Here is a 144,179-nt window from a genome sequence, read left to right on the forward strand (position 1 = left end):
GTTGAAGTCATTCAAGGTGTTCTGTTTTTCTGTACATGAGTGTAACTTCGTGACTAGTCTCAGCAAATTAATTTACCATCCTCAGAAGATCATACTATTAAGCCTACATCGGAAAGTAATCGTCAATCAAACTTTGGATGATGGACTGCCATGAATAAAATCTATGTACGAGGGTTGTTCTGAAAATTAGGAACGATCGGTCGCGAAACGGAAACCACAGTGAAAATCAAAACTGTTTTCTTTGCACATTTCACCTTCCAGGTACTTCTCTACATAATCGCCGCTCAAACTTAGACATTTGTCGGACGGTTATACCAAATTTCCAACACCATCGTCATAGAAGGCAGCTGCCTGTGCTTTCCGATAATTCTCTACGCTGGTCTATAGCGCACAGCTGCGCCCAAGTGTTGTCTTCGTATCGAGCTTTTCACGTGAACAGAGATGATAATCAGGACGAGACAATTACGGCTGTGTTGTGGGTGATCGAACACTTCCCATCGAAAAGGCTACAGGAGCGTCTTCACTGCCCCTGCAAAGTGCGACTGAGAATTGCCATGAAGGAGGAAGTGCGTGGCAGTTGTGTTAGGAGGGCTGGATTCATTAAGGCGTAGCCTCTCAGGGGGTCCTCCTACTTGGCGGGAGACTTTATTTTTCTAGGCACCTTTACTCGCTCACAGTGCGCTCACAACTGAAAAGAGCGTCTTGATGCGATCGACAGGCATCCTAGAGACACTGCCCAAAACGTCTGTCAAAAGCCTCGTCGGATTTTCACAGTGGTTTCCATTTCGTGACCGATCGGTCCTCACTTTCCGAATAGCCCTCGTATGGTTTCAAATTTAACACACTTATAATGTTCTGATGTTATTGCGCTGTTCTTCCTTTGCGAAATGATGTACTGATGACTTTACGCTTAATGCTCAGATTTGTTCAGGTGGAGATGTATAATTATCTCCTCACCACGAAAATCAACTAAATTTCCACCCTGTTCTAGAATACTAATCTCAAGATGGTCTCATGTCTGAGCAGCACTGGGAGATACATGGGGTTGTTGTCATTGTGTGGAACCCGCACAAAGTTGTATCCTGGGTACTGAAGGGTAGCAACCACAGATACTATGTATTAGCTGATCGTGCAAGTATGAATTCATCGCAATACTACACCCGACTCAGATTAGGCTTACCGTTAATATATTCACAAGTTTCTCCAACTCTTAAAATTTAGGAGATTTCTTCTGTAAAACATGAATCCCTGTTGAACCTTTCAGAGTAAAAACTAGTGTCTACTCCATTGTTTTTATCTCTGTTTTAAAAATGCTAAACATGCTATCTCAGATTCTTTCACAGATCGTTTTATGTAGCCTTTTAGATCATCAACATTACGAGGTATATATGATCCAGGAGGTATTTTTAAAATTCACCACCTGCTAGATGAAGATTACTGTTTACTCAGTGATGTTTGGAATGCTATTGTACAGTTCAAGACCGATGAAGGTAATACTCCATTCTTCTTCCTTAGGTTAGCTGGTGGAAAGCAATATGCATTTAATACCAAGAATTGTTCTATCAAAGTTAAAGTATATGACATCACATGTGCGTATCAACTGATGCATCATTGTACATGCAGTTTACTTTTATGGAGTAATCAGGAGAAACATCAGACAAAAATGTCCACAGAGATATGAATGGAGGTCTTGGTGGGATTGTGAAATGTAGAACACATGGTTGTTAGAGAAGTAATGGCGCAATTCTTTCGGCAAATGTGAATCACCTTATGAGTCGAAATAGTAGACATTATCCCTGTTCTAAATATATGCAGCCCAGTGAGTCACAGATCCTCCTGCCACATCTATGTCACATTCTCCACATAATTACATCGTCTTAGGAACTGTATCCCTCATAAACACTCAACGGAATTGAGGGATGTGGGATTTTTTGATCAATGTGAGCAGATCTCTATTTGTAAGTGGTCTGTCAGGTAATATAGCTATGGGATATTTTTCCCTCACAAATAGTCAAAGCCCTTTCCTGTTTTCATACAGTCCTTTCCTGAAATCAACAGGTTCTATAAATTTGTTATGTCTTTTTGCTTCTTGAAGTTCCATGCTTTGTGCATTCTTTACCATGCATGCTATGGGTACAGTGCCTCTGGTCAATAAGCTGATGGTTAGTAACTCGGCGAAGGATGAAATTAGAAACAGGATTGTCTTAGTATTGGTAGGACTCGTAACCTGACTTCTTATGCTCCTTCTTCCTACCCCTTTCTGTTTCAGAACACTTTCAGACACTGATGACAAATGACTGGATGCAATTTCTTAAACATCCCAAACATTTCTTCTCAAGGTTTTTAAGTGGCTGACAAGCAGTATTCATAACCTGTTAGAAATTTATCTCAGCACCCAATTTAAGCTTGACACGCAATGCTTTCTCAACTGCAATATGTTGGCCTACGCCTACATTCCATTTTCCACATATCTGTTAGACTTTATCAGCTAAAATTCTGTCTGTGGCAAGACGTTCTACTAAACCTTCATTTGCAGAGTTTGCTAAATCATGCTCCTTACATGCCTCGATTAGCAGATTAATAGCAATAGCACCCTGCGCCTGATGTTTCTACAGCTTTGTTCCACATCCACAATAATTGTACTCTGGTATGTGTAATACAGTCGGCAGACTATCAAGATTACTACCTTTACCATGCACAATGCACATGCTATGACATGCGTTACGATACTGTATAATTGGAGAGTTTGCGCGCATTATTACATATATTACATTTTTAGCATTTACCCAGTTGTTGTGGTGTGATGGAAATCCAAGCCACTCCACTAAATCCCTGCTCCCTTCACATGTTATGACATATCTTATGCGAAACACGTTGGATTTAGAGCTTTTCTGTGATTCCTCTGTGTATAAACTACCAGTAAATTGTTCACCTTCACTTTCGTTAAAGATGCAAGTTCTTGGGATCATTTGTTGCACTTTGGGAACTATAAATATCTCTGTGGACCAATTATTTGATAGCTGTGATTTTTCAAAAACGGTCTTGTATTTTAAATTTGCACCAAATTGCGTGGATTAAATTTTGACTTCTATGGATTTAACATTTTGATATGACAATATACTGTATTTAGGAGTTCATTATCATAGACATCAATAGATTCATTTTTGTCGAATTATGTCAAGAGTGGTTATATTGAGAAATTATTTATGGGAGAATACTGGATCATTGGTATGATGCCCGAAGATTTAACTGCACCCACATACAGTATTTATAGCACTGTTCAAACGTTTCAAAATACCCCCTTTCATGTGGGTGGTATCGAGCAGAGGTGTATTCTGTAGCGATACATTAGTACCCTGAAATATTGATTGTAGAATTCATACCCATTATCAGTTTCAAGGTTGTCTGGGCAGCAATAGTCCCCGTCTGCAGCAATTGTTCAAAGACCTCAGTAACTTCCTTACCAGTCTTCACTTTCATGGGTAGAATCCAGGCAAGTATGGAATACTCGTCTATGAGCATTAAAATATACTTGAAACCGTTGAATGCTCATGAAAATTGCCTCTTATCCGCATATCTGCCTGCAATAAATCATACAAATCATGTATAATAAGAAGTCTGTGAGTGAAAGTTTTTCACACTTGGTTATGGAGCTCTTGGATGACCGTCTCCATAATTGTGCAACAATGCATCCTTCTTGAAGCTCTGAAATTACCGATATAATTTCGTTTATGTATACTGTATTCGCCATGGTGGACAATGCCTTGACCACGCATATCGTTCTTTAGGGTCGTCATAATGTATGAGCTGCACAGGTCGATCGTTCATTCTCTTATGCAGTATGTCGATGGCTTTACCCACACCATGGACAGCTTCAAATGCAGATTTAATAATATTTACGTATTTCTTGCTATTTGAACTTTTTATTCATCCATCTGGATTACTGTTTAGCCTATGTATATTAGTCATACATCATATACTGTCTAGTCACATTAATATCTGCGCCTGAAAAAAGCCTGAATAACCACCTTTCACAGTGCAGACCGCTCCTAGAAGTGCACGAAGAGTCAGTCAGCTTCTAGAAGGTACAGAAAGGATGTGGAGCCTTTCCGACTCCAATGTTAAGGCCGGACGTGTTAGGCGTCTTGGTTGAGGATCCTTGGTGCGAAAAGCTTGGTTGGATTGGTCCTACAGATTCTCTCTCTCACTCTTTTTTTTCTTTTTTCTTTGTTGAGTCATCAGTCTTCTGACTGGTTTGAAGAAGGTCGCCACGAATTCCTCTTCATCTCAGAGGAGTTGCACTTGCAACCTATGTCCTCAATTATTTGCTGGTTGTATTCCAATCTCTGTCTTCCTCTACAGTTTTTGCCCTCTGCAGCCTCCTCTAGTGCCATGGAAGTCATTCCGGCGTCCTATCGTCGTGTCCTTCTCCTTGCCAGTGTTTTCCACATATTCCTTTCCTCTCCAGTTCTGTGCAGAACCTCCTCGTTCCATAACTTATCAGTCCACCTAATTTTCTACATTCGTCTGTAGCACCACATTTCAAATACTTCGATTCCCTTCTGATCCGTTCTTCGCACGGTCCATGATTCACTACCATACAATGCTATGCTCCAAACATACATTCTCAGAAATTTCTTCCTCAGATAAAGGCCTGTGTTTGACACTAGAAGAATTTTCTTGCTCTGGAATGCCCTTTTGGCCATAGCTAGCCTGTTGTTGATGTCCTCCTTGCCCTGCAAGTCATTGGTTATTTTGCTGCCCAGGTATCAGAATTCCTTAACTTCATATACTTCGTGACCATCAATCCTGATGTTAAATTTTTCGCTATTCTCATTACTGCTACTTCTCATTACTTTAGTCTTTCTTAAATTTACTGTCAATTCATATTGTGTACTCATTAGACTGTCCATTCCATTTAGCAGATCTTGTAATTCTTCCTCAGTTTCACTCAGGATAGCAATGTCCTCGGCGAATCGTATCATTGATATCCTTTCACCTTGAATTTTGATTCCACTCCTGAACCTTTCTTTTCTTTCCAGCATTGCTTCTTCGATGTACGGATTGCACAGTAGGGGCGAAAGACTAATCCCTGTCTCACATACTTTTTAATCCGAGTGTTTCGATCTTAATGGTCCACTCTTATTATTCCCCCTTGCTTCTTGCGCACATTGTATATTACCACTCTCTCCCCATAGCTTACCCCTATTTTCCTTAGAATTTCCAACCTCTTGCACCATTTGACATTGTCGAACGCTTTTTCCAGGTCGACAAATCCTATGAACGTGTTTTGATTCTAATTTAATTTTGCTTCCATTATCAACCATAAGGTCAGAAATGCCTCTCTGGTGCCTCTAGCTTTTCTTAAGGCGAAAGTGATCCTTATCTAACACGTCCTCGATTTTCTTTTCCATTCTTCTGTGTATTATTCTTGTCAGCAACTTGGATGCATTAGCTACTCGTATTAAGCTGATTGTGCGATAATTCTCGCACTTGTCAACTCTTGCAGTCTTCGGAATTGTGTGGATGGTATTTTTCCGAAAGTCAGATGGTATGTCGCCAGACTCATGTATTCTACACACCAATGTGAATAGTCATTTCGTTGTCTTTAGATATTCTGAAGTAATATTTTCAATCCCTTCTGCCTTAGTTGATATTAAGTCCTCCAAAGCTCTCTTGAATTATGATTCTAATACCGAATTCCCTATCTATCTCTTCTAAACCTACTACTGTTTCTTCTTCTATCACACCAGACAAATCTTCCCCTTCTTAGAGGCCCTGAATGTACACTCTCCACCTATCCGCTCTCTCCTCTGCATTCAACAGTGGAATACCCACTGCGCTCTTAATGTTTCACCCTTGCTTTTAATTTCACCGAAGGTTGTTTTGACTTTCCTATATGCTGAGTCAGTCCTTCTGACAATCACTTCTTTTTCGATTTCTTCACATTTTTCATGCAGCCATTATTGTTAGCCTCCCTGCACTTCCTATTTATTTCATTCCTCAGCGATTTGTATATCCGTATTCCTGAATTTCCTTGAACATTTTTGTGGTGCCTTCTTTCATCGATCAACTGAAGTATTTCTTATGTTACGCTTGGTTTCTTTGCCGTTATCTTCTTTGTACCTGTGTTTTTCTTTCCAACTTCTGTGATGGCCCTTTTTAGACATGTCCATTCCTCTTCAACTATACTGTCTACTGAACTATTCCTTATTGCTGTATCTATGGCCTTAGAGAACTTCAAGCGTATCTCGTCATTTCTTAACATTCCGTATCCCACGTCTTTGCATATTGATTTTTCCTGACTCTTAAACTTCAGCCTACTCTTCATCACTATGTCATTGTGATCTGATTGTATATCTGCTCCTGGGTATGCCTTACAATTTAGTGTCTGATTTCGGAATCTCTGGCTAACCGTGATGTCATCTAACGGAAATCTTCCCAAATCTCCTGGTCTGTTCGAAGTATACGTCCTCCTCTTGTGGTTTCTGAACAGCTATGACTAGTTGACTTCTATTACAGAACTCAATAAGTCTTTCGCCTCTCTCATTTGTTGTACCAAACTCATATTCTGCTGTAACCTTTTCTTCTAATCCTTCCGCTGCAACTGCATTCCAGTCCCCCATGGCTATTAATTTTCATCTCGCTTTACCTATTGCATTACGCTTTCAATATCCTCGTAGACTTTCTCTATATCTTCATCTACAGCTTTCGATGTCGGCATGTGTATCTGAACTATTGCGTCTAAATTCAGAGCGTTTTGCGGCCAGAGGAGTACGATAAACTCATCCTGATGCTCTTTGAACCGCACATGTAAACTGTGGGCTGTGGGACACATTGTGTTCTCCTGTCGTAAATGGCATCATGCCAAGGAAAAACAAACTGCATGCAGGGGAGGACATTGTCCACAAAAATATATGCATACTTGTGTTGAACCACTGTGCCTTCAGGAATCACGAGATCACCCAGAGAATTCCACGGAAATATTCTCCGGACCATAACACTGCCGCCTCTGGCAGTGGCTCTCCACATGGAGTAACACTGGAACTGAGGAATTTAGAGGGAGATCAGGGGTGTCCTTTTCATATAACAGAGTGAAGAGTTCGTTCGGGGATGATGTGGTGGACATATTGGGGTTTGTTCCAGAGTTCCGAGGTGAAGAGTTCATTTGGAAACAGCGTCGTGTATGCAAAGCGGAGTTGGGACCATGGATGGTGACCGAGGTGGAGTCACTTGAGCCTGAGCAAAAGTTCCCTGGCTGTCTTCTCAGATTATTCACAGTGTTGAGGATGGCATTCACCCATGATGCGCAGCTGTCTGCGGTGAGCATCTTTGCGGCTCCAGCACACAGGCAATTTTCTGTGTTGCTTTAGGGCCTCAGTGGCGTGTGCTTTCAACTTCCAGCACAGCAAATCAGTAAATGCATGTTGTATAGCTTTTCAGTTGGGGTGGTCCACAATCTCATTCATGTCCGATAGAGACAGTGTTTTTACCTACAGAGGAAAATAGAGACGGAGAATCACATTCTTTCATGAAACTTTGCCAACCAAGCATTACTATTGAGGTATTATGATCCACACTTGTAATTTCTGTTTTCTGTATGAACATCATACTTTATAGACGATTGTGTTGTAATAAATTAGTCATTTTAACAGATAGCTTTTCGTACTTCATAATATACCCTGTTCATTTACTAATTCTGATTTCACTACTAGAGACAGAAAACATTAATAAGCGTTCATTTAGTCAGTTGAACGCAGGTTTCAGTAGTGTTTCTTAAGGACTATTCTGTGTCCAGAGTCATTCCAGGGCAGAAATGAATCGCAGTTAACTCCCACATTATCAAATTCACTGGCATCTTGTAATTCTCCTACAGACGAATGCCTTCCAGGTATGAGGATCTGATCGTGCGGACGAGTCAGTTTAAAGCGTTGCATTGTGAGTGTAACAGTTGGTAACACTGCAGTAATAACGCAAGAGTCCCTTTTCCAGCAATGTAGCTAGCAATGTGAGACATGGGACTATTACTCTCTTGACAGGCGCTGAACTGGTTTTTACTTAACAATAGCTGTATAAATCTTTCCGGTTTCCTCAAACGTGACTTATAAGACGCCACCATACACAGGGTGTTTCAAAAATGAGCGGTATATTTGAAACGGCAATACAAACGAAACGAGCAGCGATAGAAATACACCGTTTGTTGCAATATGCTTGGGACAACAGTACATTTTCAGGCGGACAAACTTTCGAAATTACAGTAGTTACAATTTTCAACAACAGATGGCGCTGCGAGTGATGTGAAAGATATAGAAGACAACGCAGTCTGTGGGTGCGCCATTCTGTACGTCGTCTTTCTGCTGTAAGCGTGTGCTGTTCACAACGTACAAGTGTGCTGTGGACAACATGGTTTATTCCTTAGAACAGAGGATTTTTCTGGTGTTGGAATTCCACCGCCTAGAACACAGTGTTGTTGCAACAAGACGAAGTTTTCAACGGAGGTTTAATGTAACCAAAGGACCGAAAAGCGATACAATAAAGGATCTGTTTGAAAAATTTCAACGGACTGGGAACGTGAAGGATGAACGTGCTGGAAAGGTAGGGCGACCGCGTACGGCAACCACAGAGGGCAACGCGCAGCTAGTGCAGCAGGTGATCCGACAGCGGCCTCGGGTTTCTGTTCGCCATGTTGCAGCTGTGGTCCAAATGACGCCAACGTCCACGTATCGTCTCATGCGCCAGAGTTTACAACTCTATCCATACAAAATTCAAACGCGGCAACCCCTCAGCGCCTCTACCATTGCTGCACGAGAGACATTCGCTAACGATATAGTGCACAGGATTGATGACGGCGATATGCATGTGGGCAGCATTTGGTTTACTGACGAAGCTTGTTTTTACCTGGACGACTTCGTCAATAAACAGAACTGGCGCATATGGGGAACCGAAAAGCCCCATGTTGCAGTCCCATCGTCCCTGCATCCTCAAAAAGTACTGGTCTGGGCCGCCATTTCTTCCAACGGAATCATTGGCCCATTTTTCAGATCCGAAACGATTACTGCATCACGCCATCTGGACATTCGTCGTGAATTTGTGGCGGTACAAACTGCCTTAGACGACACTGCGAACACCTCGTGGTTTATGCAAGATGGTGCCCGGCCACATCGCACGGCCGACGTCTTTAATTTCCTGAATGAATATTTCGATGATCGTGTGATTGCTTTGGGCTATCCGAAACATACAGGAGGCGGCGTGGATTGGCCTCCCTATTCGCCAGACATGAACCCCTGTGACTTCTTTCTGTGGGGACACGTGAAAGACCAGGTGTACCGCCAGAATCCAGAAACAATTGAACAGGTGAAGCAGTACATCTGATCTGCATGTGAAGCCATTCCGCCAGACACGTTGTCAAAGGTTTCGGGTAATTTCATTCAGAGACTACGCCATATTATTGCTACGCATGGTGGATATGTGGAAAATATCGTACCATAGAGTTTCCCAGCCCGCAGCGCCATCTGTTGTTGACAATTGTAACTACTGTAATTTCGAAAGTTTGTCTGCCTGAAAATGTACTGTTGTCCCAAGCATATTGCAACAAACGGTGTATTTCTATCGCTGCTCGTTTAGTTTGTATTGCCGTTTCAAATATACCGGTCATTTTTGAAACACCCTGTATATGGACAGAAGCGTCACAAAAAACCTGAAATCGCGAGATTCTAATCTCAGAGATTGAGATCGACATGGTTGTAAGCATGTTAGATAAATCCCGAAGCGACGATAGCCACGAACGCCATTCGAGATAAGTCGATGAGGCGCGATTCCGTTCCAACACAGTCCTAGTAGCCAAGTGTCTTGAAATAAAATCTTTCCGGTTAAGGATACTGCGGAGACTAAACTCAAAGGATCTCAGAAGCTTGTAGTAACTCGTAACAAATTTCTTTTGGTTGCTATCATGTTTAATGTTTTGCCCGTAACAGTTGGTTCAAATGGCTCTGGGCACTATGGGACTTAACATCTGAGGTCATCAGTCCCCTAGAACTTAGAACTACTTAAATCTAACTGACCTAAGGACATCACACACATCCATGCCGGAGGCAGGATTCGAACCTGCGACCGTAGCGGTCGCGCGGTTCCAGGCTGAAACGCCTAGAACCGCTCGGCCACAGCGACCGGCCCCGTAACAGTAATTTAAGGCATAGAAAGCATATCATTTGCTGTGTCCCGAAATGCACCCAGTACTGAAGCATTCGTTTATGTCTTTTCGTAGAGCCTTCCCTATTTTGGTCATGCTTGGTGAATCTGTTGACCATTTTGACAATGGTAAATGTTTTTCTTGCCTCATCGAGATCAGTTCATAGTACACAAACACCAGTCCAGTCTTGCCCTTCGGTTCCAGCAGCGACATCATCCATGTGTATATTCTTATGTATTGAGGCTGCAACCGTGGGCTGTGCGGGGCAGCCGCGCGGTCTGAGGCGTCTTATGATGGTCCGCGCAGTTCCCCCCGTCGGAGGTTCGAGTCATCCATGGGTGTGTGTGTCGTCCTTAGCGTAACTTAGTTTAAATTAGATTAAGAAGTGTGTAAGCTTAGGGAGCGATGGCCTCAGCAGTTTGGTCCCATAAGACCTTACTACAAATTTCCAAAATATGCAACCATGGAGAGCTGTGACTTGTAAGTGTGACAATTTACTGAGAGTCGCCGATAAGAGAAAGAGGGCTGCATGTAAGACCGAAAGCAAGTGTTTAAAGCAGTCTCCCTTCTCTGAAATAATTGTGAACCTACATTGACAGTGCTTCGGAAGTTACTAAGGCTATACGGAAAGTAAGTTCCGATTGATCACGAAATGGAAACCACTGTGGTAATCAGAAATATTTTATCTGCAACAGTTAGCTTCGGCTTCCATACACTGCTCTACATAGTCACCACTTTGACTTAGAGATTTGTCGTAGCGTTGTACCAACTTTCCGATACCCTCGTCATAGAAGGCAGCCGCCTGTGCTTCCCGCCAATTCTCTCCGCTCATCTGTAGCCCGTTGTCTGTGTGAAAATGTTGTCTTCATAGTCAGAGTTAATGTGAGTAGAGATGAAACACAGAGGGAGCCAATAACTGGCTGTAGTGCGGGTCATCAAACACTTCCGATCAAAAAGGCTGCAGGAGCATCTTCATTGTCCCTGCATGAGAAAAATCAAACTTAGAAATAAGATAACCCAAATAAGCACCTAAAACAACAACTGTAATAGTCAAAAACTTTAAATAATAAGGTAAAGCAATCATATGAGGAATAGGAAGGTATAGTCGTACCCGCACAACAGTCTACAAAACCATAGAAAACATTGAACTTACAACAACATCAGGAGACAAGAAAAATCGCATTCCAGTGAAGAGTGTTGCAGCCCACGCCCTTGTCGATGGACCTTGCGTATTTCTTGGATGTTGTCTTAATCTTAGCTTGGATATAAACAACACTTTCTCACATGGAAGTGGATGGTTCACCGTTGCCATAGTAAGAGGTGGTAGCGGAGTTCCTAGTGTACCTGGTCTTGAAAGTTTTAATGATAGAGATGTAATCGGCTATCGTACCTATCATATGTTTGAAATTGGTAGTAAAGATTTTGGTAAATCAGCTTATGACTCAACATCTCGTCTTGTATACTCGTTGTTGTTTGTTGTTGTGGTCTTCAGTCCTGAGACTGGTTTGATGCAGCTCTCCATGCTACTCTATCCTGTGCAAGCTTTTTCATCTCCCAGTACCTACTGCAACCTACATCCTTCTGAATCTGCTTAGTGTATTCATCTCTTGGTCTCTCTCTACGATTTTTACCCTCCACGCTGCCCTCCAATACTAAATTGGTGATCCCTTGATCCCTCAGAACATGTCCTACCAACCGATCCCTTCTTCTGGTCAAGTTGTGCCACAAACTCCTCTTCTCCCCAATCCTATTCGATACTTCCTCACTAGTTATGTGATCTACCCATCTAATGTTCAGCATTCTTCTGTAGCACCACATTTCGAAAGCTTCTATTCTCTTCTTGTCCAAACTTTTTATCGTCCATGTTTCACTTCCATACATGGCTACACTCCGTACAAAGACTTTCAGAAACGACTTCCTGACACTTAAATCTATACTCGATGTTAACAAATTTCTCTTCTTCAGAAACGCTTTCCTTCCCATTGCCAGTCTACATTTTATATCCTCTCTACTTCGACCATCATCAGTTATTTTGCTCCCCAAATAGCAGAACTCCTTTACTACTTTAAGTGTCTCATTTCCTAATCTAATTCCCTCAGCATCACCCGACTTAATTAGACTACATTCCATTATCCTTGTTTTGCTTTTGTTGATGTTCATCTTATATCCTCCTTTCAAGACACTGTCCATGCCATTCAACTGCTCTTCCAAGTCCTTTGCTGTCTCTGACAGAATTACAATGTCATCGGCGAACCTCAAAGTTTTTATTTCTTCTCCATGAATTTTAATACCTACTCCGAATTTTTCTTTTGTTTCCTTTATTGCTTGCTCAATATACAGACTGAACAACATCGGGGAGAGGCTACAACCCTGTCTTACTCCCTTCCCAACCACTGCTTCCCTTTCATGTCCCTCGACTCTTATAACTGCCATCTGGTTTCTGTACAAACTGGAAATAGCCTTTCGCTCCCTGTATTTTACCCCTGCCACCTTCAGAATTTGAAAGAGAGTATTCCAGTCAACATTGTCAAAAGCTTTCTCTAAGTCTACAAATGCTAGAAACGTAGGTTTGTTTTTCCTTAATCTTTCTTCTAAGGTAAGTCGTAAGGTCAGTATTGCCTCACGTGTTCCAGTGTTTCCACGGAATCCAAACTGATCTTCCCCGAGGTTGGCTTCTACTAGTTTTTCCATTCGTCTGTAAAGAATTCGTGTTAGTATTTTGCAGCTGTGACTTATTAAACTGATAGTTCGGTAATTTTCACATCTGCCAACACCTGCTTTCTTTGGGATTGGAATTATTATATTCTTCTTGAAGTCTGAGGGTATTTCGCCTGTTTCGTACATCTTGCTCACCAGATGGTAGAGTTTTGTCAGGACTGGCTCTCCCAAGGCCGTCAGTAGTTCCAATGCAATGTTGTCTACTCCGGGGGCCTTGTTTCGACTCAGGTCTCTCAGTGCTCTGTCAAACTCTTCACGCAGTATCTTATCTCCCATTTCATCTTCATCTACATCCTCTTCCATTTCCATAATATTGTCCTCAAGTACATCGCCCTTGTACAGACCCTCTATATACTCCTTCCACCTTTCTGCTTTCCGTTCTTTGCTTAGAACTGGGTTTCTATCTGAGCTCTTGATATTCATACAAGTCGTTCTCTTATCTCCAAAGGTCTCTTTAATTTTCCTGTAGGCAGTATCTATCTTACCTCTAGTGACATAGGCCTCTACATCCTTACATTTGTCCTCTAGCCATCCCTGCTTAGCCATTTTGCACTTCCTGTCGATCTCATTTTTGAGACGTTTGTATTCCTTTTTGCCTGCTTCATTTACTGCATTTTTATATTTTCTCCTTTCATCAATTAAATTCAATATTTCTTCTGTTACCCAAGGATTTCTACTAGCCCTCGTCTTTTTACCTACTTGATCCTCTGCTGCCTTCGCTACTTCATCCCTCAAAGCTGCCCATTCTTCTTCTACTGTATTTCTTTCCCCCATTCCTGTCAATTGTTCCCTTATGCTCTCCCTGAAACTCTGTACAACCTCTGGTTCTTTCAGTTTATCCAGGTCCCATCTCCTTAAATTCCCACCTTTTTGCAGTTTCTTCAGTTTTAATCTACAGGTCATAACCAATAGATTGTGGTCAGAGTCCACATCTGCCCCTGGAAATGTCTTACAATTTAAAACCTGGTTCCTAAATCTCTGTCTTACCATTATATAATCTATCTGATACCTTTTAGTATCTCCAGGGTTCTTCCATGTATACAACCTTCTTTCATGATTCTTAAACCAAGTGTTAGCTATGATTATGTTGTGCTCTGTGCAAAATTCTACCAGGCGGCTTCCTCTTTCATTTCTTAGCCCCAATCCATATTCACCTACTATGTTTCCTTCTCTCCCTTTTCCTACACTCGAATTCCAGTCACCCATGACTATTAAATTTTCGTCTCCCTTCACAATCTGAATAATTTCTTTTATTTCATCATACATTTCCTCAATTTCTTCGTCATCTGCAGAGCTAGTTGGCATATAAACTTGTACTACTGTAGTAGGTGTGGGCTTCGTATCTATCTTGGCCACAATAATGCGTTCACTATGCTGTTTGTAGTAGCTTACCCGCACTCATATTTTTTTTATTCATTATTAAACCTACTCCTGCATTACCCCTATTTTATTTTGTGTTTATAACCCTGTAGTCACCTGACCAGAAGTCTTGTTCCTCCTGCCACCGAACTTCACTAATTCCCACTATATCTAACTTCAACCTATCCATTTCCCTTTTTAAATTTTCTAACCTACCTGCCCGATTAAGGGATCTGACATTCCACGCTCCGATCCATAGAACGCCAGTTTTCTTTCTCCTGATAATGACATCCTCTTGAGTAGTCCCCGTCCGGAGATCCGAATGGGGGACTATTTTACCTCCGGAATATTTTACCCAAGAGGACGCCATCATTATTTAACCATACAGTAAAGGTGCATGCCCTCGGGAAAAATTACGGCTGTAGTTTCCCCTTGCTTTCAGCCGTTCGCAGTACCAGCACAGCAAGGCCGTTTTGGTTATTGGTACAAGGCCAGATCAGTCAATCATCCAGACTGTTGCGCTTGCAACTACTGAAAAGGCTGCTGCCCCTCTTCAGGAACCACATGTTTGTCTGGCCTCTCAACAGATACCCCTCCGTTGTGGTTGCACCTACGGGACGGCTATCTGTATCGCTGAGGCACGCAAGCCTCCCCACCAACGGCAAGGTTCATGGTTCGTGGGGGGGGGGGGGGGGTAGCAAAAGAAAAATTAATCAAAATGAGTCTGTATTTATTTGGGTTAAAGGTAAAGGTGTATGTGAGTATGTAAAATTTGTAGCTGATTGTACTTTGTATTTCCATCAATTAAGATCTGTAGCGTCAGCCACTAACCGGACAAGGGTGCATCTAGAACCGGAGGCTCAAGGATGCAACAGTTTTGTTATGTAAACACTCTTATCGCTTCGTTGGCGGCCGAAAATTGTCGCGAAGCAGAAGCCGTGTGGCAGTTCTGTAATGTGGGCTGCATAACATCAGGCGAAATCTCTCACCAGGACCTCATACATGGCGGGAGACACTATTTTCTATGCAACTTTATGTGCTCACCATGTGCTCAGAACTGAAAAGAGCGAAGTGATGCAACCGACAGGCATACTAGAGACACATATGTGCAAAGCTTTATTAGATTATCACAGTGGTTTCCATTTCTCGACCGAACGGAACTTACTTTCAGAATATCCCTCGTATTAGGAGAAACGAATATGGACGTACGTGGAATACGAACCACCTGTCGCCCATCTTGAAGAAGATACAGTTTCTTCGAAAACTACGCACTCTCTCGCGCTCATTGATGGTTCCTGTTCAGAGCTGATACCTATCGACTCCATACCCCCCAAAAATCCTGATGTTCTCATCCGTCGGCTCTTGAGTCCAGAGGCTAACGGGGTTAACGGTTAACGGCGATGTGGATCGCAGAAACGCCTGGTCGACTTTCGCTAAGTATCTAGCCAGACTTCGAGGACATTAGAACAAGAGATGGAGATACTCGGATGGGCCATTATTGCCACTATTGGTCGGCATAGATCAGTGGGAACGTTCTTATCTTTGTCAATAGGATCGACCAGTGATGGGCGCGTGCAAGCTGCTTGATTGTGGCATTTTGTGGTACAGACGGGTGGCTGCTGAAGGTTTGTCAACTCTCAGATGCGTTGATACAAATGTGCTCGTTATTCTGCATGCTTCTTACATTCAGACGGACGAATGTGAGTGATTCAGATGTGGTAACCGTGGACTCAAATGCGTCGACCACCAGGACCTTGTGTCAATCGCTTGCGAATTCGGACTGGCAATAATAGGTCTATTAACAAATATGGACTAGCTGCCAGCGTCCAGAATACTACGTATAAGTTTTTCCTCGCTAGTGAGTCCTGTAACACACGAGGATTAGAACTTTAATAGTGGCAACTATTTATTTACAGCTAGTGCAAAACAGATGCGTGTTTCAAAGTTTTACTGACCTTCAAAGTAGTCACTAGCAGTGTGTATAACCCGTAGCCAGCGATGTGGAAGTCGTAGGATTCTCTCAGCAGTGACAGTTGTGTTGACAGTTCGAGCAGCGCGATCTATTGCCCGACGAATTTGTAGCAGGTCTGAAGCGAATGCCGTGAAGTGTTTCCCTCAGTTTAGAAGTCGAGTTGAACTCACTAGGGGTTAAGTCAGGGGAGTGCGGTAGGTGGTATAGCACTTAGCAGAATGGTTCAAATGGCTCTGAGCACAATGGGACTTAACTGCTGAGATAATCAGTCCCCTAGAACTTAGAACTACTTAAACCTAACTAACCTAAGGACATCACAAACATCCATGCCCGAGGCAGGATTCGAACCTGCGACCGTAGCAGTCGCGAGCTTCCAGACTCTAGTACCTAGAACCGCTCGGCCACCCTGGCCGGGAGCACTTAGCAGCCCCATCAGCCAAACAAACCAGTAACAACTTGCACTGTACGTGCTTGAGCATTATCCTGCAAAATGATGGTCAGGTCCTGCGGAAAATGTCATCACTTCTGTCTCTAGGCTGGTCGTAGATTGTGTTCCAAAAATGAACAGCATAGAGACGGAAGTGATGACACTTTCTGCAGGGCCTGACCATCATTTTGCACGACAATGCTCCATCACGTACAGTGGAAGCTGTTACTGATTTGTTTGGCTGATGGAGCTGCTAAGTGCTATACCACCTACTGCGCTCCCCTGACTTAAGCCCTCGTGAGTTCAACTCGATTTCTAAACAGAAGGAAACACTTCACGGCATTCGCTTCAGAACTGCTACAAATTCGTCGGGCAATAGATCGCGCTGCTCGAACTGTCAACACAACTGTCACTGCTAAGAATCTCCTACGACTTTCACATCGGTGACAACGGGTTATACACAATGCTGGTGACTACTATGAAGGTCAGTAAAACTTTGAAACAGGTATCTATTCTGTACGTGCTGTAAATAAATAGTTGCCACTATTAAACCGAGCGAGGTGGCGCAGTGGTTAGTACACTGGACTCGCATTCGGGAGGACGACGGTTCAATCCCGCGTCCGGCCAACCTGATTTAGGTTTTCGGTGATTTCCCTAAATCGCTCTAGGCAAATGCCGGGATGGTTCCTTTGAAAGTGCGCGGCCGACTTCCTTCCCTAATCCGATGAGATCGATGACCTCGCTGTTTGGTCTCTTCCCCCAAACAACCCAACCCCACCCCCACTATAGCGTGCTGTCTACAGGTGTGTTATGGTGGGGTGTGCTGTGTTTTCGTTGTCCACTGAACTAGAACTCGTTTGCACTCTGGAAATTTTAGATGTAGACGTCTTGCGTTCATAAATAGATTTATGATTGTTGACGTTACAGAATGAGTATAAAGCCTTGTCTTTCCTGACGTAGTTTTTAAAAGTACAGCCTTGTTTGAGGCAAAGAAAACAGCGGTTATACGACGCTCTTGTACGTCTGGCATGGTTTGGCCGACACCCCCGGGGTTTGGCAGTCGTACGCCCGATGACCGTGGGTTTAGACTGTATGTTAAGAGCTGACGCCAAGGGTACCGCAATTTATTTACTGTAGTAGTTCTCTCCGGATCGTCTGAGCAATGAGCGCTCCGCCCAGTTCTTCCTATAGAAACTCCATTAACTTTAAACCATCTCCTTCGGGAAAATTAGGCCTTTTTAGGTAGATAATTCAGTGATGGCAGTGCTGGGAAGGCGTGTAATATCCTTGACACTAACACTTTGCCATAAGGATTGGTGTCTCTCCCTAATTACTTTAATGTATGTTTTCTTCCGGTACATTCTATGAATGCTGAAGGGAGGTTTTCCGGAGATACGAACTGAATAGGCGCTGTTGCTTGCAAATAATCTAGGCGCGCATGAGTGATTCTACGAGGGCATGCTAAAAAGTAATGCCTCCGATTTTTTCACGTGACCACTTTTAAAGCTTTTTAAATAAAACAAAAAATACAAATAACATAAATAAATAAGAAATGGATGCTACTAACGTTATACATCTTTATTCCTCGTCTACATATTTGTAGCGCTCTGCCGCTAGAGGGCTCCGAATTGTAGCGTGTTAACGTGGAACAGTCTAACCTAACTATGTCGGTCTGCGAGAAACAGCGTGCTATAGTCGAGTTTCGAATTCTAACAAGGGAACCTCCCCATCGCACCCCCCTCAGATTTAGTTATAAGTTGGCACAGTGGATAGGCCTTGAAAACCTGAACACACATCAATCGAGAAAACAGGAAGAAGTTGTGTGGAACTATGAAAAAATGAGCAAAATATATAAACTGAGTAGTCCATGTGGAAGATTAGCAACATCAAGGATAAGACAAACAGGAGCGTCGTGGTCTTGTGGTTAGTGTGAGTAGCTGCGGAACGAGAGGTCCTTGGTTCAAGCCTTCCCTTGAGTGAAAAGTTTAATTTTTTATTTTCAGTTTATGTGACAAACTATTATGTTTTCATCAGTGTTTTGGGAGTGATTATCACATCGACAAGAAAACCTAAATCGGGCAAGGTAGAAGAATCTTTTTACCCATTCGCCACGTGTACAAGTTGGGTGGGTCGACAACAAATTCCTGTCTTGTGACCCACATGCCGCCACCAGTGTCGTATAGAATATATCAGACGTGTTTTTCTGTGGAGGAATCGGTTGACCTATGACCTTGCGATCAAATGTTTTCGGTTCCCATTGGAGATGCACGTCCTTTCGTCTACTAATCGCACGGTTTTGCGGTGCGGTCGCAAAACACAGACACTAAACTTATTACAGTGAACAGTGACGTCAATGAAGGAACGGACAGATCATAACTTTGCGAAAATAAAGAAATAAAATTTCTCACTGGAGGGAAGACTTGAACGAAGGACCTCTTGCTCCGAAGCTGCTCACGCTAACCAGGAGACCACGGCACTACCGTACTTACGAACTCCTTAATATTGCATATATTGCACATGCACTACCCTTTTTGTGTATTTTGCTTATTTTTTCATAGTTCCACACAACGTCTTCTGTTTTCTAGATTGATGTGTGTTCAATTTTTGAAGGCCTGTCCACTGTGCCAACTTATAACTAAATCTGAGGGGGGTGCGATGGGGAGGTTCCCTTGTAAGGTGTTCGTCCACGCATGGGACAGCCGCTCCTTCAGCTTGACAATGCCAGACCACACACGAGCGCTGTAGTACCTGCGAAAATCCGACGATTCGGGTCCAGCGGCATCGATCATCCTTCATCTGTTTTCAAAACTTAAAGAACACCTTTGGGGACTTCACTTTGACAGCGATGAAGCGGTGTAAGCAGCGGTGGCACTGTGGCTCTGTCAACAAAATGACTCTACAGCGACGGCTGAAAGAGGATTACTGTTAGATTAGATTAGATTAGATTAGATTAGATTAATACTAGTTCCATGGATCATGAATACGATATTTCGTAATGATGTGGAAAGAGTCGAATTTTCCAATACATGACATAATTAGGTTAATTTAACAACATACCTAAGTTAATACAACAACTTTATTTTTTTGTTTTTTGTTTTTCTTTATTTTTATTTTTATTTTTATTTTTTTAATTTTTTTAATATTTTGTTTTTTTTCTTTTTTTCTTAATTTATATCTAAAAATTCCTCTATGGAGTAGAAGGAGTTGTCATTCAGAAATTCTTTTAATTTCTTCTTAAATACTTGTTGGTTATCTGTCAGACTTTTGATACTATTTGGTAAGTGACCAAAGACTTTAGTGGCAGAATAATTCACCCCTTTCTGTGCCAAAGTTAGATTTAATCTTGAATAGTGAAGATCATCCTTTCTCCTAGTATTGTAGTTATGCACACTGCTATTACTTTTGAATTGGGTTTGGTTGTTAATAACAAATTTCATAAGAGAGTATACATACTGAGAAGCTACTGTGAATATCCCTAGATCCTTAAATAAATGTCTGCAGGATGATCTTGGGTGGACTCCAGCTACTATTCTGATTACACGCTTTTGTGCAATAAATACTTTATTCCTCAGTGATGAATTACCCCAAAATATGATGCCATATGAAAGCAATGAGTGAAAATAGGCGTAGTAAGCTAATTTACTAAGATGTCTATCACCAAAATTTGCAATGACCCTTATTGCATAAGTAGCTGAACTCAAACGTTTCAGCAGATCATCAATGTGTTTCTTCCAATTTAATCTCTCATCAATGGACATACCTAAAAATTTGGAATATTCTACCTTAGCTATATGCTTCTGATTAAGGTCTATATTTATTAATGGCGTCATACCATTCACTGTACGGAACTGTATGTACTGTGTCTTATCAAAATTCAGTGAGAGTCCGTTTACAAGGAACCACTTAGTAATTTTCTGAAAGACAGTATTGACAATTTCATCAGTTAATTCTTGTTTCTCAGGTGTGATTACTATACTTGTATCATCAGCGAAGAGAACTAACTTTGCCTCTTCATGAATATAGAATGGCAAGTCATTAATATATAATAAGAACAACAAAGGACCCAAGACTGACCCTTGTGGAACCCCATTCTTGATAGTTCCCCAGTTTGAGGAATGTGCTGATCTTTGCATGTTACGAGAACTACTTATTTCAACTTTCTGCACTCTTCCAGATAGGTACGAATTAAACCATTTGTGCACTGTCCCACTCATGCCACAATACTTGAGCTTGTCTAGCAGAATTTCATGATTTACACAATCAAAAGCCTTTGAGAGATCACAAAAAATCCCAATGGGTGGTGTTCGGTTATTCAGATCATTCAAAATTTGACTGGTGAAAGCATATATGGCATTTTCTGTTGAAAAACCTTTCTGGAAACCAAACTGACATTTTGTTAGTACTTCATTTTTACAGATATGTGAAGCTACTCTTGAATACATTACTTTCTCAAAAATTTTGGATAAAGCTGTTAGAAGGGAGATTGGACGGTAATTGTTGACGTCAGATCTATCCCCCTTTTTATGCAAAGGTATTACAATAGCATATTTCAGTCTATCAGGGAAAATGCCCTGTTCCAGAGAGCTATTACACAGGTGGCTGAGAATCTTACTTATCTGTTGAGAACAAGCTTTTAGTATTTTGCTGGAAATGCCATCAATTCCATGTGAGTTTTTGCTTTCAAGCAAGTTTATTATTTTCCTAATTTCAGAGGGAGAAGTGGGTGAGATTTCAATTGTATCAAATTGCATAGGTATGGCCTCTTCCATTAACAGCCTAGCATCTTCTAATGAACACCTGGATCCTACTATATCCACAACATTTAGAAAACGATTATTAAAAATATTTTCAACTTCTGACTTTTTGTTCGTAAAGTTTTCATTCAATTTGATGGTAATACTGTCTTCCTCTGCTCTTGGTTGACCTGTTTCTCTTTTAATAATATTCCAAATTGTGTTAATTTTATTATCAGAGTTGCTGATTTCAGACATGATACACATACTCCTGGATTTTTTAATAACTTTTCTTAATATAACACAGTAGTTTTTACAATTTTTGATAGTTTCTGGGTCACTACTCTTTCTTGCTGTCAGATACATTTCCCTTTTCCGGTTACAAGATATTTTTATACCCTTAGAAGCCATGGTTTGTTACAAGGTTTCTTACGAGTATATTTAACTATTTTCTTGGGGAAGCAGTTTTCAAATGCATTTACAAAAATGTCATGAAATAAATTATATTTTAAATTGGCATCAGGTTCACGGTACACCTCATCCCAGTCTAACTGCTGTAGGCTTTCCCTGAAATTTGCAATTGTTAAATCGTTGACTGAACGTACTACTTTGGAGGACTGTTTAGTATTGCTGAATGGAGCTATGTCATATATTGTAACTAGCTGTGCACCATGATCAGAAAGACCATTCTCAACAGGCTGAGCATTTATCTGGTTAAACTTATCTTGGTCTATAAAGAAGTAAATGAAGTAAAAGATCCACGCAGTGGACACCAAATGAAAAAGCCACTCCTTATGTTTCAGATCTAGACTGCCATAAAAATGCGAAGGAACTGTTAACCAGAACTCAGAGAGAAGTTGTAGTCTAATTCACAATCGATTTATTGATATTAAACAAGAGAAGCCAACAAAATTATTAAAGAAACATCATACAAATATATTTATTTAACAAAAGCCTTACTAAAATGGGGTCTATGGTGGACAAAGTGATCTGCTGGGGATCGACACATGACACTAACCAGAACACTGTTCGCTCTATCTCACTTCATACACATGAATCCGGGTTATGGCATCAAACTACGCCACCACCAAGCATCTATATTCTACCATTAAAAAAAAAAAAAAAAAAAAAAAAAACCTACAGCGACGACATCAGCAAACTGTGTTCGTCGCCAGGGTGACTATGTTGAGAAAAAGATATGTAGACATGAAGAGTATCGATGTGGAATGTTAACAACGTTTGTTTTATCTATAAAGGTTTAAGAATTTTCACTAAAAAATTCAAGGCGTTACTTTTCGGCATACCCCCGTATTACTATCTTCGTACCGTTCCCGCAGAACTATCTTTATATCCTCATTAGTGGACGCAGCTACGGCGTTGACGTGGACGAGCAACTCAGGTTCACCTTCGGGATAACCTCGAAGGAAGACATACTTATTAACACTGATGATGATGTTTGGTTTATGGGACGCTCAACTGCGTGGTCATCAGCGCCCGTACAAAGTCCCAACTGTTTCACAGTCCCAATTTTTTTTTTCACAGTCCAATCTAGCCACTGTCACATACGATGAGGATGATGATGAAATGATGAGGATAACACAAACACCCAGTCTCCGGGCAGAGAAAGTCCCCAACCCGGCCGGGAATCGAACCTGGGACCCCGTGATCCAGAGATAGCAACGCTAGCCTCTAGACCACGAGCTGCGGACTCTTATTAACAGTGGACAAAGAGTGGTTGGTACCCACCGAACTTCCAAAATGTTCCCAAATTCTAGACCATCTCTTCACATCTCCTGAGAAGGGCTTTGATTCAATGGACAGTAATTTGACGGTTATAGTAAGTGTGTTGGCCAGAGGAACCACATTATTAGTGCTTGAAGATGACGTGATATGCTACTTTTCAAAATGCATTATATCCGTTAGTGGACCAAATTGAGTTTGATATGATATCATAGGCTATTTTATGACTCACTCCAAACACTCCTGCAATGATATGCCGTCAAAACGCGTTCTTCAGCCCTTAAAACAAGCTTTGAAAGATAGCTCATGCAACAAACAGCATTTTGTCCTCTAGTATCAATGAATCACACTGCATAGACCAGAAGTCCATCAGTTTATTTTATTTTGTTTTATAAAGCAATTTGACTGCAATGTAAAACTGGTGGACTCAAGTGAAACCTTAAAGGACTGACCAACAACGACCAACTGGTATTCGTTTCCAGTAGTAAAGCATTATTGTGTGTTTTTTTCTTATTCTGTCTGTTAGAAATACAGATGTATGTAAGAACTTCGTTCGGTTAAGATGGAGAGTATAACAGAGTGGATTCGTGTTTTTCATTGATTTTCCGCATGTGACTAGTGTACTTCCCCGCTTTCCAATTCGAGGACATTCCTTCATACCTGCTGACCGAATTTTTGGTCTAGTAGGAAAAATACTTTGTAAAATTTCGCAAATATTGCCTTCAAACGCATACGCATATTGAATAAGTTTATGCAGATATGGGCGAAACAACGATTTTGGGGAAAGACTGGGAAATTGGCAAATATTTCATCACAAGGATCTAAGTAAACATTTGAAGCTTGTCAATGGGATCAGTGATCTGAAAATGATTTATTCGAAGAAATACACCGTTGGCGAAAGGGTGATTAACGCAATAATCAAAACTCACCTCAATTACTTGTCAGATGATCCTTCAAAGTGTCTTACGCCATTAGGCAAATGTGGAAACATCTTCAGTAAAGTAGAAAATAGATCCAGTAATATGAGCTCTGAAAAGGGTGGAACAAAAACGGAAAGCCGATGTAGGAGAGCTATTAAGTGTTGAAAAAATTAAAGAGAAATTTAAGTACTTGGCTAAGATACTATTTGTGCCTCTTCAGAAGAGTAGCCTGTCTTATATGTGGTGTCTGCTATTTCAAACATGTCCGAAAGAACAGACACTATATATATTTAAGGCAAGAATGGCCAGTGATCTCTTCAGTGCAGATGAACAACAGGCTCGAACTCTTAAGGGAATCGCCAAAATGCCGCGAGTAATGAGGATGATAGGTAAGGGGCACTACATGAGTAGTGCGTGGTTAAGTTGAGAATTTGGATGTAACGGGCCGCGTGCTGGGGTAGTCCGTGTAGCTGCGATGACCACTGTGTCTGGATGGCTTAGTGGTCCGAGCATCTGCCTAGTAAGCAGGAAACGCGGGTTCGATTCTCGGTCTAGTATCAACTTTCATTTTCCCCACTGATTTCAGTCAATGCAGCTCGCATCCAATGTCTGTAATTCGATTGTGTCTTGAATAATGTGAACGCTATCACTGGCAATGAAGTACATTTATGTTTTTGTTTCTACTTCTGGTGTGAAAGTACTTTATTAAATATTAAAAAGTGAATTTTCAAAAAATATAAAGTATTTACCACTTCTGTGTTACTGATAACTAATCAAAATTCGTTATGTCCAAAATTAGTTTAGCCTGAATGGTGTATCGTGCAACAAAACGCAACAAAGTGCGTTTAATCCATTGCAAGTCCTTTCTTCTTAAGGGTAAAAAAAATTATCTTGTAATAAATAAACATATATTTATCAATAGCATTACCTGATAGTCTATTTTGTATTTTGTATAATATTCGAAAAGAATTATAAAATACTTTTTGCGGTGTACGTTTTTCGCTTGTCCTGAAAATTTTACCTCCTATTAAATTATGTGTTTTCAAAAGTTGCTCCTCATACGCATTCAGAGAGTTTCCTATCGATGCAGTCAAACACTATGACAAGGGCGCGCTTTCTTTATCAATATAATCTCCATATACAATTACATCAGTTCTGTAATTCTTCTCTGATAAAAAGCGGTACAACAGTTGACAGCGTGTCCTCCAACCGAGCCTTGTAGTAACTACATTCGGAAAGCGGCGTCCCAACTGAGAATTCCCCCATCGCGGAGACGAATTGAGTAATATTAGATCTTTGATGAAATCATTTTTTTTCTGAAGAAGTAGTTTTTCTTTCGGGTTGTATAGAATACTGTGAGAACTTAATAACCTCTTCACGAGACAGTAGTTGACGTGCTCAGAGCAAATTTGTGACAGCAGCAAGCAAACAAAATACAACAGCTGCTGCTGACAAAAACGGCGCGAAAGACAACCAAAGATAATAACAATTGTCAGCTACGCCGAACTTTAACACACCAAGACCTGCAGTAAATGTCCTACAGCGATAGCCCTATTGATAGCAGTAATGAGCTTGTAATTTTCTCAAAAAGCAGATCAAGGCGAATAATACATAATGCATGAAACAGGCTCTTTCGAAGAACGTGAATGTAATGTTGCTCATCATACCTTAAGAGGTTATCCCTCTTTGAACGTGTGAAAAATAGCTGAATTTCGTCCCTTTCTTTTCAACTAAAATAAATATTAATGTTAAACCTGGTGATATAGTTTTATTCCTTACACTTTTGTCTCGAATAAATCGGGTTTGTGTTCATGTCGAGCGCTCCCTGTAACCGCCGCACCAGTTGGAAGGACCCCTTGCACTAGGAAAGTTGGTCATCGATGTGAATTCCTTAAGTCCCCTTGTTGGACGTTTAATACAACAGTTTTGTATAAGTTGTTTTCAATATATTTTCTATCAACATGCATAGAATAATTGAAAAATATTAAGTTCTAACAAAAGGACAACTTGTTAAAACGAATGCAGTTTCTTCAAACATAAATCGAGACAAAAGCGTGAACCGCAATAGGCATTTGAAGACATCGCAAAACGGCTATGTCCATTGATAAAGTGTTATATTTAGAACGTAGACATCAAATTCCGATCAAAATCGTATGCAGCGCCGTCAAATTATGTCTCCCACTACTTTGAAAAATACGGTATCGGAAAAACGCGTTTAAAGTTTTGGGTTACATTTTTTGTAGTTAAACACACCTCAGTCGGTGATCCCTTGGACCATTCAGGAATCCCTCCAGATCCGAAAGGACGTCCTTCGCAATCTTGTTCGTAGCCATGATGGTCCTGTGGGCCTCTTTGTCAACTTCTGTCATCCATTGCTCTGACCAGCTGATATGCGTTTCCTCCGCTTTTGTGCAGAAGTTGTAACAGGCTGGTCCGATCTCAAGTTCCAGCACGTTCACAATTTCCATAATGCCTGTTAGTCCGTCGTTGAAATTGCGTGCTGACACACTGGTAGCGATGGAGACTATTTTTCCCCCCTGTAAATAGTTTTAGCAGACAATTTTCCACAAATCGCATTGTATCTCGGTAACAGGGTTTCTCGTGTTCTTGGGACGAACACTACAGTAGCCGTCTCAGAGAACATTTTAAGCCAAAAAATCCATTTTTAAAAATGTGTGGCTGTCCCTTAGTATCGAAGGCGAAAGTATTATTGGTCCCAGAAATTCTTCCACGTGTCGACTGCGGTGATCATTTTTCCCGGATTTCGGCACCAAAATATCCGGTCTATCTCTAAGTAAATAAGTGAGACGCCCAAGTTGCTTTCACAATAAGAAGCACGTTTATTTATACTAAACAGAAAATGATTCGTACAAAGATATTATAATACATATACTGCGCCGCGAGAACCTGTTACCCGTGGGCTACTTCACTCCGCAACACAATTTCCTACATCTTCCATCTGATGTTTCTGCTGCTGTAGTCATTAACCGAAACCAAAGCAACTCGGTTTTCCAATTTTGCAATTTTCGCACCAGTTTTGAAATGTTGCGCGGATTAGAATATTTTTTCGTTGTTAGAATGATTTCGTTGTTAGAATCATTCTTCAGCACGCCGGCGAGAACGGGAAACTGACTGTACAACAATGTGATCCGTCTTCAGTTCTACAAGCCGGATGAGGGCTAAGTGCTGTATCGCGTGCGGAGCGGTTTACACCAGCTGGGCGGTGGCCACGCCCCCCCACGCGGCAGTGCGCGCGACGCCCGCATTGGTAGCCTGCCAGGTGGCCACACCCCCTCCCCTCCAGGCTGTCGCCGCCACGTGGCGCGTTCATTCAGCTGTGGGGACGGTGCTGCTCCGGCGATTCCTTTACGTCAATTAGACATCGCAATACGTATCTCTCTCTTTGTCCAGGACGACTATATTAACGCCTCACGTCTTTGAGGGTTTCCTTTCGAGATCGCTGCTGGCTGTTGACGCTGAAATGATTTTTTCACTCCTGATTCGCAGTTGTAATCTCGAGCACTTAATCAGTCTCAGTCATTTAGTAGGTTCCACGAGTGTATCGCCTGATTACGTCGTTAGCAACTGGTAGAGCAACACAACTGTGGTAATTCTGTCTGTGAATATATGAGTAACTGAGTGAATTTTTGTGCTGAGTGGAGGGAGGACTACAGCTTATCACGTACTGTTCTGTGATGCTGGGAATGATGTATGTTGTGGTAAAAACGGACGATAAGGGAAATATAGATCCAACTCTTATTTATAAAATGTCGGAAATAAATACATTTCTCATAAAACGTAAAAGTTAGAAAAAAATTGCAACTGACGCAGAAGAAATCAGACGAAAAATTAAAAGAAAAAGTCATTTAATTGAATCAGTGATCGGCTTTATTGTGCGTAGCATTATAATATTCCATTCACACACAGACTTTTTTTGTCACTTTTGAAATACATTCACTGTTTCTGTTGAGTAAATTTAGAGACGACACCGCCATATAGTAGCAAGAATATGTAACACATGGTTGGCCTTTCGATGTATCGAAAATGCAAGGTTAAAGCACAGTTTCGGCTCTGAGCAGATCTTCGGAAAATTTTTCTCTAACTACTAGCAAGGTATTTATAAAAGTATTAGTGTAAACTGAGAGCTGTATCTACATTTATACTTGTTACTGAATGCGAATAACAGGCGTATTTATCAGTGAATTCCACAAATGATAAAGGTGACATCATTTGCACAAGACAATAAGTGCCTTTCTGCGTTTCTGCCGGCTTATCAAGTGCAGTAACTGTGAACTTGACTCCATACATTTCGTACTTGGAGAGACCTATAGAGACGAAAAGTGCTGCTGTTTTCTCAGGATTGAAATATTTCTTTCATTTCCACAAAATGTCTTCAAATACCTCGTTGTAAAGAACTCTCGTTAAAAGCACAAGTCAATATTAGTTAGCTAGTTAGTTAGCTAGTTTTTTACGTGTTCCACTGATCAATCTCATGGCAACCGTTATGATGTGGAGCGTGTCAAGTGCATAAGAAATGCACACATGAATGAAGTGTTTTTTTTATTTAAAAGCTTAAAATTTTTGTTACCTGCCCCATGCCCTTAAATGGCACGAAATACATATATTATACCTGTAGATCTATTCAAAAAGTCATCTGTGGTATGGAGGCAGTTGTGAAGGAGATACGATTTCACTTTATTTTCAAAACTGTTACTGCCGTCTGTCAGACATTTTGTTTCATCCGGTAATTTATCGAAATTTTTTACAGCAGCATATTTTACCCCTTTCTGTACTAAACACAGGTCACTTAGAGGACAATATAAGTCTTTCTCCCTTCTGGTATTATAATCACAAATGTCACTGTTGTTTTTAAACTGGTCCCTGTTGTTGAGAACGAATTTAATTACTGTGAGGTTGTTATAAGAATTTCTAACCTTAGATGCCAACAAGACGTGCGACTATGAGCCCCACACATTATTCTAACCACTTCCTTTTGAACAGTGAATACTTTTTGCCTGTGTGTTCAGTCACCCCAAAATACAGGGTGATTCAAAAAGAATACCAAAACTTTAAAAATGTGCATTTAATGAAAGAAACATAATATAACCTTCTGTTATACATCATTACAAAGAGTATTTAAAAAGGGTTTTTTTTTCACTCAAAAACAAGTTCAGAGATGTTCAATATGGCTCCAGACACTCGAGCAATATCAACCCGATACTCCAACTCGTTCCACACTCTCTGTAGCATATCAGGCGTAACAGTTTGGATAGCTGCTGTTATTTCTCGTTTCAAATCATCAATGGTGGCTGGGAGAGGTGGCCGAAACACCATATCCTTAACATACCCCCATAAGAAAAAATCGCAGGGGGTAAGATCAGGGCTTCTTGGAGACCAGTGATGAAGTGCTCTGTCACGGGCTGCCTGGCGGACGATCCATCGTCTCGGGTAGTTGACCAATTTCAGACGATAAGGTTTCATAACTAACCTTTTTCGTAGGACTCTCCATACAGTTGATTGTGGAATTTGCAGCTCTCTGCTAGCTCTGCTCGTCGATTTTCCTGGGCTGCGAACAAATGCTTGCTGGATGCGTGCTACATTTTCATCACTCGTTTCGGCCGTCCAGAACTTTTCCCTTTGCACAAACACCCATTCTCTGTAAACTGTTTATACCAACGTTTAATACACCACCTATCAGGAGGTTTAACACCATACTTCTTTCGAAATGCACGCTGAACAACTGTCGTTGATTCACTTCTGCCGAACTCAATAACACAAAAAGCTTTCTGTTGAGCGGTCGCCATCTTAGCATCAACTGACGCTGACGCCTAGTCAACAGCGCCTCAAGCGAACAAATGTACAACTAAATGAAACTTTATAGCTCCCTTAATTCGCCGACAGATAGTGCTTAGCTCTGCCTTTTGTCGTTGCAGAGTTTTAAATTCCTAAAGTTGTGGTATTCTTTTTGAATCACCCTGTATTATTCCGTATGACATCAGAAAGTGAATGTATGCAAAGTATGTTAGTCTGCTAATTTCTGTGTCCTCAACATTAGCAATTATTCTGATTGCAAAAGTTGCTGAATTTAGTCGCTTTAGGAGTTCCAAAATATGAATTTTCCAATTAAGATTCTCATCTATATATACACACACAAAAACATAGTATGCCCTACCTTGGCTACTGACTTCTGTTGATGTGTTATATTTATTGAAGGAACTGTACTCTTTGTAGTAGAAAATTGGATGTACTGTGTTTTTTCAAAGTTCAGAGCAAGCCCATTCACAGGAAACCAATCAAGAACTTTTCCAAAGATATTATTTGTATCATTTTCTGTTGGAGTTTCTTTCACTGGATTAATAATGATGCTTCTATAATCAACAAACAGTATCCGTTTAGCTTCTTGTTTCAAATAAGAAAGGAGATCATTCGCATATATCAAGAACAGAAGTGGACCCATAATCGAACCCTGTGGAACACCTAATGTAATTTCACCCCAGTTAGATGAAGTGGGAAACTTCCTCAAATCACTTAAACCTATAAAGAAACTTTTTGCTTCCTGTTCTTTAGATATGGATTAAGCCATTACTACGTTTTCATTAACAGGCAGGACCAGTTTTCACAACCACGATAACTTGCAGATTTGAATGATGACTGTGCTGTAATCTCTTTTGTTACTGTTGATATCGGGGGATCAGCAAAGGTAGTGATGCGGGGAGTTTTTCTCAATTCAAATAATCTCCCAGCAAACTCTACTGTACCGTATACAAGTATCCACATTCCATTAGTAATTGCTACTAACGAGACATTTACTCTTAAAATATACATCACAAAACCTTATCTACGAGATAAATTAGATGATCTGAAGCGTCAGTTAAGCTATCATAAAAAAATGGAGGTCACACACTACAAAATTTACATTTGGAATGAGGGGAGGTAATGATACGCATTTCCTGTAGGACAAATACTCACTGAATACTTCAGATCCGATTTTGGGATTCTGCCTTGGTAGTAAAATGTTTAGAAACCGAATATATTTCTATTTCTACTCTAGTTTTACCCTAGGCAGAATTCTTGTAGCCTGCGTCCATGTACGAGGGCTATCCACAAAGTATATTACGTTTTGGAATTAAAAATAAATAAAGTATTGGAATTTTTTAAAATTATATACAGATGAAAGCCACACTTAAATACTACTTTTCTACATAGTTGCCATTTAAATTAAGGCACTTATCGTAGCGATGGACGAGCTTGGAAATTCCTTCGTCGTAAAATTCGGCCGCCTGCGCCTTCAACCACGTGGTTACCTCTTCTTGAAGCTGTGCGTCGTCATCAAAACGCTGCACAGCCAACCACTTCTTCATTGCTGGGAATAAGTGGAAGTCGCTCAGTGCCAGGTCGGGGCTGTACGGCGGATGACGAGACAACTCCCACTTAAAAGATTCGAGAACTTCACGAGTGGCATTTGCCATGTGGGCCCGGGCGTTGTCGTGAATCAGCAAGATCTTTGAGCCCAACTTTCCCCTGCGCTTGTTTTGTATTGCTCTTCTGAGGTTGTGCAGAGTTTGGCAATACCTTTGAGAGTTTATTGTAGTGCCGCTTTCCAGGAAATCCACAAAAATCACACCTTTTCTGTCCCAAAAGACAGTCGCCACATGGTTGAAGGCGCAGGCGGCCGAATTTTACGACGAAGGAATTTCCAGCTCGTCCATCGCTACGATAAGTGCCTTAATTTAAATGGCAACTATGTAGAAAAGTAGTATTTAAGTGAGGCTTTCATCTGTATATAATAAAAAAATTTCCACTACTTTGTTTATTTTTAATTCCAAAACGTAATGTACTTTGTGGATAGCCCTCGTATTTTGGACTTGACAGTTCAAACAACGCGGGATACCTGCATAGTGACCCAGTAAGCTTTTTTTCGTTCTTGTTTCTGTTGACAAATGAAACTACAAACTACAATGCGAAAAAAACGTGATACCGTCACAATATAGTATGCAAGAAAGGCGACGGTCGTGATTCTGTGTGTCCGACAGCATGGTCACAAGCCGGGACATTGCGAACTCTACGAAGAATATTTCTTGCAAAAAGAACAACAGCGCTGTCATGTCACGAATGTGAATCGATCCTAAAAGGTGCTTGTCTCTTTGTTCTTTGTTCGGCTGCTTTAACGACATCAATAAACAATACGTGGCGTCGTTAACAGCGGAAACCCATCGCTGTTGCCTTCACTCAGTTCATGCTTCTACGCATGCGCGGCTGTAGTGCGCAGAAATGTCGCAGAGCGGCGCGGCCGTCAGCAAACGGCTACCCGTAAGCCAGAGTATTCCTATAACTCTTTTAACCTTGCTCTACGGAGTGCAGGTTAATAGACACACCACAGCTGGTTTCGTGGCAGTGGGACGATAGTGATCGTGGTGGAAAGAAATGTTCCCAACCAAGTAGGCTATATAGGTAGGTGACGGGAGAATTTCGTTTTTAGAATGTGCTTTCCACAGTATCCTCGGAACTGATGCCACTAAACACAAAGTGAGCTATAACCGCTCCACAACTTTACAGGAATATAACAGTGACAGAAACTCTGGCAACAGCGGTAGATTTATCTTTTCGATAAGGTGGTTCAATGACTAATTCGGTGGGTGACAGAAGGGTAGTACCGTGCACATAAGCTATTTTTGGTTTTGTATTTGGAATACTAATCTATTTGCAGTTCTACAGTTATTTTACAAAAATATTACTCTGCACGGTATTGCACCAACGGCTGGAGTAATATAGTGCACTATGAGGGGTAATATACAAAAGGACAAGAACTGGTCGAAACAAAAGAATTGAGCAAATTGGAACTTCAGAGTTTATTTATAACACCAAAATATGAAACTTAAGTACTTATTACCTATCTGACAGAAACAAGAAAATTAAAAAATAATTTTACTAGGAAAATTAAAACCCAAACAAAATGAACTCAAGTTTTCTCGGTTGATATTTAGGACCAAATGTAGACAGCAATAATCACAAATATATATTTCAGCAGTAGCCTATCATAATCTCTGCAATAGAAATGCACCCATCCACTTCAGAACACACATCCAAACCACAGTTTTCTGTTTTTGATAACTGAATCTTCTGTCTGTTCTTGGTAGAACAACATTGTAATAAATGAAAAGCGCTAGATTCCTGTTGTCCTACAGTATTACTTTTATTGTGTTAACCGGTTTTCGGCTTCAGACATTTCCTGACTATTGTCGCCAAAGAAGTTACAATGTTTGTAAACAACATTGCAAAAGAAGCTACACATCTAGAATGAAGCAGAAACGTACAGTAAACATCTTTGACAGTGTGGTGGCAATGCACTGTAAAAAGTTATACAGTTAATAAATGTAAACGCAGTAAACAGGAAAAAAAATTTTAACACAAAACTGGAACAGCAAGAGTACATAACAGTTTATGTTAAAAGCCCAAACCAATAAAATAAAATAAAATCGGTACTTACCAAGGCTACTTCAGCAGGGATAAAACATGGAGCATGATACACATACCAATTCAAAGAGGAAAGAATTATCAATGGAGCCACAGAATATGTAAGGAGCTTAACAAGCATAAATAAGATAAACACAAATGACGGTAAGTGCACGAAAATGGAGGAGTGTAAGGGAACATACAGCGAATGCCATCTTTGAGACTGTGGTGGTACTGCCTTTTAAAAATTAAAAAGTTGAACAGTATACAAATACAAAAGGTGCAATCAGGAAAAACATTAACACTATATTCAAAACTGTGCCTATGTAATAGTTTCCGTTAAATAAATGAATAAAACAAAATAAGAACAGTACTTGATGAGACAATGACAAAAGATATTAAATACGTAAAGTAACAGAAATATCAGTTAAAAGAAAGACTGAACAATTGTAGCTACAGTCTATATAGATTACATAGACAATTTCAATAAAACAAAAAAAAAAAAAGAAACACAATGAATACGGGAAAATGGGGGTGTATGTAGGAACAGGCAGTCTGGGAAGTAATGAAAAACAGAGTATTATGAGAAGTTTAGGAAAGGGGAAGTGTTAAGCTGTTTCTAGTACTTTAAGATTAGATCTGGATTGTGAGCTAGATGTTCGTTAATTTCCAGGGCTTTCAGCAGGGTGCGCTTGTTTGCTAAATACAGACATGGGAGTCTGGCTGGTAGTTGTGACCCTCACTCAGTACATGCTCAGCAAATGTGGAGAAAGAATTCCGCAACTTCCAGCTGCGTTCATATTCAGCTAACCTAGTTGCTATGTGTCTCCCTGACTGGCCAATGTAGAACTTCTCACAATCAGAACAAGTAATTTTGTACACCTCACTGTTGGTTAATAATTGAATCTCGTATTTGCTATGGAAAATGCACTGGACTTTGGTGTTTTTAACGTAGTACGAAAACCTATACTTGCAGAATTTCAGTGTTTTTGCTACAATCTGAGATACCTCTCTTAGGCATGGTGATGTACACCACTTCTTGCAGACAGTGGAAGGGGCAGCAGATGGGGCATAGAGGAGGGGTACAATTTTCAGTTCTTGTTTGCTATGCAAGATGTGGTCAGTCAGGACTGGATTGTAGCCACTGGTTGAAGCAATAAATTTTATAATATCTAACTTTGGCTTAAAATCATCTGTGGGCCTGGAAAAAGATAGGAGACGGTATACCACAGAGTGGAAAGCTGCATGTTTGTGAGCTATGGACTGTTGTGAGCAAGAAGGTATTAGTGTGTCTGTAGTTGTAATTTTTCTACAAATTTTGAAACAATGTTTCTGTGTACTGATGTCAATGGTGAGATCTAAGAAGTTTATGGATTTTTGGCAATCTCCACTGGGAACTGAATATTTTTATGTTGACTGTTTAGCTTTTGCAAAAATGTGTTGATCTGTCTTGTAGTGTCAGTCCACGTACACAGCACATCATCTACGTATCTAAACCAATATTTAATGCTTGAACTGAAAGGTTCTTTTTTTCAGAAAATGTTGTTCTAAATGATCCATGAATATTTCAGCCAACAGTAGACTAAGAGGGGAACCCATAGCGAAGCCACCTAATTGTTTATACAGAGTCTCTTGGAACTGGAGGTAGTTTTGCGCTAAACACGTATTAGTGACCAGTCTCAAGTAATTCAATTCCACAAGATTGTCATTAGATCTGTACGTCAACCCTGTCAGAATATCAATGCATTCGACTACTGCAATGTTGGGAAACAAACTACAAACATCAAAGGATACTAACTTATCTCTGTGTGAGGCAGAGATACCTTTTATGTTATTTACAAGGTCCACATAGTTTGAAATGCCATGCTTTGGTTTGAATTTAGTATTGCTCTTAATTAAGGTGTCCAGTTTGCTATGTAGTTTGTAAGACCAGTGAATGCTGATACAACTGGACAAATAGGAACACACTGCTTATGTAGTTTAGGAAATTCATACATTCTAGGAAGCACTGGGTTTATGTTAATTAACAGTTTTGCTTCAAATAGCCTGTGGGATGTTACGCTCAGATATGGTTACCTTCTTTAGTGTATTGACAATTAAATATTTTTTAGTCGCGTCTTTCATTAGAGAATATTCAATACGGTATCTAATTTCATAACACCCAGTTCTTTTTCTGACGGAAGATGGACAGGAGTATATTTAAAACCTTTCTTAAGCACTTTTTGTTCATTTGGCGACAGAACGAAGTTCGATAGGCTAATTACACGTTGAGAAAACTTCTGTTTGCAGTTCGGAGTTAGAGGTGCACTCACAGTACTAAACACAGTGCAGCTCTAATCTTAAGTGATCAGACACAGCTTGGCACTTCCCTTCCCCTAAACTTCACATAATCCTTTCTCTTTTTCATTACTTCCCACACTGTTCCTACATATTCCCCCACTTTTCTTCATTCATTGAGTTCTTCAATTTTATTGAAATTGTATATGTAATCCATGTAGACTGTAGTTACTATTGTTGAGTCTTTCTTTTAACAGGCTCTTGTAGTACTTTCCATGTTTGATACCTCTTGTAGTTGTATCATCAAGTACTGTCTTTATTTTGCTTGATTCATTTATTTAATGCAAACTATTACATAGGCACAGTTTTGAGTATAGTCTTAATGCTTTTCCTGTTTGCTCCTTTTATACTTGCACATTGTTCAACTTTTTGTTTTTTTAAATGCACTACAACAACATTCTCTCTTCCACCCAAACTCTCCACAGAGTAGGCAGACGGAATCATTATGAGCGTATGTTTTCTTGCCTCTATTGACGGGAGTTTCTCCATAATTCTTAGGGTCAGTGTCATCCATATCATCGTCACTGCAGAGTTTGGATAAGGATAGGTCTAAGTCATCATGTGATGAAGACTCATACGAAATATTCTGACATTTCTAAATGTCAGATTTCTGAGGCCTTATCTTAGATGCAAACCTTCTGAACTCGCTCGTTCCTTCGGCTTTTAACTTTGATTTTCTTATGGATAATCTTTTCTTCTTCCTGTCTTAGTTTTACTTCTTCAACCTCTTCAGCTGTTTCAAACATCTCCTTGTCAGTAGTCAAAGCGAAAATTGGGGAATGCTGTTGTCTGGTGCTTTTCTGCAATTCGAGAGAATCTGTTAATTATCTTTGAATCATAACCTAGCTGTAGATTGAATTTTAAGTCCTCGTGTACCTCCTGCAGTGTATCAGCCTCTGTCAGTGAAGTACAAGGATGAAATTTCTCATAACATTCATCACTTTTAAAGCCGTCATCCTCAACAATTGGTAGGCATGAACTTGTCTCTTCTTTCATATGCAAAAGAACGAAGTCGTCGTTACTAAATTTCACAAACTCCAGAGGGGAAATTTCTGTTTTACTGAAGTCAGCAAGATCTTTTTTTTTATTTACAGTCCTCATAAAGGCCTTGTTAGAGATAGGGCAAATGTCATTGGGTGCTATTTTCTGATGGGAGTTCATAAAACTGTCACGTTATTGCTGCAAAAAGGCATCTAAAGGTTGCCCACGACAGCAGTGATGTGGTAGATTAACGACTACTCTACCGTTCTCGTTAGAAAAGTTGTAGTGGTATATGGCCAGTGTGACGGTCTAAAATCAAAAGAACGGTATAGCTCTTAGATGCCTTGCTAAAGCTAGCAAAATGGTTGAGACACTTTTGAAAGAGAGTGTCATTCATCTAACCATTTTTGCTACAGTCATTATTGAATTTAGTGCCTTCCCCCCCCCCCCCCCCCTTACAACAGAGCAGTGATCTCCCTAAGCTGCCGGCAAATAAATATGGGAGGCACATATGCTCCACTGGTACTCTCTGCACAACAAGCTGTAATGTTCTTACCACGGTCCCAGCTTGTTGCTGAACCAACTTATTTAGCTCCTTTGAGTGCAAAAATTTTTCTAACTTTTGAACTGTTTACATCCCAGTCTCATCAAAATTATAAAACCTACAGGCATCAAAATTATTGATTACCATCACTGAGGAGGAGTTAGAGAGTGCTTTAAAAGTTGAGATCGGATTAAGACTCGTACACTCGAGAATATCGTGCCGAACCTCCTTTGGCCCGGCATAGTGCCGTAACTCGACGTGACATGGACTCAACAAGTCGTTGGAAGTCCCCTGCAGAAATACCGAGACATGCTGACTCTGTAACCGTCCATAACTGCGAAAGTGCTGCCTGTGCAGGATTTTGTGAAAGAACTGACCTCTCGATTGTGTCCCATAAATGTTCGATGGGATTCATGTCGGGCAATCTGTGTTGCCAAATCATTCGCTCGAAGAACCTTCCAGGTCACCCTAAACGGAAAGACAAGCAAAACAAAACTTATTAACAACGGGCTTCCGCAAGGCTCCGTATTGGCCCCTCTTCTGTTTAACCTCTATATAGCAGATCTCCCAAACACAAAGTCAAGAAAATTTTGCTATGCGGATGACATAGCACTGGCTACCAGAGACAAGTATCTCTTCAATACAGAGGAAGTCCTTAATAATGACGTCGAAATACTATACAATTATTTCAAGAAATGGAGACTCAAGCCAAACCCTAACAAAACTGAAGTATCTACATTCCATCTTAATAACAAAATGGCAAATGAAATTATTAATATAAACTCGGAAACACCAACCTCAAACACAATAAGTTTCCAAAGTACTTACAAGGGAACCTCCCCATCGCACCCCCCCTCGGATTTAGTTATAAGTTGGCACAGTGGATAGGCCTTGAAAAACTGAGCACAGATCGATCGAGAAAACAGGAAGAAGTTGTGTGGAACTATGAAAAAATAAGCAAAATATACAAACCGAGTAGTCCATGCGCAAGATAGGCAATATATAGGCAAGTTTGAACAGAGGAGCGCCGTGGTCCTGTGGTTTGCTTGAGCAGCTGCGGAACGAAAGGTCCTTGGTTCAAGCCTTACCTCGAGTGAAAATTTTAATTTTTTATTTTCGGTTTACATGACAAACTCTTATGTTTTCATCACTTTTTTGGAAGTGACTATCACATCCACAAGAAACCTAAATCGGGCAAGGTAGAAGAATCTTTTTACCCATTCGCGAAGTGTATAAGTTAGCTGGGTCGACAACATATTCCTGTTGTGTGACGCACATGCCGTCACCAGTGTCGTATAGAATATATCAGACGTGTTTTCCTGTGGAGGAATCGGTTGACCTATGACCTTGCGATCAAATGTTTTCGGTTCCCATTGGAGAGGCACGTCCTTTCGTCTACTAATCGCACAGTACTGCGGTGCGGTCGCAGAACGCAGACACTAAACTTATTACAGTGAACAGAGACGTCAATGAACGAACGGACAGATCATAACTTTGCGAAAATAAAGAAAGTAAAATTTTCACTTGAGAGAAGACTTGAACCCAGGACCTTTCGTTTCGCACCTACTCACGCTACCGACGGGACCACGGCGCTCCTGAGTTCACACTATCCTTGATGTTGCCTATCTTGCGCATGGGCTATTCAGTTTGTATATTTTGCTTATTTTTTCATAGTTCCTCACAACTTCTTCCTGTTTTCTCGATTGATCTGTGTTCAGTTTTTCAAGGCCTATCCACTGTGCCATCTTATCACTAAATGTGAGGGGCGTGCGATGGGGAGGTTCCCTTGTTAGGTATAACATTGGATCGCACTCTTTCTTACCGAAAACATCTGGAGAACACCACTGCAAAAATTGGAACACGGAATAATATCATCCAAAAACTTAGCGGTACTACTTGGGGAGCTAACGCAAAAACATTACGCACCTCATCTATCGCCTTAGTGTTCTCTGTGGCTGAGTACTGCGCTCCAGTCTGGATTAATAGCTGTCACACCAAACTTATTGACAGGCAATTAAATAACACAATGAGGTTGATTTCTGGAACTGTTAAATCAACGCCCACGTACTGGTTACCGGTGCTATATAATATCCTGCCCCCGGACCTGCGTAGAAAAGCGGCCCTACTGCACGAATTCAGAAAGATTGAGACAAAACCAGAACTACCAATTGAAGAAGAATTCTCACAACTGCGACACACTCGATTGAAATCAAGAAAGCCACCCATACGCACAGCTGAGCAGCTTCAAAATAATAACTATGACCACATGAAACAATGGAGACTAAATTGGAACCAAAAGACAAATGACCAACTACAGACCTGGTTTGAGAGCTATAACCGCAACATCTCTGGAATGGAACTAACACGGAAAACATGGTACGCATTAAATCGAACACGTACTGGACATATGCAGGTGTGCGGATTCACTACACAAATGGGGAAGAGCGATGTCACCAGAATGCGACTGCGGTGCCCCTAGACGGACGATCCAACACATCCATGGTGAATGCTCCTTGCGAGCATATGCAGGGAACTGGTCCGACTTCCTGGAGGCATCCCCATCGGCGCTAGAATGGATCTCAAACCTCGATATAACCTTTTAACTGACCAAACATAAATTATATTTATGATTGTTATAAGATTTTAATGTCTAACAATTGATGTATTAATGTTGCATGTATAGCCATACGCTAAATAACAAATAAATAAAATTCGCTCGAATTGCCAGAACGTTTTTCAAATGAATCGCGGATAACTGTGGCCCAGTAACCTTGCCCATTGTCATCCATGATAACTCCGTAGTTGTTTGGGGACATGAAGTCCATGAATGGCTGCAAATGGTCTCCAAGTAACCAAACGTAACCATTTCTAATTAGTGATTGGTGCAGTTGGACCAGAGGACCCAGTCTTCCATGTAAACACAGCCCACACCATTGTGAACCCACCACCAGCTTGTAGAACGCCTTGTGGACAACTTGGGTGTATGGCTTCATGGGGTCTGTGCCACACACGGACCCTACCGTCAGCTCTTACCGACTGAAATGGGGACACATCTGAGAAGGTCACGGTTTTTCCGTCGTCAAGGGACCAGCCGATAGGTCATGAGCCCAGGAGAGGTGCTGCAGGTGATGCCGTGCTGTTAGCGAAGGCGCTCGCGTCCGTCTTCTTCTGCCATAGCCCATTAAGGGGCTCTGGAAAGGCTCAAAATCATGAAAAGTTCAATTTTTACTTTTTTGCGTTTTCTGAATCTGCAGACTATTACCTTTTAATAGATATATAATTTATTCAATTCCGAAGACTACAACTATTTTTAAATTTTTTTTGAAATGTGTTCTACATGGGCGTGACCCACTGTGGCGCTGTTAAGCTGCTGTCAAATGGTGTTATTATTAACGTCCGTGTTCATCAGGTACATTTTAGTGATGTGAGATAAAGTATGTGTTGTGGCTAAACTGTGATGGTTCAATATACATCGCTGGTGTGATTGTCGTTTGTTTCATGTTTATTTACTCTGTCGTTATCTCGAAAATATTCGTAATTAATTCTGTTTCTTGAGTCTCTGTTTTGTTGAAGTATAATAATGAGTAAAAGTAAAGTTATTAGAAATCCTCTGAAGGCTTTTAAGAAAAGGAGAAATGCTGGAAAGCCAAAGGTATGTGTTATTACTGTAAACAATAAAGACGATAACCAAGTGAGTGAACCTAACCTCTCAAGTACACCTGCCCATAGCAGTCAAAGTGGGAAAGAAAATACTTCACAGAAGAAGCTTGGTTCAATGAGTGAAAACTATGAATGTTTTATGGGCGAATCGGATGTGAATGAAATATTTGATATGTCGGTTCTCAAAGGAATTTTTTCAAACTGTGTAAGATGTATTCATTGTAGTGAAGTTGGTCTGGAACTCTCCATAATAAAGCACGTAGGACTTGCTAGTGAAATACAACTGAAATGTGATAAGTGTTCATACATGACCACCTTTTGGAACAGTGTTGCAGTAACTGCAACTGAAGAAAATGGTAGCAAAATCTACGAACACAACAACGAGCGATGCTTGCTTTAGACAAGGAACGCCTTCGGGCTGCAGACAGGGCTGTAAAGAGTCTAGAAATACAAGCAAGAGTAAACAGGAGGAGGAACAAGAGGAAGCTGGAGGAGGAGTTTGCAGAGGATGAAGATAATCGATCCTATGGACCTGGAATGCACTAAAAAGTTAATCCAATGTTTGCCGCTCGATTCCGAAAACTTTTATTTTCTCATACTAATTACATGTTTTCTAAGGATCTTCCAAACATATTTGTTTCAAACTTTCAGTAAATGTTACACAGTACCTTCTGCATAATTTAACAAAGCCTTTTTCCAAACAACTGTATATTTTTGAATATATAAATAAAAAATTGCAAAAAAATGTTGTGAATTTTCATTACAATTGAAAAAAAATCATCTTTAATAACTGAACTAAAATTTTGTAAAATCCCTGTGTTAAGTTGTAGCCCATATTCCAATAAATAATCTGTAAAAAGTTCAACTTCCTACCTCAAATACTTTGTGAGGAAAGATGTAATTTATAAGCGTTATTTTAACATTGCAAGTATAGGGCGTTCCGGAGCCCCTTAACGCCACATTTCGCCTCACTGTCCTAATGGATAGGTTAGTCGTACGACCCACATTGATTTGTGTGGTTGTTTCACGCAGTGTTGCTTGTCTGTTAGCACTGACAACTCTAGGGCAACGCCGCTGCTCTCGGTCGTTAAGTGAAGGCTGTTGGCCACTGCACTGCCCATGGTGAGAGGTGATGCCTGAAATGTGGTACACTCGTCACACTGTTGATACTGCATATCCCGGAATACTGAATACCCTAACGACTTCCAAAATGGAATGTCACATGGGTCTAGCTCCAACTACTATTCCGCATTCAAGGTATGTTAATTCCAAAGCCACTGCCATAATATCGTCGGAAATCTTTTCACATGAATCGACTGAGTACAAATAGCAGCTCTACCGATGCACTGCCCTTTTGTACCTTTTGTACACGATACTACCGCCTTCTGTGTATATGATATCGCTGTCCCATGAGCTTTGTCACCTCAGTCCGTCTTCTTGCTATAGAAGAGTCAGAAAACGTATGCCTTCTGCCTAAGCTCACTTTACAACATTTTGACCAAACTCTTAAAGAAGAAAACGATATTCCATACATTCTTGCAGCTTCCGTTTGTGGCTGTCCATTTTCTATAACATCATGGGGTGAACAATTCATTTCATGTTCTTCCAGCCTCTTCCCCTGTCTGTCGTTCTGAGTCTTCTTCTCACCATCTGAAAAAAAAACTTTTCACCCATTTTCGAAAACGTAATTCACCGCGAATATTAAAACGAAATCACCATATGGAGCAATAGCATTCACCAAGGGGCACATGACGACATGACTCTACATTTTTTAACTCAACCTACAAATTATAACTTTCGGCTACTAATGTTTGACCGTCGAAACATGTTCAGGAAAGGTGTAATTTAATAGTTCTGCTTTACTTACTGTTACTATTAACAAATTTCACCCACCTCTAGAATTCAGATCCTCTGACTTTAGGTCTATAGTAAGAGCAGCTTAAATAATGAGACACTATGAACAACTTCATCCTATTAGTAGCTGACACAACTTTTGATCTGACTGATATTCCTTCCGATATGTGGCGACACTTTGTGGTGCTCGTTACTGTTTCTGGGGTACTGGAAAAGCAGAGCACGGTCCCCTACTGCACAGTACATTCCTGATCTCTGAGTCTCAGGATTACTGTTGATATTCCGGGTTCAGTCCTGCGATTTTTTCTGTCACTTATGGCTACTATCACATCTGACAACAATTTGTTAATGCAAAAAAAAAAAAAATGTCAAGTGAGACCGCCGTTTTAAATCGGGATTAAGGTGTAGATCCTATATATATGAGTTACTAAAACGCGAAATTGGTCACCTGCTCATCAAGTTACAGCTGCAGGTTGCCTATCTCATGGTTTCAAGGGGCAGCAAATATTTGATTTTCAGTATTCCATGTAATCGACGACTGAATTTAAAAATTTCAAACCTTTTCGAAATTAGAGCTCAAAGCGACTTCCAACAACATTTACACGTCGGCTAATGTGTGAGATAAGTATTACAGATAGAAACTGCACACATATATTGAGGCAACGTAACTCATGTTGTGCAAATTAACCAGACTACATTCATCCTGTAGCTGGGAATGAGGGCACCTGGCAACTGACAACAGCATTTATATGTAGTCTAATTTCAAACCTTTTCAAAAAATTTTCGCACTGACGACCCCATAAAATAATAAAAGGAAAACAGTTTATCATGCATTACATTTTTGTTGTTCATACAGTAAAACTTCTGCCTCAGTCCTGACGTTTTAATTCATTACTTTTTTACTGCTAAATCTATTAGCAACACACTTTGCAATCAGTATGTTTCTACAAATGCCACTGAATGTAAATGTGAAATTATGTAACTATAAAAGACATAGTACAGAAGAAATTATGCTTTTTGTATGGAAGTTCGATTCTTTAAGCAATTAGGAGACTGCGATAGAGGGAATAGGGGAGGGGAGATGGGGTTACAGATAATTAAGAGAGTTCAAAGACTGGTAGAAGGCAAAGGCATACCATCTCTTCCTCCTGTAGGATCCTGGATGGTAAAGAGTACTGGGGCTAAGCAGGTTCTGGTATAGTCTGCATAGCTGTCAGATTCCCAAGGACATCACTGATGATGTCATCATGTGCTGTTGCGATATTTCTCCAACACTCCGCTGACACAGGCATATTCAATGGCATCATGGCATATTTTCTCCCACTCCTATGATGTCACTATAGAAGTAGGGCACTTTTACTTAGTGTAAATTGCAGGATATTAAAATATCCAAGATGGTATCTTGTCCTATTGCTGGAAGTAAGTCACTTGTGCGAAATATAGAACCTGAGATGACAGTTCTGGTATATACTGCCACAGCCTGCACAGTTGTCAGCTTTCATGTGTTCCAAGTTTAGAATCAAAGGTGGCAGACTCAGGGATACTGCTGCAGCCTGCATGGTTCCTAGGTCACTTGTGCTAAGTCTAGACTCCAATCCTTTTAAAATGTTGAGAATTTCGGAAATTTCTGGCTTTCCTCTCACTTATGAGATTACAGTTTACTCACCCTAAGTTTAAAATATTGCTAGCCCAGCTGTCCTAGGAGCTGAAAGTTTTGTGAGTATTTTACCACATTATAATGTAAAAGAACTATACTGGAGAAATCAATCTTTCGGCCTTGGTTACATAGGTCTTCTTGTGGGTATACTTGAACTACATTCTAGTATAGTTTTTTATGTCATGACCAGTGCAATACTCAGAAAAATTTTGTATCAACTGACTCTAGCTGTCGAAGTCTATGCAGTTATATCATATGCCCTATATTTAAGAGATTTCCCCACCCCTCTAATGTTGCAGATTAAATAGCTGCCACTCTAAGGTTGGAGCTGACTTGTCCTACATTTGAACACTTACAGTAGGAACTGAATGGGAATCTCCATATCTTTATTTAAAACAAAAAGATGTGGAAGGCCCTCTACAGAGCACATTGCAAAGTTTGTGAGCATCCTCTCTCATGCACAGCAATGTGCCACCCTTGAGCGCAGTCAGCCACTGTGAAGTCTCCAGGTGCCTTTGCCACACAGAGCTGTCAGCTGGGCAGGACAAGATGAGCAGCGAGATCGCACTCCATGAGTCACTAAGTGAAGTCATGTATCTGATGTTAAATGCAGATGGTCATATCTCAAAGCTGTTGATGAAGTGGGAACGAAAATCTTCTTACAGAAAAGATGTGAGTAATGCAGATGGGCCTCCCCATTGGATACAGGGAAACTGAACACTGTTAATGATATGCAAATATGTCTCTTCTTATTCAAAAGAAGCATGGAATCATGCAATGCTCATATGTTCTGTAAAACTAGGCATTTTAATGAAATGTCAATATACCTCTTCTTTTAGGAAAGATGCATTCAAGTATTCAATAGCAAATACATCTGATAAATACTGTAACTTGGTTGAAAATCAGCTTGTCATGGCATGATGATAAGTTAGTCACTTGTGTTGATGGTATCAGAACTCTACCACATGCACATTATTCACTTGAGTGACAGAATGTATGCATGTATGAATTTGTTGTATATATAACGAAATTGCATGTGTGTATGTGGAATAATAACATCTGCTAATCATGGTGGTATATATGTGTGTGTGAGAGCATATGTGAATACTTGTGTGTTTGATTGCATATTGTGCAAACCTTGGGTGTGAGGTGTATTGCTTGCATACCACAGGTGCAATGGCATACTGTGTATGTTGGATAGGGAGCACACTGCATGTACAATAGCAGATTGTGTATGTGATATAGATAGTGGACCGTGTGTATGTGTGAAACTGAACATATTTCACTTTTGCTAACGTGACAAATTTTGTCTATTGTAATGTAATGTCATCAGTGGTTTAAGAGCATCAGCTATTCCAAGCTGCTGAATGCCATATAGGTGCATCAATGACAACTGTAAAGTGTGTTCCAAATATATATGTATTCTCCATTTTCTGTATACTGTTAAATAATTTTTATATCTATTGTATATACAGATTCGTGTTCCTCATTTTTCTTTGTGAAGTGTATGAACTATTGAATGTGATACATGTATTTTCAAAAATAAAGTGTATGATCTTTGAGAAACATATCCTGCTGATTTCCATAATATCTCTTTTGAATTTGAAGAAAAGAGAAATAAAATTACAAAAATAAATCTATTTTACTAAGCTCTAGACCCTCATTTCTACCAGAACCTTAGTGCGTATACATGGCACACCACATACAGAGGAGGACCTGAAGTGTTGTCAACAACAACCCTCTCCAAGTAATCAATGGCTGGCCACTGAGGCTGCACACCATGTACCATTCACTCAAATCTGGTTGGTATCTGTCTCTGTATGGTATGTGCTAATCTTTGAGCACAAACCTACAAATTGCACAATCAGTGATCCATTTGATGCGTCTTTAATCAAACTGATAACCTTTATTCTTAACAGGCTCTGCACCATACAGATTAACAGCTGAATATCCAGATATATTGAATGCAATGGGGTGGCACTTCGCTACTTCATTTAAATTTCAACCTTTCATCCAGTAGATGGAGCTGTCTGTGTTAATATAAAGTGACTTTGAGTCAGCCAAATAAGTTACTGCAAACAAGTAACGAAAATAGTACATGTGGATTGTGGATAGGTCCAATATATACATATGTACATAAACATATTTTGTCAATCTATCGGCCGGCCGTTATGGTTGCAAGTTCGAATCCTGCCTCGGGCATGGATGTGTGTGATGTCCTTAGGTTACTTAGGTTTAAGTAGTTCTAAGTTCTAGAGGACTGATGACCTCAGATGTTAAGTCCCATAGTGCTCAGAACCATTTGAACCATTTTTTGTCAATATATCAAAACCTTTCCAGCTTCTAGTGTAAAAATTCTTTACTGAAGAGAAAGGCCTATTTAAAATTTGTCTTGGCAGTACAATCCCCAGCAACATGACGTCCCTCCCAGTGGATGGCAGTGGTGTCTAATGTATTCCACAGTTCTGCTGAAAATTGCATTATTAAGCTGCCACATGTTTTATTGAACTATTCACCCATTCTATGGTTATTTGCTATGGTGCACCTATGGACACAATGGTTAAGTTCTGTGCAAATCCCTCATTAAAAAAACAGCATGTTGACATTGGTTAAGAGTTTGATGTAGATACATGCCACTTTGAGCTCTGGTACAGTGTATTAGAATGCAGGGCCAGATGACACATTTGCAAGCATACACTCTGCAATCATTCAAAAATGTCTGCAACTAAGTGTATATCTGTATCCGTTTAAAGCCTTATGTCTCCCATAAGTGAGAGATATTTAACTCCTGCCAAGCACTCACCACATCACCTTGTGCCCATGATCTGCATCCAATATGGTAGTGACTCTAAGTTTGCGAGAGAATGTTGTTATGTCAGGCAAAACACTTTCTTGAGTTTCAGCACTGAATCCAGATACACGTATGGGAAGACTAATTTCTTCATAATAAGCTGAAACTTAGCATCATCAGAATGTGTGGCTTTAGTGAAATGCACAGTTTCAGAAATTTACTGCTGTGGTGCCTGCATGAATCTCAGTGAGTCCAGGATGTGCAACATAACATTGTTGCTGACTCTGGTTCAAAATGGAGTATATTTCTCTGTGCTGTCTGGCAGGAAACTTACCTGATCTTTTCACAAATTGTACTCAGCCAGGCTTCAAGAAGGAAGTCAGCATCATATCCATCTAAATATAGATGAAAACCAGTAAGTATCATTGGAGTGTGTAACTCTAGTTGTATGACTTGTGTACATTTGCTAGTTAAAAACAAAGATCCCTACATAGTGGGTCAGCTTTATTAGCTAAAGGCTGTCAACAAGTACACCAATCAGCTGCATTATCTTTCTACGTGTGAGTCATAGAAACATTGAAACAATGAAACACATCAACTTTCCCTGCAACATCTCCAGGCTCAGAGAGCAACCATCTTGTATGATCTTTCCCAGTGTATAAATAAAAGTGATTATGATTCAGATTGTGTACACACACAGTTTGATATCCTGCCACAAAGGGTAGGTGGAATTCTGTGAGAGTTGTGTGTGAGGCAGCGAATTCACTCTTACAATCTGACACAAGAACGAGAACACTGAAAGCCAGTGTCTATAGCAAAGTGTACTCGGTTCCTGTGGATAAAACTCTCGAATTTTATAAATTTATTCATCCCACTAGGCATCTCTACATATTCTGGGACCTTTGCCCTTGTTTCTGATAACTGGAAGAAAATAATGTGGTACATGTTTGTGAACCAGGAGTAGTGTTGTTTCTCACCTGGGACATTAACAACAGATCTACATGTATCACACGCCAACCTGTGAATTTGAAAAATTGAAGAGATCCTATGACTTTATGTACGATATCATTAATGTCTGACTTACCTGCCTTCAGGCCATAAATAGATACATCAAGATGCTGCATCTTAAATTTACTGATGTCGTGAAGGCTTATGTTTAATTCTATACCATGGTTACCTACAAATATCCACTACGTATTTACTTGCATGCTCTGCATATTTCTTATAACTTCTTTAAAAAACTGGAAGTGACCATGCAAAACAATGTTTGTCATTATTCTGGACATTTTGTAGCTACATCCTCTGGAGGAGGGGTCTAGGATGAGCCTTTCATCCCCCACGTATTTGATCAAATATATGCACATGAACGTACAAATACAGGACTATACTAAGGATATTACCAGAATCTCTGTCTTGGAATTGAGAGAGTCAGGCCTGTAATAGGTTAGGACAAAGTCTTCAATCTACTTGGGAATTGTGGTGCCCGTCTATATAACGCCTTTATCAGCCCACTTATGGATAACACTGTTTCCATAGACACATTCCTTCAACAGGAGAGTAAACACACAGCATACAGTAGCACTACACTTAATGGAAGGATACTGTAGGTAATTACGATCTTGGAACGCTCCCTTTCCGTAATGGATAGGCGTACATATTGAGAAAAGGAGCAGATCTTACTACTCAATCATGTCGTTGATGTTGGAAAATGACATCCAATCCCCAACTGCACCTCGAAACACGAGTATGGCAACTCTGCATGACATACCTTCGTGCTCACTGTCAGAATAGGGAGAGAGGAGGTTACTGTCCAGTAGCCCAGGGGTTCTCAAACTTTTTTCTTGCACTCCCTCTTCTGAAACATGAATTGCTTTTCCCACTCCACCCCTATTTTTCTTCGCTTTCTCAGTACTTATCATACTTAGCTTAAAAATGGAATATGGTATCTATTCACTTTTATCTAATCATTGCAACAATCAGTTACAACAACAATAATTATTGTGTGCCCGACCGAGACTCGAACTCGGGACCTTTGCCTTTCGCGGGCAAGTGCTCTACCAACTGAGCTACCGAAGCACGACTCACGCCCGGTACTCACAGCTTTACTTCTGCCAGTACCTCGTCTCCTACCTTCCAAACTTTACAGAAGCTCTCCTGCGAACCTTCGCACCTTGAGCACATGAGAGTGAAACATTTTTATTAAATTTTCGTACATTTGTATGACTGTTTGTAAGTAACGATGGCTGTGTGTGCAGTTATTGAAACTGAGCAGGTATGTGTATTTAGCCATATGCATAATTCTTTAAAAATTAGTTTACAAATTAGTTAGAGGTTAACTGTTTCCGTCTATATTGCATTTCATAGATTTAGAATGCTTTAATATTTGAATGATCATGACATACAAACAACAACAGAATAATAGTCAACATTTAAACGACATTTTAAAAACTGTTAAATCCAAACGGATCAACCAAAACCGAAATAAACTGGATAAAAATGTACACTGTTCAACATTCGGAATTTTTTTGACATTTGCACATTTATTTCGAGGTGTGTGCATGAATTTGCGAAGAAAGCAGATCCAGTGTGGATGGATCTTAGAAACAGCAAATTGCATGTCCCTTTCCAGCTACCATCCAAACAAATGTTTCATCTTGATTAATACCACTGCCCGAGGCAGGATTCGAACACGCGACCGTAGCAGTCGCGCGGTTCCGGTGGTTCGCGATGATGGTGGTGGTATGTTATATATACGTATGAAAATGTATGTGCTGTTGAATGAACTACACTCAAGAAGTCCTGATTGGTAGCATTGGTGTCAGTGGCATCTGTACCACTGCCAGCGACCGCAAAACATCATGCACCCAGACTACAGTGGTCAACATCACCAATGCCTGAACCATTGCAAACACAGCCACCTACACTGTCGACGTCTGCATCACTGTCGTCAACATGCAGACCATCACGAGTAGCAGTGCCACTACTGACTCCTAGACCATCTGATTGGGGTCTTTGTAGTTTTAGTAACGATTATCTACTGCAGCTGTCCTCAGGATGGGGTGCGCAGGGAGTAATAGAGATGGGTACCAGCTTTCATTGAAATGTTTACGTTTCATATGATGTAAGAAAAAGACTTCTGGTGAACAAATATTTCTAGCATCAGATTCTCATTTCCATGAACCAAGGAAGCTCCTTCATCATTAATTTGCTATCTTATTTCGCAAAAACCAATCAGCAGATCCTGTCAGCAGAGATTCTGAAACCAGTTGTGAACAATATTTCATCCCACAGACCCGAACACCAATCACCCAACTGGTTACCAACTAGTTACTAAACTTTTAACAAACGCTAATGACAATAATCCACTTGACAATGTGCCACCACCTCCTTGAAAGACTGATTAGAAAAATACCTTATTACTTTCCGCTCGATTTGTGCCAAGCTTCCATAGTGAGTTCAAGGGTAGTGAGTTAGCTAGAAGCTGAATTCTGGTGTATCTTCAGTGGAAGTAGTTAACCGAATTTAAAAGAAAATGGTACAGTTGCGCCATTCCCATGGATAAGTGGCTGTTTGAAAGGCGTGGAAACAGATCAATTTACCTATTGTCTCTTCTCCTTCGAAAGTACATAGTTCTAACAATATGGAGACAAATTAAATCAAAATATATTCTTCTGTTGCATCTTCTGCTGTTCTGATCAGCAACATCAGTTGTAAATGCAAAACCGAAGTGTGTAAATATCAAGTTGATTGTCGGACTCGGGTTTTATCAGCATTCTTGTGAATAATGACGAATGACAACAATGTGTTTTTTGTTTGAAGTTTTTAGCCAATGACAGCCTGGAGGCTATAAAACTAGAGACATCTGCAGATGAAGCATCCATACCATGTAAGTAAACCCATCGAATTTGTAAAGCGTCAGGCGCAACAACTAAAAGGAAATGTCATATTCCTCAAAAAACAGGTAGGTTTAAGTAGTTCTAAGTTCTAGGGGATTGATGACCACAGATGTTAAGTCCCATAGTGCTCAGAGCCATATTGTGAACCACCATCATCATCAGGGTTCTAGAATGTAATCGCCAGGATATTTTTTTATATCAAGGAGCCAGCACTCAGATCCTAGAGAAGCTGAGAATGGAGTGGGTGGCAGAACATCAACATAAGGTTTTACAAAAACATTCACTCTAGGTATTAAATGGTGTTTATTTTACTGCAGAGTAGTGCAATGCTTCTGTGTATCAGCTCTATGTATTGCCAATGGAGTTTTGTACTGGTCTGAAGACGGTTTTTCTATGACAAACTGGCTACCAGAGTAAAATAATAACGACCTGCGATCTGGTTGTTTTGTTAACCTCCGATAAAAGATAACTGCTTTTTTTCAGTTTTAACCTCAAAAAGTTTTATTGGCGTTGGGACACTTATTTGTTGGTGGATACAACAGCTCGCTGGACCAGCTACACATGTCAGTAAGGAGATAATGGTCAGAAGATTGCCATGTTTGATTGAAACTGGTTACGAGATAAACAGATTTTATATGCATTCTAGACAGTCTATTTCTGTTGTATTCCTCATGGATATTTCTGTCATTCAAATATGAGTTCAATAATTATTGCATCAACATTAATCAGTCCTAGAAAAACAACATTAGTGGGCAAGTAAAATGCGAAAAATATGGACACTTGCATTCTTATGCATATATGTTGCTCACCCTGAGATAGTTTACTACCATATCTATGCACAGATTAATGACAGGGAACTAGCGCTCAGATGCTGGTGAAGCCAAGAAGAGGCTCAGTATACCACCATTCATTGGTCGTAAGACAATAGCAATGATGGGTAAGTAAAATGCAAGAAATATATATTCGAAGATGTACACACACACACACACACACACACACACACACACACACACGCGCGCGCGCGCGCGCGCGCGCGCGCACTCGTATACACACACTCTATTTCAGATGGCATGACCAACATATCAAAGCACCAATTCACATCACAGTGCCAGACCTCTGATGATGGGTTCCCGGCCAGGTTGGGGATTTTCTCTGCCTGAGGACTGGGTGTTTGTGTTGTCATCATCATTTTATCGTCATCATCATCATTCGTGACAGTGGACAGATTGGAGTGCCAACAGAATTGGACTGCTTAAAAATTGGGACTTTGTGTGGGCGCTGATGACTGCACAGTTGAGTGCCCCACAAACCGAACACCATCATAATCATCATCTAATGATGGTGAAGGTGAGAACTGGTCAGCACAAAATATCATCTTAAATAACCACAGCAGTCTATAAGTATTGACACACACATACACACCCACACACACATTCACACACACACACACACACACACACACACACACACACACACACACACAACCGCGCGCGCGCTCACTGAGAGAGAGTGACAGAGAGAGCGAGAAAGAGAGAGAGAGAGAGAGGGAGAGAAAATAACTGGTACTTAATGTACAAGAGCTTTCTCTGAAACATGCTCCATTAAAATTTCAAACTTTCCTTTCTCAAATAGGAGTGGTGAGATGCTATCACCCCCATCAGCCTGCTGTCACTGCTGCTGCCAGGTCTCTTCATGGTGCTGCTGATGATGATGGTACAACATTCACAAATGGTAGAAGAGACAAAATGAAATTAAGGCAGTCTTATGTAGTCACAGCTGGGGGAATGATGGCAGGAGTTAGATTTCAGCCAGAAGCAGTCCAGCGTCCACAGGGGATGGACGCATGCCGCTAGTTCTGCAAGGGCTCAAATGCCCAGGACGCAGTTGTAAAATGAGAAGAGTTGAAAAGTAGTTTTTCTAAAATGAAAATCAATTATTTTTCAGCTAATTCAATAGCAGTTTCATGTTAATTGATGCACACAGAACAGTTCTTTGTCTTCTTGTTGTTCTAAATACAATGATAAGTTCCTGTTCAAAATTACCTAGAGTGCACTCCAGGTCCTCAAAACAAGCCAACGGCATCTTGAAAAGCATGCTTGAGCTAAACCGTTTGTATTCATCTGCTGATGTCAGTTTCCTTCTAAATCAACTTGCATTTTCTAAACTGTTCAAGTCCAGTTTTGGAAAGGAAGTGTATCTTTTAAGGTTGGTATGGTACCTACTTTACGAGTGCAGTCAGTTCCCTCCACATTCAGTTCATATTTTATTTCCTGGAGTGGGAAAGTGTTTGATTATGTGTAAGATGAGATACTGATGTAGTAGTTCCATTCCTTTTCATGAAATTACTCTGCAAATACAGGAAACTATTGTTTGGAATGGATGAAGACTTTTTGAGCTTGATAGGTATGTAGACATCATTGCTATCCTTGAAAATTACTGAAGCAGAGTGGTTTGTGCAGAGAGTATTCGTGGTGAATGATTCGTTCCTCATATTCGACTGGGACTTGATTTCAAGCCTAGTGATTTAAGGAATTGATGGTCCTTTGGTGTTAACACATTGTGTGTCAGTTTACAGTGGAGGCATGTGCTGGTTTTATAAAGTAACCCGTCACGCTGCAAATGTTGCCATGTCGCCATTTCCTCACCAAGATACTCGATGAGATGATAGTTTTGGACCACATTCTTAAACTGAGGGTGACCTTATGTCTGAGCAGTCAGTGGGGGGTAAATTGCATTAATTGATGCCTCTACAATTTTATATCGTGGGCAGACTGTAGGGAATGATCTGTGCTTTGTATGAATCAATTTGTCACTGAGAAATAAATTCATCAGAATATTGCACTTGATTCTAATTGTGTGAATGAAAAGTATATCCACTTAATGAGCTGAATGGTGAATAACGATTTACAGCTGTATGCTAATGATGCTGTGGTATAATGGAAGGTGTCGTCCTTGAATGACTGTAGGAGTAGCAAACTGACTCAGACAGAATTACTAGTTGGTGTGATGAATGGCAACTTGATTTAAATGTTGAAAAATGTAAGTTAATGCAGACGAGTAAGAAAAACCATTTTGGAACATTTTAATCCTGTATTAGTAGTGTGCTGCCTGACACAGACATCGACTGTATATATATATATATATAGGCCTAACGATGCAGATCGATATGAAACGGCATGAGGATGTCAGGTTTGTAGCAGGGAAGGCGAATGTTTGGCATAGTTTTGTTGGGCAAATCTGGGAAACTGTAGATCATCTATAAAGGAGATGGTGTATTGAACACTAGTGCATCACATTCTTCAGTAGTGTTCGAGTATGTGGAATCTCCACCAGAGTGAATTAAAGGAAGACTTCGGAGCAGTTCAGAGGTTGACTACTAGACTTGTCATCGATAGGTTCGACCAGCATGAAAGTATTAGGGAGATGCTTCTTGAAATCAAATGGGAGGCCCTGGCGAGAAGACGAATTCTTTCCACAAGACACTATTGCGAAAATTTAGAGAACTGACGTTTAAGGCCTACGGCAGAACGATTCTACTGCCGCCAATGCATGTAGATGTAAATGAATGTTGAAATCTATTCTGATCCTTCTATAGAATTTGATGCTTTGAGAAGCATAGTATTGATCCTATTGAATTTTCCTGTATAAACTCTGTTAATTCCTTAGTCGTTCTTAGTTCCGTTTTAAGCATATTGTCTTTCACACATAATTCTAAATAGCTCTAAACCTGGTACAGCTGGTTTCAAATATACATTTAAATCGTAAATGTCATATGCACTGTTGGGTATTTGCACAACTTTACAATTTCCCAGATGCAGATTGAAATTTGATGCTGTGATAATAGAAATAGTTTTGTACATTTCTCTGTCAACACTAATTGTCAATAATAATATTTTTATTGTTGAAAAGTAATTCACATGTAGTACTCATGATCGATGCTTTTAAAGTCGAAGTGTATGATATCGATCCTCAAGCTCAACTGATAAATTGGTGTGCCTGTATTGTTTTTATGTATTCTTCAAAGCTGACATGATTTACATGAGACATAAATATGCACAGAGGTATGTGGTGAACTTCTGATACTAGTGAAAATTGTAGAACATGTTGTTATTGCTAAAGTAGCGTGTAAATTTTCTAGTGGTTGCAAGTCAAAATGAAAAAAAGAAGAACAATACTTCATGGGAAGTTCCCTGCACTGATCTTGATTGCCTAATGCTATTGTTGATTCCTGCTGTCAGAACTGTAAGTAAATTATTAAATAACTGGCACCATTATCTAGAGGACATCAGTTTAGTACCACAATAACATGGGTTTTCATAAATCACTCATGAATTGAAGGATTAACAATGGGACATCATTTCAAAGCTCATAAATTTACTTTGACTTAAACTTAGATGAAATTCGTGATACATATGGATGTGTATTTATGCTGAGATGTCTTTGTCAATGGATATTCCATAAATATCACCAAAAAATAAAAATAAAATTAATTAAACCATCACACTTAGAATACACATATATGCAAGAATTTTCGCAATACATACATGATGGTGGCGATTTAGTTTAATGCTTCATGGAATTGATGTTAACTGTTCGTTCTCACATTGATAATGGAAGTCATAGTTTACTGCCAGGATCACAATGTGGTATGGGTGATTTTGATCGTAAATTGAGAGAAGAATTCACAGTTTATTGGTGATATTTATATTATTTTCACAGTGCAGTGTGGATAGCTTCATGAAAAGAGTGTGTAGTATATGTGTAGCAGCTCACTGGAAAGGGGGGGGGTAGGGGGTCAGTCAGGAGGTAAACTACTGTTTCAATGTTCTACCAGAACTCTATGTAATACCTAATCAATTTGAAACTATGAAATGAATCTAAACTTTATGGACTTTTAGTTGAGGAAGGAGGTAGGCTATTAATAGAGAATTATCATGTTCATGTTTCTTTATTTACTCACTGAGTTTCACCAGTTTTGAATCAATGTTTTCATTCATTATAATGTCAGAAAGTTCCCAAGTTTCATTTATTATTTGCCAAATTATCTTCCATTGATTGTGTCCAAATTGATCCATAGTATGTATGTGTGTAGAGTGCCTTGAACATAGTCTCACTGGCGAGTGAGTTTTTGTGGTCCTGCAATAAATAGTGCTGCGTATTACAAATAACACATCTAAGTCGTTTACCATTTCAGATTACAATTGAGTGAATAACAGGCTTCTACATGCATGAGTAAAGCATATTTACATCTTGTAAGTCAGTTACTGTGTTACATTCTTGATGGGTGGTGGGTTCTTATACATAGCTTCTATGGCTGTGTATGTCAGTAAGAAAATAGAACATCTGAGTAATTTTCTTGCTGACTGAGTAACATGTCCAAGAAAATTTCTATGTTATGGAAAGTACACATGCTATAAATAGTGGCACATGCAGATTTCAGCTTGTCTGGGAGAAAATATCTTTGTCTCAGTTAAAAATAACAGACAGACTCAAATCCATCATATACTGCATTGTCATAAGCTTCGGAATTTTGCATGACTCACGCTTCTGTCATGTTTCATCTCTCTCATTTGGTGTGGTATTGTGCAGTGTATTAGACACTATGCGACAGCCGTTGTACCCACAGTGGTGAGTGAGAGAGTGCCAGGTAGCATTAGGCAATGGTTGGCATGGCTTGGGTGACATTGCTGTGATGCAGGATAGTGTCCAGTTGTGATGTGGCCACTACAGTGTGCAGACAGCAGTGGACGCTCAGACAGTGGTGTGAGGCACTTGGTGGAGAGATCTGGTGCGCAGGGCACAGCGGAAGCCTGGCGCTGTGTGATGATAGTTGCTGCAGTCCTGGAGTAGGGATTGGAGTCTACACACTGACCAGCTACACGGGTGGGTGGTTTGATATGGTACGCCAGGCCGGATGCTAACAAACTTTGTGATGTGTACAGAAGAGGTCGTCCCACATTAAAAATCCTATCCCATTCCAACCATGAACATTTAAATATATAACATGTCTGTATCAAACATGTGGCTGCAGTTGTTTAAACTGTGACAGCGTAGGTGTGGTTGAAATTTTTTAATGGTAGCGCAGCTGGGCTAGCAACATTTTAAACTATTAGATCAAGTGAACTGTAATATTACAGATGTGTGGAAAACCAATGATTTCTGAATTTCTCATCATTTTAAACTTAGGACTGGAGTCTATGCTTGGCACATGTGATCCAGCTGTATCAGAATCCCTGGATCTGCATCTATTTGATTCTCTACTTAGAAAACGTGAAATCTGAAAACCACACAGTAGTATAGACCACAGCGGCCATCTTGTATTCCATACATAGCACGAGTGGCCTACTTCCACCAATAGGACAATGCCCCATCTTGTATTATTTAATTTCTTACCAGTTCTTGAATTTACCACCGTTTTATAGATGAAGCAGTTAAAAGTATGCAGGAGGGAATAGAGATTTTGTATGAATACATCAATGATATCATTACAAATCTGGCAACAAAGTGGACTGTGCTGAAACCACTTAGCCTCTCTACAGTAAAGAACTGAGAAGCGAAAGCAAATCTTCGATTTGAAGAATGCTGCTCATTTTAAAATAATTTTTTTCAAAGTTTTTTTTTCAGAGGGCATAGATAATTCAAAATTACGAAATTATGTAAATATTTACTGGATATATTTGCTGACATCGGCAGATAAGCTTTAGCACAAATTTTGCTGTTGGCTGCATCCTGATTCATTCAACTATTTACGCATTGTGTTCCGTCTGCCCACGCTAAAGGAGAGTCTTCTGGAATAAGGTACGTTATACATTAACAGCCAGAAGCAGCCATGGTAAGCTACTTCTGGACGACTTGTCTAATTGGCTGTTGTGTCTACATTGTTGTTGATGAGTACGAATGGAAGGTTGAACTGGAGCGACGCCGGCACTAGTGGATACCAGGATGACTGTGGTTGACAGCTGGACACGGAAATGGACGATGTTGTTGGTTCACAGTTACCCACTCACCCAGTGAGGCAGTGGCAACAGCAGCTGTGCAATCCACTACTGAATTCCTTCAGACATTTTCTGTTCTTTTACAGTACTGACTTCGCCTTGCAAGATCACAATAGGGTTATCACTTTATTGTTAGTAGCTGCAGGAATTCTTTTACATTTTACACTAAAAAATCTGCACAAAGAAACAAAGTACTTGACGAAAACGAATCACAACAGCTACATAAGTAGCTTAATTGTCGTCCACAGAGAGATGTGAGAATGGCGAATAAATCAGAACGTGCGACCACCCTCGTTCTCTGGTTACTTGTTGCTGTGATAGCTGTTTTGTGAACAGCTCCATACCAATAAATGACCCACACACAGGGATAGCATCCGAGGCGTGTGCCCTTGGCTCCGTTTCCGTGGGGACGCAATTTCGTAACAGGTGAAAGAAATGACTGAGGGCAAAGGATAGGGAGAAGAGTGAAGCTGTAGTAGAGGGAGAAGAGAAGAAGAAGAAGAAGAAAAAGAAGAAGAAGCATTGGGGTGCACTGAAATGAGCGGCGGCTGAGATGTAGGAAAATGAATTGTGAGGCGATTCGGATTAGTTTTTGCTGAATGACATACTTCTCACTGGTATAGAGAGGATTGTGTATTGTTTTTGACTACTAGGTCGACCCACCATCGATGTTGTGAATGTTACTCACCGGCTGTGAAACCTGTGATATTTTTTACCACAGCCACAGGCTAGGTTATTCTCATTATCAATTGCTATAAAAGAACGAAAGAAATCAATACATCGCAATACTACACACACTAACAACCACGTATACATTTATATCTCCTTGCTGTGTTACTTACCTTACCTTAAAGCTTCTACGCCATTACGCACAACCTAAAATATAAACCCATTAGCAAAGATGTATTGTCAGACATAAAACTCTTCCTAGTATATCTCGTGTTGGCGTGTTTTACTCTCAAGGTTCAGTTGTAAACTGAAGGCAGCCGCTTTCACCTACAGTACTTTTCTGCTAAGCGTAAGTCACTGTCCTCCAACGATGCTACTGTCTATCATAAAATCTATGAACGTTATATGTCAAGTTCTAGTAAATTCTAAAAATGTTGCAATGTGTGAATCCATAAAGAACTACCAACAGGGAAAACCTATCGCCGGTAATTCGAACACGTTGGTGGCTCCTTCCCATAGAGGACATCGCTAAAGTGAGTCCAGAAATGCCTCTCGAACACTTCTGTCTTCACATTTTACAAGATGACGCATTCCTTTCTTAAAACACAAAAACTTTAAACTAAGGCTCAAAATGGCTCTGAGCACTATGGGACTTAACATCTGAGGTCATCAGTCCCCTAGACTTAGAACTACTTAATCCTAACGACATCACACACATCCATGCCCGAAGCAGGATTCGAACCTGCTACCGTAGCAACAGCGTTGTTCCGGACTGAAGCACCTAGAACCGCTCGGCCACAGCGGCCGGCTTTAAAGTAAGGTTTATAGAGCATAACAACAGAGAGAATGAATCATCAGTGTTGGCGAAGCACCTCAAGAATGAGCAACATTCGTTGGGTAGCATCGCGGACACCATGAAAGTACTGCACTTCGACGAGAAAAGATGGTTGCTGGAAACTTTTTTGCGCTGAGCGCAGTATACGTAATCCTTTGTGTAGCAATTAAAGCTCGTGTTTCACGTTGTGAATTATGGTGGAAACATTTTAATCCACGTACGATCCAGGGAGCACGTACTGTTAAAAACTGGGAATGGGAGTGCTTGTAAACGGGAAAATTGCGTACTATCAAGCCGTACCACGGCTCATCCACATAAGTAGAGGTTAATTAAATGTGTAAGGTTACACATATCGATACAGTTGCCACGTATGTAATGTTGCCGTTAGTCATCTCTGCCTGACCAGAGCAGCCATGTGATGTGCTGATCCCCTAATATCCAGTTATACACCGCCTGACCAAAAAGTGGAACACCAGGAAAACATGGTCAGATGTCACACAATCGGTGATTAGAGCTGCAATTTCCCCTGACTGTTGGAACTGCCACCAATGTGAATTAGCGTTGTTCGTGTTCACCGCAGTTACCGGCTCTGGTAGGTCGTATAACGGGCCTGAATACCGTCAGATGTCGAGTGATCGCTGTGAAGGAAACGGAGATGCCGCTGCCTCGTGTGAGACAGTGTTATCGGCACCTGGCAGAATTTAAAAGTGGCTTTACTGCGGGTCTCCATTTGGACACTGGTTTAGTAGTATAAATTCTGACTTTTGGGCATTCGCGTGAGATATTGGCGCGATGTTGGCCTGCATGAAGAAAAAAAAAAAAAAGAAAAAAATGCGGACAGGCATACTCATCGTGAAAGTTACGGTCGACTACGTCTGACCACCACATGGTAGGATCGCTGCATTCATATCTGCGTCTGTCACCCGAGACCAGCATTCTGTGTCATCCAGTACCACTGGTCGGAGGCTAGCAGTGGCCGGATCGGATGAGTGAATAATCGTCGCGTAGGCTGCCGTTGACGCCACAACACAGACGGCTGCGTTAGGAGGGGCGCCGTGGTTGTGAAGCACGCAGTGCTGATGAAGGCCCCGCATAGTGTTCAGCGATCATCGTGGTTCTGCACTACCCTACAGACGATCATCATCCGCAAGTATGGCGGCACCCTGGGGAAAGGTCTCCTTGTTTCAATGTCATTTTTTTTTTTTTTTTTTTTGGTCATGTCTACTGACTGGTTTGATGCGGCCCGCCACGAATTCCTTTCCTGTGCTAACCTCTTCATCTCAGAGTAGCACTTGCAACCTACGTCCTCAATTATTTGCTTGACGTATTCCGATCTCTGTCTTCCTCTACAGTTTTTGCCCTCTACAGCTCCCTCTAGTACCATGGAAGTCATTCCCTCATGTCTTAGCAGATGTCCTATCATCCTGTCCCTTCTCCTTACCAGTGTTTTCCACATATTCCTTTCCTCTCCGATTCTGCGTAGAGCCTCCTCATTCCTTACCTTATCCGTCCACCTAATTTTCAACATTCGTCTATAGCACCACATCTCAAGTGCTTCGATTCTCTTTTGTTCCGGTTTTCCCACAGTCCATGTTTCACTACCATACAATGCTGTACTCCAGACGTACATCCTCAGAAATTTCTTCCTCAAGTTAAGGCCGGTATTTGATATTAGTAGACTTCTCTTGGCCAGAAATGCCATTTTTGCCATAGCGAGTCTGCTTTTGATGTCCTCCTTGCTCTGTCCGTCATTGCTTATTTTACTGCCTAGGTAGCAGAATTCCTTAACTTCATTGACTTCGTGACCATCAATCCTGATGTTAAGTTTCTCGCTGTTCGCATTTCTACTACTTCTCATTACCTTCGTCTTTCTCCGATTTACTCTCAAACCATACTGTGTACTCATTAGACTGTTCATTCCGTTCAGCAGATCATTTAATTCTTCTTCACTTTCACTCATGATAGCAATGTCATCAGCGAATCGTATCATTGATATCCTTTCACCTTGTATTTTAATTCCATTCCTGAACCTTTCTTTTATTTCCATCATTGCTTCCTCGATGTACAGATTGAAGTGTAGGGGCGAAAGGCTACAGCCTTGTCATACACCCTTCTTAATACGAGCACTTCGTTCTTGATCGCCCACTCTTATTATTCCCTCTTGGTTGTTGTACATATTGTATATGACCCGTCTCTCCCTATAGCTTACCCCTACTTTTTTCAGAATCTCGAACAGCTTGCACCATTTTATATTGTCGAACGCTTTTTCCAGGTCGACAAATCCTATGAAAGTGTCTTGATTTTTCTTTAGCCTTGCTTCCATTATTAGCCGTAACGTCAGAATTGCCTCTCTCGTCCCTTTACTTTTCCTAAAGCCAAACAGATCGTCACCTAGCGCATCAATGTCATAGCTGTGTTAACTCTGGCACCACGGTTTGGGGAGCCATCGAATATGACTACAATTCACAGCTGGTAGTGACTGAAGGAACTCTGACAACAAAACAGTACGTCAGGTGTTACCTCTAACGTCACAATATCGTGGTCCATATTTTGGACGTGGCAGTGAGGGTCCGCACATGGCACGTGTCTCTACGTGCTGTGTGCGTAATATTGACGTATTTCAGTGGCCAACAATATCCCCTGACCTGTGTCCTATGGAGTGTGTGTGGGTCCAGTTCAGACATCAACTCCGCCCCATTGCCTGTATCCAGGATATCGAGGATCAGTTAAAACAGTTACATCTACTCCTACATCTGCATGGTTACTCTGCAATTCACACTAGCAGAGGGTTTATCGAACAATTTTCATACTACTTCTCTACCATCCCACTCTCGAATGGCGCGTGGGAAAAAGGAACACCTAAATCTTTCGGCTCGAGCTCTGATTTCTCTTATTTTATTATGATGATCTTTACACCCTACGTAGGGAGGTGTCAACAAAATATTTACTCATTCGGAAGAGAAAGTTGGTGATTGAAATTTCGTAAATAGATCTCACCGCAAAGAAAACCGCCTTTGTTTCAATGACTGCCACCCCAACTCGCGTATCATATCAATGACACTCTCACCCCTATTGCGTGATAACACGAAACGAGCTGCCCTTTTGCACTTTTTCGATGTCCTCCGTCAATCCTACCTGGAAAGGGCCCCATACCGCTCAGCAATATTCAAGCAGAGGACGGACAAGTGTAATGTAGGCTGTCTCTTTAGTGGGCTTGTCGCATCCTCTAAGAGTTTTACCAACAAAGCGCAGTCTTTGTTTCGCCTTCCCCACAATATTATCCATGTGGTCTTTCCAATTTAAGTTGCTCGTAATTGTAATTCCTGACAGTCCTTGCATTTGTGCGATTTATCGAATACCCAAAATTTATCGAATTCCTTATAGTACCCACGTGGATGACCTCACACTTTTCTTTGTTTAGTGCCAATTGCCACTTTTCACACCATACAGAAATTCTCTCTATGTCATATTGAAATTGGAATTGATCGTCTGCTGATTTTACTAGACGGTAAATTACAGCGTCATCTGCAAACAATCTAAGAGGGCTGCTCAGATTATCACCTAGACCATTTATGTAAATCAGGAACAGCAGAGGGTCTATGACACTACCTTGCGGAACGCCAGATATCACTTCCTTTCTACTAAATGATTTACCGTTGTAAGTAGGCTGTTTATGTTTTCTCTATGTAAGTAGGCTGTTTATGTTTTCTCTATGTAAGTAGGCTGTTTATGTTTTCTCTATGTAAGTAGGCTGTTTAGGTTTATTTATTGGTAACGCCACCTCTGTATGAAAATCACTGGCTGTGCTGTGGGCAGTCTGTGGCTGCTTTGCATTGTTGTAATACTCGCCATTGTAGTGTTTGGCAGCTGGCTGTTAACAGCGCGTAGCGTTGCGCAATTGGAGGTGAGCCGCCAGCAGTGGTGGATGTGGGGAGAGAGATGGCGGAGTTTTGAAATTTGTCATGAACTGCTATATTTATATATGATGATATCAAGGTAAGTACATTGTTTGTTCTCTATTAATATCTTTCATTTGCTAACTATCCGTATCAGTAGTTAGTGCCTTCCATAGTTTGAATCTTTTATTTAGCTGGCAGTAGTGGCGCTCGCTGTATTGCAGTAGCTTGAGCAGCGAAGATTTTTGTGAGGTAAGTGATTTGTGAAAGGTATAGTTTAATGTTAGTCAGGGCCATTCTTCTGTAGGGAATTTTGAAAGTCAGATTGCGTTGCGCTAACAAAATATTGTGTGTCAGGTTAAGCACAGTCCTTTATAATTGTTGTAAGGGGACGTTTCACCGTCTATCACTGCGAACTATGACATCTCTGAGAGGAAATCACGAATCCAGTCACACAACTGAGACGATACTCCATATGCACGCAATTTGCTTAATAGTCGCTTGTGAGAAACGGTATCAAAAGCCTTCTGGAAATCTAGGAATGTGGAATCGATCTGAGATCCCTTGTCGACAGCACTCATTACTTCATGGGAATAAAGAGATAGCTGTGTTGCAAAAGAACGACATTTTCTGAATCCATGTTGGTTTGTGTATCAATAAATCATTTTCTTCAAGGTGATTCATAATGTTCGAGTACAGCATATGCTCCAAAATTCTACTGCAAATTGAGGTCAGTGATATGGGTCTGTAATACAATGGGTTACTCCTATTTCCTTTCTTGAATATTGGTGTGACCTGTGCTACTTTCCAGTCTTTAGGAACAGACCTTTCGCCAAGTGAGCGGTTGTATATGATTGCTAAGAAAGGCGCTATTGTGTCTGCATACTGTGAAAGGAACCTGATAGGTATGCCATCTGGACCGGAAAACTTGCCTTTCTTAAGTGATTTGAGTTGTTTCGCAACACCTAAGATATCTATTGCTATTGCTATTGTAAAGAAAGCTTCAGATAAGAAGCTTTTTATTGCCATAGTCGCGTGTAGGTACAATGGATTATTAGTTTCGACAGGACTCAGCTGCCATCTTCAGATCCACAGTGTACGCGTTATGAAATCATGATGTGTTATAAACCACACTTTTATTTTCTTGCCAAGGTCACAGGCTCGTAAAAAAAAGAGAAAAAAACATTAAAACACGTAGCTATTACTTTCTTTTTATTATGAGCCCAGTACGATGGTACGAAAACAAACGTGCAGTTTATAGCACAGCTTGGTTTTACAACCTGTACAATGTAGATCTGAAGATGGCAACTTATTCCTGTCGAAACTAGTAATCCAGTGTATCTATACGTGTTCAAGGCAATAAAAAACTTCATATCTGAAGCTCTTTTTTACACTGAATTCATTGATCACTCTCCAGCCGACAGTCTCAGATATTTTTAATTATGGGCCAGTTTGGCTCAGGATACAAATGCTGTATGATAACCTTCTCAACAGAATGAGTGCGTGTATCCAGGTCAGAAGCGGTGCAATATCCTACTGATAAGTGTACTCATACTGCCAAGTTCTTTGTAAAATTGACTCACTATTGTAGTCATAGCAGTAACACCACAACGACTTCACAATCCGTGCAGTTTCATTTCGTTTCCTCCTCCCCTTCTTTGCAGTTCACCTTGCAATGTATTGTCAAAACAAGGAATTAGTTTAGTCCTTCTTTAGTTTAAGCTTTTTCACACATAATTGTTGTAAGGGGACGTTTCATATGTCGACCCTTAGCCTAGGATACCTCACTGGAATCTTCTGATTTTTTCTTGTAGTTTGTGTATTTAGAGTAGCTTTTGTTTATTGCTAGCGCGTAATTGTAGAGAGAATATCCTTTGTAGTTGTAGCCTTTCATTGTTGTACAGTAAAACAGTTGTGGCATGCATATAGATTTGCACCAAGTATTTCGCAGCTACGCTTGCAATTAACTAGATATTATTTTCAGTGCTATGTTAATGTGTTCTCCTATTTTTGCACTTCAAATTGTGCTTTTCTGTGTTATCGTGTGAAATATTGTGACAATTATGGCGTGTGAAAAACGTAACACTAGGCTCCAAAGTAAATTGAGAAATGATAGTGACGACGAGCGTAGCTTGCCAGCACCACTGGGTAATGAATTAACTAATGTTCAAAGTAGTAATTTGGTAATTGCGCATAGGGAAATGGAGCGAGCGGCAAACAATGGTGTAGACAGTGAAACAAATAGTGAACAGGGAAGCATTATCGATCGATCGGTCGGCAACAGCTCGCCTCAGGAATCGGGAATGACAGGACACAATCTTGCAAATACTGCAGATTCAGATATTGGGTCCTCACCGTTTTCTCAAATAAGTGAAGACATATTTTCTGCTTGTCAAAATGTCAATGTTGCCGGTGCAAATTCACTGCCGAAAAGCACTGAGGAACATGTTTCAGACACCAGTGCATTGTTATTACAGTTAATGCAACAAATGGGACAAAAGCTACAAAAGTTAGACACAACACTTGAACAAAATCAGAAACAAATGGGACAATATCTTCAAAAGTTAGACACGATGGAACAAAATCAGAGACAAACACAGCAACAGCTTCAAAAGTTAGACTCATTGGAACAAACTCTTGAACAAACACGTGAAGACTTAACTACTGAGTTACATAACATCAAATCGAAATGTCAAAAAGTCTGTAATGACGTAAAAACTCAAATTTGTGAGCATTTTCAACCTATTTTTTCGCGGCATGAAAAGGCGTTACAGAATCACGAAGCAGCCATAAAAGAACTGCAAATTATTGTTCATGAAAATCATGAGACCTTGCAAGCTAAATTTGACTCAGTTGCATCTACCGACTCGGTTACGCAACTTGCAAAAACTCAGGAAAACTTAAAGAACACAGTAGATTCGATTTCAACACAAATGGACAATCTGAAACTTGGTTCAGAAAAACACATTGAGGAAATGTGTTCACTATCGGAGAAAGTAGCCGAACTTTCGGATCAGTTCACTAACTTATCTACAAAGGTAGATGATGATCTGAATGACACAAGACCTGTAGCCTTCACTGACACAGAAGAGTATGAACAAATTAGAAAATTCAAACAGAATCAAAATCAAATCAATACACAGTACAAAAGAGAAATCCGAGAAGTACAAGATCAGCTGACACAGGTAATACAAGAATTACGTATTTCAGAGGATACTCGCGCCCCAATACGGGAAGAGGGACACAGAAATACGGAACAGCCACAAAATAATAACACAGGGCATTTCGGAAGTTATGAAAGAAATTGGCAATGTGCACCGAATTTTGAGATGGAACGGCCGACACGACCTAACAGTGACCGATATGCGACTCGCCGACATGATGATTTTGACTATAAGCTGTTCATTACTACACGTAAATTCAAAACATTTAAGAATTCTGGCAACGATATTCATCCACAAGCATGGCTTCATCAATTCTCGCATTGTTTTCCTCCCAACTGGTCGTTAGAACACAGATTAGAATTTATGTGTGGCTACTTGGAGAATGAACCAGCTGTAAGAATGCGATCGGTAATTCACGATTGCCACAGTGAAGGAGAGTTTTACCATGCCTTCCTCTCAGCATATTGGTCTCAAGCCACACAAGATCGAGTAAAACATAACATCATAATGATGAAACGTTTCGAACAATCTGAATTTTCCAGTCTTGTGAAATATTTTGAAGACATGTTGCATAAGAATCAGTATCTTTCAAACCCATACAGCCCCTCAGAACTCATCCGCATTTGCTTAATCAAACTGCCTGAACATTTACGACATATTATTTTGGCAGGACGTTGCAAAGACGACATTGAAGCAATTCAGGGACTTTTACAAGAATTAGAAATTGACACTGACAACCGCGGAACGCGAAACCAGGAGCACAACAATTACAGGTCACATCCGTCGCAATTCCGCGATGAGAGAAGTAATAACTTGACCTGACAAGGCTATTCTCACAACATAAATCGTGACCAAAACAGACACCACCTATATGACAACCGCTGGCAGAGTAATAACTACAGGGGAAGATCACCTCTCCGTGGTAATGACTATCACAGAGACAATAAGAGAAACAGACAATATGGGAACCAAAATAAATACTATCAAGGGAGACAGAATAACTTTAGACACAACGGACCAGCGCGCAGTTACGACTCAGGGAGAAATTCTCCACCACATGACCGACAAACAAGAAACTACGTAAACTACCGACAAAACGACAGACGTGAATTTCATCAGAACTGGCGGGATTCTAACAGAGCTGGGCCCTCTCGGCAAGGCGAATTCGTAGAAGTTAGGTCTCCTAATCCCAATAACAACGCGCGCCAACAAAGAGACAGACAATGACTCGCGCCGCAGGCACCCACGTGCGCCGGCTGGCTCAGAGAAAAATAACATAGACGCTAACCTTGTGAAAAATTCCAGTATTCTTTACTGACGTATACTGCATGATAATTGCGTTCAAGCTGAAATTCTGAGTACTTTGAAGAGTAAAAGATTGTACCACATTTCACATGTAAAACCGTTTATTGAAAGATAATCTGCTTTTTAACTTGGTCATTGTCATAAAATTTTTCGCTTCACATTACTAGTATGCTTTGAAAGACTTAAGAAACTGTTAATATGCAACAATGTTTGAAGTTAAATATCCAATCAAGAACCAAGAGAACTTATTGAAACAGAAATAACGAATTCATTGTTATAGTGAACAGACGTCACAGTGTTATTGTGTGTGTACATTCTTGCTTGTTAGTTGCACGATTATGGAACGACTATGAGGCTTACATACTTAGAACATTTACCAGTACTGCTAATGAGATTTTAATGCAACATTTTGGTTTACTTGAAAATATATTCTGGATTTAAAGTACTTTCTGTGAGATACCAGATGACGCAGTGGTTAGTTTATGTGACAGCTACACGATTTTATCACGACGCGACTAATGAGTGACACTTTACAATGTTGCTTTTGCAGTGTTTCTGTTTTATATCTGCACAGTTTTCTGTATTATTTTGGAAAGTAAAACACGTTTTAGTAGTAACTTCTGTGGTATAGCTACAATGAGACTGCCTTTTCCGTAGCACAACAATACGTTACAGCACAGTACTTTCTTCATCATGGCAATAAGCGTAATAACTAAGATATCTCTACGCAAAGCATTTCACTTTTGTTTATCATGTGGTAAGTACATTGACTTCTGCAGAACTTAGCTTTCGGAGGACGATAACTACGACACTTCCACAGAGATTATGTTGCGACAAGATGCACAGTTTAGCGCTACAGTACACGCATTTGAGTGATCAATCTTATACTTAAAACACTTATTTTTAAATATTTTTTTAATTACAAAGAAAGTTTTCCGTGATACATTTCATTCCATTGCTGTAATTTGTAACACCTGGGAGTATAATTACATTTATCCTCAGGGGGGTACACGCTTACTTTGTGTACCATGTGTGTGGCAACCACAAGGAGCCCTAGCTAATATGGTATTTGCTTACACAACTTTACACATCGGTACCATATTTCTCTAACACATAATTACACAGCTATCTGATCATTTAACTGAGAGAGACAAACTTTTTTTTACTACATCAGCGACAGATGTTTACGTAATTGTACCGTTGGATAACTTCACACTTACGAAATTGTATTTTGTCTGTACTTAGTGAACTGTTCATATTTTTTTGGAACCATTGTGATACTATGAGAGCTTTGAATGATATATTTGGTATGGGATCATGATTTTTAAAGTACGTTTGAGGCAGATGACACTTTTGACATGAGCAGAGAATTTTTTTTTAGGTTTTGAAATTATTGCAGAAAGCTACGACGATTTTGAGATTTGACTGAGGTGTTATGATGTTATTTTTACGACGACGATGTGTATTATGCTGTTGAGATATGTTTATGATCAATAAGATGTTGCTACCGTATATGAGGAATAAGAAGTATGTTGGAAACCAAGAATCGTACTTTAAGAGTTATGAAATGTGCGTAAATGCGTGACTGTATCACAATGCTGACGAATATTTTATTTGGACACTTATATTTATAGGATTTTCTTTCTACAGATTTGTAACGCTAATTCTTGACCTGTGAAATATTTTTATGTGAGACTGTCACTGTAGCGGAAACTGCTGTCGTAAATATTTCCGTAAGAAAGTTAAGTGACCACCTGCACGTAATGCGTCGTGGGCACCCAGCTGTGTCGGACGCCTGGAGAGAGGGCCATTGGCACGTGCCTTTCAGAGCACAGGAAGAAAAAAAAAAAGGAGGCCATTATCCTGGCCATTGTCATTCCTTTAGAGAAAGCATCGCAAATCCGACACGCTAATTACTTGGAAACATATCGTACTTTCTGATATTTACTGAAATGCCTAATGAAATGACAAGAAATAGTTTGTCTACACACCTGACTATGACTACTGTCTTCCTAGATGAGAGATTTTTTTACTACTTATGAAATGCCACATGACTATTGAACGATGTTCTTACGCTTTGCTTTGTACATAGTTGCTTATTTCATTTGATATCTAGTTTCTAGCTGCACTGCAGCATTGGTTAAAATAAAATTTTATAGATGTACTAATATAAATATTTTCTGTGTTCAGATCGAGTATATAATAATTTTTTTCAAAAAATGAGGGAGCACAAAGCGACATTTACCTTCACAGGAACTGCATTCATAATTTTCTTTTCAAGTACTTGGTAATTTCTTTTGTAGAATAAATTGTGATGCATCACTCTAGTGTTAAGATGTGACGTAGGTATTAGACATGGCCATTTTTAGTGTAACATTTTTTTCTGCTTGAGCTATGTCATGTTTTGATATAAGTTATTACATTTGCTGCTGCTAGCTTTGCCAATCTGTATTTTTTGTCATTGCTGCTTGTGTTAATTGTTTTGTGCTGCTGCATTGCCTCGTCCCTTAGTTTAGCATCTGAGCTCAGTAGATTTAAGTTAGCTTAAGATGGGGTAAGCTATATGAGAGAACGAGATGTGATGAATTGGAAGAAATGCATTGAGAAGCTATAAGAAAATGGTTTGGCCAAAAAAAAAGTATTTTGAAAGAGGATATGAGCAAAAAAGTAGGGTTTAGGGACAACAGGTTTACGTAGGATTTTCTTGGAAATAAATAATGAGGTAAGAAATATGTGAACATATAAATACAGAAAGCATGCTTTGATAGGATTTTTTTGGTGGAAACAAATTTTGAAATAAGACGAAAGATCTATGGAATGAAGTTTTGGGTTGGACTGCAGTACCAAATGTTACACTGAAAACAAACCCTGCCCGTTCCTCTTGTGTTATTCTGCTATGTGTTTGTGTACTCTTGTATATTTGTGTTTTTCCTGTCTTTATGTGTTTAGCGGATATGAGTTACATTGTAGAATTTTTCTGATACTATGTTATTTACTTTGTAAAGATGTTAGACATTATTAATTCTGTTCTGTTTAATGCTCATGTGTGAAGTTGATGTTTCAAAAGTTATTATGATCTTTTATGTATGTACTCATGTCATAATTCCACTGATGTATATGTTTATTTCTATTCTGTTGTAAAGCCGGTACTACAAATGTTATCTGTATTGTTATGTTTTTAATGATGTATTTTGTACCTTTGTTATTGTATTCTTATGTTATAAAATTGTAATTGTCACCAGTTCATGATATTATTAACTTGTTAGTTACATTTCACTGCACACGTTTCTGTTGGTCATAGTATATGGACAATATGTGAGAAGTTGGGACTGTTAGAGTTTGCACGTGTGTTACTAATTCAGCAAGGGACTGGTTAACAGCATTGCTGGTTCTAAGGACACTTCCAAAAAACTTTGTGAGTGCACAAGTGGTAGTTATGGACTTACTATATTATCCGCAAGGCTCTTCAATGGTGATTGTGCACCTGCACAGTCACAACAGATGGCTGCTGGCTATCTCTACAAGGACTACAGTGGGTCTGCACCTCTGGTGGCCCACCAATACCAATACTCTCTACCAGGACTGCAGTGGGTCTGCTCTGTGATGACCTACCTACCAGTATTCGTCAGAACTTCGAATGACCCTGATGTGGGTTTGCTCTGTTGTGGCCCATTACCTGTCAGCATGTCTAGAGTCAGCACTGTCTTTCTGTTGGAAGGACAACACTACTTCTTCAAGACTACATGGACATCCACTACTTCCGTGTGCATTGTCTTTTACTGCTCAGACTTTGATAAAAGAAACGGCAGTTTTACTGTGGTGAATGATCAGGACTGTCTTTATGGACTGTGAGAAAATTTTAGCTTTTGACCAACATTGTATCAATAAGTGTGTGCATTTTATATCTTTGTTACTGTAATTGTGAAAAATTTTTGTCAAATCTGTATTGGCCAGTGCCCAACACCATTTGTAAAAAAATTTTTTGTGGGGAGCATGGGGGCTATGTAAGTAGGCTGTTTATGTTTTCTCTATGTAAGTAGGCTGTTTATGTTTTCTCTATGTAAGTAGGCTGTTTATGTTTTCTCTATGTAAGTAGGCTGTTTAGGTTTTTTTATTGGTAACGCCACCTCTGTATGAAAATCACTGGCTGTGCTATGGGCAGTCTGTGGCTGCTTTGCATTGTTGTAATACTCGCCATTGTAGTGTTTGGCAGCTGGCTGTTAACAGCGCGTAGCGTTGCGCAATTGGAGGTGAGCCGCCAGCAGTGGTGGATGTGGGGAGAGAAATGGCGGAGTTTTGAAATTTGTCATGAACTGCTGTATTTATATATGATGATATCAAGGTAAATACATTGTTTGTTCTCTATTAATATCTTTCATTTGCTAACTATCCGTATCAGTAGTTAGTGCCTTCCATAGTTTGAATCTTTTATTTAGCTGGCAGTAGTGGCGCTCGCTGTATTGCAGTAGCTTGAGCAGCGAAGATTTTTGTGAGGTAAGTGATTTGTGAAAGGTATAGTTTAATGTTAGTCAGGGCCATTCTTTTGTAGGGAATTTTGAAAGTCAGATTGCGTTGCGCTAACAAAATATTGTGTGTCAGGTTAAGCACAGTCCTTTATAATTGTTGTAAGGGGACGTTTCACCGTCTATCACTACGAACTATGACATCTCTGAGAGGAAATCACGAATCCAGTCACACAACTGAGACGATACTCCATATGCACGCAATTTGCTTAATAGTCGCTTGTGAGAAACGGTATCAAAAGCCTTCTGGAAATCTAGGAATGTGGAATCGATCTGAGATCCCTTGTCGACAGCACTCATTACTTCATGGGAATAAAGAGATAGCTGTGTTGCAAAAGAACGACATTTTCTGAATCCATGTTGGTTTGTGTATCAATAAATCATTTTCTTCAAGGTGATTCATAATGTTCGAGTACAGCATATGCTCCAAAATTCTACTGCAAATTGAGGTCAGTGATATGGGTCTGTAATACAATGGGTTACTCCTATTTCCTTTCTTGAATATTGGTGTGACCTGTGCTACTTTCCAGTCTTTAGGAACAGACCTTTCGCCAAGTGAGCGGTTGTATATGATTGCTAAGAAAGGCGCTATTGTGTCTGCATACTGTGAAAGGAACCTGATAGGTATGCCATCTGGACCGGAAAACTTGCCTTTCTTAAGTGATTTGAGTTGTTTCGCAACACCTAAGATATCTATTGCTATTGCTATTGTAAAGAAAGCTTCAGATAAGAAGCTTTTTATTGCCATAGTCGCGTGTAGGTACAATGGATTATTAGTTTCGACAGGACTCAGCTGCCATCTTCAGATCCACAGTGTACGCGTTATGAAATCATGATGTGTTATAAACCACACTTTTATTTTCTTGCCAAGGTCACAGGCTCGTAAAAAAAAGAGAAAAAAACATTAAAACACGTAGCTATTACTTTCTTTTTATTATGAGCCCAGTACGATGGTACGAAAACAAACGTGCAGTTTATAGCACAGCTTGGTTTTACAACCTGTACAATGTAGATCTGAAGATGGCAACTTATTCCTGTCGAAACTAGTAATCCAGTGTATCTATACGTGTTCAAGGCAATAAAAAACTTCATATCTGAAGCTCTTTTTTACACTGAATTCATTGATCACTCTCCAGCCGACAGTCTCAGATATTTTTAATTATGGGCCAGTTTGGCTCAGGATACAAATGCTGTATGATAACCTTCTCAACAGAATGAGTGCGTGTATCCAGGTCAGAAGCGGTGCAATATCCTACTGATAAGTGTACTCATACTGCCAAGTTCTTTGTAAAATTGACTCACTATTGTAGTCATAGCAGTAACACCACAACGACTTCACAATCCGTGCAGTTTCATTTCGTTTCCTCCTCCCCTTCTTTGCAGTTCACCTTGCAATGTATTGTCAAAACAAGGAATTAGTTTAGTCCTTCTTTAGTTTAAGCTTTTTCACACCCTCGTGTTCAATATATCTTCACAATCACATGTGACTAGCGTGGTTCTTCAAGTGACTTAGGTTGTTTGTGTAAACGTAAGCAAGAGAGTGGACGTAATAATGCAGCTGGTGACAAGGAGTGAAAATGAGAGACTTGGCCGGCGGCAGCCCCGCCCTCGAGGTCGGAAAGTGGAGGTCCTCAGGAGGCAGCCCCGAGCCACGGGGGCGAACTTGCCGGCCGCACCTGGCCAAGACAAACGCCAACTCTAAAGCTCTTAAACCTCCGTCCGCTAAGTCCACAAGCCGCCCGGGCCGCCACGGCACGCTACCCGCAACGCTGCCCTGCCACGCGGGTTGCCTACACAAAACCGCACTCAGCCGCGTCTGTACACCGTTCACTCACATTTTCAGGCCTTCGAATAACGTTCTCGTCTGTACTTCGACTTCGTCAGTTCTTCAATATTAGTCTTACTTTTTAGTCAAGAAATGAGTACCAAAAGTTGCTAAGCTTCTAAAACCATTAAATCCGATACAAAAGACTGTTGGTGAATGCAGGAGGGCTTGCTGAAAAGTAATATCTCCTAATTTTTTTTTTTTTGTAAAATCTCTTAAAGCGATTTAAATAAAACAAACATTCTAAATATTTATTCTTCATGTCTAGATATTTATTTCTCTATATAGTCTCCCTGGAGACCAACACCTTTCTCCCAACGAGAGATCAGTTAGTTGAAACCGTCAATGGAGAATGTTTGACTTTGTTGACGAAACCACAACTTCACCTCTCCTTGCACCAACCCATAACTATCAAGGAGAAGTCCTCGAACGTATTTTTTAAGTTTTGGGAACAGATGGAAATCAAATGTGGCCAAGTCGGGACTGCAAGAAAGAGGATGGATGACAGTGAACCCAAGGCGTTGAATTATTGCAGGGATCGCAGCGCTCGTGTGTAGACTGGTATTGTCACGGTGAAGGAAAGGATCCTCCACGTGTGGGCGAACTGTTCCAATCGAGCCTTGGATTACAGTACGCTTTTTCTCACACAGCGACATAGTTAAATTGCAGACTACTATTCGGAGCCCTGTAGCAGCAAAGGGTTGCAATTTGCATCAGTGAAGCAGGCAAGTCGGCCGAGTAACATGCATGACATGTAATACCTCAACTGATATTGAGAACGGAATAAAAAAATTCGGAAGCATTACTTTTCATCACGCCCTCTACTACCGATAGATGCAAGAATTACCGCACTGTTAGCTTGACAGCTCGTGTATCCGAGTTTCTGACAAGAACGATATACACCAACAAACGTGCTCCGCCAGCATCGTACAGTGCTTGGCGAAGGGTGCTTTGTTACACTGCTGGTCATTTCATTTTCTGTTCTACGCGAAAATGGAGCGGGGAAAACGACTGACTATATGTTTCCCTGCGAGCCTTGATTTCTCTTATCTTTGCCAGACGCGAGATTTATGTTGGCGGCAGTAGGTCGTTCTGCAGTCCGTCGCAAATGCCGGTTCTCTGAGCTTGGTTGGTTTGTTGATTTGGGGGATGGGACCAAACAGCAAGGTCACCGGTCCCATCGGATTAGGAACCATCCCGGCATTTGCCTGAAGCGATTTAGGGAAATCATGGAAGGCCTAAATCAGGATGATCGGACGCGGGTTTGAAACGTCGTCCCCCCGAAAGTGAATCCAGTGTGCTACCACTGCCCCCCCTCGCTCGATCTCTAAGCGTTCTCAACAATCTTCTTCCCTCGAAGGATTCCTGTTAGTGTTGATGGAGCATTTTCTTAAAATTCCCGTGTTGATCAAACCTACCAGTATCAGATCTAGCAACACGCCTCTGGACTGCATCGATGTCTTCCTTGAATACCAAGTGGTAGGGATCTCAAACACAAGAGCAATATTTTAGAATGGATAGCACAAGTGTTTTGCACATCCTATCCTTTATAAATAAACTCAAATTGTCCCAGTAAATCGAAGTTGTCCATTCATCTTCCTCACAACCGACTTCACTTGCTTGGTGCATTTCTTGCTGCTTAGCAAAGTTACGCATTGATGTTTAATCGAGTTGACTGGGTCAAACAGCACACCACCAATACTCAATTCCAGTATTACAGGCGTGGTATCCTACTCATCTGCATTAACTCACATGTCAAGCTGACACTCATCATACCAAACAGAAATTCTACCCAAAGCATCCTGTGTCGTCCTAATACACAGAAGAATCGTATAGAAATTTGAGGCTCTGCTAGGGGACGATTTTGATTTTACAGAAATGCAAAGGCACCAGAGAGGAAGGTCTGCTGCTTTACCCGGTAACTGAATTAAGACTTAAAAATCTCATTTATGACGTTACCACAGAATGGCCTTTTTCTCAGTTCCCTATCTTTTTCGTTTTTGTCGATTTTAGAAAACTTGTGAGCCGAGTAAAAAATTTCTCAAAGCTAAATGCAAGAGCTATTCATATGTCTAACTCCAGTTGGTTATTATAAAAAAAGGGTTTTGTACAATCTGTACTTATATATTGACTTTACTCCTCAACACACTTTCCACCAAAATTCAAACATTTCATATACGATGACACTATCTTCTTTATCTCTACATCAACAAATGGTGCCGCAATGGTGCTTCATCCAGATGTTGACAGCATCCTTCATTAGTCATGAACTGCTGAGTAGCCAGTTTTATTTACTTATTTACACGCCAAGTTCCGTAGGACCAAATTGAAGAGCAAATATCCAAGGTCATGGAACGTGCCAGTACATAAAATTACAACACAAAATTAATGTTGTTGTTGTGGTCTTCGGTCCTGAGACTGGTTTGATGCAGCTCTCCATGCTACTCTATCCTGTGCAAGCTTCTTCAGCTACCAATACGTACTGCAGCCTACATCCTTCTGAATCTGTTTAGTGTATTCATCTCTTGGTCTCCCTCTACGATTTTTACCCTCCACGCTGCCCTCCAATACTAAATTGGTGATCCCTTGATGCCTCAGAACATGTCCTACCAACCGATCCCTTCTTCTTGTCAAGTTGTGCCACAAACTCTTCTTCTCCCCCATCCTATTCAATGCTTCCTCATTAGTTATGTGATCTACCCATCTAATCTTCAGCATTCTTCTGTAGCACCACGTTTCGAAAGCTTCTATTCTCTTCTTGTCAAAACTATTTATCGTCCATATTTCAGATCCATACATGGCTACACTCCATACATATACTTTCAGAAACGACTTCCTGACACTTAAATCTATACTCGATGTTAACAAATTTATCTTCACAGAAACGCTTTCCTTGCCATTGCCAGTCTACATTTTATATCCTCTCTACTCCGACCATCATCAGTTACTTTGCTCCCCAAATAGCAAAACTCCTTTACTACTTTAAGTGTCTCATTTCCTAATCTAATTCTCTCAGCATCATCCGACTTAATTCGACTACATTCCTTTATCCTCGTTTTGCTTTTGTTGATGTTCATCTTATATCCTCCCTTCAAGACACTGTCCATTCCATTCAACTGCTCTTCTAAGTCCTTTGCTGTCCCTGACAGAATTACAATGTCATCGGCGAACCTTAACGTTTTTATTTCTTCTCCATGGATTTTAATATCTACTCCGAATTTTTCTTTTGTGTCCTTTACTGCTTGCTCACTATACAGATTGAATAACAGCGGGGAGAGGCTACAACCCTGTCTCACTCCCTTCCCAACCACTGCTTCCCTTTCATGTCCCTCGACTCTTATAACTGCCATCTGGTTTCTGTACAAATTGTAAATAGCCTTTCGCTCTCTGTATTTTACCCGTGCCACCTTAGGAATTTGAAAGAGATTATTCCAGTCAACATTGTCAAAAGCTTTCTCCAAGTCTACAAACGCTAGAAACGTAGGTTTGCCTTTTCTTAATCTAGCTTCTAAGGTAAGTCGTAGGGTTAGTATTGCCTCACGTGTTCCCATAGTTCTACGGAATCCAAACTGATCTTCCCCGAGGTCGGCTTCTACCAGTTTTTCCATTCGCCTGTACAGAATTCGCGTTAGTATTTTGCAGCCGTGACTTATTAAACTGATAGTTCGGTAATTTTTCACATCTGTCATCACCTGCTTTCTTTCGGATTGGAATTATTATATTCTTCTTGAAGTCTGAGGGTATTTCGTCTGTCTCGTACATTTTGCTCACCAGGTGGTAGAGGTTTGTCAAGACTGGCTCTCCCAAGGCTGTCAGAAGTTCTAATGGAATGTTGTCTAGTCCCGGGGCCTTGTTTCGACTCAGGTCTTTCAGTGATCTATCAAATTCTTCACGCAGTATCATATCTCCCATTTCATCTTCATCTACATTCTCTTCCATTTTGTAACGTCTAGTAAGAAACAAAAACAACATATTATGTAGTAACGAGAAAATTATATGTATCATATTGTGTTATTGTATAAAATTATGTATTTTTTTTATTATTTATTTTTGAGAATATCTGCGTCGGCGAGTAATGAAACCGCCACAGACGATAAATGTCGAACAAAGATTAAAATAAGTAACTAGTATATAATACGTGACGAATAGCAATTTCTTTGTCTTCTTCATCTGGGAGTCGAACGAGTAAGATATCCTGTGTCGTAGTAGCGAACGCTAGTGTAGCATTCTTTTGTCGAGACTAAGAGATGTACGCCATTACGTGTGAATTCATAAAGGTGTGTAAAAAAGTGAAATATTTAAATGTTTTAATAGAGTTATGTAAAAAAAAAAAAACGCGAAACTGTCGCCCAAAAACGCGGGGCCCGAATTTGCAGTGGCCACAAAATTTTTATGTATTTTCTTTTCAGTGTCTATTGTTATATATGTATGTATGTATGTATTTAGTGATAAATGTATGTATGTGTATCATGATTAATGCAATGTATTAATGAATGTGCAACTACTCTTTCATGAAAAAACGTACTACTGCAAGCGAGTCAGAGAAGACGATCCTGATAGTACTGAGAAACTGTAGCGACTACGTAATCCGGGGGCAGCCGAACCCCGAGATCAGATAAACTAAAGGTAAGACTACAGTGTAGTTGTCCTGTTTGTAGAAGCTGAGCTCCAGTGAAGTGATCTCATATCGCTAGTGGTGTGCATATTGTACGTAGTTTGATGTTACTGTTATGACAGGACAAAGTTGATGGTAGATAGTAATTTTTAGTGGGCAGTGTAGTGTAGATAAATTAACGTATTTTGTGTGCAAGTGGCAAAACTGTCAGATTTTGTGTTTGAGTAAGCAATTTAGGAATATGGTTAAGTTGCGTAGTCAACGTTCGAGCAATATGGATACTGAGGAACAGCAATTAGTTAGTGCAGGAAATGTAGAACCGGGTACCTTAAGCAGTACAAGTACTCTTTTTGAGGATATACCATGCGAAAATGTGGGGGCAGGGGCACAGGAAGTGATCCCACCGCCCACTAGTGCTCAAGGAGAGGTAGATAAAGAAATTACACCACCTCCAGAAAAGCAGGAACCAGAGAGTGGTAATCTGCCTGGTGGGTATTCACTTCAGGCGATATTAGAGCGCGTGCTGGATTACCAGGCAAAATTCGCGCAACAACATGCTGAAAAAGACGAAAAAATTGAAATCTTTCTCGCCCAGCAAGCTGAGCGAGATCGCCGGCAAGCTGAGCGAGATCAGCAACTTGTGCAATCGTTAGAACATATGAAAAAGGAGATTGCCTGTATGAAACAGAATTATGAGTCGATACCTAAGGCTGTGCAGGAGTTGACTGTACAGGTCAACAACCTGCAAGTAGCAAACACTAACATGGTAGATGAGATAGGTGTCTTAGCCAACCGGTTAGAAAAGCTAGAGGTAGATTCCACACAGCTTGTAGAGCAGAAGTGGAACGAACAAGCGACTAAAATTGAAACCGAATTCAACTCATGGCTAGAAGTGAAGGAGAGTGAGATCGAAAAAAATATTAATTCTAAGGTACAAGCAGCAATAGCAGATAGAAATTCCGAATCGTTCAGTACCGCAGTAAATAGTCAGGTACAGAACGACGTGCAAACCATCAAACAAATACTCAGTGAGGATATTCCGCAGTGGCAAGTGAATATTAACAAACGGATATCCGACTTGGAAAAGGGTTTAACACAAAGTAGCAAACATCTTGAACATGAAACTATGTCGCCAACAGCCAATGTTTTTGGCAACGCACAAACTTATACGCGACACAACAATGGTGAATCTGAAGTCGATAATGCGAAGAGCTGTAGCTTCGATTCGGAGCAGACAGCATGTGTCCCAGGAGCAAATTCATATAGTTCAAAAATATTAGTTGAAGAAAGTTTAATCAAAAATAGGCAGTTTCAAACGTTTACTACTGAACGGAAGTCAGTACACCCAGTAGTATTCATAAAAAGCTTTAAAAATATCTTGCCTAGTGTGTGGAACGAAGCACAGAAAATTCAATACGTAATGTCATACATTCAGGGTGATGCAGCGTTGTGGGCTACGGAAGTAGCAGACAGCTGCATGACATATGAACAGTTCGAAAGGGCGTTTCTGTCGAAATACTGGTCGCCTTGTATACAAGAGCGGCTAAGAAAAGAAGTATATAATCCCGAACCGTACTCACCCCGTCTTGGGAATTTGAGACGGTATTTTGAAAAGTATATAAACAAAACGCGCTACTGGGACGAGCCTATATCACCAAGAGACATAATAAGACTACTAAAATCACATTTACCCATTCATATCAAAGAGAAATTAATACACGTACCAGAAAGCGACATGGAAAATTGGCTGTCTGTTCTAGATTCAATAGACTTGATCCAGGAAGACGCAAAATCAGCGTGCGATCACTCGCGGAATAATGGATCAGGGTGTAAACATGACAGAAATAATAGTGCACAAAACCACAACCATGGAAATGGTGGGGGTGGTAACAAGCGGCAAGAGCATTCGCAAAATGGTAGTAATGGTAGAAGCCAGAACGGGTATGGGCAACCAACTTACAACAAAAAGCGTCGATTTGACGACCGGTACGAATCCGGAATGTCAGGGCCCAACCGCTGGAAAAATGCGCGAGGTCAGTGGCATAGCAATTATAGTGATAGTAATCGAAATTGGCATCAGAATCAGAGAACAAGCCCAGAGCGACAGGGTAATGACCGGTATGACAACAATAGACCACCACCGCAAAACGCGCCTATTGCGCAGCCGTGGCGGCCTACCAATCAGAATGTACACATAGTGGAGGTCACGGACAATAGCCGTCCAAGTACCTCACAAGTAAGCAATCCAACAAACTAGGATCGGCCTCGATATGCTCTCCATCGCTGGCCGAGGGGTGGAGTGAGAGCAACACGAATGATAATAATACACCTGGAATATGTATGCTGCGATACAACGACGGTATCAGTATGGATAAAGATCTACTGAACGAACCGCACGAATGTAAGAAAGATAATAACGAAAATGTGCAAGCCATAATAGAAGCGAAAATCAATGATGTTGCAGTGAATATAATCATCGACACAGGTGCCTCAGTCAGTGTAATGAGTATAGAGTTATTTAAAGCACTGGGAAAAGGACGTAGCATACCGACTTTCCCGGTTAATAATTGTAAGGTGTCTGGAGCCATAAGTGCACAGAGCCAATTAGTTAAATACCAGGTGCAGGTAGAGATTTGTAAGGAGGGCGAAGCCATAGTGAGCTCGTTCCTCATTGTTAAAGGACTAAAGGTGGCCTGCATTATGGGAGTAGATTTTCTCCGTGAGAGGGACGCAGTGATCGACCTCTCCTTGGGGAAACTAAGCATAGTTAATAAAGGTAGGAGGATTGAGTTGTCTATGATGAAATCGAAGGAGGTACTTGTGCCATGTTGTAATCGAATTAATATCAAATGTAGGAACCCCTGGGTACTACACCTCGATGATTTTTCACATGTAGCAGACCTCTATTACCCGAATTTAGAGGATCGAAATTTTGAAACAAATGTTGAGACATTTCAAACCAAAGTGCAGGAATCTGAAGGTTTAAGCGATATCCAAAAGCAACAGTTGACGCAGCTGCTATCGGAATATACTATGGTATTTACCGACCGACCAGGAATAGTCAAAGGGTACCACTATCACATAGAGGTGATGCCCCACAAAACATACTGTCGCGCAACTTACTCCATCCCTTGGTCGAGGAGGGAAGTAGTAGCTAAAGAGATTCGGAAGATGTTGGCACACGAATGTAGCTATTTGTTAGCACATCCCCAGACGGGGAAAATAAAAGGACTGTATCCACGTAAAGATGTAAAGTTATTTATTCAGTGACATGTCTGATGTAAATAGTAGTGGTAAGAAGATTTCAGTTGTGTTTTACAGTATAAGTATGTTAGTTTTAAGAAAGAATTTATGTATAGTTACAATTTTGAGGAAGTAGAATCAGTAAACTGAGCAATAATATGCAAATGGAAGACTTGGTTTACAGACAGTTAGTGTCATTAAAATACTACATGCTCTTCAAGCAATGAATAATCTTTTGTTGATAAAATAATGATTAATTTCTTGAATCATTTTGTAGTAAGTAAGTACAATTAATGATGAAATCTCATATAAATATGTAGCAGATGTAATTGTGTTAGAATCAAGGAACCCTGAGAGAGAGTCTATACTAGCCAAAAATTGACTTTGTAGTACGAAATAATTATGTGATGTAATGTTTACTGCCAATAGTGATCTGAGAACGACACTGGAGCAGAATCCAATACAAAACAAAACCGTTCCGTGTAACCTATGCTTTGTATGTATTAATGCTTCAATTGAAGCCTGTGTACTTGGCACACGTTCTTGAATATTAATTACGCGGTACGCGAATCAAGTTACGCGGAAACTACACTGTAGTCCTGTAGGACGGACCGTTAAAAATAATACTAATACTAAATGAAGTATTTATTTACCAATATGCCCAAGTCAAGCTGTCATGCACATGGTAAAATCTGTTTGCTAGATGGGTGATAACCTGGCAAGCTACACTAAAAGAGGAAAGGAAAGCTATGTACAAAAAAAAAAAAAAAAAAAAAATCACACACCTTTGAATAATTACAAAAAAACAATAGATGCCTAGTAATAGTATTAAATGTGTGTAATTAGAAGGTAACACAATGGACTCAATGTAGATGAGAGTGATTATGCTAAGAACAGTTGTTATGCATTAAAAATAAGCTGTGTGCATAAACAACCTAGGAAAGGACGGAATATTGTGTGTAGTAGGGACAGACAATGACTGTTGTATCTGCACCAATATATACGTCGGTATAAGTTAAGTGTTGAGTGACTAACTGTCATAGTGCAGTGCTCAACGAACAGTAGTACACTGTGAGTAAAAACGGTAGTTAGTGATCCGGTCGGAGTCGATTCAAACAAACATCGCTCGACGGAGACATTTAGTATGTGTGTACCGAAATATTTTCGCGTGTTGAAAGACGCTCTGGCAGTGTATCAACCGTGAGAACAAGTGAAAGTGTGTAGTACAATGTGCGTGTGACGAACCTTGAATACCAGTGTCACAATGCCACAAGAAACCTGTTATCATGCCAAAACATCCTGTGCATACCAGCGAAGCGACGGCGTAATGAACAATAAACACTTTTAAACATGTTGCCTTTTTCTTCCACAGCTAGTAATCTGTGTCCTTAGAGACAGTACACCGTTGTGGAATGTTTGTTTCATGCACTACGACGGGGAGCCATGCGGAGAAGCAGAGACGAGTGCCGGCCGGTCGCGGTAAACCACGGCAACTCGCCGACATCGGCGAATGGTTCGGCGCGGTTCGCGACTGCTTGCGCCACGTCAGCACGACGTCGCTGTTACTGAGAGCCGGTCGTCGAACCCAGCGGCCGTCGGCACGCGGCGTTCCAGACGACGCGACTCAACAATTGCTTCGCGCCACCCGCTCCGTACAACATTGTTGTCATTCAAATGAACTATCAACTATGTGGTTAATGCACTAATATGAAAACGGTATATTGGACACGAAATGACGTGACAAACATTGTGTTTTTCTTTAGTTACTCGATGCAGACTCAAAGTATTCATCGGTTCAGTGATGTAAAGATATAATATGTTTTCGTCATGTTAATGAAGTAAACTTGCACGAATGCTAGAACATTTTAAAACAATTGTCGTGAGTAAGTGCAGAGACGATTCATTATACCACTGTAAAACTGTTTAATGAGTGACTTTCATTGCAATACAGAACACAAATGTGAAAAAGGGTAGAAGGTATATTGGTAACAAAGAGACTAAAAGTTTAAGATGTTGTCATAAATAGCCTTTGTTATCTGTGAACATTGGATAGAGTCTGAACTTTTTGTGATCAAACTGGGTATTAAAACAAACCAGGCGAGATGACTATGGCTCCGGCGCAGTTTTCCCAGGTTTTCTGATCGCACGTAGCCCGAATGGGGGAGCCAGATAAATGAAATGACCCTGGGACTAGGTTTATGGTCACCTCGCAAAGTGTAAGAACAGTATAAAAAGTGTAATTAAACCTACAGTGTAAAAGAACTAAGAAGTTTAAAGTGAATGTTCCAACCAAGGTAACAGACAATAATCAAACAGACGTTAGTGGCAGCATATTGCCGAACATTCTTAACGTTAGTCAATTGCTGCCAGGGGGCATTGTAACGTCTAGTAAGAAACAAAAACAACATATTATGTAGTAACGAGAAAATTATATGTATCATATTGTGTTATTGTATAAAATTATGTATTTTTTTTATTATTTATTTTTGAGAATATCTGCGTCGGCGAGTAATGAAACCGCCACAGACGATAAATGTCGAACAAAGATTAAAATAAGTAACTAGTATATAATACGTGACGAATAGCAATTTCTTTGTCTTCTTCATCTGGGAGTCGAACGAGTAAGATATCCTGTGTCGTAGTAGCGAACGCTAGTGTAGCATTCTTTTGTCGAGACTAAGAGATGTACGCCATTACGTGTGAATTCATAAAGGTGTGTAAAAAAGTGAAATATTTAAATGTTTTAATAGAGTTATGTAAATGAAAACTTGCATTATTAATTGTTAAAGCTTGCTTGCCTATTATCCCATCCTGTTGAGACATTTTTCAGTTATACAAATATTATCTGTGGTGCTGAGCTGCGTGGCGAACGAAAAAGCCGCTGCCGCGGCGTATTCAAACGACTTCCAATATAGTCTATCATACCGCAAGGAAGCGGTAAAGTAACAGTAAAATAATATTATTTCTTCTAGCTTCCAGACTTGCAGTGCAGATCAACAGATTTTATGATGTGTTGCAGGTTGACGCGGGCTGCTGATAGTATATAACTCACAGTACAAATAAGTTAATGTACCGTCAAAATCTAATAGGAATCTTGCTGTGCTCCGTTCTGGTCTGGCAAACTTTATAGTGAAAACGTATATTTTTAATAGTCTCATGTTCTTGTGCTAGTCGTGGTATTGAATGGTGTTTTACCGAGAAACAAAATCCACTGCAAAATTTTGTTGTTGAACGATCAGACGAACTGTAACATCAGTGTTCATAACCGAGTAATTTCAGTTTTCAATAACTATAAAGTAGGGAAGAAATGTTGATTTTTAGAATGAATTACAGTCACGAAAAAACGTTCCTTTAATTGTAGGCCAGATACAGAACAATAAGATCTCAATATATATATTTTGCTTTGTTAAAAGGTAATGATGATAAAGAAATTCAAAGCACGGCATTATTAACAGATATTTCGCGGCTCTTTTCGTATATGCGATATTAAAAAACGCGAAAATTTCCATAATATTGTCCTCAAGAACATCGCCCTTGTATAGACCCTCTATATACTCCTTCCACCTTTCTGCTTTCCCTTCTTTGCTTAGAACTGGGTTTCCATCCGAGCCCTTGATATTCATACAATTATTTCTCTTTTCTCCAAAGGTCTCTTTAATTTTCCTGTATGCAGTATCTATCTTACCGCTAGTGAGATAAGCCTCTAGATCCTTACATTTGTCCTCTAGCCATGCCTGCTTAGCCATTTTGCACTTCCTGTCGATATCATTTTTGAGACGTTTGTATTCCTTTTTGCCTGTTTCATTTACTGCGTTTTTATATTTTCCCCTTTCATCAATTAAATTCAGTATTTCTTCTGTCACCCAAGGATTTCTACTAGCCCTCGTCTTTTTACCTACTTGACCCTCCGCTTCATCTCTCAGAGCTACCCATTCTTCTTCTACTATATTTCTTTCCCCCATTTGTAACAACTGTTCTCTTATACTCTCCCTGAAACTCTGTACAACCTCTGGTTTAATCAGTTTGTCCAGATCCCATCTCCTTAAATTCCCACCTTTTTGCAGTTTCTTCAGTTTTAGTCTACGTTTCATAACCAGTAGATTGTGGTCAGAGTCCACATCTGCCTCTGGAAGTGTCTTACAATTTAAAACCTGGTTCGTAAATCTCTGTCTTATCATTATATAATCTATCTGAAACCTGTCAGTATCTCCAGGCTTCTTCCGTGTATACAACCTCCTTTTATGATTCTTGAACCAAGTGTTAGCTATTATTAAGTAGTGCTCTGTGCAAAATTCTACCAGGCGGCTTCCTCTTTCATTTCATACCCCCAATCTATATTCACCTACTACGTTTCCTTCTCTTCCTTTTCCTACTATCGAATTCCAGTCACCCATGACTATTAAATTTTCGTCTCCCTTCACTATCTGGATAATTTCTTTTATCTCATCATACATTTCTTCAATTTCTTCGTCCTCTGCAGAGCTAGTTGGCATATAGACTTGTACTACTGTTTTAGACGTGAGCTTCGTGTCTATGTTGGCCACAATAATGCGTTCACTATGCTGTTTGTAGTAGCTTACCCGAACTCCTATTTTTTTATTCATTATTAAACCTACTGCTGCGTTACCCCTGTTTGATTTTGTTTTTATAACCCTGTATTCACCTGACCAAAAGCCTTGTTCCTCCTGAGACATCCATACAGCGGCCCTGGGCACTCCTTCTCCCGCAGGCAAGAGAAGGGTGAAGGCCACCACAGATTATCAAAGGCGCCACTGATGTCCACCATGCAGCCGACAATGTACTTGTGCAGGGCAGAGTCACAGACATCCGTAGCCAGGGCGATTGCGTCAGATGCCGATCGCCCCGACTGAAAACCGAATTGTTCGTCACTCATCCCGCACAGGACTCGGTGTGCAGCCAGTCTATCTGCTAGCAACCTCTCAAAAAGCTTGCCCAACAGGTCAAATAAGCAGATGGGTCTGTACGAGTTGGCTTCCTTAAAATTAATAACAGATAAAAAAGAAAAGTTTATGGACCCGAAAAAAGTCAGTCCATAAGTTTAAGTAAATGCAATAACATTACTGCAACAATCAGCTTAATTTTTCAAGGAACGCCTCGACAGAATATAAGGAGGGGTCCATGAGGAAACTCTTCAGTTTCGATTTGAAAGCGCGTGGATTATTTCTAAGATTTTTGAATTCGAGTGGTAGCTTGTTGAAAATGGATACAGCAGTATTCTGCACACCTTTCTGCTCAAGAGTTATGGAAGTCCGATCGAAATACAGATTTGACTTCTGCCGAGTATTAACTGAGGGAAACCTACTTATTCTGGGGAATAAGCTAATATTGTTAACAAGGAATGGCAGTAAGAAATATACATTGAGAGGCCAATGTCAAAATACCCAGACTCGTGAACAGGGGTCGATAAGAGGTTCGTGAACTTACACCACTTTTGCCCGAATCATCCGAATTGGAGATTTCCGATATTAACTTTAAACGTATTCCCTAGACAAGAGAAAACTAAATAAATATGTGTTACGGTCCAGTTGCCACAGAACGTCGCAATCATTTTCTGCGAACTAAATCTTTACCTGTTGTTGGGATACTGCTTCTAAAAATTACCAACAAGCATTACATACTCCCTTCAAGCACGCGCTTAGCAGCAGCAGAATGAAGTAGTTAACAGCGATAATGTCAGTAAAAACTGAGGTATTTGGTAACTTCATACTGTGCAATAGTATTTCGCGGTCAAAGGAATTTCTTGAAAGAGTGAAAATTTCAAAACGGCTTCGAATCGAGGCTATGATGGCTAAAAACATCTTTACATCCCGCTGTCTTGAGACTAGCATGTTTCCGTATCAGATGCCTGCTGATAATTAACCAGTTAATAGAGAACTTACTTTCACTGTGTCGAATTTTCAAGCTGACCGCATCGTACTTTATGATGCAATGACAAATGTAGCAAACGTGGGATTTAGTGGTCTGGTGGATTAATCCTCGTATTTCAGTTGCTAGGTATGGGTTCGATTCCCACTTCGGCCGTGTATTTTAAACAAACACGAACAGATCTCCTTCTCCTCTAGTAATGCCAAGTGAAGAACTCAGGTCGCACTGTAGTTCAGAATTCGTATTATAAACATCATATCCCTTAGCTATCAACTGGGCCAGTGCTGGTTTAGGTTGGGCCATAGCATAGGCGGATGTCGCGGCGAATAGAATCTCTGTCGCCTGTGAGCTTCTAAACACTAGAAAGTTTATTTAATTTAATGAACCAATGGGCATTTAAGTTCAAAGCAGTCTTATTTTATTTGAACTTGAGACGTTGAAAAATTTGGTGCTGGGCTGTGATTTGAACCTCCTCTTTCGTGATATCTGTGCTAAACGAAACGGTATAGTGGAATCATTTCACTTTTTTCCTCAAGAATTCAACTCCTCTAGGTCTCCACGAAAGGTACAAACGTGGGTTCGAACCGTTGTCCAGCACAAAAATATTCAGGGTTTCATTTCAAGCCCTAGCATATGCAAACCAAATGACTAGTGATAAATCATTTTCATATTTAATTCCTCTTCATGTGTTGTCAACAGTAGCGATAAGTGCCGTTATTGGTCAAACATGCACACATATCACTACTGGTAAGCAAACAATTCACGGATAGAAAAGAATTTCGGATATAAGCATCTGGATGCTGGTGAAAAAATTCAATATCTTACATGTGATTTTACTTAGTTACAATCTGATTACGTGCTGGGTTCCAGCTCTCGTCACAAAACTTTACATCATGGCATTTTGTTTTAAACACGTACAAACTTTGTTTCTCGAAATTTTATTAAACCTTTTGTCGTGGTTTCCTGACAGGGAGATAATGGTCTTGACAGCATTCCACAAACATTTTCAAGTTCAGATTTGATAACGGATACTGGTGAAAACTTGCATTATTACTTTATGCCTGGTCACCAATGATGAACGTTGCTGTGATCGAGTCTCAAAAAATGATTCAAATGGCTCTGAGCACTATGGGACTTAACTTCTGGGGTCATCAGTCCCCTAGAACTTAGAACTACTTAAACCTGACTAATCTAAGGACATCACACACATCCATGCCCAAGGCAGGATTCGATCCTGCGACCGTAGCGGTCGCAAGGTTCCAGACTGTAGCGTCTAGAACCGCTTGGCCACTCCGGCCGGCGATCGAGTCTCGATCAGGCCTGAAAGCTTTGCTTATTTACAATGGCTACAGGTGCTTGGTTTCAGTCCAGATCCAGAACAAAAAAGTTCGTCATGTCGTTTAAAGTTCAAACATGTGCACAAATAGTTGCTTAGTCATCAGCACAGAGAAATTACTGGTGATATAATGTTAAGTTTCAGGGTTCCACAGAGCGCCTTCCGTTGTTATTCGCGTTGCTTTTAACTGGTTAGCTTAACATCCAGTTTATGAGAAACCACTCGTATCAGGAACGACGTTTCACAGGCGTGGGAGAACGTTTTAAAGAGGAAAAAAATACTTCGAACCTTAGGAGTCCAGGTATAGTCTCAAAATCTCTTGTTCATAAAAATATATAATTTTGCCTAAAGATTTCTGGGATAACTTATGTGACAAAGTTAGTTATCTCAAATGATAATGAGTTAGATAGTGATTTTGAAGTGTCACTTGTAGTAAAATTAAGTTTATAAGCGTTAAGGACTCTCTAATCTCTAATGACGTGTTTCAAAATGGTTCAAATGGCTCTGAGCACTATGGGACTTAACTGCTGAGGTCATCAGTCCCCTAGAACTTAGAACTACTTAAACCTAACTAACCTAAGAACATCACACACAACCAAGCCCGAGGCAGAATTCGAACCTGCGACCGTAGCGGGCGCGTGGTTCCAGACTGTAGCGCCTAGAAGCGCTCGGCCACTCCGACCGGCTAATGACGTGTTTCCTACTATTTGCAGTATCGTGGTGTTGATTTGCATATGAACTTTTTGCCTTAAAGAACAGTGTTCTCTAGTGATCTCTTGTATAGTCAAACTACTGTAGTGAAATGAGATTAGAGGACCAGCAAGACAGCTGCGTTATGTGGGCTGTGTGGAAATAAGGCAAAACGCAATTCAGTTCATTCACTTTTGGGTATGACAGTACCATTTATAGCACAGCACTGGGCGGTGGTGAATCTCGGGCTGTGGGAAAACTGGAAGAGAAGAGAATCGAAGCATTTGAGGTATCGTGCTATTGTAGGTTGAAAACTAGGTGTATTGATCAGATAAGAAACAAAAAGGTTCACCGCTAAATCGATGCGGAGAGGAACATATGGGAAAGGTTGAGAAGAAGAAGAGACAGGATGGGAGGGTTTGTGTAAAGATCTGAAGGGATAGCGTCCATGGTAGTTGAGGGAGCTATAGAGGGTAAAATCTTTAGGAGAAGACAGAGGTTGGAATATATCCACAAAACAAGTTAGGACTTCAGGTGTAAGTGCTACTTTGAGATGAAGAGGTTTGCACAGAAAAAGGAATTCGTGGCGACTGCATCAAACCATTCAGAAAACTAATGGAAAAAAATTTTCACCTGTAATGTTGCTTCTAGCGCCATGTTAAATAACTTGTCCCTCCTTCTGGTATAGATCAACCACAGACTTTGTGAGGATACAGATATCAATCCTGTGCGTAACAGATCGAATTTACCCGTACACTTCTTTGTTACAGTACAGCGACATCTCTGACCAGAATGCCCCATAGTTCTAGAAGGGACTGATTGGCAGTTGGAGATTGTTTGAGACGAAAGAGTAGGTCACGTACGTATGTGAGGAAAAGCGACTGTGGTCAAAATAATAATTTTGAAGCACAGGATTAATTTGGTATCGGGAAAGTTGCTATATAACATAAAAATGCAGCTGCACTTTGAGGAATCGCTAATGGGAACCATATAAGCTCGTGACAAATGAGAGACTGTAATTGTGTAGTGTCAGTGCGATCAGAACAAATAGGGACGAGATACTCGAAATAAATTAGCTTTGTGGCACAAAACATTTCACACATTGCAAGCTCTTCATTATTAGAAAATTTTAGATGGGTTTGAGTTATAGAACGGCTTGGGAGAATAGATAGGGCATGCGTCGTAGGCCCACGGTCAGAACTTTAGCTGTCGATGTACGTACCTTGGGAGTAAGTTCACCATCCAAAACTGGCTGCTAATGAAAGTCCAGTGCCTAATTTTCCAACCAACCTTGTGCAACCTTGACTGACTGTATCGAACATTTTTTCAAACATTAACGTCACTTCTTTAGTTGTTTCATTAGTTAACATGTAACACTCGCATCTTTCTTGCACCATTGACATTCTGTTCCAAATGTTAATTTTATCAGTGGTTTGTACACACTCTCACGTAATCCACCGATGCTCCCTTCGCTGCTGCCTTCCAGCTCAAACTGACTTAGTATCCCTTCTGATGGGTGCGTCTGCTTTCATCATACACTGGCCACGTGAACAGCACGCAGGGACTGATAGCAACAACACATGAGGCTTTCTCATAACTGTCAGAAAAGAGTGATACTCTTCTGGACAATTTCTGTTCTTTACGACACTTTAATAATAAATAGCCATTAAAGTGTCAGTGACATTAGGGGTGAATTTAGATACTCATTGAAATATAACGAATTTTAATCATCTCTTCGCTAGCAAATATGAGAGGTGACGTCTGAGGTCTCCGCACTCCGAGCATATGGCTGCCTTATAATTGTTTGACGAAATGACCATTTGAGTTCATATAGTATTTCCATAACACGCATGTGTAGTTCGAACCTACCGGTAATAAACCAAGCAGCATACCTCTCCATGTCTTCGTTTCACCTGACCTGGTGGTGATTCCAAACAACTGAGCAGTACTCAAGCGTGAGTCGTACAAAGTTTTTTATAGCACTTATCTGAACCGAGGTCGACCATTCGCCTCTCTTACAACAAACCCTACGACGTCATTGCATTTCACGCCTTTTGCAACGTTACCTCCGGATATTTAACAGGCATGACATTGCCAAGCAGTGCACCACTAATACTGTATACAAATATTCTAGGTTTGTTTTTCCTACTCCTTTGCAATAAATTACATCTACATTTACTGCAAGAAGTAGAAATAATGTCCAAGTCATCCTGTAACCCCCTACAATAACTCAATGACGCCACTGACCAATACTACAGCGTAATCAGCAAACACTCGCAGATCGCTGCTCACCCCATCCATTAGATCACGTGAGAACCTCTACATCTATACTCCGCAAACCACCTGACGGTGTGTGACGGAGGGTACTTTGAGTACCTCTATCCTATAGCAGTTCCCCCTTCTATTCCAGTCTCGTATTGTTCGTGGAAAGAAAGATTGTCGGTATGCCTCTGTGTGGGCTCTCTGATTTTATTCTCATGGTCTCTTCGCGAGATATACGTAGGAGGGAGTAATATACTGCTTGACTCCTCGGTGAAGGTATGTTCTCAAAACTTCAACAAAAGCCCGTACCGAGCTACTGAGAGTCTCTTTTGCAGACTCTTCCACTGGAGTTTATCTACCATCTCCGTAAAGCTTTCACGATTACTAGATGATCCTGTAACGAAGCGCGCTGCTCTCCGTTGGATCTTATCTATCTGTTCTGTCAACCCTATCTGGTACGGATTCCACATCGGTGAGCAGTATTAAAGCAGTGGGCGAACAAGCGTACTCTAACCTACTTCCTTTGTTTTCGGATTGCATTTCCTTAGGATTCTTCCAATAAATCTCAGTCTGGCATCTGTATGTATACAAAGATATGAAGAACAAGAGCTAGCCTACCACACTTTCCCGGGGCATTCCTGTCGATATCTTTGGCTCCTATGAATTCTCGCCATCCGGGACAACGTAATGGATTCTACTCCTTGAAAAGTCTTTGAGACTTTCACAGAACTGAGAACAAATGTTTTTCAAGTTTAGGAGTAGGAGAAAGCTACTTGCATAATTGAAGAGATAAGGAAGAATAGCTCAGTAAAAACTTTCTCCACGAAAGACAATGCTTCAGGTTCGACCCCCGCCCAGCATAAAATTGTAGTTTTTCGGGAAGTTTAATAAAAACGCAGTCGGCAAAATTTATACTGTTTGCAACACAAAAAAATGGTTCAAATGGCTGTGAGCACTATGGGATTTAACATCTGAGGTCATCAGTCCCTAGAACTTAGAACTACTTAAACCCAACTAACCTAAGGACATCATATACGTCCATGCCCGAGGCAGGATTCGAACCTGCGACCGCAGCGGTCGCGCGGTTCCAGACTGTAGCGTCTAGAACCGCTCGGCCACACCGGCCGGCGTTTGCAACACATTTTATTGAAATCGTAATATGGTCAATATAGTACAAGACTTACTGCTTGGGTAGAGGACTGCAGTGACTTTTTAGAGACGAGTTACTGCGTTTCAACTCATCTGGAAACAGCGTCCTCGCTTGCTATTGGCTGAGCAACGCACGACCATGAAAGTTAGCAGAGAGTTCCCCGGCTATGATTGGTTGAAATGCTCTGGAATAAACTCTTTTGTGATATCAGGCAGAATCGGGTGGCATCCATAGCCACAAATGCTAATTCATTGTATAATTACTCTGTTCAAATGGTTCAAATGGCTCTGAGCACTATGGGACTTAACATCTATGGTCATCAGTCCCCTAGAACTTACTTAAACCTAAGTAACCTAAGGACATCACACAACACCCAGTCATCACGAGGCAGAGAAAATCCCTTACCCCGCCGGGGATCGAATCCGGGAACCCGGGCGTGGGAAGCGAGAACGCTACCGCACGACCACGAGCTGCGTACCATAATTACTCTGTGAATGTGTGGTACTCATTCTCAGATTTTTAGTTAAAACTTATCTTACACGTTGGTATTGAGTCAGTCATTATTATTGCTGTTGGTATTGAATCCGTCATTCTAATCTGTGTTTGACATCATTATTATTCCTAGGTGTCCAGTACTCATTTATACGGGTGACATGCTGTTTAAGACGTTAAGAGTGTTATGTCAAGAAGTGCAGCACTATATAAAAAGACGTCTTTTTCGTGGTGTCGTCTCAAGAACGAGGTACCGCAGCAAAGTTGCCACCTCACGACAGAACCACAAGAAAGCAGAGCCACTGACAGACGCATCGACGAATGAGCGAAATCGGCGTAGACACGCCCTCAAGAGTTTCCATACGCCAGCACGGCAAGCATGCTTGCTTACGTCAGAGCAAAGTGCCGCTAAGTCCTGTCTGCAATCATCCCGCAGATGACAGCATCATCTCACTGCAGCCGGCAGTGCGAGAGTTATATAAGACAAAACCTTGTAGCAATGTTTATAGTCAATTGTAATTTCAGAGAAAAGACTCTTATCTCGTACTGCATCAAATGATACATCAGTGACAGTAATAAATACGCATGACATTCCTGTGGGCAAGGATTGTTACAAAGCTAAGTATTTTATCTTCTTCAAGCTGCAATAAAGTGATCTATTATTTGTGTGTGTTGCAGTATCAACTCGACCTCCTCCAGAAGCAAATTTAAGAACTACTCGTCTAGCATAATAAACGTCTACGAGTCTGGTCCTTGCACAAACTTTTATCGCCTGCTTACGAAGTCACCGATGACATGTGCGTATTGTCTGCCCTGGTTTGCATTGATATTCATTTTAGAGTTGCGCTAGTAAATGGCAAAAATATTCGTGGTGTATTCTGTTTCTTCTGTGTATTCTATAAAGTCTTCAATCATGTCCGAGCCGCCATAGGAAATGTCTCTAAACGAAACTGTTCAGTTTCAGGTGCAGCAAATTGATGGACTGCTTCTGGGCGGAGAACAGACGTCTACATTACTGAAAAACTGCCTATTGGCTTCTGTCTCGGGTTCTTCGGCACGAGTGGCTGGCGAAACGTCAGTAAAATCATCAGACGAACGTCGGCCGAAGAACCCGAAACAGAAGCCAATAGGCAGTTTGTCAACAAGTGGCCACGAAAGCCTTAACAGTTTTAGACTACATTACTGTCACAAAAAGCAGCAATACAATTGGCTGCTGCTCCCAACTTTCGCCCATTTGATACTAGTCAAGAGGATTGATCAGAATATCACGCGCAGATGGAAGCTCACTTCACAGGTTACGACATTGCAGGTATGGCTTACATTTTTTTGTTAGTCCTAACGATCAGAACTGAAGTGTAACGTATATGTTTAAAATGTTTTCCGATTCTGGCCCAGTTAATGCTAGCTACGACGAGCTTATTTGCCTGCTAGGCGAACATTTTGACGCTTTGTTTCATGTTACTCCATCGAAGTTAAAAAAATTTCCAGTTCAGGAAGCATCCTGACTGACTCTAAAATAGTGGACTGCCGGATTTAGGGGGCTAATAAGATGCTGGAGGTTCAGGTGTTCTTGTGGACTCAGTTATGTTGTGTTACGAGATGCCATTCGCGTTGTTGTTCTTAAAATGGCAGATCCCAATCTACGAACAGTTTTGATTATGGAATCTTAAAGTATTCCGTACACAAATGAAGTTATAAATATTTGGTATCTGATCTTTCGGGTTGTTAAGCAGCATAAAAAATAGATGCTCTCATTGATCATCAGCACCAGACTTTACAGGGATATCCAAATAATGTGCATAAATACGAGTCAAAGCTCTGTAACTTTAATAACATTCATTTCACTGCTGCCAAAACTAACCTATTAAACAAAGGACTACAAAATTGAAACTTTAAATGCATAATTACTGAGGATGAAGTTGCTGCTCAACGTTCATAATTTTGTAAATCAGAAGTATTCTAAATTGATTCGAGAAACAAAGAAATTATTACCAAAGAAAAAAAACTAAAGATAAGAGAAACAACAAATACGAAATGATGAAAAGTATTAGCAAGTTCAAGCTCGTTAAAGCTATTGCAAAAAAGGCATATGAAAGAAATATTTTAACCTGATAGTTTTTCAGTTAAAATGGGATTACTGAAGTCAATACAGATCGATCCCAAAATTTCAACCTATGATAAGAAAAATATTAGATAAAAATAATTTTCCATTTTTGTCTAAAGAAAGAAATTAATTAGAAATCATGAATCAGCATTTGCCCATGTTAAGATCTCAACTGAAAGTACAGAAACAGAACGTGCCATTTCATTCACTTGTTAACAATATGAACGGACCCACACATAAAATTAACAAAAAGTTAGTAGTTTTAAAAGCCTTCTACACTTTTGAAGAAAATTTTAACATCAAGGACAGTTACCATTGGCACAGACCATTTACAGTATCGGTATTTCTGATAATGCAGGATTTGCTTTACCAGATATAACAAAAATGTACACAGACATACGGATTACGGCAACAATTCTATTTTTGGAAACAACTTACTTCAACATAAAATTATGAGACAGGGGAAATGATAGAATTCACTGATTTACTTGAAAGCACTCTCACCCTCAATTACTTTTCATTCAATGACAAAAATTATTTTGAACAGGATGATATGGCGATGGACAACTTATTCACCACCACTTTAGTCGACATTTTCGTTACTAATGTTCAGATAAATTTTTTCAGAAATAACCCTCAACTGGCGAATAAAACTCATTACTATAGAGGAATGTGGATGATAGATTATAGCTCTACAACGTTCCAAACACTTATTACACTCATTTATAATTATTCAAAGTAATGTTCACCTTAACATTATTTTTACCACTGAACATGAAAATCATAAAAGTATACATTTTTAAAATCTTACTATTTCAAATTTCAATAGTAAATATTGTTTTACCTTGTATAGAAAGCTGACTGTGTCTGATGTAATTATTAATGCTGTTTGCTGCCTTCCACCTAAGTACAAAAAAGCTTTTTTTTCCATTCTATAATCCACAGCGTACTAAAATTGCCTCTCGTATCCAATGAAATACAGAAAGAAATAGGCATTTAGAACAAACTGGCAGAGCGAATGATTTTGATACCAATGAAACTGACGTTTTGTTTCATAAGTTGTAACAGTCGAATGACACGTTAGCATTTCCTAACCATGAATTTACTAAAATGACCTAAATGGGCATGGTATCTGACAAAATAAATAAATTGTTCAAAAACTTCGAATTAAATGTTGCCTCTAATGCCATTAATATTTACAGGATAGGCAAAAAGACACAGTAGATAAATGCAATAGCAATTACGTGGTCCAGTATTCTTAATGTGACCACTACCTGTGTGCGATGTCAATGTGCAATAACCACTCATAGATGGCAGCCGACAGCACTATTAGTGCCGAGTACATAAAGCGTGTCGGTGGCAGACGGATAAGAGTGCAGTCATTGTCGTAAGGAGGAAATCTGACATCCAAATGGGCAAGATCATTGGCCTTGGAGCCAAGGGTAGTAGAATTTCCGAAACGGCTAAGTTTGTAAAATGCTTACATGCCGCTTTGGTTAAAGTGTACCACGCACGGCGAAATGGTGCGATCCAAAACGGCCGCCGATGCAACTGAGACACACCAAAAGCTGTAAATAGGATGAGTGAACGATGGCTGTGTGAGACGAGTACAGGTGAATAGACGTGCTACTGTTGAGCAACTGACCATCCACATGAACCAAGGAGCTACTATCAGTGTATCCTCAACGACAGTTCAATGAACGTTGCTGCACATAGCCTTCCACTGCAGATGGCTGGTTCATGCACCCATGCTGACTGCTGTTTATCGGAGATGAAGACTGGAATTTGCACACCAGCGCGGCAACTGGATGTCCACTAGTGTTACAGGTGGCATTTTCAAATGAATCACGTTTTATGTTCAATTGGACAGACGGATGTTGGTGCATATGACCCTGGAACAACCTCCGTAAGGGTTCATGTCAGATGAGGCACCGATACTGTCTAGGGAATGTGTTCTGGCATTCCCAGGGTGGTCTCGTCATCCTGGATGGCACAATGGATCAACACAAGTATGCATCTGTCCTTGGGGACCATGTCCACCCCTAAATTCAGTTTGATTTTTCTTCATGACGATGGTATCTATCAACGGACAGTCCAAAATGTTACACAGCTCACAGTATACGTATGTGGTTTAAAGAGCAGCAGGATGAATTAATCATACCTTCCTTGCCTTTAGACTCTCCGGATTTAGGGCCAATCGAGAATCTTTGGGATCACCTCGGTTGGGCTGATCACAGTATGGATCCTCAACCCAGAAACGTAGTGCAGCTCATCGCGCTGGAGTCGGCATGGGTCCACACCTCTGCTGGTACCTTACAAAAACGCACTGGCTCTCTTCTTACACGTCTGCGCTGTAAAATGGTGTTTTCATGCTTTTGACAGGTGGCTACGTTAATGAGAATTGTCCATGTGTCTGGTTCCTAGTTTTTACAAAGTATCATGTGACGCCTGTGGTCAACAGTATATTGGACGAATGGGTCATAACTTTAATAACCGTTTTAAAGAACATACATCAGGTACTCATCACAGTAAATCAGTATTTGGCCAGCATATAACATATAAACCATACTGAAGGATCACTACAATAAACTGAAAATTTTCCATGGTTCACCAAAAAGACTTTGTGAATGTCTTGGAGATGAAATTTATGCTCATCATAAGAATAAACCTTTGTTACTACTGAAATGGCAGTTAGGCTTCAGAGAAAGATATTTTGTCCACTTCTTCTATGACTTAATATGGAACGCTTTTGCTTTCTTGTTTTTAAATCTCAAAGACCAATTAGTTCTTACTTTATATTTCTAATTTTAATGTCATTACATTTTTCTTCCCCTTCTCACATGCTTTCCAGCTATTTTATCTTACATGTAATTTTATTTCCTTGATTGACAATGATACTGTTCACATTTTGTACATTTGATCTGCTGTTTTTTAACTTGTGACATTTAGATTCTATGTTTCCTTGGTGTTTCAATGGCAACATATCAACTGACATTGCTGACTTTTAATTAAGATACTACTTTATACCTAAAATTACGTACGTTTCTGTCGCCAGTCCACATGGCACTGCTAATGTCTACGCAATGTACTGCCTTAAACTTAATACTATGTACGATTCTGTCGCCAGTAATCATGATGGCTTCTTCACAAGTTCTTCAGCGATTTCTACGCACATCGAGAGCTTTTCTTTTCTGCATGCTGACACACTGTGGAGCCCAGATTTTGTCGAATTTTTGACGTCGTTCTCCACCAGACCTATATGGTACACATCGATACTTGGACGCCATCTCCGTGGAAACAAACGGTGTCACATAGCTATATCTTTGTTAAGATTAAACTCTATTAGTTTTCTTCAAATATCCATAGAGGGCAATCTTGCCTGTCAATCGATTCCAATTGGCTATTCTCCTGCCTCTATTTAAATGTAATTTGACTAAATGCTCTACATAGCAGATAGTTAAGCGATGCTACGTAACATTTTTATTAATCTTTGTACAACTGATTTATCAGTACCTAATTTCTGGCAAATTCTTTACGTACTGTATGCTGAGGGCCTGTTACAGATGTAATGCAATAAGCAGTGCGCAGAGTTACGGTACTTCACCCACAGCCCCTCTTCCTTAATCAGAAATTGACATTCGTGCATACTAAATAACTGCTCCTTCACTGCCACCACCTACCATCATGGATATAACATTTTAATTTTAATCATATTTTACTCAAATTAACTGTTATTATTAGATTTCCCTCTAAATCTATAATGTACTTACATTTCAGTGGATATGGTCTGAAGACTGACGCTATTCGACCGAAATGGGATTCTATTTTTAATAAATGTTCCATTGTGATTAAGAATGTTTTAAATTTAATTTTAAAAATTGGGAGGTCTTACTTTCACATTCCAAACTTGAAATTAATAGAAGCAGAGACGATATAACCTTTTCTAAAGGTTGCCGTATGTCAGATATCGTGGACATAGTGTGAACTTTGTGCTGTGTTGGGGCTATAGTGTATGAGATCAACCAAGAGTCAACAATCCTTTTTTATGTGTGCCAGAGTGCATGTGTGCGTGCGTGTGATAGGGTTTTGTAGCTCGCGTTATTTCGATGAGAACATCTGTTCCCTGTATTTATTCATGTGGAAGGTTACTTAATGTTGTCCTCCCTGAATTCTTTCCCTTAACGTAGGAATCAACGAATGTACATTTTGTAGACAAGCAGACGACGCGTTGGTATTTAGGGCTAAGGGCCGTTAACATTATTTAAGTCTGTTGTGAAAAAGCAATGACCTGTCAACAATCTGTCATTTCTGATGCAGAATTGGTGGACTATGACAGTGATGTGAGAAGTCATTGTGCAAGAAACTATGATATTAAAGAGTTTTCAACAATTTATGTTAGTAAGAATACTTGTGATTTTTCTTATGTTTGAAGACGAATTGAAGATTTTGGCTGTGTGTGAACAATAGCATAAGACGCTGCTTTGAGAAATTGCACACTAACGTTCTGATAAAGTCTGATATTTCAAGTACATCCATAGCGATTGTTTCAATCAGATACAGATAAGTCACTGAATTCAATTATTTCTAGAGTAACGACATATTTTTAAAATCGTTAACTCTATCGAAAATTTTGTTCTTAAAAATACGTGAGTGGGTACTTAACATTGTTTACTTACACACTGAGTGCACTTAACATGAGATACTATTCACTTACTTTCTGGATGAGTTAACGAAACATTACTGTGTAAATTCTCAAAAATACAAATTTAAAAGGTTTGGATAGCATTTGCAAGTATTTAAATAATGAATTATAACAACTTTAAAACGTATTCTATGATATTAAGGATAGCACTTAATATTTATGCCGTCACATTGTCACATAAATTCACGTAAACAATGTAGGTGGGTGCAATTTAACATCATTTCCTTGCTTAAAGAATTACCAAAATTTACCCAATTAGCAGCAAATTACGAAGAGCATTTGCGTTGGGAAACGTATTCAGGAGCCTTATCTGAGTCGTTGGTGTTCACATCGTTCTTGGATTTGTTCAAATCGTCCCTCAAAAGCTTTTTCCTGACGCACATTACTACTACTAGTAGCCATGTTCTTTGGAGTTTATCACTGTTAACATGAAGAAAATTGTCATTACAGAGACTCTTAAATTAGAGTTAGGGCTGCTTTTTCTCAGACTGTCTTGGAAGAGTCAATGGATATGAATAAAGCAGACCACGTAAAACGTTTTGCATGCAACAACGATGTTTCTCAACGACTTTCCCTTACCACTATTTACAGCTGTTTGTCTTCAATTTATGTGTTTATGTCTGTTTTATGTGTGTGTGTGTGTGTGTGTGTGTGTTTGTGTGTGCGTGTGTGTGTGTGTGTGTGTCTGTGTGTGGTGTGTGTGTGTGTCTGTGTGTGTGTGTGTGTGTGTGTGTGTGTGTGTGTGTGTGTGTGGTGTGCGTGTGGCCCTGTGTGTCTGTCTGTGAGTGGACAGCACCCATGTACAGACCCTTTCTGTATTTATGAGATACACACGGAGGTAGCTAGCAGATTGTCTCTATGGAGTCCTAGACAAGGTCTGCTGTATCCTGGAACCAAATAACGACATACGCATACACTCCTAAGCTGGTTCCAACTTTTACAGCGGAGACGACTCTAACGTCTCCCAAGGCCACCAGCTGGTCATGTGGCCACAAAGAAAAGTCAAAAGATGAAGGGACACCTCGTCGCATCTGCCCAGTCCAGCCGGTTCTGCGTCAACAGCCCGTGCTATGCTACACTCACTGTTGAATTGGACTGTCCAAGGTCATCGACTGTGAGCCTGAGCAACCCAAGTCCCAAACTCAGCCCCAAAACAGCAGCCGCAAGTGCGCGATGTTAACCCAGCAGTGGTTGCGCTCTAAAAAGAAACGTAAGTGGTCACACGGATTACATATATATGCAAATATCTCAACTTAAAAAGATGTTTTATGTGTAGCACAAAGTAATGTTTATCATAAATTGTCAATACAAAATAAACATATTTATTCATATTTGAAAAAACGAAAAACATTTTAATACCGTGTCACCATTTTAACAAAAATGGCATCAATGGCTTTGATTGAGTTTAAAAATGGAGCGGTTGAAGTCTAAAGGTAACGTTCATGTCGAAAGACATTTTGAGCGACCATTCACAGTGTAGCATATCGACCATATATTCAGTCAAAAAATACACCAGAGAGGAAGTGAGTTGCAGCAGAGCCAGCCGCAGGTGAGCGAGAGTGTGACGCTAAAGGCAGTTTTCACATTCGCATTATGTCTGTTTCAATGTCAGTATCAGTAGTTTCACTACTAGACTAACTCTTTGATTGAGATGTGTACTTCCCTCTCGTCATCATAAGCAGTTTAAACGCCTTATGATTTCCTATTCATTGATTAACTAAAAATTATCATAATATTGATTTGGAAATCAGTAAGGTTGCTGCAATAGATTTTCCAGCTGTCAGTTGTATATAGTTCCTGAATCTACGACTAGCCTTATATCACGCTGACGCTCCAACAGCGATTAGGGTAAATTAACACAATTTTCCTGCAGGGCGAGGAAGAAAAGATTAACCACAAAAGTGCTATCCGCATTAGAGTTTTTTCTTCATTTACATATATAGTGTTCTCGTCTTTTGTACCTATTGGCACTAAAGTTTACAATGTGATGTCTTCCATCACCGCCGAATTCGTTTCCAAAATGAGAGGTTGCCCTGGTTACAAAAGTGGAACTGCAAAAAATCAGAAAACAGTTAATATGCATAAAGAGATTAAAACTCATCCACAGCTACAACAATGTTCTCACAAAATATGAAACTTCAGAACAATTTATTTGACATAGCGTTGCAGGATATGGTAAGAAAACACCCAACGTCTGTACTTACATGATTATTCTGCATTTCACAATTATGTGCCCGTCAGAGGCTTCAGCCAACGGCCTTCAAACTATTTCTCTACCGTTCCACTCTCGAACAGTGAATGAATACGTAAATCTTTTCGTGTGAGTTCTGGTTTCTCTTACTTATGTATGATGACAGTTTCATTCTATGTAGATTGACGTGAACAAAATATTTTAGCATTCGGAGGAGAAAGTTGGTGATTGAAGTTTCATGAGGAGATCCTACCGTAGACTAAACCATTTCCAAGCAAAAATTACTTTCAGTCTCCGTTCGCTCACACCACATTTCGGTTCGCTATAATTTGTAAATAGAAACTTGTTTCTCTTATAGACGATTTGACCATTACTAAAGAAAACATAGTTTTTCACTTTTTCTCGTTTTCAGGAAATTGTGGAAACCTTTGATTGGGAAGTTTGATCTGAATTTTTTTACGATGCGCTGTGATGACCTTGATGTGTTCCCTTACAGTAAAATGTTGGAGATGAAAAGCATACCAGATTTTAACGGAATTACTCAATGTCTTACAATTGGTTCACTGAAGAGATATATTGCACAGATTATCACCACTGGAAAAGAATAATGAGCTGGAGAAGCAAACCTTCAGCTTCCAGAAAACTGCCTGCAGGTAAGGCTTAGACTGACAACCACACAACATATTATCTGTTACGTTGCAGCCAAAGCGAATACCGGTTTATTGCTTTTTCCCTCTGTACGTAATTTTCGATTCTGAATATTGTTAATTTCATGTTTCTGATACTGTTGTACGGCTAATGTCTTGTGATTAAGTTTCAATAAGTTCCGAGCCCTCCAGCCGTTATTTTCAAAAGTAAGCTTTTGTCTTGGTACAAATATGCGTGTACCATGCGAAATGTAAGGTACGCTCGTACTAATTTGTATCAAATATATGTGAACTTCCTATCATAATTAACGAAGCTCTCTCAATCTTTCCCTGTTTTCTGTATATTTCACATACAGCATTGTCCTTGGAAATGTGCACCAAGTCTCATGTCTGTCACTTTCGTACGATCACACATTATTTTGCATTCCAAGCGTTCAATTGTGTGTGCACATGGTCTTTGCTACAGAGGTTAATTTATTTGCGGGACCCACTATTTACTACCGCATACGCATTTCGAAACTGGTCTGAACCAGAGTTTCATGTCCCCTGCAGGAATTCTCCTAAGCCAATTCGTCATCGTACCGGAAGTGTCGTCATTGGGAACAACAGTGGCCCATTCAAACTATTGCATCTCTGCTTGCTCTTTTGACATTCGAATGAGTCGAATTTGATTCTGATTGTTTCCAGATCTGAAAGTAGCTTCAGAACGCACCCACGAACTATAGACCTACTCAGTGAGTCGGCCCAAAAATCTCAAATATTTCGTGGTAAAGTGTGAGGCAAGCATATTTCTCGAAGTTCAGTTTCATCTAAATTTCACAAGATACGAATATTTTAGATCTGTTCACATTCATAATTACTCGCCTCCATAACTTCAAGGCTCATTACAAAATGGCCTAAGTTAACAATAAGGGAAGCCAAAGCGACGTGTTGTAGTCATAAAAAACATAAGTAAGGTGGTAGGTCGATTGCTTGCTTTTAAAGAAAACTTATTACACCATTCCTCGGGCTCCTGCTTGTAGCTCCAGTCACTACAAGTGATACCTACATACCAGCTTAATTTCGACACTTTTCGAGGAGAGGTGATTCCCTTTTACACTGATGAGTCAAAACATTATGACCGCCTGCTTAAAAGCCAGAGGTTTCTAGAGGTCTGTGGCACTAGATGCCTACGCACAGGTCACACACTTCCCGTAATTTACGGGCGGTTGGTTTGTGGGCCTGCAGATGGCGCTCTATCGCGCCCAGGTGGGTTTCATCGGATTCAGATAAGCCGAGTTTCATGGCCAAAAAATCAATACGAGTTGACTACCACGCTCCTCAAACCATTGCAGCATACTTCTGACCTTGTGACACATCGTTATGCTGCTGGACGATGCCATCGCTGTTGAGGAAGGCATCAAACGCAAGGGATCACAGCTGACCCCTAATAACGTTCGTGCAGCACACAGCTGTCACGGTGCCTTCTATTACTACCGCAGGTACCATGGTCGGTGAATGTCCCCGTAGCATGGTACTGCTCCCATCGGCCTGCGTCCGTGGCGCTCTGTGTGTTTCGAGCAGTCATTCGCCTGGATGATGGCTCATTGGACACGACCATCGGCCTGGTTTAACAATAAACAAGATTTAACTGACCAAGCGGCGCGGATCCATTGATCCGCGGAACAATCTTCATCATCCTGTGCCCACTTAATCATAGCTGGCGATGTTCTTGGGTCAACATGGGAGCACGTATGGTTCCTATGTTGCGGAACACCACGTTCAAATGTTTCAAATGGCTCTGAGCACTATGGGACTTAACATCTGAGGTTACCAGTCCCCTAGAACTTAGAATGACACTACTGGCCATTAAAATTGCTACACCACGAAGATGACGTGTTACGGACGAGAAATTTAACCGACAGGAAGTAGATGCTGTGATATGCAAATGATTATCTTTTCAGAGCATTCACACAAGGTGGGCGCCGGTGCTGACATGAGGAAAGTTTCCAACCGATTTCTCATACACAAACAGCAGTTGACCGGCGTTGCCTAGTGAAACGTTCTTGTGATGCCTCTGTAAGGAGGAGAAATGCGTACCATCACGTTTCCGACTTTGATAAAGGACGGATTGTAGCCCATCGCGATTGCGGTTTGTCGTATCACGACATTGGTGCTCACGTTGGTCGAGATCCAATGACTGTTAGCAGAATATGGAATCGGTGGGTTCAGAAGGGTAATATGGAACGCCGTGCTGGATTCCAACGGCCTCGTATCACTAGCAGTCGAGATGACAGGCATCTTATCCGCATGGCTATAACGGATCGTGCAGCCGCATCTCGATCCCTGAGACAACAGATGGGGACGTTTGCAAGACAACAACCATCTGCTCGAACAGTTCCACTACGTTTGCAGCAGCATGGACTATCAGCTCGGAGACCATGGCTGCGGTTACCCTTGATACTGCATCACAGACAGGAGCGCCTGTGATGGTGTACTCAACGACGAACCTGGGTGCGCGAATGGCAAAACGTCATTTTTTCGGATGAATCCAGGTTCTGTTTACAGCATGATGATGGTCGCATCCGTGTTTGGCGACATCGCGGTGAAAGCACATTGGAAGCGTGTATTCGTCATCGCCATATTGGCGTATCACCCGGCGTGATGGTATGATGTGCCATTGGTTACACGTCTCGGTCACCTCTTGTTGGCATTGACGTCACTTTGAACAGTGGACGTTACATTTCAGATGTGTTACGATCCCTGGCTCTACTCTTCATTCGATCCCTGCGAAAACCTACATTTCAGCAGGATAATGCACGACCGCATGTTGTAGGTCCTGTACGGGCTTTCCTGAATACAGAAAATGTTCGACTGCTGCCCTGGCCAGCACATTCTCCAGATCTCTCACCAGCTGAAAACGTCTGGTCAATGGTGGCTGAGCAACTGGCTCGTCACAATGCGCCATTCTCTACTCTTGATGAGCTGTGGTATCGTGTTGAAGCTGCATGGGCAGCTGTAACTGTACACGCCATCCAAGCTCTGAGTCGATGCCCACGCGTATCAAGGCCGTTACTACGGCCAGAGATGGTTGTTCTGGGTAATGCATTCTCAGGATCTATGCACCCAAATTGCGTGAAAATGTAATCACATGTCAGTTCTAGTATAATATATTTGTCCAATGAATACCCGTTTATCATCTGCATTTCTTCTTGGTGTAGCAACTTTAATGGCCAGTAGTGCACTTAAACCTAACTAACCTACGGACCGACACACACATACATGGCCGAGGCAGGATTCGAACCTGCGACCGTATTGGTAGCGCGGTTCCAGACTCAGGCGCCTAGAACCGCTCGGCCACAGCGGCTGGCCATCATGTTCAACACTGTGCGGTGAACGGTGTGCTCCAAAACACTCGTGCCTCCACCAGCACTTTACTCTGTCTTCAGATCTGTCACAGTTAGCCGTCTATCCGCTCTTAGATAGCGGGAAAGCCTGCGATCCCTACGTTCTGTGGTGAAGTGTGGACGCCCAGCTACTTATCGCCTACTCGTGGTTTCAGCATCTTTCAGCCACTTTCTGTGGATTCTCACGACAGTATCAAGCGAACAGCCGACCAGCTTCGGCGTTTCCCAAAATGCACGCTCCCAGGCACTGGGCCACAAAAACTTGGCTTTTTCTCAAAATCGCTTAGCCGCAAGGGGTAGCCGCGCCGTCTAGGGGGCGCCTTGCCACGGTTCGTTCGGCTTCCCTCATTGGAATTTCGGTTCCTGTCTCGGGAATGGTGTGCGCGTTGTCCTTAGCGTAAGTTAGATTAAGTAGTGCGTAAGCCTAGGGACCGATGACCTCAGCAGTTCGGTCCCATAGAAACGTACCACAAATTTCCAAATCAGTCACGTAAGTTGGCGGATTTCCGCATTTGCGCCACCTATCGTCGCTAGAATTGTTGCCCATTGGTCTCTGCTCCGCTCATATCATTTTCCTAACGCGTCACTTACCGTCAGCGATACCAAGCGGCATACAACCTCGCTCTGGGCAATGGTCATAATTTTTAGCTCATCAGTGCATATAGATTTATTGTTTTTGCGACAACTGTCAATCTGTAATTATCAGATCATAACAAAAAATGGTTCTAATGGCTCTGAGCACTATGGGACTTAACATCTGTGGTCATCAGTCCCCTAGAACTTAGAACTACTTAAACCTAACTAACCTAAGGACATCACACACATCCATGCCCGAGGCAGGATTCGAACCTGCGACCGTAGCAGTCGCGCGGTTCCGGACTGAGCGCCTAGAACCGCGAGACCACCGCGGCCGGCCAGATCATAACAGACCAGACGTATTACGTACGAGGTGTGGCTAGAAAAAAACCGGACTAGTACTGGTGAAACAATAAAACGAATGCAATAAGGCCGAAAGTCGCGTGGCCTGTCACGTGACTCTCGCTCCGCCTACTGCTCGAGTTTCATCTGCCTCCTGCACTCAGTCTGCCCGTGGCGTCTGTTTTAAGTAGCTGACGTTTTGTCTGTGCGTCGGAAAATGTTGAGTGTACAGAAAGAACAGCGTGTTAACATCAAATTTTGTTTCAAACTAGGAAAATCTGCAAGTGAAACGTTTGTAATGTTACAACACGTGTACGGCGATGATTGTTTATCGCGAACACAAGTGTTTGAGTGGTTTAAACGATTTAAAGATGGCCGCGAAGACACCAGTGATGACACTCGCACTGGCAGACCATTGTCAGCAAAAACTGATGCAAACATTGAAAAAATCGGTAAACTTGTTCGACAAGATCGCCGTTTAACAATCAGAGCAGTGTCTGAGTTAACAGGAGTTGACAAGGAAAGTGTTAGGCAGATTCTTCATGAAAGTTTCAACATGAACAAAGTGTGTTCAGAAATGGTTCCAAAGTGTCTCACAATTGAACAGAAGGAACGCCGAAGAATGATTTGATCTGACATCCTGGAAAACATTGAAAGTGATCCCACCTTCTTACAAAATGTTATTACTTGCGATGAATCGTGGTTTTTTACTTACGATCCCGAAACTAAACGCCAATCGATGCATTGGAAAACTCCTGGTTCTCCACGACAAAAAAAAGCACGAATATCAAAATCGAAATTCAAGGCAATGATGATTGTTTTTTTTTGACATCAAAGGGATTGTGCACATTGATTGCGTACCAGAGGGACAAACAGCGAATCAGCATTAGTACATTAGCGTCCTGGCTACCCTACGTGAGCGAGTAGGGGGAAAACGGAACGATTTGTGGATAAAAAAGTCATGGATCCTTCACCAAGACAATGCCCCAGCTCACAGCGCGTTGTCAGTGAAGACGTTTTTGGCAAAACACAACATTCCCATCTTAGATCATCCACCCTACTCACCTGATTTGGCCCCCTGTGACTTTTTTCTTTTCCCTAAAGTCAAGTCAGCTTTGAAAGGAACTAGATTTGAGACTGTTGAAGCAGTAAAAGAAAAAGCGACGGAAGTAATGTATGGACTTACCGAAAATGATCTGCAGCATTGCTATGAACAGTGGAAAATTCGTATGGAGCGGTGTAGAGACCGAGGAGGAGAGTACATTGAAGGAGATAACATGAAATTGTAAATAATTGTAAATAAATGTTTTTTCCAGCATCAGTCCGGTTTTTTTCTAGCCGCACCTCGTATAGTTGGTGGGGCACTGTGGTACAGTCAGAAGCGGTCGTCGCTCTTTATTCTGGGTCCCAGGCGAATTTGTCAACAAAGAAATGTCGCACGACATGACGTGGGCAGTTGCGTGGCAACATTGAGATTGTGAATCGTGTTGCGTAAACATATTGTCTGTGCTTACGTGATTTTCGTTGAGCTAATCGTTGTGCTATAGTGTTCCTTCTTGGCGAGACGAGCTTGTCAACTGAATATCTGAACAGCTTGTCGAGAACCGTCTTCAATAGAAGAACGTATAAAGCCAGCGTTGGGTGAGACGCTGTACGGAACCGTAAGTGACCAGTCACCATCTTCCCTCGCTTATCTTGTATCCACACTAATATCCTTTGCAGTTGGTATCCATTGTAAACTACTACTGCTGGAGAACGCTGTGACTTCACATATCAAATCGTATATATATGGATTTACATGGTTAGTCGTACTAGCTATATTTTAACGAAAAAAAACCTTTCCTGGAATCCGAGCTAATAATCAATTTACGACAGCAATTTTACACAATCGGCGGCCATGGTTATGGATTTTTACTTATCCTGCTGAGTTCTTGGAGTTCTATAAATATGGATAGTCTTCGTTTCCCTTATTATGCGGATTTGTTGGCAATACGGCGAAGCTGTTTTGCATGGTATCAGCAAACAATATCACGTTACGTTCTACATGTTGTGTAGATTACCAGGGTTCCTTAGTGTGTTCTTGGTCCAGTCAGCGGAGACCAAGAAAGGTTGAATTGGGGGAAAAATCGTAAAGTTGCAAGTTTTTGTAGAATGATAGTAGGGAGTGCGGTAATTTCCAAGAGCCTGCCTATCGAAGTCTCGGGCTGCAAGCATTAGATATCGAACGTGCGACTGTAAATCGATCACGCGACTGTGGTGGCGGGCGTTATGATAGATTATTTGTGAGTTGGTGGGGAAAGCCAGACGATTTACGTCGGTAGTGAGTGGGATGCCTGGTGTTGTTGACTTTTATTCGAGTTCCACCGCAGTCTATACAATCCCTCCTTTCGTCATCCGGTATTAGCCCATATTTGCGACAAAAAGTCAATCAATTTTCTACATTGCATAAGCATGGATCAAAATGGTTCAAATGGCTCTGAGCACTACGGGACTTAACTTTTCATCAGTCCCCTAGAACTTAGAACTACTTAAACGTAACTAACCCAAGGACATCACACACATCCATGCCCGAGGCAGGATTCGAACCTGCGACCGTAGCGGTCGCGCGGTTCCAGACTGTAGCGCCTAGAACCGCTCGGCCACCCTAGCCGGCCATAAGTATGGAATTAGATTCTTCCACGTCAGGGCGTAATCAGCGGGGAGAGGTCAGGAAAGTTTCCTCCCTGAAAGGAAATTATCTTCGTTGACCGAACTAAGTGGAACGTGTTACGGGTACGGACAAGTAGTATGTTTCGTGAAATCTCTATGCTTATTTTACTCTTAACGCGAGTTGCCTTCCCCTCCCTTCCTCTCATCACTGTTTCTCACCCCATTACCGTCGCACATCCTGGGCATGCATTTACTCTGTTACATTAGGTTAGTGCTTGTTCCAAAGATCTTGAATACGACGTTTCATAATGATGTGGAACGTGTCAGTTTAACATGTTTCCTTTACACTGGATTTATAAAATTACTACTTCATATATAAAAATTAATCCATTGAGTAGAAGGAATTGTCATTCAGAAATTCTTTTAATTTACTTTTAAATGCTTGTTAACCATCTGTCAGCCTTTTAATGCCATTTGGTAAATGACCAAAAACTTTTGTGGCAGTATTATTCACCGCTTTCTGTGCCTAAGTCAGATTTAACCCAGAATAGTGATAATCATCCTTTCTTCTAGTGCTGTTGCTGTGCACTTTGCTATTATTTTTGAATCGGGCTAGGTTATTAATAACAAATTTCGTAAGTGAATATAATTACGTAATCGTATTGAGGAGATAGTATGAATATCGCTAGTATCTTAAATAAATGTCTGCAAGGTGATCTTGGGTGGTTTCCAGCTATCATTTCGTTCACACGCTTTTTTGCAATGAATACTTTTTCTCTTAATGATGAGTTACTCCCAAATATAATGCCATATGAAAGCAGTGAATGAAAATAGGCATAGTAGGCTAATTTACTGATATGTTTATCACAAAAATTTGCAATGACCCTAATAGAATAAATAGCTGAACTCAAACGTTTCAGCCGGCCGCGGTGGTCTCGCGGTTAAGGCGCTCAGTCCGGAAACGCGCGACTGCTACGGTCGCAGGTTCGAATCCTGCCTCGGGCATGAATGTGTGTGATGTCCTTAGGTTAGTTAGGTTTAAGTAGTTCTAAGTTGCAGGGGACTGATGACCACAGAAGTTAAGTCCCATAGTGCTCAGAGCCATTTGAACCAATCAAACGTTTCAGCACACCACCGATATGTTTCTTCCAATTCAATTTCTCATCAATGTACACACCCCGAAATTTTGAATATTTTGCCTTAGCAACAGACTTCTGTTCAAAGTCTACATTTATCAATGGTCTTATGCCATTTCCTGTAGAGAACTGTATACAATGTGTTTTCTCAAATTTTAGCGAGAGTCCATTTGCAGAGAACAACTTAACAATTTTCTGAAAGACGTTATTTACAGTTTCATCATCTAATAATTTTTGTTTGTTGGGTGTGATTACTACAATTGTATCATGAGCAAAAATGAACTACCCTTGCATCTTCATGAATATGGAGTGGTAAGTCATTAATATATATTAAGAACAATAAGGGACGCAAGACTGATCCTTGTAGAGTAAGTGCTCGCTATTTAACACGTTGTGTGTGTGTCCTACATCTACATTAAGAGTCTGCAAGCCACCTGATAATATGTCACGGAGGGTGCTTCTGGCATAACCAACTGGTTCCCCCGTCTCTATTTCATTCGCGAAAAGCATGTGGGAAGAATGATCGTCGCTAAAACTTTGTATTAGCCTGGTTTTTCGCCAGACTTATACGGGAGGAAGTAAGTATATTGTCAGGCTCTTCCCGGAAAGTACCTTCTCGGAATTTCGGCTGTAAATCCCTCCGTGACGCCCAACGCCGCTCTTGTAGCGTCTGCCAGTGAAGTTTGTTGCGCGCTTTTGTAAGTTTCTGACGCCGGCTGAACGGTCCAGAGACATAGCACGCCACTTCTCTATTAACCCTACATGGTAAGGGGCCCCGAGCGATGAGCAGTATTCAAGAATCGGTCGAACAAGTGTTTTGTCAGACAGTTCTTTCTTGGATGAGTTAATTTTCCTTAAGATCCGTCCTGTGAAACTAATTCTGGCATTTGTGATTTATCGGCCGGTGTGGCCGTGCGGTTCTAGGCGCTTCAGTCTGGAACCGCGTGACCGCTACGGTCGCAGGTTCGAATCCTGCCTCGGGCATGGATGTGTGTGATGTCCTTAGCTTAGTTAGGCTTAAATGGTTCTAAGTTCTAGGGGACTGATGACCTCAGATGTTAAGTCCCATAGTGCTCAGAGCCATTTGAACCATTTGTGATTTGCCTTTGTACTATTTGTTTTACGTGGTCATTCCACTTAATGTCTCTCCAATTTTACTGTTTGCCTATTAAATAAGGTAAAGTAATCCTGTCTCTTTGTAAATGCCTCGAAATGAAGCTAATGTGGTGGTAGAAGTCGCTATGTTTGAGAGCAGCTACACGCAGGTGCGTCCTGAATTGTGTAATACGTTTGCTTTAAAAGCAAGCAATCGACTTACAGTCATACCCATATTTGTTCGATGACTGGAGCGTGTCCCGTTGGCAGTGCGGTGCCTTAGATAATTTTTTAATGAGCTGTGAACTAATGGTGGTGATTACTCATGAATATGAAGAGATTTGAAGCAAGCACATCTTGAGAAGTTTGAATAACTCTGAACTTTTTGTTGGATGAAGTATGTTAATTTATCCTCAGTGGAATAGCTGTAAAGTGGTGGATTTTATCTCTTATGTATGCGCAATATGTTTCATTTATGTATGTTGTTGATCAACTGCCAGGATCTGCAACGTTTGTTAATCATCTGTGGGTCCTTTTGAAAATCGTCGCTGTCTCCTTATAAACAACCACATTATCTGCGATCACTATTATATAATTGCAATAAACGAAGCATTTAATATTTTGATTGTACATTGAAGGCTTCCACGACCGGATGTCTTTGCTGCTAGTGAATCCTCAGTGTTCTATGGATGTGGTTCGTGAAACGTTTCCGTTCCTAACGCTTCGTCCAGAGCTACGTTGGACATCTTCAGCATTGCTCCTGAATCTGCTGAGTCTTGTCGACAGAGGTGGTCAGTAGGCAGGAGTAAGCGGAACGAGTAGCAGCTCTGAAGCTGTCCAATGCACAGCCAGAATAACCACAACTTTTAATCACGGTCTTATTAGGTCGCCTTCTCGATCTCTCTCTGACTCTCATACACTCACACATTTCGTTGCAGAATCATTTTTTCCACACGGACGATAATACAGCAAGGCATTTATTCAGGTAATGAGAGCTTTGTCGCCAAAAGACATACATCTTGTTTCGAATATATCAGCAGTTCTCAACTTTAACATTGATATAAAATGGTGCCCTGGTTGAGGTAAAAGTGCAATTACGGTGTACCTAGCTCTTACGTTGCACTGTGGAGTTGATAACTGTGTGCTGAATGACGGGAAGCGAAGACATCAATAATTGGTCGGACATCGGTAGCCGATTAGCTACGAACAACGGAAACTGAAACGAAACGAACTGCCATTTTCACAACGCAACGTAAGAGCTGAAGGGGTAAAAAAACTCCCACAGCTACAGAAGGACAGAAAAAATAGCGTTCAGTGTCTGATCGCGTACATCACGTTTCAGGTCGGTAGAATTTGGGTTTCAATTGTAGAAGCTTTGTGAATATTATGGACACCAAAGTTATTCTGAAATTTTAAATGTTTTCGGAAAACTGTGGAAAATATTATATTGGTAATTTGTTTGAGAATATTTTTAAGAAGTGTTCTCGTGACCACGATTTGTCCTTATTAAATTTTTATTATAATAAAAAAGTAAAAGTTACAGATGTGGAAGAGAAGTAATCAAGGTGTCTATTATTTAATCGTTGTGTGGCAGTGGAAAGTATTTACAGTTTATTGCTTCTTTCTTCTAAATACGTAATTTTGGATACTGTCGTATGACTAATGTCTTGTGATTAAGTTTCCACAAATTTTATAGCAACTATGTCTCCATTTTGGGTGGGTGTGTAGTATCCGAAATTTTCCATTCAATTGGATCGAATTGTTACAAAATGATCTAAGGTACCGCTCTGACCAAAGATACATGTTCCAGTCATCGAACAAAATACGTGTGTGGGAGTACGTCGACTGGCTGCTTTTGAAGCAAACATCTTATTGATTCTGCACGCATCTGCGTCTAGCTGCTCTCAAATATAACCGACTGCTCTCAGCACACTAGCTTAATTTTGAGTCCTTTTTAAATAGACATTATGCATTTATCTCACGTAAAATAGAAATAACGAATATGAGGGTGAAATTCTAAAGTCACTACAACGTGTTCAGTGGTGAAAGTTACACTTTTTTGCGGTATTTTTTCTTTTGTACTGCAGTTATTCTGGGAAGTTACAACCGTGACTGACCAGTCACATGTTACGTATGGTTGGTGAAGCCATGTGATACAGTCGGAAGCGATCGTCGCTCTTTAGCTGAGGTCCCAGGCGAATTTGTCAATAATGAAATATCGCATGAAAAGACGCGGCAGTTGCGTAGCAACATTGCGATTGTGAATCGTGTTGCGTAAACATTTGTCTGTGCTTACGTGACCTTGAGCAGTTCTTTGTGCTTATTCTTGTGTGAGACAAGCTCATTAACTGAACACCTCAATTGCTTGTCGAGAACAATCTTCAGGTAGAAGAACGTATAAAGCCAGCGCTGGGTGAGGCGCTGTACTGAACCGTAAGTGACCAGCCAGCAACTTCTCTCGGCCGCTTCTTATCCACACTAATATCTTTTCCTGTTGATGTAGACTGTAAACTACTACTACTGATGAAAGGTGTTCCCTCGCGTGGTGAATAGGTCGTGTTTGGCTTTATTCACACGTTTAATCAAATCAGTTACATTTTACCTGAAAAAAGATCCTTTCTAACGATTCGAGTTGATGAAAAATCTACGAGACTGGTACTGCAAAATCTTCGGACATGGTTTCGGTAAATGATGTACCCAGCTTCTAGTTTGGCATCCCATAAATTCCGATGTTTTTTTTCTACTGCGAAGCGGGTTTGTGTCTCGACGTTATTCTGCGTCGTTTTAGCATACTGTATCATGTTACTTAGTGCATAATGTGTAGATTACATAGGTACTTTATTTTATTCTACGTGGCTACACAGTTTGTTTTTGCTGGTTCTGCAATATGGGTGTACTAAGCGGGGAGAAAGGGGAGCAGCTTTCCTTTCTATAAAGAAACTAGCATCCAGTTTCGTCAACCAGAGGGGCGTAAAAATTCATTATCAGTTTGAAGAAAAGCGCAACGTGTATTGGGTGCTGACTAGTGCATGCTTCGTGAAATCCTTACATCATTCCACAGCTGCGTGGTCTCGGGCGTCTTGTCACGGTTCGCGCGGTTTCCCCTGCCGAAGGTTCGACTCCTACCTCGGGCATGGGTGTGTGTGTGTTGTCCTTAGTGTAAGTTAGATTAAGTTGTTTGAAAGGCTTGGGGCCGATGCCCTCAGCAGTTTGGTCCCATAGGAATTTACCACCACATTTTACCATTCCGCACTGCACATGAAAGCTAATATGAGTTGCCTTCACTTCTTCCCCCATCACCCTGTTCCTACCACACAATCGTATGTACGCACTTGTTCCGTAGCGTAAATGCTGACTATTTAATAGGCTTTTTTTGTTACGTAATTAGAATAAACAGAGCATTCAAAATGTTGATCATATAATGCAGGCTTTTACGACTAGCTGGTGCATCTTCCGGGCTCTATGACCTTGGTCCATGAAATTATTTTGTGTCTGAAACTTCGTCCAGAGCTGCCCTGGACATCTGCAGAGATGCTCCTGATTCTGCAGAGTCTTACAGATGCAAGAGATCAGTCGGTAAGACATAGCGGAATGAGGAACATGTCAGTTGTTATTCAAGTATTATGTGTCACAACCAAACAACCAGGAAGATTTAGATACTTAATAATTTATTTAACAGTGAGTTTTGATGCATACGTTATACGCTAGAGAAAAGGACGACTCTGCAATGATAATATATTTTTGTATAAGGCAACTGATACGGAAGAAGAAAGAATTATTTAGAGATGCAATAATGTTTACAGATTATGAAAAACCTTTTGAGAAAATCAACAGACATGTGCTGTAGCACATTATGGAAAAAAGAGGCTTCCCAATAGATATAATTATCTCTGCTAAAGCACTTAACAAAGACACATATATTATAATCGAGGTTGGAGAAAGCTTGCATAAATAAGCAACAACAACACAGGTAGTTAGTCAAGAATGTAGTCTATCTCCGCTTCGGCTCAAATTTTACACTGATAACTTAGTCAGGGCCTGGAAACAAAATATCACCTACGGCGTAAAGACCAACAGAGAAACGTGTTCTGATACTCCACGTAGATGATCTAATGATGATAATTTCGATGATGAAATTAGCAATAAGATCACAAAATTTATCGCTAACCAAGGATCAATTGTAAATACGCTACAAAAACGAGACATGGAAGAGACACAGATGAAATTTATGAAGTTATTGCAGTACCTACGACTCCCTTTGAATGTTAAACCTAGTTTCTCAAGGAAAGCGACATGAGCAGGATGCAATCTGCGGAAATGGGATTTCTCCGTAGTGTTAAAGGGTGCAACCAGAGAATATCGCTTCAGAAAAGTAGACATTAAGAATGAATTACAATTTGATTCAGTGCACTAGAAAATATACTTAATCTGGAAAAGACGGTGGGAACATGTTTCAGTATCGATTATTTCAATTTGGAGTGCTAAGCTGACTGCAATCCATTTCCCAGTGAAGCTGAAGCCGAGTGCGAGGCATTCATTAGTACTCTCAGCTGTGACCCTGGCAACCGTCTAAACCTGTTTAAGACCTTACTCTCTGTCTCCGTCTCTCTCTCTCTCTCTCTCTCTCTTTCTCTCTCTCTCACTGTCTCTCTCTCTCCCTTTCTTTCACATAGGTTTACACGTTTAGTGGCAGAATGGAAACTTCATCCTCGCTGCTACATTTTTTCCCAGGAACACCAACACATCAAGGTATTTATCCAGCTAATATGAGCCCTACCGGCCACAGGCATATATCTTGGCCCGAGTACGTCAGCAGTACACAGTTGTGACATCTACGGCACTTCCAGACTCCTATACATGATTTTACAAATGTGTAATAGCTTACTGAGTATTTGAATACTTGCTTGTGTTGGATACATGATTTCATAGGATGCTCCTGTAACATAACACGGCCAGAAATTCCGCCACCATTTACTACGTTTCTATTAGGTCGCTCTCTTGTCTTTCTGTCTGTTCTGTGCAAATTATCCGATTAATTTTAAACTAACTATCCGATGAGATTGAGAGCTGAAACTTCCAACATAGCTCAGATGTGGATGGCAATGTAATAGTAATTCACTTTCTTGTCTGGCGAGTGGCGGAGAGTACATTGTTAATCAGTGCCAAATTTCGATGAGCAAGGGATCTGAATCTTTCAAAATAGCTCAGCAGTGGATGACAAAGCAAATTCTGCTTCCTTTCTTGTGTGATGTGTGGCGGAGAGCCATATGCCGATAAGCCACACATTTGAAACTTCCAGTATAGCCCAGAAGTGGATATAAATGTTATATTAACACGCTGTCTTGTTTGGTGTGTGGCTGAGGGTACTTTGGGGACCATTGTCATATGTCCCCTTTACCTGCTCTTGTCGCGAATGGTTCGCGGGAAGAACAATTGCCGGTAAGTCTCTGTGCAAACTCGAATCTCTGCAATTTTTACTTTCACGGCCTCATTGCGAGATGCACATAGGAGGAAACAATAACTGGTTCTCTTAGGTGAAAATAAAATAAACCTGATAATTACTATATGTTTCTGTAGTGATCTCGTCAAAATGGTGGAAATCGACTAATAAAATTTTACACACGAAGTAGTAAGAAGCAGAAAATAATTATTTAAATAAAAATCATAATTTCTATAGACTCATGCAGAGTCCTAAACCCATACAGTTAGTCCTGAAAACTGATATTTGTGCATTTTTTATAGCTACGGAAGTACCTGTAAGATGTAAAACGAAAAACATCAAGCGCAAACAATACATTATTTATTCCTGAATGTTTCACCTCTTGATTATTATAAACTGCGGGCGTTACATGTTTTAAATCTTACTAGTATTTTGAGAGATTTTAAAGATTTACCGTCACAAGTTTTTAGGACTTTCTGTATGGGCTTAGCAATCCTTACGGTGCTAGGAAAAAAGTTATTATAGTTGTTGTTTTTGTGTTTTTCAGTCCGGATACTGGTTTGATGTAGCACTCCATACTACTCTATCCTGTGCAAGCTTCTTCGTCTCCAAATAACTGCTGGAACCTACATCCTTCTGAATCTGCTTACTGTACTCGTCTCTAGGGCTCCCTCTAGGATGTTTATCACACTCACTGCCCTCCAATACTAAGGTGGTGATCCTTTGATGTCTCAGAATGTGTCCTATCAACAGAGCCCTGCTTTTGGTCAAGATGTGCCACAAATTTCTTGCCCTTCGAACTCTATTTAGTGAATCCTCATTACTTACGGTGTCTACCTGCCTAATCTTCAACATTCTTCTGTAGCACCACATTGCAAAAGCTTCTATTCTCTTCTTGTCTAAACTGTTCATGTTCCATGTTTCACTTCCATACATGGCTACACTCCATACAAGTATTATCAGAAAAGACTTCCTAACACTTAAATCTATATTCGACGTTAGCAAATTTCTCTTCTTCAGAAATATTTTCCTTGCCTTTGTTAGCCTATAACGTTTATCCTCTCTACTTCGGCCATTTTCCTCCCCAAATAGCAAAACTCATCTACTATTATAAGTGTCTCGTTTCCTAATCTAATATCTTCAGCTTCACCTGATTTAATCTAACCCCATTCCATTATCCTTGTTTCGCTTTTGTTGATGTTCATTTTCTATCCTGTTTCCAAGACGCTGTCCATTAAGTTCAACTGCTCTTCCAAGTCCTTTGCTGTCTCTGACAGAGTTACAATTTCATCGGCAAGCATCAAATATTTAATTTCTTCTCCCTGAACTTTAATTCCTACTCCAAATTTTTCTTTGGTTTCTTTTGCTGCTTGCTCAGTGTACAGATTAAATGACAACGATAGATTACAAACCTGTCTCACTCCCTTCTCAAACACTGCTTCACTTTGATGCCCCTCGACTCTTACAACAGCCGTCTGGTTTCTATGGAAGTTGTAAATAGTCTTTTTTTCCCTGTATTTTACCCCTGCTACCTTCAGAATTTCAAAGAGAGAATTCCAGTCAGTACTGTTAAAGGATTTATCTAAGTGTACAAATGCTGTAAACGTTGGCTTGTCTTACTTTAATCTATCTTTTAAGGTACGTCGTAATGTCAGTATTGCTTCCCGTGTTCCTACGCATCTCCGGAATGCAAACTGATCTTCCCCGAGGTCGGATTCTAGCAGTTTTTCCATTCTTCTGTACAGAATTTGTGTTGTTATGAATTGCAACCATTACTTATTTAATTGATATTTCGGTAATTTTTTCACCTGTCAGCCACCGCTTTCTTTGTAATTGGGATTGTTACATTCTTCTTAAAGTCTGAGGGTACTTCACCTGTCTCATACATCCTGCACACGAGATGGAAGAGTTTTGTCATAGATAGCGCTTCCAAAGCTATCAGTAGTTCTGACGGTATATCGTCTATTTCAGGGGCCTTGTTTCGACTTAGATCTTTCAGATGTCTATCAAATTCTTCTCGCATTATCGTATCTACCATCTCATCTTCATCTGCGTCCACTTCGCCTTCTGTGATCTGGCCTCCTAATCCCCTCCCTTGTACGGGCCTCCTGTGTACCCCTTGCACGTCACAGCTTTCCCTCCTTTTGGCACCACTGGTTTCCCATCTGAGCTCTTGACACTCATGCTTCTGCTTCTTTTTCCCCCAAAGGATTCTTTAATTGTCCTGTGTGCTGTATCTGCCTTTCCCATAGTGGAATATCCTTGCAAATCCTTGCATTATAGTTAGTGGTCTAATTTTGGAAAAAAAGTGGTATAATAAAACCTGATCTTGAAACTTCCTGGCAGATTAAAACTGTGTGCCCGACCGAGACTCGAACTCGAGACCTTTGCCTTTCGCGGGCAAGTGCTCTACCATCTGAGCTACCGAAGCACGACTCACGCCCGGTACTCACAGCTTTACTTCTGCCAGTATCTCGTCTCCTACCTTCCAAACTTTACGGAAGCTCTCCTGCGAACCTTGCAGAACTAGCACTCCTGAAAGAAAGGATACTGCGGGGACATGGCTTAGCCACAGCCTGGGGGATGTTTCCAGATTGAGATTTTCACTCTGCAGCGGAGTGTGCGCTGATATGAAACTTCCTGGCAGATTAAAACTGTGTGCCCGACCGAGACTCGAACTCGGGTGCTTCGGTAGCTCAGATCGTAGAGCACTTGCCCGCGAGAGGCAAACGTCCCGAGTTCGAGTCTCGGTCGGGCACACAGTTTTAATCTGCCAGGAAGTTTCATATCAGCGCACACTCCGTTGCAGAGTGAAAATCTCATTCTGGAAACCTGATCTTGATTTGAATAATTATTCTCTCTTGACGATTCGTAGTGACAGAGACTGCTGTCATCGAAAGGTCTTGAGCGATGAGCTTTACTCAACTGCATCTACAGCTGCGTCTATACACGCTGTTGTTTGCTGGGAGGGGGGGGGGGGGGGTGTATGATCCCTCACGAACAGTCCTGAACCCATGAATATCATTGGCCACTCTGTGTGCTGATTATCCTCACCTGCGAAGGAATCTAACGTCTCTGAAATGCAAGATTGAATTGTTCAGAGGAAAGTGTCGCGAGAATCTTTCTGTGGACCAATGCACGATTCTTCTGAGGACGTCTTTCACTCCGTTTATTCCTGACTTATTCTCGAAGAAACTGACACCATAATACGCTGCCCTACAGAAGTAAAGCACCCAAAAGACATGGTCAGTTGTCATTGTAGCCTCACACAGACACACGACTGGAGGATATGTAAACTATTTAATTATTCGTAATTTGTAGAACGGCCGCCGGCCGGCGTGGCCGTTGCGGTTAAAGGCGCTTCAGTCTGGAACCGCGTGACCGCTACGGTCGCAGGTTCGAATCCTGCCTCGGGCATGGATGTGTGTGATGTCCTTAGGTTAGTTAGGTTTAATTAGTTCCTTGTTCTAGGCGACTGATGACCTCAGAAGTTAAGTCGCATAGTGCTCAGAACGGCCACTAGAATGCCTTAGTGTTGTTCGTGGTAAGTGTTGTCACCATCCCTGGCAGGGTATATTAGTCGCATGAACATTGTCAGATGTGGAGTGATCAGTATGAAGGACGAAGAGATGCAGCGTACTCTTCTGAGACAGAGTTATCAGCACTTGACGGGTACACCCGGACATCCTGCGCCCTCATATGTTACCTCTCGAACGACGGCGTCGTGGTGCTCTTTTGAAACAGTATAACAGTCGTCTAAACATAGCATTTGTCCCTATGAACTATGGCCGTGATGCAGAGGTAATCTCGAGGCCAGCAACATCCTCAGATTTGTTCTCGATAGAACATGTGTGGGACCAGATCGAATGTAAACTTCGTCCCAGTGACAACAACCAGGGTATCAAGGAACAACTGCAATAGTTGTGGGTCAGCTTGAATGAGCATTAGGTACGACGACTTTATGACACCCTTCCCAACTGGATCAGTGGCTGCACCAGGCCACAGGGAGAGCAACGCAATAACATTGAGTGAATTTATACTGCCAAGTTCTTGGCCAATTTGATTCGCCGGCGTAATCACTGAAATGCCACCACATACCCTCTCAATTCGTGAAGTTCCGTTTCCTTTCCTCCTCCGTTTAATTTTTTTTGGATGGGCAGTGTATATGGGACCTCTCTTGTACTTTCGCGAGTGGGACACTAACTGCAAGACTGCTGGCATAGGGCCCTACATTTATGACAGCGGGATTACGCAGCTCAAAATTACGCAGGGAAGTGTCTTTAGACGGTGTTTGATTTCGTTGCAGAGTGCGGATGTCCGACCTTCTGTAGAAATGACCTTGTACAGGCCACTTGTTGTGTCAGCAAATTGTCAGCTGAGCTTGAGCAGGCAAATTTTGGGTCGTGTTCGTCTGTGTGTCTGGTGATTATACTGCGCTACACTGGGTCCAAGTGGCGCTTTTGCGGCTTTGTTAAATCAATAGAGAGGCTGCAGTCTACTCGCAGAGAAAATATCTACAACTAGATTTACATAAAAACGTTGCAGTCTACTATTCACAATCAGTACATAATGGAGGATACATCTCACCAGTATTATCGAATTTCTTTCCTATTCCCTTCACGTATTCAGATAGGGAAGAGTATCTCTCCATATGCTTCTGTGCGTGCCCTAATCTCTCTTATTCGCATGATAACCTACGCAGGTTATAAGCTCGTGACATCAGAAAGCGGAACAGATTGTTTAAATTTACTTAACAAGGTTGCGTGAGAGTTAAGTTGAAGCTTATTGAAGTTCATCGAGCATTCCTGTCACACTTTTGTGTGTCCGGCACAGAGATCTCACGATGCTAGCTGCCTGTCTCTGAATTCGTTTGATTTATAGCACCCTTTTACAATAGGCATAACAACAAACATTGTAGTAATATATGAATGCTTGGTGTCTGTTCTTTCGGACACGTACGAAAGAACAGACATCACACAAATTCCGCGGCTGTGGAACATACACTGGTGTCCAAAATTAAATAAAAAATCGGAAATTTCCCAAGGACGCGTTCATATTTCCACAAAACAGTATAAACATGTTATAGTGAAGTAGAAACAATGTAAAGAGTACGGAATGTAAGCAACAGAAACATGCATAATGGTAGACAAAAACGTTCTTCGGTTTTCTCCAACTTAACGGATTTCAAAAAATGGTTCAAATGGCTCTGAGCACTATGGGACTTAAGTGCTGTGATCGTCAGTCCCCTAGAACTTAGAACTACTTAAACCTAACTAACCTAAGGACATCACACACATCCATGCCCGAGGCAGGATTCGAACCTGCGACCGTAGCGGTGGCGCGGTTCCAGACTGTAGCGCCTAGAACCGCTCGGCCACTCCGGCCGGCCTTAACGGATTTGTGCAGAAATTCTGACAGCTAGCTAATATACTCTGTATGGGTTGTGACTATCTCTGGCAGCAAAACAGACTTGACAACGACGAGGCATACTGTGCATGATGTCATCCATCTCAGGTTGAGGCAATAACACCCATTCTTCCAGCAGAACTGCTCGGAAGTCGTAGAGAATGGTTGGTGCATGGTGACGTGATGGAGCCAGTCTCCGTAGTGCATCCCAGACATCCCAGACGTGTTCTATGGGAGAGCGAGCAGGCCACCCCAGGCGTGCAGCGTCTTCCGTTTTTAAGAAAACATCAACCACACTTTCTGATGTGTTGGCAGAAGAGCCAACACCGTGTTGCTAGAGGAGGCCGAAATGCACGCTTTTAAGCTCACGCAGATTGGCGAGAGGTCTGGAACAAGGTAAAGTAATTATCCTATAAAGAAAAGAACGTAGTTCTTGGAATACTTAACTTTAATCCACAATGGTAGAACATCGCACTTGTTTAGACATTATTACAATATGAATATAAACTGGTAATGGCGCCTTGCTAGGTCGTAGCAAATGACGTAGCTGAAGGCTATGCTAACTATCGTCTCGGCAAATGAGAGCGTAGTTGTCAGGGAACCATTGCTAAGAACGTCGGCTGTACAACTGAGACGAGTGCTAGTACGTCTCTCTAGACCTGCCGTGTGGTGGCGCTCGGTCTGCAATCACTGACAGTGGCGACACGCGGGTCCGACGTATACTAACGGACCGCGGCCGATTTAAAGGCTACCACCTAGCATGTGTGGTGTCTGGCGGTGACACCACACTTTCCCCCATGAGGTCGAGTACTATAGTCCATCACTACGAAGTCTGGGCTCACAGCATCTCGTGACAACCGCACATGAGGTTCGAAGATCTCGTCACGATACCTGCCAGCACTTAAACCTTGCCCATTCACCCGTACAATTTCACGAGTGGTGTTCGAGCTGTCAACGTAATGCCTACCCATTCTTTTGGGGATACTCCTCAATGTCGGTCTCTTTCCACAGTAGTTGTGTCCCTAAATCGTGTTCCTTCAGACGTGAATTCGTCGAGAATCGCTCTCAGAACGAAATCTGGACTCATTTAAGCAAAGAGCATTGTCCCGGTGTTGCATCGTCCAGGTGGCAAATTGACGGCTCCTCCCTAGACGTTCCCTACTGTGAAGACGCGTCTGAGGAACACATTCTGCAGGTCTCCGACAGTAAGGGCCACTCTGCCGAAGCCTTCTGTACACTACTTTGCCTCGATGTAAGACGTCCAGTGGATACTGCGGTCAGGTGTGAGTTGCCTTGCAGTTCTAAGGCGCCACCGTCGTCTCCTTACTGCCAAAGAACGATCCTCTCTTTCTGATATTACACGTCGTCGCCCCTGCACTGGTCTTCTGGATACAGCTTCGGTCTCTATAAAATGTCGCTACATCCGAGAAGCAACAGAACGAATCACATCAGGCCATTGGGCCACATCAGTTTTCGATTATCCTGTTCCCATTCTTCCTGTGGTCTTCCACCGGAGAGGGCCCTGTAGGCATCGTCTTAGTGCCATACTGCACCGTCTGTGACTGTACACAGTAACTGCGTATGTGGGACTACCCGGACCCGGCAAACTCTGTCCTGTTTGATAGGTGCCCTGACGCCATCGTTGGCATGATTGCCCGTTGACTGGAATGTCGTCTTCCGTGCAGAGCACGATCGTACTGACGTCTGTTGACAGTTTGTATGATTATATCGTGAATTAGACACAGAATGGGGAAATAGCGGCTTGTAGGTTTAATTTCGGACACCAGCGTATTATGTTAATTAAACGAGGAAGGGGGAGTAAGGAAAGGAAAAAGATTATTAAGGTCAGCTGCATCAGGACTTTGTGCGGCACGGGCACCGGACGAGTGAAAATGGTGTGCCGGATCGCCTGTAAGACGCTATTGGATTGCGGTATGTTGTAATATTATTATTATTGTTTCTCTTATTATTGTTATTGTTAATTGAAGAAGGAGGGGGGAGAAAAGAAAGGAAAGGTGTGGTGTCACCGCCAGACACCACACTTGCTAGGTGGTAGCTTTAAATCGGCCGCGGTCCATTAGAACATGTCGGACCCGCGTGTCGCCACTGTGTGATCGCAGACCGAGCGCCACCACAAGGCAGGTCTCGAGATACGGACTAGCACTCGCCCCAGTTGTACGGACGACGTATCTAGCGACTACACTGACGAAGCCTCGCTCCTTTGCCGAGCAGATAGTTAGAATAGCCTTCAGCTAAGTCCATGGCTACGACCTAGCAAGGCGCCATTAGTAACATTGCATGTCTCTATGGAGTCTCACTTATATCGTCAACAGCGATGTACCAAGGATGGATTGAAGTTAAGTATTACAGAAGCTACGTACTTTTCTTTATAGCATTCATTACGTATCCTGTTACAGACCTATCTCTTGCCTGCTAAACGCGTGCCTTTCGGCTACTTCCGTGGCGTGGCTGTCTTGCTACGCCACAACAAAAGGGATTATTGATATCAGCTGCATCAGAGCTTTGTGCGGCATCAGTGGCGAGAACTGAAAATGTGTGCCGCGTCGTGACTCGAACCCAGAATCTCCTGCTTCCTATGCAGTTGCGTTAACCACTGTCACCCGCACTCGCACTACCTCGTCACTCCTCTCTGCCGACCTTCATTCCCACCGACCGCCACTTATCTGCAGTCCTTGTCCATGTCCTCCGTGGAACGGACACCACCCATTCATATGGCTGATTCGCCTCGATGGCAACGGATCCGGCACATTCACTGCGGACGCACATTTACCTCCAACCTCCTGTGGGGAATTTCTAAGTAGCGAGCATAGAGAACGTGGACAGGAGCTCTGGACAGGTGGTGCTCGGTGGGAATGTGGGTCGACAGAGAGGCATGCCGAAATAGTCCGCGCTGTTGCAGTAAGAAGTGTGTTGGGGTGGCGCAGTGATCACGGGTTCGAATCACGCTTCAGCATACATTTTCCGTCCTCGCCGCTGATTCCGCACAAGGTTCTGATGCAGCTGATATCAATAATCCCTTTCCTTTCCTTTCTCCCCCCTCCTCCTTCAATTAACATAAACAATAATAATACTACGACCATATACCATGATCCGGCAGCGTCTTATAGGCGATTTCTTTTATAGATGCACTGCTTTCATTCAAAACTCTTCTAACAAATCGAAGCCTTCAGTTCACCTTCCATAATACTGAACTGTAGCGATGATCACGTTTCATATTAACATCTTGGACATTCGGGAATCCAGCCGGATGTTCGTGTCGTTCTCGCACGATATTTCAACAGCGTGCCTCGCTGTCTTCTTCAGGTGCTACCTGAGACTGGTCCTTGGGTCGATCGAGTTTGATAGGTGCCCTGGCGTCATCGTTGGCGTGATTGCCCTTTGACTGGAATGTCATCTTCCGTGCAGAGCACGATCGTACTGACACCTGTTGACAGTTTGTATGATTATATTGTGAATTAGACACAGAATGGGGGAATAGCGGTTTGTTGCTTTAATTTTGCACACCACTGTATTATTTTAATTGAAGGAGGAAGGGGGGAGTAATGAAAGGAAACAGATTATTAAGATCTGGTGCATCAGGACTTTGTGCGGCACGAGCAGCGACGAGTGAAAACGGTGTACCGGACCGCCCACAAGACGCTGCTGGATTATGGTATAAGGTATTATTATTATTATTTATGCTAATTGAAGGAGGATGGGGAAGAAAAGAGAGGAAAGGGATTGTTGATATCAGCTGCATCAGAACCTTGTGCGGCGTCAGTGGCGAGAACTGAAAATGTGTGCCGGGCCGTGATTCGAACCCGAAATCTTCTGCTTTCTATAGAGTTGCGTTAACCACTACGTCACCCGCACTCGGACTATCTCATCACGCCTCTCGGCCGACCTTCATTCCCACCGAACGCCTCTTATCTGCTGTCCTTGTCCGTGCCCTCCATGAAACAGACACCACGCATTCATGTAATTGATTCGCCTCGATGGGCAACGGATCCAGCACATTCACTGCGGATGCAGAATTACGTCGGACCCCCTGATGGGAGTCTCTAAGTACGGAGCGTGGAGAACATGGGCAGGGGTTCTGGACAGGTGGCGCTCGGTGGGAATGTGGGTCGAAAGAAAGGCGTGACGAGATAGTCCGCGCTGCTGCAGTAAACCGCATGTCCGGGTGGCGCAGTGGATAACGCAACTGCGTAGGAAGCAGGAGATCACGGGTTCGAATCACGGGCCGTCACACATTTTCCGTCCACGCCGCTGATTCCGCACAAATTTCTGATTCAGCTGATATCAATAATCCCTTTCCTTTCCTTTCTCCGCCCTCCTCTTTCAGTTAACATGAACAATAATAATACTACGACCATATACTATAATCCAGTAGCGTCTTATAGGCGTTTCATTTAGGGATGCACTGCATTCATCCAAAACTCTTCTAACAAATCGAAGCACTTCAATTCACCTCCCGTAATACTCAACTGTAGCGATGGTCACGTTTCATATTGCTTCTTGTACTCCCCTAAAAATTTAAGCGATGTGACGAGACGTGTACAAGATATTCAGATCTACTCTCGTATTCAGAGCTTTTATTATAAGCACAACCTCACATTTATCCATATTTGAAGAGAGTGGCCATCTATTCTGGCAATGTTTGTTGTATCTCTTTAGGTTCGCCGAACGAGAGTACTTTGTTGTACACAGTACACTGGCAACGAACAATTTTATAGTGGTACTGTTCCTATTTGGCAAATCGTTTGTGTGTACTGAGAACGTCAAAGGTCGTATTTCGCTTTCTTCGCGCCTACTCGATGGCATTTGCTGTCCAGTATAGCGTGTTGTGTACTGCTAGTCAATACAAAAGCCTGGTATGGGTCTAGTTTAAGTCTTTTCGTTATCTTTCGCACACTTTCCAATGCAAACTACGAGTCTTCTCATTCACTACCAGTAACTACTATTCTATTTGTGGAAAATGAAGATGGAACAGCCCCGCGGGATTAGCCGAGCGGTCTTAGGCGCTGCAGTCATGGACTGTGCGGCGTGTCCCGGCGGAGGTTCGAGTCCTCCCTCGGGCATGGGTGTGTGTGTTTGTCCTTAGGATAATTTGTATTAAGTAGTGTGTAAGCTTAGGGAGTGATGACCTTAGCAGTTAAGTCCCATAAGAATTCACACACATTTCAACATTTTTTTGAAGATTGAACATTTTCTGTCTTTTCCCATTTTTTATTTTCTAGGTCGTGATATACGTTTAAGCATTATTGCCATTTAGGTGGAAATCAACTCTGAATATTTGGTTGCGGTTACCCTTTTCTCACCATGAGTACCAGAGTTACTGCCGTATGAGAGCTTTTTTGTAGCCTTAACCTTAAAACATGTTTCAATCATTGGAAGCTGCGACGAGTACCCACAGCACTAACGAAACACGATTAGAAGCAGAAGAGCATGTTGATTTCCACCTGTGTGACGATGTGAGCGACGCATGCTATCAGTGTCACGTCCCACAAAACTACACTCCTGGAAATTGAAATAAGAACACCGTGAATTCATTGTCCCAGGAAGGGGAAACTTTATTGACACATTCCTGGGGTCAGATACATCACATGATCACACTGACAGAACCACAGGCACATAGACACAGGCAACAGAGCATGCACAATGTCGGCACTAGTACAGTGTATATCCACCTTTCGCAGCAATGCAGGCTGCTATTCTCCCATGGAGACGATCGTAGAGATGCTGGATGTAGTCCTGTGGAACGGCTTGCCATGCCATTTCCACCTGGCGCCTCAGTTGGACCAGCGTTCGTGCTGGACGTGCAGACCGCGTGAGACGACGCTTCATCCAGTCCCAAACATGCTCAATGGGGGACAGATCCGGAGATCTTGCTGGCCAGGGTAGTTGACTTACACCTTCTAGAGCACGTTGGGTGGCACGGGATACATGCGGACGTGTATTGTCCTGTTGGAACAGCAAGGTCCCTTGCCGGTCTAGGAATGGTAGAACGATGGGTTCGATGACGGTTTGGATGTACCGTGCACTATTCAGTGTCCCCTCGACGATCGCCAGTGGTGTACGGCCAGTGTAGGAGATCGCTCCCCACACCATGATGCCGGGTGTTGGCCCTGTGTGCCTCGGTCGTATGCAGTCCTGATTGTGGGGCTCACCTGCACGGCGCCAAACACGCATACGACCATCACTGGCACCAAGGCAGAAGCGACTCTCATCGCTGAAGACGACACGTCTCCATTCGTCCCTCCATTCACGCCTGTCGCGACACCACTGGAGGCGGGCTGCACGATGTTGGGACGTGAGCGGAAGACGGCCTAACGGTGTGCGGGACCGTAGCCCAGCTTCATGGAGACGGTTGCGAATGGTCCTCGCCGATACCCCAGGAGCAACAGTGTCCCTAATTTGCTGGGAAGTGGCGGTGCGGTCCCCTACGGCACTGCGTAGGATCCTACGGTCTTGGCGTGCATCCGTGCGTCGCTGCGGTCCGGTCCCAGGTCGACGGGCACGTGCACCTTCCGCCGACCACTGGCGACAACATCGATGTACTGTGGAGACCTCACGCCCCACGTGTTGAGCAATTCGGCGGTACGTCCACCCGGCCTCCCGCATGCCCACTATACGCCCTCGCTCAAAGTCCGTCAACTGCACATACGGTTCACGTCCACGCTGTCGCGGCATGCTACCAGTGTTAAAGACTGCGATGGAGCTCCGTATGCCACAGAAAACTAGCTGACAGTGACGGCGGCGGTGCACAAATGCTGCGCAGCTAGCGCCATTCGACGGCCAACACCGCGGTTCCTCGTGTGTCCGCTGTGCCGTGCATGTGATCATTGCTTGTACAGCCCTCTCGCAGTGTCCGGAGCAAGTATGGTGGGTCTGACACACCGGTGTCAATGTGTTCTTTTTTCCATTTCCAGGAGTGTAGTTAATATTGATGAATGATAATTTGAACCCATCTACGCCCGTACGAAACAGAAGTGACTTAAACTCACTGGTACCTCAGTCAAGCAAACATTGTCTTTAGTACAAGACAAGGCGCTCGCAGTTCAGTAAGAAGAGGGGGGCCGCGTTCCTGGACACTTGCTACTTTTTCCACCGGTACCTCTCTTTCATTGAACGCCGTTTGCGAGAAAACTGCTGGTAGCCCATTTCCATACTGGAGTAGCTTTAAACTGGTAAGGCGAAGAGTGTGTGGAAATGAGGAGGACTCAAACACGTCGAGCAACACGCACTGGTGTGAATCGCATGTTGTCCTTGTGGTGTCAGTTAACGTGAAGAACAGAGAAGCAAGTCGAAAAGAAAAAGGAATCAAACCACGTCGATAACCAATAATGCTGCATCCTGTTCCATAACATCGCGTGTATTGTTCGTAGAACGTTTCAAAATGCACAGTGAAACCACTCACTCCTGACACGGTGTATTTAACACAACACTAATCTGAAAGCTGTTTGTGTGGGTCGCCAGTATATGTCCCCACAACCCTACTGAGCGCGAATCAGTGTTTTCCAAGTTAAAATAATGTTGAGTCTGTGCATGTCATCTCACTACCTAAAACCATTACCCTTGTGAGAGTTTATAAATTATTTGTGAACTAATATTTACATTTCCGAAAGATGCTACTTTATCAGAGGTTTTGACGTTTCTACTGGTTTCACCTGCATCTTGCATACATATGAGTAATAAGTCTTCGTACAACGCTCGCGCTGTTCTCATTCCAAACATTCACAACGCCCTGTAGTCCACAATGCATACGCTGTCATTCTATCAAATCAATGTGTAAGCTCAGGTCTACACTTGACGTGATGTTTAATTTTTCTTCGCAGATGTTCCGAAGGCTATTGGGCGCGTTCTGCCTCCGGTTTGGGAGGCAGTCAAATGACGAGTCTTACGAAGACCTGATAGACGAGGATTTGGTTGGAAAGCCAGAGGTGAGCAACACCGAGATGTACTGAAAAAACAACAATCGGTCCTAGGACAGCCATTTTCTACTTAGTAAGAACGTTAATGACACATCACATCACACATTTCTGCAACAATTACTGGAATTAGCAAATCTACCTTAGTTACTCGTAATTATAAACATTACATCTTCGAAAAACAGCTTCTCCTGTACCCTCTTGTAAACGTGCATGTTGCGCAAAGCAGAGGAACTGTCGATGGATTGCTTGAACATTTGTTTAACGAGTACTCTTCGTATAGGAAGAAATTACGGCAAATTAAAAAAAAAGTTACATAGAACATTAACAATCAAACATAACTTACGTTCACTAGGTTTTTTTCTGATTTTTAATATCTAATGGATGTTTGGGAGCTCATCACAACTTACGAATTTTAGAGTTTACAATATGTGGAGAAATGTGTTCTAAAATGGTCTCTGACGGTTTCAAATTCAGCAACCTTGTAGCTTATAGCAAATACTACGCCTGATAATAGAGCGTTTAATCACTGCGAGTCCCTAATTCTGGAATAATTAGTGCATAAATTATACCTAGCCATACTGACATATGATAGTAAATTTCGACAAACTGATTAATCAAAATACGACGATACCATTTGTCACATAGATGTGTAAGTCAGGTAGAAGCTTTGAAAACGCTCGTCTAACGAAAAAAATTCCATTGCTCCTAATCACTTTGCTTTTTGGGCAGACTTATGTGGAAAACAACGAACAAGGTGGCGCGGTGGCTGACACAATGGAATCGCCTGAGGTTCAAGTCACAGTCGTGTTCCGGATGGGAGGTGAGGCTGTGTTGTGGAGCGTCTTTCGGAAGTCTGTAGTCAGGCATATTTAGTCAGCAAGACAGTTGTTCTGTCAGTGGGAAAGCGGGAGAACTGCCCTATTCACTTGCTGGTTTTCAAGTCGGCCATTGCAGCTTAATGGACATAAAAGTACTCCATATTTAGAGGCCACATAGCTAGGAGTCGAACCATTCGCAAGCCAGAGATATTGCTTAGTGAACGGGTGAAATTGTCGACATCTTGTAGAAGATAATGAATACCATTTTTTCCAGTGGAAATTCGAATTGTTGTTATTGTTTGTGTGTTTTTATACATCTGCGGTTAGATGGATACTCTGCAACACACTTTTAAGTGCCTGACAGAGGGTTCATCGAAACTATTTAGCCATAATTCTCTGTTATAACACTCTCGAACAGTGCGCGGTAAAGACAAACACGTCTATATTTCCGTGCAAGTTCTGGTTCCGCTTATTTTATTGTGATGCTCGTTGCTCCCTATGTAAGTCGGTGTGAACAAAATATTCGGAGTACAAATTTGGTGATTAAAATGTCGTGAAAAGGTCCCGGCGGAACGCTTTCTTTTATTGACGCCTGCCCCAAATCGTTTATGATGTCCGTCACACTCTACCCCCTATCTCTCGATGATATAAAACATGCTACCACTCTTTGAACTTTCTCGATGTACTCTGTGAATCCTATCTGGTAATAATCCCACACCACGCAGCAGTATTCCGAAAGAGGACGGACAAGCGTAGTGCGAGCATTCTGTTTGGTACATCCTTTCAATCTTCTAAATGTTTTTCCAATAAAATGCAGTCTTTGGTTCGCCTTCCGCACTACATTTTCCATGTGTTATTTCCAATTTGAGCTGTTCGTAATTGTAATTTCTAGATTTTTAGTTGAATTTACGTCCTTTAGATTTCACTGCTTTATCGTGTAACCTAAGTTTAAGGGTGCCTTTTAACACTCATGCGGATTACTTCACCCTTTTCATTAGGTTCAATTGCGAATTTTTTGCACCTTAGAGATATCTTTTCTAAATCGTTTTGAAATTTGTTTTGATATTCTCATGACTTTACTAGACGATAAACGACAGCATCATCTGCAAACAACTTAACACGGTTGCCATGATTGTCTCCTAAGACCCTAATGTAGTTTAGGAACAGCAGAGAGCGTATAAAACTTCACTGGCGAAAGCGATAAATCACTTCTGTTTTACTCCATGACATTCCGTCAGTTACTACAATCTGTGATCTTAATTATAGGAAATCACTAATCCTGCCGCATAACCGAGACGATGTTCCATGAGCACGCAATTTGTTTACAAGCCGCTTGTGAGGTACGTTGTCAAAAGCGTTCTGGAAATCTAGAAATACAGAATCAATTTGAAATTCCTGGTCGACTTCGTGTGGGTAAAGATCTAGTTTGTTTCGGAACAACGATGTTTTCTAAATCCGTGTTAACTGTGTGTCGATAGACCGTTCTCTTCGAGGTAATTCATAATATTCTAACACCATGTATGTTCCAAAACCCTGCTGCACATCTACGCTAATGATGTGGGCCCGTAATTCAGTGGATTACTCATATTGCCTTTCTTGAATACTGGTGTGGCCTGTGCGACTTTGAAGTCTTTGGGTACGGATCTTTCGTCGAGCGAGCGGTTGTATAGGACTTAACTAAGGAGCTATTGCACCTGCATACTCTCAAAGGAACCTGATTGGAATACAGTCTGGACCACATAACTTCTTTTATTGAGTGATTTAAGTTGCTTCACTTCTCCAAGACTATCTACTTCAAAGTTACACATATTTTCAGCTGCTTTTGATTCGGATCCTGGAATATTTACTTCGTCTTCTTTGGTCAAGTATTTTCGGAAGGTTGTATTTAGTAACTCTGCTTTAGCTTCACTCTCATTGATAGTAATTCGCCAGCCGCTGCAGCCGAGCCGTTCTAGGCGCTTCAGTCTGGAGCTGCGTGACCGCTACGGTTGCAGGTTCGAATCCTGTCTCGGGCATGGATGTGTGTGATGTCCTTAGGTTAGTTAGGTTTACGTAGTTGTAAGTAGGGGACTGATGACCTCAGATGTTAAGTCCTATAGTGCTTAGAGCCATCTGAACCATTTTGATAGTAATTCAATTGCTATTGCGCAGAGAAGGCATTGATTCTGTCTTCCCGCTTGCATACTTCACATACGACCAGTATCTCTTTGGATTTTCTGCAAGGTTTCGAGACAAAGTTTCGTTGTGGAAATTGAAGTTCGTGATACAATTACATGATCTGAAAAAATCGCCCATCTCGGTGTTTTTGCGCCTTTTTAAGTCAGGTGCGATTTTTTCGTTGTTTCTGCAACAGTGTTCTAACCTGTTTTGTGCACCAAGGAGGGATCAGCTCCGTCACTGGTTAATTTATTTGATGTCTGAATTGTTATCGACACTACTTCTTTGAATTCAAGTTACTTAAATTGATAATTGAGAAGGAGTGGACGTTGTCTCTCAGTAAGACATCAAGCGAAGTTTTGTCTCCTTTTCTGAATAGATATATTCTCGTGCTCTTTTAATGTAGAGTATTATCCTGTTTTGCTTATGGAGGTGATTTCCGGTGGGAGTTGTTACATACCAGTTGGAGGATATTCAGTGACCATTTGCATTGCCTGTTCTAGAATCTTGTGGTCGGATCTATCATCTGAATGAAGCTGGATTTGGTACAGGGCGAACGATATAGGTGTAGTGTTTTTTTTTACGACGTCTCGCCTGTGAAACAGGTGACTGTGACCCATATTTACTTTGATTGTATTTTTGAAGAAGTGCAAAGAATTAGTTTGAGTCCCCGTAACAAACGATTCTCAGTAAGTCTGCGGAGAAACAGGTAGGGTAGCTTGTGTCGCGTGTCCCCTAGCGCTGTGACTGTGTGGACTCTAGCTGCGGCTGTCTCACGCCTCAGCAGCCCGGGGGGCTCGGGGAGGAAAGTCTGAGCAGCGGCCGCCTTCAGTGACTTAAATGTGATGGCACTCATTCCCGTCTCGCTGTAGAGGGTAGCCCCCACCTCGTATTAAGACAGTTATAAGGTAGAATACTGTCGATATTGTTACATCGTGGCTGTTCGAAAAACAATCCAACGCTGTGATGCCAAAACTCAGTCCTTTCTGAAACATTTTCTGGAAGTTACGAGGCTGCTGAATTTTATAATACATTTATTAGAATAATTTTCTTTTTAGGCCTTAAATAAACAACCGAAGAATATTAAATTTTAGATGTTGTTGTTGTTGTGGTCTTCAGTCCTGAGACTGGTTTGATGCAGCTCTCCATTTTTAGATAAACGGTAGAAAAAAAAGGAAAGCAATAAAAGTACGAATTGTAACGGTTGAAACAAATCTGCCACAGAGGATGGGCGCCGCGCGTTGGCGGCTGCGCTCAGAGGTGGACGAGTTGGTGCTGCTGGCAGCGCAGGCGGAGAAGACCCGGCCACCGCCTGCTGCTGTTGACGGAGTCTGCGGCAGAGTCATCGGGAAGGTAAGGCGGCGCTGCGGCTGTCACGGAGAGCACAGTTTTTACAGACTGCTGAGGCAGACCCAAACCCCCACTCTCTCTCACTCGCACACACACGTAATACCGTCATCCCACCCCATTTCTAGCTCATACACTGGTGGCCATTAACATTGCTCACGGTTAAAAGTGTGGTGTGGAATTCTTCTAGATTATCCAAAGACAATGACGTAAACCTAAGATCTTCAGAGCGCTGTTGACCTTCCCAATCTTGTGTCTAGTATCCTTGTGATATACTTGTAGATCGGCAGTCAGTGTACAACTTAGCATACGTCTTCGGAGAAGCTTACATCTTCCTGCCTTTATTTCCAGTGTAAACTCCAAAACTGATGAATCCACGACACTACATGTGCACCTCTAATAGCATCTACACTGAATGAAATTCACTGAAGACGCAACTTCACTAGCAACTTGCCAAGAATGAATGGGACAGTTTTCAGTTACTGCCTGACACATACTGCTGCATTTCTCAGAGGACAATGACGCACGGGGTGTGATTCTCTTACATTAGTTTATACCGCATCTTTTCACATTTGCCTGAAGATTCACTGTATACTTCTACTGGATATCAGATGGTATCCTTAGGTACAGGTACACTTCATCCAAAATGCACACTACAAGGTTACACAAGATTAATTACTGCTGGGAGATCATAAGAAAGAGCCTTGTCACCATTAATCAATACCTTTGAAGCCTCTTTTTTCTGTCACACACAAAACATAAAATACGTCGTTTTCTGCTTAGGCACACATTTTTCATCACACTCTAGAAAATCATTGCTACTGTTGCTGTATGATGTAGGTTCTAAGTATTTTAACGTGAGGAATCTATTTTCTGTGCAGGTGAACGATGGCTGGCTAATTCTGATGACAGCCGAGATCCACGAGCCTCCAGTGACGGTGAATGACGAGGACATCCCGCCGACACCTCGCCGCCGCAGGGGGTGTCGGAGGTGCTGGGCAGAGAAAGTTGGTGCGAAGACCATCGTGCACCCACATGGCCGGAGACACCGTCTCATTAGCCATTAAACATATTCATGAAAGGATGGCAGGCGACGAGGAAATTCCGCCGATGTCTCGTCACTGGAAAGGGTGTTGGAGATGCTGGGAGCTAAATAGTCGGGGCGAACACTGTTGTGCGTTTGCGCGGCGGGTCGGGGTCCTGGATCACCAACCACATGACACAAGAAGCCCGGCTGATAACCAGGAAGTCCCGCCGATGTCACGCTGCCAAAGATCGTACCAGATATCCTGGGAGGAGAAATATGGGGAGAAAATTGTTGTGAGGTTGCATTCTGGGTTGGAACACTGGCTCACCAACCAATAATCATATTCACGAGGCTAGAAGGGCGGCGATTGAAGTCCCACTGATGCCAAGTCGCCAGAGAGAGCCTCGGAAGTATTGAGTGGAGAAAGTCGGAGCTAAGACTGCTGTGTACTTGCATTGTGGGCGGGCACGCTGTCTCATCAACCAATAAACATATTCATGAAGAAAGAAGGGCAGAAGTTAATAAGTAAGGCCCGCGCATGCCACGTCGCCAGAAATAGCATAGGAAGTGTTAGTAGGAGAGAGTCGGGGAAGACTATTGTGTGCTTGTGTGGAGTGACGGAACACTGGCTCATCAACCAGTAAACACAATCATTAGGCAAGAAGCCCAGCAGGTGACCAGAAAATCCCGCCATTGTCACGTCGCCCGAGTGGGTATCGGAGGTGCTGGGTGGAAAAAATTGTGGAGAGGACTGTTGTGCACTTGCATGGTGGGTTGGGACACTGAATCACCAATTAATAAATTCATTCATGAGGCAAAAAGCCCTGCAGATGGCCATACAGTCCCAACGCTGTCACGTCGGAGAAAATTGGGGTGTAAGCCTGAGCGAAGATTGTACTGCTTTTGCATAGTGGGTTGGGACACTGGTTCACCAACCAATAAACATATTCATGAGGCTACAAGGGCAGCAGATGAAGTCCGGCCGATGCCACGCCACCAGAGAGGGAGGTGTTGAGTGGAGAAAGTCGGAGCGAAGACTGCCGTGTGCTTGCGCTGTGGGTGGGGACACTGCCTCGTTAACCAATAAAAATATACATGAAGCAAGAAGGACGGAAGTCGACGAGTAACTCCCACCGATGCTACATCGCCAGAGAGGGCATCGGAGATGCTGGTGGAGAAAGTCGTGATGAAGGCTGTTATGCGCTTTCATGGTGGATGGGGACGATGGGGACACTGTTTCACCAACCAATAAACCCTACCATGTGGCAACAAGGACGGCAGACGACGAGAAACTTCGGTGAAGCCACGACACCAGGGGATATCATGTCAACGTGAATTAAATACATATAAATATATTGTTTAAATATTTGAATTGAATAAATTATTAAATGAATGAAATATGTTTTAACTTGTGACTTGTTATGTTTGTGTGTAAATGGATGTTAATTATGATTTATTCTCACTCAGCTCCACTTTAAAAGGCACTGAAATAATTACTACTTTCACCAAAGTCGCATGTTTCTCGATCTCTTTATATATGTGACTGCGTAGAGAGAAATATTTGACAATGTTACCTTCTTAGCTGTCGTCTGCCAAAACAATATTATACATGGACTACCACTGTTATTAACACATAGGAGAGCCTTTTCAACAGAGAATTACACTCAGTGTTCAGTTCATTCAGTCCAAATTAACTAGCCAATAAATCACACAAATTATCCATTTTACCTCAGATTTTAACTATTTCTTTCCATTGGTGCTGTGTGCGAAAAACTTATACGTAAATGCCTTTGCTCCTGATTCAGAAGAGAAATAAACAGCTGTGTAACATTAAGATCTTACAAGTGCCGAAAGGATTTCATTCACTCACATGCCTGTGCTAGAAGAGAAGAAGACAGGGGACGAACAATCTAAAAATCGTGCAAAACATCCGAGGAACGAAATGGTAGCAAAGATTAGATAAAATCTTTTTACCATTTCTCTGGAATTCAATGATATAATTCTGGAAGACCTGAGTCGAAACAAGACCCCGGTAGTAGACAACATTCCATTAGAACTACTGATGGCCTTGGGAGAGCCAGTCATGACAAAACTCTACCATCTGGTGAGCAAGATGTATGAGACAGGCGAAATACCCACAGACTTCAAGAAGAATATAATAATTCCAATCCCAAAGAAAGCAGGTGTTGACAGATGTGAAAATTACCGAACTATCAGTTTAATAAGTCACAGCTGCAAAATACTAAAGCGAATTCTTTACAGACGAATGGAAAAACTGGTAGAAACGGATCTCGGGGAAGATCTGTTTGGATTTCGTAGATATGTTGGAACACGTGAGGCAATACTAACCTTACGACATATCTTAGAAGAAAGATTAAGAAAAGGCAAACCTACGTTAAGGTGGCAGGGGTAAAATCCAAGGAGCGAAAGGCTATTTACAATTTGTACAGAAACCAGATGGCAGTTATAAGAGTCGAGGGGCATGAAAGGGAAGCAGTGGTTGGGAAAGGAGTGAGACAGGGTTGTAGCCTCTCCCCGATGTTATTCAATCTGTATATTGAGCAAGCAGTAAAGGAAACAAAAGAAAAATTCGGAGTAGGTATTAAAATTCATGGAGAAGAAGTAAAAACTTTGAGGTTCGCCGATGACATTGTAATTCTGTCAGAGACAGCAAAGGACTTAGAAGAGCAGTTGAACGGAATGGACAGTGCCTTGAAAGGAGGATATAAGATGAACATCAACAAAAGCAAAACGAGGATAATGGAATGTAGTCAAATTAAATCGGGTGATGCTGGGGGGATTAGATTAGGAAATGAGTCACTTAAAGTAGTAAAGGAGTTTTGCTATTTAGGGAGTAAAATAACTGATGATGGTCGAAGTAGAGAGGATATCAAATGTAGACTGGCAATGGCGAGGAAATCGTTTCTGAAGAAGAGAAATTTGTTAACATCTAGTACAGATTTAAGTGTCAGGAAGTCGTTTCTGAAAGTATTTGTATGGAGTGTAGCCATGTATGGATGTGAAACATGGACGATAACCAGTTTGGACAAGAAGAGAATAGAAGCTTTCGAAATGTGGTGCTACAGAAGAACGCTGAAGATAAGGTGGGTAGATCACGTAACTAATGAGGAGGTATTGAATAGGATTGGGGAGAAGAGAAGTTTGTGGCACAACTTGACTAGAAGAAGGGATCGGTTGGTAGGACATGTTTTGAGGCATCAAGGTGTAACATTACGAGTCAAGACAGTTGTAACGGAACTTGAATAGCGTAAAGTTATCGTTAAAAACGAACGCCGCGCGATTTGTTACGATTTGGTCGGTCATAATAGTAGTAACATGCTTTCGAATACAATTAAAATATAACGGAGATACCTGTTTAGCGTTATTGGAAATAATATGTAATAAATTTATGAGTAAGGTAGCCGATCCTATAAGAAGAGGTAAAATTGGGCATATTAAGGTGTTTTGCTTTATATCGACTAAGCCGATGATACGGCGTCTTTTTTTTCCGTTTACTCTTAGAAGAAAAAAAAAGAAAATAAGTAACGAAGTGCTAATTGTACGTTGTGAAAAATATAGGGGCGAATTTTAAATAGCTACAGTGTATAATCAGATTAACAAATGGACATTCAGTTACGCGAAATAGCCGACAGTGAAGTGTGGTCATTAAATTGAGTACTCCTACAGGGCGGTCAATTCCAGGATAAGTCTATTCGTATCTCATGAGGGACGCGGTATTGAGACCGGTTTTTTTTATTATATCACGGACAGCGGGCTTCAATTTATAAAAAGGAGAAAAGCTGTATCATTATCATTGACTGTTGGTGTTAAGCAACCAAAACTGTTCATCAAAGGGTTTCGGTGAATGAGTGGTGAATGCGAAATGAAACTGTGAACGAAGTTATGTTAAATAAAGCAGAAGAGACAAGACAGTTTGGTCGTATCTGTTATTATTCCATAAACCGTAACATTTATTCTCGTTGTACGAAGCCTTTATAGACGATCGTTATGACAATTTGCTTTGAAGGGATCTCGTTACGAGTTAAGTTTTGGGGACCTGGTCAACAGGGGATAGTTCGTAGATCTTAACTACTGCAGCTATTCTGGAATCAGGTGCTACCGTGACCGTTGTGTGTTGTCAATGGCTTAAGCTCATCATATCTCATGCTCTGAGATCGACGCGCCTTTCCTCTTGGTGTAACGGTGTCTCACGGTAACCACGACAACGCCGACGGCGAAGGAAGATACGGTTGAAGTGGCGCCACAACGTGCGTCTCGATCGAGGAGGATTGCTGCATCGAGTCGAGTGTCATCCGGATTCACGAACCCTAGAGTTGGAAAATATTGTAGCAGCCAGTGAGTCTGTCCAATGAAAGAGGTATTCTTCAATAATCGCTAAAAGTGAGCGATACTACCAGCTGTGATTAAAATAACTGTATAATTATAAAAAAAAAGGAAGTTGAGACTTGTGATTTCGGTAGATAAATATATATAAATACATAGTGAAAATAAGTGTATGTCTTGGTAGTGAATAATCATGTCAAAACGAAGGAAAAGAATGCATGATAATGTGCAGTTGAGTAGAGTAATGAGTAGAGAGAGAGAGAGGAAAGTGAAGAGGATAGGGATGATGCATCCCATGAGCTCAATGTGGGACAGGAGACATGTACAGATAATAATACAGTTATTGATTTAGAGCCGTTAGGAGATTCAAATACAATGATAAGTAAGGTAAGCAGCGTGGGAGAACATAAAGATCTTGAGGTTTCGGAAGTAGATCAGCAAGTCGATCCTCAAAATGGAAATATTAATCAAAAAATGTTTGATATGCTGGTATCAATAAATACTCAAATGGGTGTAATGAATGGAAGACTTGGTTCACTAGAAAAAGATAATATGCAATTAAAAGAGGACAATCAAAAGTTAAATGAAAAATTTGAGGCCAAATTTGGTTCATTAAAAGTTAAAATGGATTCTTTGGAAAGCAAACTGAACACCTTTGATTATAAATTGGAAAATACTAAGAAAGAATTAAAGGCGGACTGGGAGACTCAATTAAATGCGAAATTTGGAGAACTAGATGTAGAGTTTTCTAACACCTTAGAAAGGCAATATAATAATTTAATGGGAAAACTTCATGACGTAGAAAAGAAATGTGAGATAGTTTCGAAGAGTTATGATGGCCTGTCCAATAGGATAATTAAGTGTGAAAGCAGCTGTTTCAGTGCTAGCGCACAGATAGAAGAGCTTTCGAAACAAATAGTCGAGTTTGAGTCTGATGCTCGTGAGGGGATTGACAAGTATTTAGTAGATCAAACTAAAAGACTTGACGAAGATCTAACTGAATGGATAGAAATAAAAGGAAATGAAATTGTAGACAAGGTTAAGACTACTATTGGATCCCAGCCAAATGAAAATGTCAATGAGCACCTAAGTAGAAATGATGAATTAATTAAGCTCTTCACTAGCGAAATTCAGAAAATAAAAGAGAAAATAGTTGATGAGTTACCTAAATGGCAAAAGGAAACCAATCATAAATTGGCGGAGTTAGAACGAAAGTCATCACAAAATTTGTTGGCAGAGGACGAACGTTCGGAGAATAGGTCGAAAAACAACCGAACATGTGATAATACGAAGTACAATTGTGGTGAAAATTTGCATTGGGAAGTTGATGATTCGGTTGGTAAAGATGATGATTCTTTTGGTCAGCGAGGATATTTGTCTTCTTTAAAGGTGGAGAACAGCATTTTTAAAAGTAGACAATTCCCAACATTCTCCACTGAAAAGAACAACCTGCATCCGAAAATCTTTATCAATAATTTCAAAAGAATATTTCCGCGTAGCTGGTCAGAACACGACCGACTTCAATTTATAGTATCCAAAATTACCGGAGAAGCCGCATTATGGGCCGCCGAAGTAAGTGAAAGTTGTCATACTTGCGCTGAGTTTGAACAACTTTTTTTGGCTAAATACTGGTCGTCGAGTAAACAAGAGAAATTAAGAAAAGAGGTTTACCCAACCTGAGTATTTTAACAGTAAAAGGAGTACTTTAAGGCAATATTTTGAAAAGTACATAAATAAGACACGTTATTGGAGTGATCCAATTTCTCACAAGGAAGTGATCAGAATTTTGAAGGGAAGGTTGCCCATAAATATACGTGAAAAGTTAATAAATGTTCCTGACCACGACGTAGAACAATTCTTGTCGGTGATTGACTCTATAGATATGATTATGGAAGACGCAAGACAAATGAGTAGTAATCAAATGTCGACTCACACTCATAGTAATACGAATAATTATAATAATAATTTAACGTATGATAATAATAATACCGAAAACCAGGTCAAACCTGCATCACAGGAGCGTGGACAATCTTCATCCTATGGTTGCAATAAAAACAATGATTATAATAAATATAGAAGAGATACTTACTGTGCTAGAGGTAAACCTCGATATGGTGACGCGAATGTGCATAGTAGTGATATTAATAAGAGTAACAGGTACCCAAGTGATGAACCCAATTGCATTCGACCTTGGGAAGATAATTCGAAGCATAATGTTCATCAGCAGGATGGAACAAATGCCTCGAGTCCTCATCCAGCACAAGGAGTTATACCAATGGGCGAAGGAGCCTCCAATGTGCGACGGGGTGAATACCATAACTCGGATCATACTGTACGGATTGTGGAAGTTCATGAACCCCCACCGATGACTCAACGAGATAGATTAAACTAATACCAGTCACCAAATACCTTCCTAGGATGACTGGAAAGGAGAAGGAAGGCAGGCATCAATTTGAAGTGAGAGTATTAAGGTACAATAATGATCAGGATATAAGGAATGAGTTAATTGAAGAAAAACCTGAAGTTTCTAATAAATGCGGACAGATTTTACAGGCAATAATTCCAACAAGTATAAATAATGTTGATGTTGAAATATTAATTGATACTGGAGCAACTATTAGTGTCATGACGTTGGACTGTTTAAAACAGATAAGCCGAGGGGTAAAAATGCCCACTTTTCCTATCACAGGATGTACCGTGTCTGGCGCGTTCATCGCAAAAATGCAAAAAGTTGTGAAACAGGTACGTGTTGACGTTACAA

The sequence above is a fragment of the Schistocerca americana genome, chromosome 6 (genome assembly GCF_021461395.2).
Source record: "Schistocerca americana isolate TAMUIC-IGC-003095 chromosome 6, iqSchAmer2.1, whole genome shotgun sequence".
NCBI classification, from domain to species: Eukaryota; Metazoa; Arthropoda; class Insecta; order Orthoptera; family Acrididae; genus Schistocerca; species Schistocerca americana.